We start from the raw sequence: 144,179 nt of genomic DNA, 5'->3' as shown, positions 1-144,179 counted from the left end.
TAGTAGAAAGACTAGGGGGCACTCCATGAAGTTAGCATGGGGCACATTTAAAACTAATCGGAGAAAGTTCTTTTTTACTCAACGCACAACTAAACTCTGGAATTTGTTGCTGCTATTAAGTTCACTTAGAGAATAGCCACTGCCATTAGCAATGGTGCCATACTGGGTCAGACCTAGGGTCCATCAAGCCCAGCATCCTGTTTCCAACAGTGGCCAATCCAGGCCATAAGAACCTGGCAAGTACCCAAAAAACTAAGTCTATTCCATGTTGCCGTTGCTAATAATAGCAGTGGCTATTTTCTAAGTCAACTTAATTAATAGCAGGTAATGGACTTCTCCAAGATCTCACTCCCAGTTCCGCATGTACAATAATCGGTCCAAGAGTACCCCCATAAGTAGCCTGTACACTTTTGAAATTGTTTTTTTGAGCATATCTGCATGATCACAATAATTTTCTAATAGAGATTTACTCTCTCGCAATATGTGTGATCTCTGTAAAGAGACTATAAAATGGTGTATTTGCGCATACGACAAGAAATCCACCATCATATGGTATGTCTGACAGAGATCTACTCTAGAACGCGGTCCATGAGGCCCTAACATATGTCCTATAGTACTTATCCAGCTGCCTACCAGGAAGAGAACCCCTGAGACTGTAAACCCGCTGGGAAATGCTGATTGGAAAATAGGAAAGTAGAATAAAAGTAATCCCACCGATCTACCAACTTTAAAAGTTTCCACTGCGTACATACTCTTAATGTGGCTAGGGTGAAGGGAGTGCATTGTAGTGGGCGCCATGCAGATCGTGGTTGCCATGGTAAGGCTCTCAGTGGCATTCTGCCAATCATAGCTTGTTCAATGGCTACCCATTGTTTTGCATGTTTATTTATAGATATAAATTAAGGCTCTAAGCTGGGAGGCTGCATAATACCAGGATAAATTGGGCACTCCAAGTCCACCCCACTTCTTTGGTTGGTAAAGAACAGCATGGGTACCCATGGCAGGCGTCTACGTCAAATAAAATAAAAAATCGTTTTCTGCCAGATACGCATCACCGTAGGGATAAAAATAGGTACCACAGAGAACAAATATAGCAATCGTGGAAGGAGATTCATCTTTATTATCGCAATTCGGCCAAGCCAGGAAAAGTTACTCCTCTGCCAGTTCTCAAGGTCCCTGCCTTAAGTAATGGATCATAACTAAGTTTAAACAGGTCTAAATTCTAGGTGGATTCCCAAATATTTAAGTGACTCCGTGGCCCATTTGAATGAGAAAAGCTGCTTTATATTATGCACCTCTATGTCTACCAGGTTGAGGTTTAATAGTTCTGATTTTTCATAATATACCGTGAAGCCCGAAACCTTGCTGAATTGCTCTAATTTTAGGTAATCCCTCTCAGAGAAATTGGAGGATTAGTTAGGGTGAAACATAATGTCATCAGCAAATAAAAATATCTTATATTGCAAATCTCCAATAGGGACACCTAAAATCTATGGGGGAAAATCGGACCCTTGAAGCAAAGGGTTCCAAAAATATTGCGAATAATTATGGAGACAGAGGGCCTAGTACCTCTCCCTATAGGTAGCTTATCATCATAGCCCCCATTTGCCTTCACCCTGGCCATGGGGGAAAAAGGGTCTGAAATTCATATATTCCAATGCTTTAAAATAAGAATGGCCAATGGACCATATAGAATGCCTTTTCCCGTGCCCTTGGGAGAGGCATCTATGGTGAGTATTAATTGATGTCAAGGAGGTCGTAGAGGTGATCCTGTCGTTAGTGTTGATGGGAGTAGCCACCATTGTAGGTCTTTTTTTCATGCTGACTGTTAGTGTGATGGGGGTCGACAGTGAATGAAGGTACTGGGTCCATTGATATTTCAGACCCCATTGTAAACGATACATGTGGAGTCTTGTGTGAGGGACTACATAGATAGATGCTGTCATGTGTCCTAGAATAGTAAGGATTTGGCGGGCCGGAACAGTCATACTGTGTAGAAGGACTGAAGACAGTGTGGAGAGAGCTAGTGCTTGAGGGTGTGGCAGGAATGCCTTGTCTTGAATGGTGTCTATAAAGGCCCTGATGAACTGTAAGGTTTGTGTTGGCTGTAGGTTTGCTTTCTCGTGGTTGATCAGTAGACCCAGATTGCCGAGCCAAGAAATGGTGTGAATCAGATTGTCCCGTAGGAGAGACTGGTTGGGTGCTACTAGTAGCCAGTCATCCAGGTAAGGAAATATTTGCACCCCCTGTCGATGGAGGTGTGCCACCGCTACTGCTAGACATTTGGTGAAGACTCTGGGGGCAGAGGAGAGGCCAAATGGAAGTACTATGTACTGGAAATGTTTGTCATCCATCTGGAAGCAGAGGTAACACCAGGACTTGGAATGCATTGGCTATGTTGGCAATATGCATCTTTCAATCCAGTGAACACATCCAATTGTTAAGTCGAAGGAAGGGAGAATTGTTTTGAGAGAAGTCATTTTGAATTTCTCTTTGTGAAGGTGTTTGTTGAGTGCACGTAGGTCCAAGATTGGACGTAGCCCTCCTGACTCTTGGGAATAAGGAAGTATTGTGAATAGAACCCGTGATGAGGCTATCGAGATTGTAATTCCCGAATGCACTTCTGTTGGAGGAGCATTTTGATTTCCCGAAGGGAGAGGTCATCCGATGTGCTGTTTGATGTTTTTTGAGGAACTATGTGCGGGAGGGTCGGAAGGGATGTGAAATTGAGAGAGTAACCCTCTTTTATAATAGTCAGGACCCACTGGTCGCGACATGATGTTGTCCCAGGCTGGGAGGAAACCTGGACAACCTGCCTCCTACCAAAGATGTCTGAGCCAAGTGGCGAAAGTATTCTAAAAAACCTGCTGGGTCTTTGAGGGTTGAGAATCTGTTTGCGGGACTGGGCTTTGGGGCGTTGTCACGGTCCTTGCTGTTGGTAAGGCTGTTGTCTGGCAGGCTGATATGGTGGAGGTCTTGTAATATGAGTACGGGCTTGTAGGTTCTGGAATAGCCGGGCTTCCTGTAAGTAGAGAATTGTCATCTAGATGACGAAGGCTGGTGAGGAGATGTCAGTGATAGTGTTGTTATCACGTGTGTGTTTTAGTGAATCCTTGGGTGCTGTGGAGATGACCACGCCCACAGGGAGGAGCCCCATGAGGAGCCACAGCACTCAGCTTAGACTCTATACACAAAACACCGGGAGTTAACTCTTATTTATACAGCTTGAAGATAGCCACCAGGTGGCAGTGGTGAGTTATAGTCTCAGGGACCTCGGCCAGAGGTAGCCCTTCTCTCCTTGGTGACGTCAGGAGGTTCCGCCAGCAAGGGATACTGTGAGATATTAGAGTACTCACTCAGTGTTAGCTGTTATGGATGCGGATTCCACCAGATAGATGTTTGCAGGTACAGGCACTGAGGCAGGGAGAGCAGGCCCTCGAGGATGCGAGTACCTGTTCCCTGAATGGCACCTGAAATAGAACAGAGGGCCCCGAGGAGCAGGTACCCAAGATAGTAGTAAAACCCCAAAGGGCAGAAGGACAGCTTCCTGCAGGCAGCAGGAAGTGCAGCAGAGTAGCGCAGACAGGAACAGTTCGAGTCTATCGAGCCTTTGCCAACTCAATGAGCTAGCAATCTTGAGAAGTAGAATATACCGGAGTGGCATTTGAAGTCAGCTGAGAGAATGCCCTCAGGTTCGTGCTACTGGGCGTACTTAGGCGTGGGTTGGGCGCGCGCACCCTAGCAGGTACCTGGGTAGGAGAGCAATGGCGTACAGCTGCCCACCATAGCCATTCCGGGGTACGCCAGAGAAGTCGGCTTCTTGACAACGCTGCAGTAACCATCTTGCCCAGGTAAGCGGGGAGGAGCAACGCATAGGGGTGCAACAAGCGGGGCGAAGCGTTGAAAACTGACGGACGCAACAGTACCCCCCTTCAAAGGGCATCCACGCAATGACCTACCAGGTCTAGGTTTTTGCCGGATGTAGATAATGGGAAATCCTGTAGCATACTTCTTATCCAAGATATTGGAATTGGAGTCCAACAGTTGTCTTCTGAACCCATAACCATCCCATGACAGGAGGTATTCCCATACCTCTGCCTCGTTTTCTTACATTGAGAACTGCGACAAACTTTGTATTCGGTCTTCTTCTGCATCTACTGGAGTAGAGTCGGGTATCTTGTTGGAAAATTCACTGAGTATCACTGGTTTCAATAGTGAGACGTGGAATGCATTGTGGATCTTTAGAGTAGCTGGTAACTAGACTGTAGGTGAGGTTGCCCACTCTTCAGAGAATGGGAAATGGTCCAATGAAGCGAGGAGCGAAGCGAGCTGAAGGAAGTTTGAGTCTTAAATGTTTTGTTGAAAGCCAGACCTTGTCACCAGGCTTGAAGTCTGGAGTCTTGCAGTGATGAGCATCGTATTCTTTCTTGGCTCATATTCCTGCTTTCATAAGCATCTCTTTAGTCTGAGTCCAGAGTTGATGGATATCTGTAGCAGTTGTTTGTGCTGCTGGGGACGACACTAATAACGGAAGTGGCAGTGGTGGTAATGGTAGTCATCCGTAGACCACTTCGAATGAATGGTATCGATCCAGTGGATGTTGCTGGATGAGAGTTTATGGCTAATTCTGCCCATGGCAACAGTTCGCTCAAATCATTCTGTTGGGTTTTCACGTAGGCACGAATAAACTGTTTTGAGTGTCTACTGTTCATCCTTTCTGTTTGGCCATTAGACTGAGGATGATATGCCGATGTGAAGTCGAGGGCTAAATTGAACTTCTTGCATAATACCTTCCAGAAGTTAGCTGTGAACTGCACTCCACGATCGGAGACTATGTGCTTAGGCAAGCCGTGCAGACGGAAGATGTGCGTGATGAACAATCGGGCGAGCTCCATGGCGGTGGGTAAGCCTGGGAGAGCCACAAAATGTGCCATCTTCGAGAATCTGTCAACGGTTACCCAAATGGTGTTGTTCCCTCCTGATGATGGGTAAATCTACCACAGTCAGTGGCAAGATGTGTCCACGGTTCTTCAGGAATCTGCAAGGGTTGGAGGAGATCCCATGGACGTCCTGGTGGCATCTTCTGTTTAGTGCATTTGTGCAGTAGGCAACACGTTGTCCTCTTTCATGGTTGGGCCACCAATAAAAGGTTTGCAGTTTTAGACAACGTCCTTCGTTGCCCAGGGTGTCCTGAGAGTTTGAAGTCATCGGCCCAAACCAATAGCTTTTTCCTGAGGTTCTGGGTACACTCATCTTTCCTGCAGGCACTGTATGAGTAGCTGCCAATATGACCTTCTCGGGGTCAATGATGTGTTGCCGCTCTTCGGGTACGTCCCGGAGAGGAAGGAGCGTGAAAGAGCGTCAGCTCTGATATTCTTGTCTCTGGACAATACTTGAGCATGAAGTTGAATCTGTGAAAATAGCGACCATATTGCTTGTCCTTGGTTCAGGCGCTGTGCATGGCGGAGATACTCCAAAGTTCTTATGGGTCTGTGTGAAGACTGTTACTTGATGTTGCGCTCCTTCGAGCCAAGGGCGCCATTCCTCGAATGCCATCTTTATAGCCAGAAGTTCCTTGTCTCCAACTCCGCTAATTTCTCTCAGCAGGAGAAAAGTGACGGGAGAAAAATGAGCATGGATGTGGGACCTTAGAATCGCCAGCCTGGCTTAGTACTGCCCCTATGCCAAGGTCTGAGGGCGTCAACCTCTACGATGAAATGTTTTTGAGGGGGTTCTAGAAGTCGAAGGCATGGCTTGGTCGAAAAAGCATCCTTCAGCTTTTGGAAACCAATTAGCCACGTTGACACCTTTCCTGTCATAGCGGTCAGCGGTACGGTGAGGTGACGAGTAATTCGTGATGAAAGTCCTATAATAGTTGGGTAAACCCCTAAGAAGCGTCTGAGAGCCTTTAACTCAGTGGGTGTTGCCCCATTTCTTGATACTCTCCAGCTTCTGTGGGTCCATTTGAAAACCTTCTTTGGAGACAATGTAGCCTAGGAAAGGCAGCACTGATCCTTATGAAATTCACATTTAGATAGCTTGGCGTAGAAGTAGAAATGGTTCTCACGAAGCCTCTGTAGTATTCTCTTGACATCTTCTTGGTGAGTGGTGATGTCTTGTGAGAAGAATTAGGATGTCATCTAAATAGATAACAACACATTTATAGAGGAAGTCTCGGAAGATGTCATTATTACATTTTGAAAGACGGCTGGAGAATTGCATAGGCCGAATGGCATCACTAAGTACTCAAAGTGGCCGTCTCGAGTGTTCGAAGGCCATCTTCCATTCATCGTCAGCTTTAAATGCGAAGCAGGTGTATGCTCCTTTCAGATCCAGTTTTGAAAAGATCTGGGCTCCTTGTAGTCTATCAAAAAGTTCCAAATCAGAGGCAGGGGATAACGGTCCTTAATAGTTATTTCGTTAAGGCCTCTGTAATCTATGCAAGGACGCAAGTGTGCTGTCCTTTTTGCCCACAAAGAAGAAGCCTGCGCTCGCAGGAGACTTGGACAGTCTAATGAAGCCCTCGTTGAGATTCTCCTGAATGTATTCAGACATGGCTTTGTTCTCTGCCACAGACAAGTGTAACTCTGCCCTTGGGTGGCTCCGTATTCGGCTTCAGACGAATGGCGCCAGTCATAGGGTCTGTGAGGCGGAAGTATATCTGCAGCTTCTTTCGAAAAGACATCTTGAAAAGATGCGTATTGAGGCGGCAAGCCCGGCATTACTGGGGTGGTAGGCATACAAGGGGTAATGGCTTAACCTCAGTCAGGCATCGCCTATCGGCAGTCTGGCACCCCAACTTGACAGTTCCAGAGTGACCCAATCGAATTGGGGCCTATTGCTGTTGTAGCCATGGATAATCCCAGTTCTATGGGGTGCATAGCCTCTCTAAAATAAAGGAGATGGTCTCCATATGGAGAGCACCGGTACGTAGACACACGGGTTTGGTACATAGTGTTACTTCTCCCGGCAAGGGTTCTCCTTGGATGTGAAAGAAGTAGCGGAGGCGACAAAGTGGAAGTGGGGATCCGTAGATGTTCCACTAGTCGATGAAGAATGAAGTTGCCTCCTGCCCCTGAGTCCACTAGGGCAAGAGTCTGGTATTGTATAAAGGACCGCAGATGAGATATACAGGAAGAGAGAGCGGAGGACAAGGAGTGGGAGACTAAGAAGAGTCCTCCCACAGGACTTAGGTTGTCCGTTTCCAGGACATATAGGGCAATAATGAAGATAACATGATGCCCACCTTCTGTTCTTCGTGCCTGGGAACTGGCTACCATAAATTTATAGGGATACCCTTTGAACATTAACAAATGCTCATAACGCTTTCTGAGGTGAGTCTCCTGTAAAGATACAATTGCTGCCTTGTGAGAGGTTAGTTCCCTGAGCTAAATGGTTGTCTCTTCTTGGATGAATTAAGGCCCCTTAACACTGAGAAAAACCAATACGGCCCCCCCCCCAAAATCCATCTTTCCTCTTAATATGCTATGTCCAACAGGTTTACAAGATATAAAGCAAATAACGTATAGCTCTGGTATAAGCCCCGAAAGAAAATACATAAACAACACCCATGTGGACCCCCTTTTCCAGAAGTTTCCCCCTCCTGGGTACTGACCTGCTTGTCCCCCACTGCCGAGATGATCCTAGATGAAAACCCACGCCGATCCCCCAACCCCCAGAGAACAAAGATTAACTCAAACGAATGCTGTACAGACCACCCACAATATAGTGATATAATTTAAGTATTGCCCCATGAAATGAACATCATAGAATCTGGACATAAAACAATCAAAATTAAACATCATGCCTATCCTGCCCCATAAGAAAAATCTAGGGAAAGGATAAATATGCATAAGTCTCTGTAACGATAAACTGGAAAGTCCATTACCAAGTCAAGTTCTCATCCTTGATCAGAAAGCGCCGAGTGCATTTGCTTCCCCTGTCCTGCGCGCCGGCTTTTTCTAGGATGGGTATCTCTCGGGCTACACAGATCTTGCAGGCGCCGATGAAAAAGTGACAGCAATGCAGCTGGTTTAAAGATGGTCACTGCGCTTCAGCCAGAGATCTAATTCTATAAGTTGCCATCCATGCATGAACTGGAGAGGAAAAGGAAAGGCCCAGTGATAATGAATTCCTTCCTTGCGTGGGCGCTGTGACTTCCGCAGATCATATCGCCAACAAAGCATAGCTGGGGCCAGATCATTGTAATAGCTATTTTATACCCTTCCAGCTCCAATCCTTTATTTTCCGCGATGCTTCCATAATGTTTGATTTTTGAATAAAGCCACACAAGCATATAAACTAGTCTCTTGGGCCTGGATTCACCATTCTATTGCAGAATGGTGAATCCAGCGAAAAATGGGGGGCAGACCTGCCGAAAGCCGGCAGCCTTCGCACCACCACGGGTGTTTTTCGCTGCCAGTTTTCGCACCCCAATAGCGCCACCGTGAAAGTCGATGCTATTGGGCTCGCTACTGGTGATGATAACGTTGCTTACCTTATCGCCGCCAGCAAAAGACACCGCTGAGTCTGCCTCCTCGCTGCCTCGACTCCTCCCCTCGCACCCGACTCCTCCCCCAGCATGCTACTCGCACGTGAAAAGGGACCTTTTTCGCGCTGCAATAACGGTTATTGCACGCGATAGCATTTGAAAATCACTCCTTGGTTGGTTATCAGTTTGGGCCCCAATGCCCCTGTGCGCTCTCTCGATTTTAATTACATTGTAAAGAAAAGAGCCTCGTCCAATATGCATGGCTTGCCAGTAAGATATAGTTGCAAATCGCTGCTGCCACCCATTTTGCAATCCTTAAACTCCTCCTTTTCTGGGATTCCTCTCGTATTCTGATATTACAAACATCGGGATCTATTCTCTAGATCCTCCCACTTTGGTCTTGCCAGACTCGAATACTCAGAAATTGCAGGATTTTACGAGGTATATTGGGAAGTCAGAGTGTTAAGCGCCCTCTCCATGTTGCTCCACGTGGGTTTCTAGATCATCAACATGAAGGCCCAGGGATGCTAATTCTTCCTTAACCTCTGTGATAGAGGTTAATAAGTCCAATTATGCTGCTTCATATCAGCGCGTAGTTCTAAGAAACCACTCGTGCATCTCCGCACGAGTCGGGAAGTCCACCATCTCTCTGCCACTATGTGAAGCTAGCAATCAAAGTCTCTGCTTCCTTTCTACCATTTCTTCTCCCTGCGGCTAGCCTGCCTTGTCGCCATCGCTCAGCAAATCTGAGGTGTGATTACTGAAGGAAACTGTTTTAGATCTGCCCTTTTCCTTCTCGCTGCCATCTCCCAGTGTTTAGCGCACAGTAAAAGAGGGTGCAGTACCAAAATTCTGATAAAATAGCTTTGTAATATGGTGGTGAATTCGGATTTCTGGTGATCGAGAGCTTCCAGACTAAGCAGCCATTCCTAGACCAATCCAGGCTACACGTACTGGCAAGTACCCAAACACTAAGTAGATCCCTACTGATTCCAGTAATAGCAGTGGATATTCTCTAAGACAGCTTAATTAATAGTAGTAAATGGACTTCTCCATGAACTTATCCAAATCTTTTTTAAACACAGCTACACTAACTGCACTAACCAATCCCCCTGGCAACCCAATTCCAGAGCTTAATTGTGCATTGAGTGAAAAAATAATTTTCTCCAATTAGTTTTAATTGTGCTACTGATAACTTCATAGAATGCCCCCTAGTCCTTCTATTATCCAAAAGAGTAAAAACCAATTCACATTTTACCTGTTCTAGACCTCTCATGATTTTAAAGATTTCTATCATATCCTCCCTCAGCAGTCTCTTCTCCAAGCTGGACATAAGAACATGCCTTGCTGGTTCAGACCAAGGGTCCATCTATATTTATATTTTACACACTCCATTGAATTCCCGGTGGGCACTGTGGCCTCCCGTAGCTGGTGAGAAACCTGACAGCCAGAAATGTGATTATAGCGGCACTTAGTCCCCTTCTGCTGTCTACGCGATTTTTGTGAGTTCCTTATTTCTCTTGCAGCTCTCCTAGATCCTCTTTCCCACCTTCAGCCAACCTCTCCTCCCCGGCTCTACCTCTTAGCGGGAGGCAGTCAGGTGGTTTGAGCCAGGGAGGATAGATGGCTGAGAAAGTGGGGGAGAGGATCCAAGAGAGCCGCAACAGAGGATAGGGAACTGTGCTCAAGTTCCTTTGCCGATTCAACCTCTGAAGCAGACCCTGGCCAAAACAAACCAAAAAATAAAATTAAAATAGTGTACTGAGGCTTGCAGCTGGCGATCCCACAGCAAGAGGCACAATTTCCCCATAGTAACAGGCAGCCCACAGAGGCAATTGTTGCTTCAGTATGTCCCAAAGTTGTTTTATGATGTGTCCCGTCTATATTGATATATTTTTTATCCGCTCGACAGCAGCCGGTGTTTCACTGCAAGATTGCAGCTTCTTCAGGGGAATCAAATCTTAATTCTTCGTATCAAGGACGCCAAGTCTCAAAAACCTACTCGTCTCTGTCCCGGTTCCCGATATTTTTGAGACTTGGCGTCTTCTTGATATGAAGAACTAGATTTGATTCCCCTGAAGATAGCTGACAATCTTGCCATGAAACACCGGCCGCTGTCAGGCGGATAAAAATATATCAATATAGACGGGGACACATCATAAAACACTTTGGGACATACTGAAGCAAACAATTGTGAATGAATTGTGGTATTTAAATATGTCAAGAGGAGCTGTCATCTAGCCGCAAATGATTAGTAGTCCGGGCAGTTCTGATTCAGAACACGCCATCAGGCGTGCTGATGCGGCGCCTTTATAAGAAGATATAAGTTCTTGTCATTTTCTATATGATTGAAAAACAACTATGTTGTTTTGATGGAAGAGTTTTTGTGAAAAGTTCGTTTGTAATTGCCAATTATTCTGGTTTGGACATTTAAAAAAAAAGTTTGTTTTAATTATTGGATATTTTACATAGTTGCATTGAAAATGCAATCTTTTTATTAATATAATTGTTAAAATTATGATTGATTTATATTTCTGATTTTATTGTTTGATGTTGTATGAGGAAGGGTGGCTATTCTGTTTTACACTGTTTGCCACTGCATACAGGAGTATGGCTTGTTACAATTTTCAATTCAGTTTAGGTCTGTACATTTTCTATTTATAACTTTAAGGTCTCTTTATTTATATTTTGTGAGGGGTCTTTCTGTGTTCTGCACATGTGGGACTGATATTAAGGTATTCTGCTAGCATTTAGTTTCTGTGTAGATTGCTATGGATCCCTATCTTCTGTTTCCCAATAGGAGATGTATTGGTGTTTTAGGGCCCTGTTGTAATAGTTTTCAGTTGTTGCCTATGTTTCGAGTGCTGGCAGTAGTGCTATTTTGGTATGGAAGGTTTGCTATATTGTAATTGTAATTCAGGTTTACTCAAAGCTTTCTGAGGGCCAAGCCCACACCCAACATGCATAACAATAGGCCTAATACCATATGGGCTCCAAGTGTCTTTTTTTTTTTTTTTGCAGTGTTTTTCTGGTTGGCAGCAGTACTGCAGTGCATGTAAATATAATGTACATGTTGCTGTAAATGATATTTTTACCTCAGAAGACTCTACTTTTGAATACTCTTTTTTCATTGTAGAATCCTAATTGTGTGTGGGGAGGGCTGCAAAGCTATAAGGTTCACCTAGGGTATCTTATACACTGGGGTCTGGCTGCACTGGCTTCATGTGGGAAGCAGGATTCCATCTCAAACTGTGCTGCTATGGGTCAGTTGAATGTCCCCAGGCTTAGCTGGGCCAAAATTTTCTTTTTTTAACCCCAGAAGAAGCCAGCAGCATGGATTACTTCTAGTCCTCCCTCCTCTAAGGCAGGTAGACAGAGCACAGCCTGGAGAATCATAACTGTAAAGCAGCAGACTCTGTAGCACACGGTCAATGGGAATGCACTGTTGAGGGGACCGGAGAAGTAGAAGCAAACTACAGTCACAGAAAGGGAAGGGGTGAGCCAGAAGGAAATGCCTTGCATTGTTAGTGAGAATTCTGTTAAGGTGGCTGGGCTGAGCTCCGAGCTGGCTGTGGAACTAGTGAATCTCCTGGAGAGACAGGGTGCAGAGAAAGGGGTCGGAAAGGGAAAATGAAGGGGTCCTGCAGGCTGGAGAAAGGGTTGCAGTAAGCAAAATTAAAGTCTCCCACATAATGATGTGAGAGGACATTCACTGTGGCCCGGATTTTAAAAGCCCTACGCATACCGGGCCTATTTTTAAAAGGCCTGGCCACGCGTGAAGTCCCGGGGCCGAAGAAAAGGGACGGGGCAGTCAGGGGACGGGGTCAGAGGCTCCCGGCACAGCAGCCATTTGCCGCTGTGCTGGAGGATCGTGGCACCGGCAAGCGCAACAGGTATGATAAAGGTCAGGGGGGGGTGTTGAGGTGAGGGAGGTTAGTTTAGGGGGTTGGGAAGTTCCCTCCCAGGCCGCTTAAAAATCAGAGCGGCCTGGGAGGGAATGAGGGAAGGGCAGGTGGGCGTCGGCACGCACAAGTTGCACTAATGTGCACCCCCTTGCGCGCGCCGACCCTCGATTTTATACATGCGCGCATGAACAGACCGCACTGCCGGAGCCAAAATGGCCGCCGTTCCCGCGTTGGAGGAAAATCGGAGGCTTGCTATGGTCCATTCATTGGCGCTTCACAGAAACCCTCGGGGGAGAGCCCAAACGACGGTTCTTGCCTCTCGCGGTCACCTGAGCCTCCGATGGACCTCTCCCCCCCAAACTCAGGCTGCACATAAAACTAAAGCGGCTGAGCGGCGCCGATCCTGCACCACACGCGCGGCACAGCCGTGAACCATGCTGAAACCGGCGGGAAAACCCCCCTGCCAAGCCCTGAACAAACACGCGAATGGGAGCCAAAAATGGAGCCTGAACCCCCGCTACAAACAGGGACCGGAGGGAGAGAGCCGCCAGTGAGACAGCCTTAGCTTTTTTGTTTTTCTTCTTAAAACAACTTTAAAACTCTGGTCAGCCTCTCCTCTGCAGAGAACATGGAGCTGTCCAGCTCAGGTTCAGCAAAAGGCAAAAAGAAATAAGGAGAGACTGAAACCAGATATTTAAAGAAAGAAAGGCAAGCTGATGAAAGAAAAAAAGATACCAGCCGTCTGAGCAGTCTCGTGAAGGGGAGGGATCTGGAGCACCAGATTTACACCCCACGGACTAAAGGAGCGAGCATTCAAAAGGGTCACCGACCTCCAGTTCGTCCACCTCAACCAAACAGGGAAGGATCCACAGGACCCAAACACCCCTGAGAGGAAATGCTCACATCCAAGAAAAGAAAAAAATTCACCAGACCTCAGAACTATAGGTTTATGCACCAGCCACCATCTGCTGGAGACAGAGAAATACTGAGGACCTGCAGGTCAGTGAAGCAGTGAAGCAGGTCAGTGAAGCAGTGTCAGTGAAACTTTCTCTGATGAATAAACCCAGGAGTCTGGACTGATCCGGTACATCCAGAGAACCCTGACCATCAATGATCATGGGCTGGCTGCAGGTTTCACACAACAGCCTCACTAGTTTTAACTGCTGTCTGGACTATTATAAAGCTTGGAGGTAAAAGAGGATGGGGCTGGGGGATGGATTAAGTTTGAGACATAAGAACCAAAAAGGACAAGGCCTGCAATATCCTAATCTTTCTCAATTGGTCTTTTGGCCTCCTCATACTCCTGGCCACACTACAGAGTCAGAATACTAAAACTTATTAACACTTAACACAATCATTAATCTGCACTAAACATTAATGTCAGTTACCATTAATGCACTTTAGCATGTTACTCCATGTTAGTTCTCATTAATGCTAATGTGGAATTAATATAAATTCAAACAAAAAAGAACAAAAAGAGTTAAAGGAAAATTGGTTCTTACCTGCTAATTTTCATTCCTGTAATACCACAGATCAGTCCAGAAGTGGTTTTTATTCATCCCTACCAGCAGATTGAGGCAGAAGACAAAACTTTGGGCACTGCTACATATCAGAGAGTGCCACCTGCAGTCCCTCAGCATTGATCTGTACCCAAGCCAAGATAATTTAACAACAGGGTGAACAAAGCCCCTGGGATGGATAGCCCTGAACTGGATAGCCACCAACCAAAGTAAACATTGAAACCCTAGAACACGTTAATAATCTCAACAGATCTTTGGAACCATCTTTGTATGAGCCCAAAGGTTCAGCAGCAGAACAAGCAGTTTTTTGGCAGAGATCCCAAGGGTGGGCATCTGGACTGATCTGTGGTATTACAGGAACAAAAATTAGCAGATAAGAACCAATTTTCCTTTCCTGAACAAACCCAGATCAGTCCAGACAAGTGGGATGTACCAAAGCCCCCACCTATACCTGGTGGGAACCCGAAAGACCCGCTCTCAACACATTTTCACCAAAAGAAGTTGCCTCTGGGGCACACACATCTAAATGGTAATGCTTAGTGAAAGTGTGAAGCGAAGACCAGACCACAGCCCGACATATCTCCTGGGGGGACACCAGTTGACACTCGGCCCAAGACGCCGCCTGAGCGTGAGTAGAATGAGCCTTAAGCCCCACCAGCACTGAGTGTCCCGTGGAAACATAGACGGAGTAAATAGTCTCCTTCAACCAGCGAGCTAAAGAAGCCTTAGACACCTTTTCTCCCTTTCTAGGACCCCCGAAAAGCAAAAATAAATGATCAGAGCGACAGAAAGAATTGATAACTTTCAAATAATGCAAAAGGGCACGCCGCACATCCAAAAGGAGATTCCTGCCCATAGAAGGATCACAAGACCAGTCCGGAAATCCTGGTAACTTCACCGTCTGATTCACATGAAAGGCAGAAACCACCTTAGGCAGGAACGAAGGCACCATCCGCAAAAAACCTTGTCGGGTGAAATTCGCAGAAAGGGATCACGACAAGAAAGCTTGCAATTCCGAGATCCATCTAGCTGAGCAAATGGCCACCAAAAAGACAATCTTCAAGGTAAGGACCTTCAAAGACGCTTGACCCAACGATTCAAAAGGATCCTCGCAGAGAACCCGCAACACCAAATTGAGATTCCATTCCGGATACACATTCCGAAGAGGGGGACAGAGATGCTTAGCACCCCTCAGAAAACGCACCACATCAGGATGGGAAGCCAAAGCCTTGCCCTGCACTTTCCCCTGGAGACAACCCAAGGCCGAAACTTGGACTCTAAGCGAACTATGAGCCAATCCTTTGGCCAAGCCCTGCTGCAAGAACAAAATGTGCGGAACGGAAACTATCAGCGGATCCAGACCAGTTGCCCACATCAGGTCTCAAAAACCTTCCATACTCTAGAATAGGCAAGGGAAGTAGCCGGTCGCCTAGATTGAATGGGGATAGCAATAACTGGTTCCAAATACCCCTTCAGATGCAATTACCGCCTCTCAAAAGCCAGACTACGAGACAGAAGCAATCCACCCGATACAAAATATGGGACCTTGACGCAGCAGCCCCTGCAAGTGAGCTAGATGCAGAGGCTCATCCACCACTAGATAAACCAGATCTGCGAACCATGGGCGCCACAGCCACTCTGGCTCTACCAGCACTACTGAACCTGGCTGAACCTCTATCCGCCTCAGCATACCTGTACCCAAGCCAAGATAATTTAACAACAGGGCGAAAAAAGCCCCTGGGATGGATAGCCCTGAACTGGATAGCCACCAACCAATGTAAACATTGAAACTCTAGAACACAATAACAATCTCAACAGATCTTTGGAACCATCTTCGTATGAGCCCAAAGGCTCAGCAGCAGAACAAGCAGTCTTTCGGCAGAGAGGAAAGACAAAGAAGGATTTCGGACGCCATGGGCACACCAGAGCATTGAGGCCCACCGCCCCGGTCTCCATCTGGCAACTGAAGATCCTCTCTGTCTTAGCATTAGCTCTTGTTGCCATGAGGTCCAGCTGAGGAGTCCCCCAACGAGTGCAGATGTGATTCCAGGCTTCCGGGGACAGTTCCCACTCCCCTAGGTCCAACTGCTGTCAGCTGAGATAGTCCATTTGGATGTTGTGTACTCCTGCAATGTGAGAGACAGCAATACCCTCGAGATGGAGTTCTGCCCACCAGAACAATAGCTGAGCCTCCCGAGCCATGGCGGGACTCCTGGTTCCCCCCTGGCGGTTGATGTAGGTCACAGTCGTTGTCTGAAAACACTCTCACGATTCGACCACGGACCAACGGAAGAAACTCCTGAAGGGCTCTGCACGCTGCTCACGTCTCCAACCAGTTGATGAAACACGACTGCTCCGAGACCAACCAGAGACCCTGGGCTGCCCTGCCCAGGCATACTGCACCCCAGCCCCGGAGACTGGCAACTGTAGTCACCACCACCCAATCCAGGACTTCTAGGAGCATCTCCAGATTGTTCCATGTCATCCACCACGTCAGACTGGACCTGGCTTCCCTTGGAATGGGCAGAGGAAGAAAATACTGCTCCGAGAGCGGACTCCAGCAGGATAACAATGCCTTCTGCAGGGGGCGCATATAGGAAAATTGGTTCTTACCTGCTAATTTTCGTTCCTGTAGTACCACAGATCAGTCCAGTCAGTGGGTTGAGCCTCCTTTCCAGCAGATGGAGACAGAGAAAAACTCAAAGTGTATCCTATATCAGGACAGTGCTCCCCCTGTGTCCCTTCAGTATAAACATTATCACAGCAGAAAAAAAATGTCAGAATAACCTTAACCAGGAAGAATCAAGCAAGTAAAACATGTAACCTCCAAACTGAAACTGGAAAGTTTAAAAACAATGCAAAGAACCACTCTTACATATATATATATATAGGTCAGATTCTTCCGGTGCCTTATAGCTCTGATATGCTTTGCTCTGATAAGCTTAGTAGATACTCCCAAACCTGTAGATTAAAAAAACTTCACGCAGTCGTTTCCAAGAAAAGTCAGAATGCAATAAGGGCAGGTGTCTGGACTGATCCGTGGTACTACAAGAATGAAAATTAGCAGGTAAGAACCAATTTTCCTTTCCCTGTACGTACCCAGATCAGTCTAGACAGTGGGATGTACCAAAGCTTCCCTAAGTGGGGTGGGACCGAGATAGTCCTGCTCGAAGCACATGTCTGCCGAAGGAGCCAAACACTGGCGCTTGTACATCGAGGCAATAATGATGAGCGAAGGTATGAAGAGATTTCCAAGTAGCCGCTCTGCAAATTTCTTATGGGGAGACCAACCAACTCTCTGCCCAAGAGGTAGCCTGTGAATGCAAAGAATAGTCTTTTAAGCCCTCTGGAACCGGCCGGCTCCGACAAATATATGCCTCCTTTAGCCAGCGAGCGATGGTAGCCTTAGAAGCCTTGTTCCCCTTATTGGGCTCGCTTCGTAAGACAAAGATATGAACAGAGACTCGAAACTCATTTGTGACTTCTAAGTATTGCAGGAGTACTCTTTTTACATCAAGGCGCCTTAAGTCTCTGCAGGTGTGCCCGCAATGTCTTCTGGCGAAAAGGAAGGAAGTTCCACCGACTGAGTTAAGTGAAAAGAGGATACGACCTTTGGTAGAAAGTATGTTACAGTCTTGAGAGAAACACCTGAATCAGAAAAGCGAAGAAAGGGTTCCCTACAAGACAAGGCTTGGAGCGCGGACACTCTCCTGGCCGAGCAAACAGAGACTAGAAATACTGTCTTGAGAGTCAGGTCCTTGAGCGTGGCCTGCCAGAGGGGTTCGAAAGGTGCCCCGCAAGGAACATGAAGTACCAGATTAAGGCTCCACAATGGACAAGTAGGCCGGACAGGCAGGTTCAAATGCTTAGCCCCCTTGAGGAATCGAACGACATCCGGGTGGGCCTCCACAATGTAACCATCGACCCGACAGAGAGCCGAAACTTGTACCCGCAGAGAATTGAAAGACAAACCTTTGGAGAGGCCATGGGACACCGGGGCCTTGCGTGCCGGCACTCCTGATTCAGCACACAGTCTCCAACACTGTCCATATCCGAATGTAAGTGAGAGAGGTTGAAGTCTTACACGCACACAACAGAGTGGAAATAACCTCCTCCTTATAACCCTTCTTCCTCTATCTCCACCGCTCAAAAGCCATGCCGCTAGACAAAAGCAATCCGCCTGATCAAAAAATACGGGACCTTGCCATAGTAGGTTTGGGAGGTGACCGAGGCGAAGAGGACCGTCCGTCGCGAGGTTTACCAGATCCGTGAACCATGGTCTTCGGGGCCATTCTGCTCCAACAAGGATGACCGGCCCCTTGTGAAGTTCTATTCTTCTGAGTACTTTCCCCACCAGAGGCCAGGGTGGGAATACGTAGAGGAGGATGTTGCGGGGCCAGGGTAGCACCAGAGCATCCACCCCTTCTGAGCAGTGCTCCCGTCTGCGGCTGAAGAATCTGGGAGCCTTCACATTCCCCAGAGTGGCCATCAGGTCTAAGTGGGGAGCACCCCACGTTCGTATGACAAGATCCATTACCTCCTCGGACAACTCCCACTCCCCAGGGTCTAGGTGTTGCCAACTTAGGAAGTCGGCTTGAACATTCTCCTTCCCCGCAATGTGGGAGGCTGCCAGACGAGCCAGATGGTGCTCTGCCCAGGAGAAGAGCTTGCTGGCTCCTAGACGACTCCTAGTGCCTCCCTGGCAATTGACGTAAGCTACTGTGGTGGCATTGTCAGAGAGGACTCGCACCGCTTTGCGACGGAGCAAGGGTAGGAACATCTTGAGCGCCAGGCAGATCGCTCGAGCCTCCAGCCGTTTGATGTGCCATTGAGCTTGGTCTGAGGACCATTGTCCCTGGGTAGACTGATTCTGACACACTTCGCCCCAGCCAGAGAGGCTGGCGTCTGTCGTAACAATGATCCACTGGGGTGTTTCCAGGCGCATCCCCTTCAACAGGTGAGCGAGTGAGAGCCACCACTGCATGCTGGCGAGGGTAGAGTCGGAGAGCGGAAGCGGTGTTTGAAATTCCTCAGAGACCAGCTTTCAGCAGGACAGCAAAGTTTTCTGTAAAGGACGCATATACGCGAAGGCCCATGGAACCAAATCTATAGTTGAAGTCATAGAGCCCAGGACCTGGAGATAGTCCCAGGCCATGGGCACAGAGAGAGATAACAGATGACGTACTTGATCCATGAGCTTGAGCGCCCGGCCCTCGGGAAGTAAAACTTTGCCCACGCATGTGTCAAAGCGTGCCCCTAAGAACTCCAGGATTTGAGAGGGCTTGAAGTTGCTCTTGGAGAAACTGATCCAGCCAAGGGAAGTAAGAAATGACAAGACTCTGTTGACTGCCATTGCGCAAAGCTTTTCCGATTTTGCTCAAATGAGACAGTCATCCAGGTAAGCATGGACCAGTACACCCCTCCCGGTGGAGGAAGGCCGCCACTACCAACATGACCTTGGTAAATGTGTGTGGAGCGATGGCGAGACCGAATGGGAACGCTCAAAACTGGTAATGCCGTCCCAGGATGTTGAAACGGAGATACTTCTAATGTTCCTGGGTGGATTGGGATTGGGAAGGTAGGCCTCCGTCAAGTCGAGAGAGACAAGGAATTCACCTATGCCGAACCGCTGCGATGACCGCCCTCAAGGTTTCCATCCGAAAATGGGGGACCTTGAGCGCCTTGTTGACTCTCTTGAGGGCCAGGATTGGACGAAAAGAGCCATCCTTTTTGGGGTCCACGAAGTAGATGGAATACTGGCCTGACCCATATTCTTCTGGGGGACCGGGACTATGGCTCCAAGCTGTTGAAGCCTGTCGAGAGTCTGGCGCACAGCTGGACACTTCTGAAGCCAACAGGGAGAAATTAAATAGCGGTCCGGGAGATCCCGAGCAAATTCTAAAGCGTAGCCTCGTTCAATTACTTCGAGGACCCACTGATCCGAAGTAATTTTGACCCATTCCTCATAAAATAGGGACAGACGTCCTCCTAAGTTGGGAACGGAGGAATGGGCCGGCCGCATCTCATTGCAAGGACTTTGGGGCAGATCCTTGAGGGATACCATCCCGGAATGGCCGTCGTCCATGTGCATGCGATGCAAAGAGCTCCTAGCTCTCAGACAACGAGTCCAATCTCTGGAGGCTAGAGTGGCAGACCTGGAGGAGCTGAGGCAGACAGAGAGGTATATAGATGAGACCTTCAGGGACATAGTAGCCAAGTCCCAACTTCAGACTGGCAGCCCTGGTGCTGCCTTGGAGGAAGAAGGTCTCATGATTGGAGAGCATCAACCTGGTGTAGCAGGAAAGGATCCTGTAACAAGGACCTGCTCTACAGGTGATGCACTATCCTTTCGTACCGAGGATATCTCCCCAAGGCCTACTGCCCAGGAGGGAAGGGTTAGGTCGGCCATCATAGTTGGTGATTCGATTATTAGGAATGTAGAGAGCTGGGTGGCTGGTGGGCGTGAGGATCGCCTGGTAACATGCCTACCTGGTGCGAAGGTGGCGGACCTCACGCGTCACCTAGATAGGATTTTAGACAGTGCTGGGGAGGAGCCGGCTGTCATGGTACATGTGGGCACCAACGACATAGGAAAATGTGGGAGGGATGTTCTGGAAGCCAAATTTAGGCTCTTAGGTAGAAAGCTTAAATCCAGAACCTCCAGGGTAGCATTCTCTGAAATGCTCCCTGTTCCACGCGCAGGTCACCAGAGGAAGGCAGAGCTCCGGAGTCTCAATGCGTGGATGAGACGATGGTGCAAGGAAGAGGGATTCAGTTTTGTTAGGAACTGGGGAACCTTTTGGGGAAGGGGGAGTCTCTTCCGAAGGGATGGGCTCCACCTTAACCAGGGAGGAGCCAGACTGCTGGCACTAACCATTAAAAAGGAGATAGAGCAGCTTTTAAACTAGAACAAAGGGGAAAGCAGACAGTCGCTCAGCAGCGCATGGTTCGGAGAGAGGTATCTTTAAAGGATACTAATGATGCATTAGAATTAGGGCATCCCGACAGTGAGGTTCCAATAATTAGAAAAGTAGTCCAAGTGCCTGTAACTAAAAACTCACCTGAGCTAAAAAATTCTAACTTATCCCTATCAATTAAAAAGCAGAATGAAAATACAAACAAAAACCAAACTTTGAAATGTCTGTATGCTAATGCCAGAAGACTAAGAAGTAAGATGGGAGAATTAGAATGTATAGCAGTGAATGATGACATAGACTTAATTGGCATCTCAGAGACATGGTGGAAAGAGGATAACCAATGGGACAGTGCTATACCGGGGTACAACTTGTAACGCAATGACAGAGAGGAGCACTCGGGAGGAGGTGTGGCGCATTATGTCCGGGATGGCATAGAGTCCAACAGGATAAACATCCTGCATGAGACTAAATACAAAATTGAATCTTTATGGGTAGAAATCCCTTGTGTGTCGGGGAAAACTATAGTGATAGGGGTATACTACCGTCCACCTGGTCAAGATGGTGAGACGGACAGTGAAATGCTAAGAGAAATTAGGGAAGCTAACCAAATTGGTAGTGTGGTAATAATGGGAGACTTCAATTACCCCAATATTGACTGGGTAAATGTATCATCGGGTCACGCTAGAGAGATAACGTTCCTGGATGGAATAAATGATAGCTTTATGGAGCAATTGGTTCAGGAACAGACGAGAGAGGGAGCAATTTTAGATCTAATTCTCAGTGGAGCACAGGACTTGGTGAGAGAGGTAACGGTGGTGGGGCCGCTTGGCAATAGTGATCATAATATGATCAAATTTGATTTAATGACTGGAAGAGGAACAGTGTGCAAATCCAAGGCTCTCGTGCTAAACTTTCAAAAGGGAAACTTTGATAAAATGAGAAAAATTGTTAGAAAAAAACTGAAAGGAGCAGCTACAAAAGTAAAAAATGTCCAAGAGGCGTGGTCATTGTTAAAAAATACCATTCTAGAAGCACAGTCTAGATGTATTCCACACATTAAGAAAGGTGGAAAGAAGGCAAAACGATTACCGGCATGGTTAAAAGGGGAGGTGAAAGAAGCTATTTTAGCCAAAAGATCTTCATTCAAAAATTGGAATAAGGATCCAACAGAAGAAAATAGGAAAAAGCATAAACATTGGCAAGTTAAATGTAAGACATTGATAAGACAGGCTAAGAGAGAATTTGAAAAGAAATTGGCTGTAGAGGCAAAAACTCACAGTAAAAACTTTTTAAAATATATCCGAAGCAGAAAGCCTGTGAGGGAGTCAGTTGGACCGGTAGATGATCGATGGGTTAAAGGGGCACTTAGAGAAGATAAGGCCATTGCGGAAAGATTAAATGATTTCTTTGCTTCGGTGTTTACTGAAGAGGATGTTGGGGAGGTACCCGTAATGGAGAAGGTTTTCATGGGTAATGATTCAGATGGACTGAATCAAATCACGGTGAACCTAGAAGATGTGGTAGGCCTGATTGACAAACTGAAGAGTAGTAAATCACCCGGACCAGATGGTATATACCCCAGAGTTCTGAAGGAACTTAAAAATGAAATTTCAGACTTATTAGTAAAAATTTGTAACTTATTAAAATCAACCATTGTACCTGAAGACTGGAGGATAGCAAATGTAACCCCAATATTTAAAAAGGGCTCCAGGGGCGATCCGGGAAACTACAGACCGGTTAGCCTGACTTCAGTGCCAGGAAAAATAGTGGAAAGTGTTCTAAACATCAAAATCACAGAACATATAGAAAGACATGGTTTAATGGAACAAAGTCAGCATGGCTTTACCCAGGGCAAGTCTTGCCTTACAAATCTGCTTCACTTTTTTGAAGGAGTTAATAAACATGTGGATAAAGGTGAACCGGTAGATATAGTATACTTGGATTTTCAGAAGGCGTTTGACAAAGTTCCTCATGAGAGGCTTCTAGGAAAAGTAAAAAGTCATGGGATAGGTGGCGATGTCCTTTCATGGATTGCAAACTGGCTAAAAGACAGGAAACAGAGAGTAGGATTAAATGGACAATTTTCTCAGTGGAAAGGAGTGGCCAGTGGAGTGCCTCAGGGATCTGTATTGGGACCCTTACTTTTCAATATATTTATAAATGATCTGGAAAGAAATACGACGAGTGAGATAATCAAATTTGCAGATGATACAAAATTGTTCAGAGTAGTTAAATCACAAGCAGATTGTGATAAATTGCAGGAAGACCTTGTGAGACTGGGAAACTGGCCATCCAATTGGCAGATGAAATTTAATGTGGATAAGTGCAAGGTGATGCATATAGGGAAAAATAATCCATGCTATCATTACACAATGTTCGGTTCCATATTAGGTGCTACAACCCAACAAAGAGATCTAGGTGTCATAGTGGATAACACATTGAAATTGTCGGTTCAGTGTGCTGCGGCAGTCAAAAAAGCAAACAGAATGTTGGGAATTATTAGAAAGGGAATGGTGAATAAAACGGAAAATGTCATAATGCTTCTGTATCGCTCCATGGTGAGACCGCACCTTGAATACTGTGTACAATTCTGGTTGCCACATCTCAAAAAAGATATAATTGCGATGGAGAAGGTACAGAGAAGGGCTACCAAAATGATAAGGGGAATGGAACAACTCCCCTATGAGGAAAGACTAAAGAGGTTAGGACTTTTCAGTTTGGAGAAGAGACGACTGAGGGGGGATATGATAGAGGTGTTTAAAATCATGAGAGGTCTAGAACAGGTAGATGTGAATCGGTTATTTACTCTTTCGGATAGTAGAAAGACTAGGGGGCACTCCATGAAGTTAGCATGGGGCACATTTAAAACTAATAGGAGAAAGTTCTTTTTTACTCAACGCACAATTAAACTCTGGAATTTGTTGCCAGAGGATGTGGTTAGTGCAGTTAGTATAGCTGTATTTAAAAAAGGATTGGATAAGTTCTTGGAGGAGAAGTCCATTATCTGCTATTAAGTTCACTTAGAGAATAGCCACTGCCATTAGCAATGGTAACATGGAATAGACTTAGTTTTTGGGTATTTGCCAGGTTCTTTTGGCCTGGATTGGCCACTGTTGGAAACAGGATGCTGGGCTTGATGGACCCTTGGTCTGACCCAGTATGGCATTTTCTTATGTTTCTTAAAGGAATGAGACCATGATTGAGATCTAGTGGAGGGATTTCTTTGTGACGCCCCCCACGGCTTGCTGTACCTGCACTGCCCCCTAAAACAAGAGCGAGAAGGAAAAAAGGACTTGGACTGTTTAAGGCGGTCCTCAGGCAGCTTATGAATCTTGTTGTTGCCTAAAGATTTGATAAGCTGTTCCAGGACTTCCCCAAAAAGCAACTTACCCTTGAATGGGAGAGTGCCCAACTGCGATTTAGAAGAGGAGACTGCTGCCCAATTTCGCAGCCAGAGGCATATGGCCGACACCACTGAAACCATGGCTCTGGCCTGCACCCTGAGGAAATCATAGAGGGCATCAGTCCCATATGCCACAGCGGCCTCCAGCTGCTCCACCTGTTCTGCCTCTGCAGACAGGAGGTCCTGGGTGCTGAGTAGTTGTTGAACCCACCTGCCCGCTGCATGAGACTGCTACAGACTGTTGCCCGAACACCAAGTACCAAAACTTCAAAGATCCTTTTGAGATGTACCTCCAACTTCCGATCCTGAAGATCCTTCAAAGACATCACTCCAACCACTGGGATGGTGGTTCTCTTAGTGACAGCGGAAACCAAAGCATCCACCTTTGGGACCTTGAGCATCTCTAGGCATTGGTCCGGGAGGGAATAGATCTTGTCCACTGCTCTGCCCACCCGTAAGCCAGATTCCAGAGCTTCCCATTCCCGAAGTAGTAACTGCATTAGCATAGGATGAAAAGGGAAGGTACGTGGAGGGGCTCGCAGTCCTGCCAGGACAGGGTCCACGTTACTGGAAACCGGGGTACTTGCGGCTTCCTCCGGAGGGGCATCGATGCCCAACTCAGCTAGAACAAAAGGTATGAGCGGGTCCAGCTCCTCCCACTGGAACAAGTGCAAGACCCGCAGGTCGTCTCCTTCGACCAGTGGATTCTGAGTTAGAGTATCTGCATACGGATCAGTATCTGGGAGCTGAGGAGGTGGGATAGGAGGATCCGGCGGGTTTTGCGCCCATGGTATGGTCCAAACCCAATTAGTCCCCTGGGAATCCGGAAGCTTGGGTCCCTGGTCTGTAGACACCCTAGGCACCTTTGCAGGTGGAGGGCCTATAGGAGCCTTCACAGGAAGGGGGTCTTTGGGGGGATCCTCCTGCTGCAGCAAGCTAGCGACATAAGCTTTATGTAATAAAAGTATAAATTCAGCTGTAAAGTGAGAAGGGGCTTTCCCTGGCATTGGAGGAGGGGGGATATCGTCCTAAGGGTCCGGGATCAAATCTGGAGAGTCCACGGAGCTTAAATTTGGAGGGGGTTGATGATCATCAGAATCCCTTCCCCCATCAGGTAAAGAAACAGGCTCGATCTCAGCAGCCAAGATGGCTGCCATTCCCATGGTTTTCGAGGATGGGGCTGGCCTAGCAGCTCGCTTGCTGGCTCTAACGCGGGCAGCTGATTTCATCGGCACTGAGGAGGGCCCCTCCCAACCGGTTAAACAATTAGAACACACCCCGTTGCGAGAGAGCCGCAAAGCAGGCTCTCCACATGCAATACAAAATGGCGATTGTGGCATCGGGAGGGGGGGTGAGGAGCTGCCGCGGGAACGGCAAAGTGCTCTTGTGCCTGGCTGCTGCGAGCAGGAGAGCGAGAAACTGCTCTCCGCTTCTTCCCCCATAAGCTGCCAGTCCTTGTCCAAGGAACTGATAGTAAAAACCTTTTTTTTTTTAAACAGCTTAAAGTGACAGGAATTTTACTTCTCTGACAACAAGAGATCCGAGGCATGAGACTTCTCAGGGGTCTCAATGGGGGAGGGACTGGACCACTAGTTTCACCCCAGAGTCAGGTAAGAGGCCACCGGGAAAAGGGTCCTAGGCTGAAGAAATCAAGGGGACAGGATCCCCCTAGGCCCAAGCAAGAGCGAGGAGTCAGAACAAACTGCTCCTGAAGACTAAACTTTTTTTTTCCCCACTTTTTAAATACTGGGAATTAACAAATACTTGCTTGATCCTTATAACTAGAGAAAGAAGGAAGAAGAACTTCCGCAAACCACAAACTGCCACAAAGAAAGGAAACCACAGGTTCTGCTATCTGCATCTGCTGGAGACAGAGAAATACTGAAGGGACACAGGGGGAGCACTGTTCTGATATAGGATACCCTTTGAGTTTTTCTCTGTCTCCATCTGCTGGAAAGGAGGCTCAACTCACTGTCTGGACTGCTCTGGGTACGTACAGGGAAGAGCAAATGCCCAAGGAACCAGCTCCAACATCGAGGCCATCGACCCCAGGACCTGCAAATAGTCCCAGACTTTGGGAACAGGAAGGCGACGTAACCGAGCTACCTGAGCTTGGAGCTTGACCACCCTGTTAGCAGTGAGAAACACTCTTCCCTGTTGTGTCTCGAATTGGGTGCCCAAATACTCCAGGGCCTGAGAAGGCATCAAGTGACTCTTTGGCAAATTGAGGATCCAACCCAGCAACTCCAGAAGAGCCCGGACACGGAGTCCGGACACGGAGCACTGACCGCGAGCATTCCTCCAGTGACTTCGACCTGATGAGCCAAGTGTCCAGATACGGGTGTACCAGAACCCCGTCCTGCCTCAGGGCTGCCGCGATGATGATCATCACCTTTGTGAAGATACAAGGAGCCATGGTGAGACTGAAGGGAAGGGCCCGAAACTGAAAATGCTGACCTAGTACCTTGAAGCAAAGAAACTTCTGATGGTCCTGTCGAATGGGGATGTGCAGATAGGCCTCGGTGAGATCCAGAGACGCCAAAAACTCCCCTTTCCGGACTACCGCCATCACGGTCTGCAATGTCTCCATCAGGAAGCGTGGTACCTTTTTTTTTTTTTTTAATTCTTTATTTATAATTTTCAAAAGTTTAAACAATAAATAAAAGTAAAGGTAGAATTATTGCAGCTGAATATAAACAAATACATCAAATTACAACAGCAATATTAATCCTCAAATACCTTACTATATCCAGATTATGTCACTTTAACAAAAGGAAATATAGAAAAGAAAAATATTTATCATCTACCTTTAACAAATCAAATATTACACTTGTTATTACATTATAAGAAAAAGTAGAGTGAATAAAGGGGCAAGAGAAAACTAAGAGAGAGAATTATTTGGAATCTAAATATACATTCTGGCATTAACATAGAATACACACCAGAGCTAATACATTTTTAAACTTCCCATACTTAATCAACCGGGGAAGAAGTGGTTGGCCTACGGGCATTCATGAATTGACGAAGCTGTTCTATCTGAAAAAATATAAAACAGTCACCCTCTTTTTTTTTAGAATACGCTTACAAGGATAATGAATTGTAAACGTATATCCTAGAGAAACCACATCCTGCCTTAAAGAAAGAAATTCTCTCCTCCTAATTTGTGTTGTCTGTGCTAAATCGGGATATATTCTTATTGCTTGACCATAAAACATTAGAGGAAACTTTCTGAAGAAATTACGCATCATGCTATTAAGGTCTTGCACAGAAATAAACGCAACTAGCAAAGTATTTCTTTCTAATACATCTGTATCAGAGTTCTCTAAGAAGCTGGTTAAATTTATTGGAATAGCAGATGTAGCGGCTGTTCCTACAGCAGAAGATCTACTATTCAAAAATCTACAAAAGTTAATAGACGGCATATCATCATCAGAAAATCCAAGACCTTCTCTTAGGAGCCGTTTCAATGTAGTAAAGGGAATCTCTACCCATTGAACAAAGAATTCAGTACAAAACACTATGCACCATACATAAAATAAAAAATAATGAAAAAGCAGATTGGCTGAACACAGCCCTTCGCGTACACGTCCTGAACAGAAACCTGAGATCAGCCAATAAAGCACTTCTTACTATTCCATCAATCAAAACAGCAAGACTAACACAAGTAAGAGAGAGAGCACTATCCTTGGCAGGACCCATACTATGGAGTTAAGATTACAAAGTGACAACAAAACCTTTAGAAAAAATGTAAAAACCTTGCTCTTTAAACAAGCTTATCAAAAAGAGAAAGGAGAATAGTACCCAGGGGAATACAAGGTACAAACAATTGAACAACCATACACATAACCAATATCAATATGTGTGTAATTTTTGTTATTTTAGTTTAAGCTTCATTTTTTTTTTGTTTCATTCATCAATAAAGGATAAAAGTACAATGATAAAGCTAATCTTGTATCCAAAACTGATACAATGAGAAATGTACATGATTTATTACACTTACCAATTAATATTGCTTACAAACTATGTTACCGATCCTTAATGGCACCTGTGTAACTTGATATATTTTAGCATCATTTTTTATGTGCCTTACTGTAAACCATTGTGAGGGTATCCACTGAATGATGGTATAGAGAAAAGTTAAAATAAATAAATAAATAAATAAATACATTTTGGGAAAGTTCAAGATCCGAAGGTTTAAATGCCTAATGTTGTTTTCTAGGTTTTCCAAACGTTTGGAGCACGCCATTTGTTCTCTAATTACTGCCACATTTACAGCTTGAAGAGACTGAATTTTACTTTCAGTCTCTAAAACTTTATTAGTTGTCACCGTGGTTTGCTTCTGAATTCCAAGTATTTTTTGCTGGAAATTATAATTTAGGGAGCCCATTTTAGTTTCTAGTCTTTTCATAGAAAGTCCTTGGCCTGCCACTAAGTCCCAGAGTGACTCGAGAGTCACCGCATCCGGCCTAGATGATAATTCTAGGGACTCACCATGTGCACCGAGAGATATTATGGCTTGACCTCCGTCCACAGAAGCCTCCTCATTCCTCCTCCCGAGGCAAACTTCTGATCCAGAGGCTCCCACACTGGCAGCACTCTCGGCTCCTGCACGGGCAAGTTCCTCAGTTCTCGGCGCAATACAGAGATCAACTTCTACCCCCCCAGTCGCTTCGGCCACGTCATCGACCTGCGACTGGGTAGTAACTCTGTTTGGGTCACGCTGCACTGGAGGCAGTCTGATGTCAGGGCTGAGGGATGCCTCATCTGTTGGAGCTCCCAGCTCTCCCCCACTAGGCCTCACATCAGCTTCACCCGTTCTCCCTTCTTGCTCCGGCTGGCACATAAACCGCAGGATATCCAGTTGCCCCAAGAGAGGTAAGGATTCTGGTGGAAAAATCCTTACTTTTCCCTTTCTTTTCGACTGCATAATTCCACTCAGTAATACACTAGAAGGAAATTCAAGAGCAACCTGCGTTCAGCGACCTTCCTATGCCGCCATCTTGCCCCAGAATCACTGGTACCTTTAAACTCCTGTTGACTTTTTGGATGTCTAGGATGGGTCAAAAAGTTCCTTCTTTCTTTGGGACCATGAAATATATGGAATGCCTCCCCTGTCTCTGCTCCGAAATCGGGACAGGGATCACGGCTTCCAAACTTAATAACCTTTGAAGGGTCTCCTCAATGCCCCCCCCCCCCTTGCTTTGGGAAATACAGCACGACTCCAGAAAGACCAATTTGAGAGGCTGAGAAAAATCTCCAATGGTCGGAAGTGAGTTTCATCCACTCCTCGTAAAAAAGAGACAACCTGCCCCCTATCGCCAAGGGCGGGAGTGGACTGGCCCAACTTCATTGGGAAGATTTGATGCCACCACTCCGGGGGTGGACCTGCCTCTAGAAGACTTTCCGGAACCTCGAAAGGACTGCTGCCTACTCAAGGGCTGGTGTGTTGTCGAGGATCCAGCCGGCCTGCCAGAACGGAAATGCCGCGCTTCCTGGAACCGGGGACAAGAGGAGAAAGGCTTTCACACTGACTTCTTATCCTCTGGCAGTTTGTTACCTTTAGTGTCTCCAAAAGACTTCATGAGCTGGTCGAGGTCCTCCCTGAACAGAAGCTTGACTTTAAAGGGAAGGTTACATGGCTTATGATCCTGAACATCCTTCAGAGCAGCTGCTCCGGCAATCGGAATGGTGGTCTTCCTGGTGACCATGGACATGGCAGCATCCATCTTCGGGATTTTAAGGGCATCCAAATGATCCTGCAGCAGCAGATATAGCTTCGTCATCGCTCTCCCCACCTTTAAACCAGAGTCCGGGGAATCCCATTCCCAGCTGATCAGCTTCTGGATCTTCTTCAAAATGGGGAAGGCGATAGGAGGTCTCCACAGGCCATCCAACACTGGATTAACCCCCTCATTATCTGACTCCTCTAGGGATAGCTTAACCCCCAATTCCTCCAGTTCCTAGGGAATAAGAGAGTGCAAGTCCTCCCTCTTGAACAGGCGTACCACCCGTGGGTTGTCACCTTCCGCTTTGGGCCCCTCAAAGGCCCCTAGATCATCCTTAGGATCATCCGGGTCCGAAGGGTGCCCCCCATCCAGGTCCGCATCCGGATCCGCCGTTGGAGACAAGCCACCCTCAGCCTGAAGGTCATCCAAATCCTCTGAAACCCTGGCATCTGCAGCCAGGTGGGCCCCCAGAGGCTTCTCCCATGATGTCACGGACCTTGCCGGGGACCCCCTCGGCCTCTTCGCGGGGTCAGCCGGGCTGTCCTTAAAATGCTTCTTCCCAACTTCCCTAGCCAGGAAAACCTCATGAAGCAGGAGGACAAATTCGGGAGAAAACCCTCTCGGGTCCCTCTGGGCTGTCGGGCCTTGACTCAGACTGTGCCTCTGCACCTTGCTGTACCGGGGGAGTGGGGGGGAATCCCCGGGGTTGAACCCCCTTACCCAGGTCCCCCTCCCCCGAGGAAGTGCCACCTATCTGAGGCCCTCCCCCCTTCACCACCGACCTTGAGGACCTCCATGATTTTGCGGGTCTGACAGAAGCCCCCCTCCGCAGCCCCCCCCCCCCCCGCTCACTCCGTGCAAAGGGAGAGGGGATTGAGATAAGCAGACCACACTCTGCAGGCCCAACAGGCCTCCTCCAACAGCCTGTCAGTCATTGGGCCTGTAAAAGTATTGCCATGCGCTGTAATCGCGGGGGCAGGGGCTCACCACGCGGCCGCTGAAGCAAGAAAGAGGAGCGCACTGCCGCACAAGTTCCCACCGGCGTGAAAGAAAAAAGTGCTGAAACGTGTGTGCAGTCAGTGCTAAAGAGAACAACGGAGAGGCAATTTCTCCCTCCTGGAGGCACTCTCCTACCGCGGCAGAGCCGCTTCTCCCCCCCTGCCAAAGCCTGACTCCTCCCGGGCCGACCCCTGATGATCCCGCCGCGAAGGCTGACTGTTAGGCAGCTCAGAAACACGGCCTGAGTCACTGCTGCTGCTGCTGCTTACCTTTTTTTTTTTTTTCTTTTTTAAAGGAGCTCCTAGCAGCCAAACACCCAAGGAGATAGGAAAAGAGACCCCAAAGAGAGATACTTCACTGAGTTTCAAGGATTGGAGGGGAGACTTCGGGACCCACTGAGGGAACCAGTCCCCTGGCTTTCAGTAGTCCCGGGGTTGTGGACTAAAACTAGCCAGGGGTATCCAACCCCCCATTTGCCCAGCTCAACCCAAGGGATGGCCCTCGACAGCAACCTGACACCTCGGAGAGCAGAAAAAACTTCCAAAACAAAGATCAGTCAAGACTGCAGGTAAACACCTCTACCATCTGCCTCTGCTGGAGGCAGAGAAATACTGAGGGACTGCCAGTGGCACTCTTGGATATGTAGCAGTGCCCAAAATTTTGTCCTCTGCCTCCACATTTTCTGGTAGGGATGAATAAAACCACTTGTCTGGATTGATCTGTGGTATTACAGGATTGAAAATTAGCAGGTAAGAACCAATTTTCTTTTAACTCTTGTTCTTTTTTGCTTGAATTTATATTAATTCCACATTAGCATTAATGAGGACTAACATGAACATGAGAGGACCAATGTGAAGAGCAGGGAGGGAAACATGGAATAGGCACTGAATTAGTGATTAGAGTTGGCATCTGCCCAAATTCATCATTTCTCACTGGACATGGTCCCTCTGGCATCCCTGCACCAAAACCTTATCACGTGCCACCCCACAAGACAGCCTCACCCATCCAAAGTAGTGAAACACACAATGGAGGTAAGAGAGAGGATGGAGGCCTCTTGTCCTCCCAGGGATGAACTAAATGTCACCAGCTGAAAGGATCCAGGAGAAAATCTGATACTTGCTTTTTACAGGTAGACAAATCGGTTCAGTGATCTCCGATTCAGGATGATCCATGAAGGGCAGATCTTCCTCTTGTTTAATGCTCAGTGAGAACACAGACGTTACAATCGGAAAGCCTGTGATGAGAAAACAAACATGTCTAGAAGGATTCACTGAGCGCCTTCTAATATTTTTATTAGGAAATGGATTTTAAGTCTCCAAATAATTGATATTAACGACCCATTTCCTGTGATGTGAAAATATAAAGCCCTTTAAATCCAGCATATTTACTTACTCATGGAGAGGTCATTCATGTTTTCTTTTCCCTCCCACTCACAGTGTTGAGTGAAATATTTATCATCTTCCTTTCTAATTTTGAATACTGCAGCAGGATTATGAATTGAGTAACCTGTCAATAAAATAGTAAAATTACATTTGAAATTTGTACTTGTAGAATCACTGGGGGTTTCATCCATTTCCTATTCTGATGGAGGAGTGTGTGTGTGTTGTTTGGTGTGTATTTGGCCTGACAAAGCTTGCCGAGAAGAAACAGTGATTTCGAGTACAGTCATTTCTAGTCATGACCCTCGTAGATGGAGGTATTGCAGGCACCCATTTTATCTGCAAGTATATGCCCTCATGGGAAGAAGGAATGCCAGCTTCTTAGGTCATCTGTGAAGGAAAACCCAAGTCCTCAAACATAAATATAACTATCTAGAGCAGTGGCATAGCCACGGGTGGGCCTGGGTGGGCAGGTGCCCACCCAACTTAGACCCAGGCCCACCCAACTGGCACCGGAACTGCAAGGCTGTCGCGGGATCCCATCCCCGCGACAGCGAACAAGAGAACCCATGCCTCGCGCGCCATCACAGCACACATGGGGAAGCGCTGCTGCGGCCGTATGGCCAACCGGTCTTCCTGTTCGGGGGGAGGAAGCGGAAGCGCCGCGCGCAGCTTCCGCTTCCTCCCCCCAATGCAGGAAGATCAGCTGGCCTCTCCTGCTGCCACCCGTTCTCCTGCTATCTTCGGACCAAACGGCCCGCCGAACTTCCTGTTTGGGGGAGCAGAAGCGCCGCGCACAGCTTCCGCTTTCTCCCCCAGAGCAGGAAGATCAGCTGCCTCTCCTGCTGCCACCGGCCTCCTGCTATCTTCTTCGGGCGTCGGGCCGTATGGTCCGCCGATCTTCCTGCTTGGGGGGGGGGGGGGGGAGGGAGGAAGCGGACGTTGTGCGCTACGCTTCCGCTCCCCCCCCGACAGGAAGTTCGGCGGGCAGTACGGCCCGACGCCCGAAGATAGCAGGAGGCCGGTGGCAGCAGGAGAGGCAGCTGATCTTCCTGCTCTGGGGGAGAAAGCGGAAGCTGTGCACGTGCTTGAATGTGTATGTGTGGATGAGAATGGGAGTGTGTGTGGGTGAAAACTGGAGCCTGGGTGTGTATGTGGGTGAGAATGGAAGCTTGAATATGTGGGTGAATGGGAGCTCGAATGTGTGTATGTGTGGTTGAGAATGGGAGCCTGGGTTTGTGGGTGGGTGAGAATGGGAGCTTGAATGTGTGTATATATGGGTGAGAATGAGAGCCTGGGTTTGTGTGGGTGGGTGAGAATGGAAGCTTGAATATGTGGATAAGAATGGGTGCTTGAATGTGTGTATGTGTGGGTGAGAATAGGACCTTAAATGTGTATATGTATGGATGAGAATGGGAGCTTGAATATGTGTGGGTGAGACTGGGAGCATGGGTTTGTGGGAGAGAATGGGAGTCTGGGTTTATGTGTGTGGGTGAGAATGGGTGCCTGGATGTGCGTCTGTGTGTGCATAAGAATATAAGCCTGGGGAGGGGTGAGAAAGTGAGAACTTGAATGTGAGCTGGGGGGGGGTGGAGAGCATATGAGAGTGACAGCTTGAGTGTGTGAGAGGGAGTCTGTGAGAGAAAGCGTGTGTGTGTGTGTGTGTGTGGAAGGGAAGAAGACAGTAATAGAAGAAAGACACTGAAAAGGAATTAGGAAATGAGCTATAAGGGAAAAAATGGGAAAAAGAGACCAGGACCAACTGATTAGAAAAATACAAAGATCAGACAACAAAGGTAAAAATATATATCTATATTTTGAGATGTTAGCAATTTAAATATAAGCAACACAACCGCTCTCTCAAAATTTATGGACAGGTAGGAGCCGTGTATAAAATCGTAATAATAAGAAGGCTAAAGTACCACAAATCACCGTGAATTATGTTTGTATTATTAAGTAAACCTCATACTTAGGCGTAGATGTGAATGCTATGCTGCATAATTTGGCATTATTTATCAGTAAAAAAACAACTAGTAGACCTGCATGCCTACAGCCCACCCATGTTAACCTTGTGCCCACCCAAAAAATCAATTCTGGCTACGCCACTGATCTAGAGGCCAGGGAAAAGGGATATATGGCCTGTGACATTTGGTTACTATTTCGAAGGGTTAAATTCTGTACAGTAAAATTATATGGTGCAGAGCTAACATGCTCTTGCACAGAAGTTGTGATTCTCAGGTGGGAATCAGAGAGATAAGTCATTCCTCCTGTTCCCCTGTGCCAGCTTTGGTTGTTAAGAAAAAAGTGATGGACAACTATAGGTTTCATACAGCTGAATATATAGGGATCGATTTCAAAACCTGCTTGTGCAAAAATGCCCACATACACACATATGTAGGCCAATCATGAGCAATGTGGATTTTTAAAGCCACAATTTACATGCATATATACCCGTGTGCAAGCAAATAATTAGAAGACTGAAGAGAGGAGGGACTGGGTGTTACAGAGCAGGGCCAACAAATATGCACATAACTCCATATTTTAAAACCGGAGGCTGCAGTGTGCATTGGCTTATAGCTGTATAACTTTACTGCTGCTCCTGATGAAGAACAAATCTGGAGATCTCACACTTTAAGGCTTACACAATAGGGTGAGGCGTCTGGGTCAAATGAGGGGCGTGCAGGATGAAGAACCAGAGAGGTCTGGATGACCTAGAGATTAACTGCGCAAACTGGTGGACTAATTGGAAAAACTGGGAATGTCTCTCACTCGAGCATGCTTTAAAAGCCACTCACATACACATATAAAAGCCAGCAAAGTCGTATGGAAGATATGCACAATAGGTTTGCTTGAGTATCCTCTTAAAATTAGGTGTATACTTACACACGGTAGGCATATTTTAAATCATGCGCTCGCAAGTGCACACATGATTAAAAATTTGTCTCTCTTCTCATGCGTCGATAAGGGCATGTATGGGCACCCGCATGCCGATATGCATGTGTATAGACACCCGCATGCTCATTTTAAAATTAGCATGATAAGTTTCAGCATTCAGCACAGCATTTTTGTCAGGTGGGTAGGAGGAATGTCTTTTACTGGGTGCTAGCAAACCACATCAACTCCTGATGGATGGGCTGAGATAAAGAGCAAGGTCCTAAATTTTAGGTGCTCACTGAACCTGGAAATAGGAAAACTGGGTCTTACCTGCTAATTTTCGTTCCTGTAATACCACAGATCAGTCCAGACCAGTGGGTTATACACTCCCACCAGCAGATGGAGGCAGAGAACAAAGCTTCAAGGCACTACTATATACCAAGTGTACCACATGCAGCTCCGCAGTATTGATTAATACCCAAGCCATGATGCAATAGTCAAACTTATAAACAATTCCCATAAGGGCGAACACGAAAAACAAAAATGCAAGGGTTAGATTCCCCTGAACCTGGAACCCCAGATCCAGACCATAGCCCATAACATTCAATGAATAAGGATCATCCCTTATATTCTTCTTACATACAGCAGCTAAACACCAGGAAAATCAGTCTTTCGGCAGGTCTACCAGGGCGGGCCTTGGACTGATCTGTGGTATTACAGGAACGAAAATTAGTAGGTAAGACCCAATTTTCCTTTCCTGAACATACCCAGATCAGTCCAGATCAGTGGGATGTACCAAAGCCACACTACAGTGGGCGGGAACCCGAAAGACCCGCTCTCAGAACGCTTTCCCCAAAGACTGCACCCTCCGGCACCCGTAAATCCAGACAGTAATGTCTTGTAAAGGTATGCATAGAGGACCATACAGCGGCCCTACATATTTCTTCAGGCGACACCAATTGACACTCTGCCCAGGAAGCCGTCTGCGCTCTAGTAGAATGCGTTTTCAAACCCGCTGGAATAGGTCGACCGTTGCCAATGTAGGATGAACAGATGGTCTCCTTCAACCATCGAGCCAAGGAGACCTTGGATGCCTTCTCACCCTTCTTTGGACCCCCAAACAACACAAGAAGATGGTCCGACCATCGAAAGGCGTTAATGACCTCTAAATACTGGAGCAAATACCATCCAACAGGTGAAGTTCTCTACCAGACGATGAGTCCCGAGCCCAATTTGAAAACCCGGGCAATTCCACAGATTGATTCACATGGAAGGCAGATACCACTTTGGGTAGGAAGGAAGGTACCGTACGCAAAGATACTTTATCCACCGAAATGCACAGGAAAGGATCCTGACAGGAAAAGCCTGCAGTTCGGAAATAGGTCTAGCAGAGCAAATGGCCACCAAGAAAACCGTTTTCAAAGTAAGGTCCTTGAGGGAGACCCGATGCAACGGCTCAAAGGGCGGAGCGGTCCGTAAAACCAGACTAAGATTCCAGTCCAGACATAGCTTATAAACTGGAGGGCGAAGATGCTTTACCCCTTTTAGGAAACGGACAACATCCAGATGGCTGGCCAGGGGCTTGCCCCCTATCCGGTTCCTGAGGCACCCCAGAGCCGAAACCTGGACCCGGAAGGAACTGTAGGCCAGGTCCTTAGACAAGCCCTGTTGCAGAAAGGCTAAAACATAGGGAATGGTCACTGAAAGGGGTATCACGCTGTGCTGATCACACCATCCTTCAAACACTTTCCACACCCGAACGTACGCCATGGAAGTGGAGGGATGTCAAGCCTGGAGGAGGGTGGAAATCACCGGTTCCGAATAGCCCTTCATTCGGAGTCGCCGCCTTTCAAAAGCCAGGCCTTGAGAGAGAAGCGATCCTCCAGATCTGAAAAGATGGATCCTTGAAGGAGGAGAACCGGGAGGTGGGTCAGTCGCAACGGACCATCTTCCGCTAGCTGAACAAGGTCTGCAAACCAAGGACGTTGTGGCCACTCTGGAGCCACCAGGACCACTGAACCTGGGTGTTGCTCTATATGTTGAAGAATGCGACCGATGAGGGGCCAAGTGGGAAAAAACAGAGCAGAATCTCGGTCGGCTACTTGCACACGAGAGCATCCAGACCGACTGACCCGACGTACTTTCGAGTTGTATCGCCATGAGATACAGCTGGGGAGCCCCCCATCTGGCACAAATGTGGTTCCAGGCCTCCCGGGAAAGTTCCCACTCCCCGGGATCCAGCTGATGTCGGCTGAGGAAGTCTGCCTGCAGGTTTTCCACCCCTGCCACTTGAGAGGCTGTGATTCCCTCCAGATGAATTTCGGCCCAAGCAAAGAGAAGATGAGTCTCCCGAGCCATTGCCAGACTCTTGGTGCACCCTGTCAGTTGAGATACACCACCATGGTGGTGTTGTCCGAGAAGACGCAAACCATTCTTTTTTGTACCTGAGGTAGAAATGACATCAACACCCTGCGAACCACCCTCATCTTGAGGCGATTGATGGACCAGGACTATTCCTGTACGGACCACGTGCCCTGGGCTGCATGACCCAGGTACACCGCTCCCCAACCTTGAAGACTTGAGTGCATCGACACGACCACCCAATCTGGGACTTCGAGGGACATGCCCTTCTGCAAGTTGGTCTCTGATAACCACCACTCCAGGCTGGTCCTGGTTTGCTGTGACAACGGTAATGGCAGTTTGTACTGTTCCGACACCGGGTTCCACCGAGACAATAGCGCCCTCTACAACGGTCTAACGTGAGCAAAGGCCCACAGCACCAACTCCAACGTCAACACCATGGAGCCCAGAAGCTGCAGATAGTCCCATACTTTGGATAACAGAAGATGCAGAATATGAAGAACTTGTTGCTGCAACTTGCGCATCCTATCCGTCATGAGGAACACCCAGCCGTCCTGAATGTCGAAGCAAGCTCCCAGATATTCTAGGGACTGCGATGGGATCAGATGACTTTTTGTTCCATTGATCACCCAGCCCAGTGACTAGAGCAACTGGGTTACCCGGCGTATCACTCGCAAGCAATCCTCCTCCGACTTTGCACGAATCAGCCAGTCATCGAGGTAAGGATTTATTTATTTATTTATTTATTTATTTATAGGTTTTTCTATACCGGCGTTCATGAAAAGACATATCACGTCGGTTTACATTGAACCAGGTTAGAAATACATCAAACAGGGTGGTTTAAACAGGGTTTAACATCAAACAAGAAAGGATGGTAGATTATTGCACGTTTAACATATAGAAACCATATATAACGAAACCATAGATTATTGCACGTTTAACAGCATATAAAGAAAAAACATAGAGTAATGAGCATTTAGCGATGGGGGAGGTAATGGTTTCAGTTCTTTAGGGAAAGGCTTGTCTGAAAAGCCACGTCTTAAGCTTTTTCTTGAACGTCCGATGGCAGGGTTCTTGGCGAAGGTCGGGGGGGAGAGAGTTCCATTGTGCGGGTCCGGTGGTGGAGAGAGCGCGTTTCCTGAGAGAGGATTTGGCAGGGGGTGCATAGAGGGTGCCTTTGTACGCTAATCTTATTGGTCTGGGCGACGTGTGAAGTCGAAGATGGATATTTAAATCGAGAGTGGTCTGCATGTGGATGGTTTTGTGTATCAGCGTCAGTACTTTATGGAGGATTCTGCATTTAATGGGGAGCCAGTGTAACTTTTTAAGGAGGGGGGTCACATGCTCTCCTCGGGTGGTGTTGGTCAGGATCCTTGCAGCGGAGTTCTGTAGCATCTGAAGGGGTCTGGTGGTATTCGTGGGAAGGCCGAGAAGGAGGGAATTACAGTAGTCTATTTTTGAGAGTATGATGGCCTGGAGTACCGTGCGGAAGTCGTGTGAATGTAGGAGAGGTTTCAATTTTTTTAGGATTTGTAGTTTGAAGAAACATTCCTTTGTTGTGTTATTGATACATTTTTTTAGGTTCAGATTGTTACCCAGAGTAACGCCGAGGTCTCTCACATGGGTGATGGAGGTCGTTTGTGGCGAAAGGAGGTTGCTGACCGCCAGATCTTTGTCATCCTGAGAGATGAGCAGGAGTTTCGTTTTGGCTGTGTTAAGAACTAAGTTAAGGCTGGAGAGGAGTAGGTTGATGGACTGTAGGCAACCATTCCAGAAGTTGAGGGTTTTGGAGATCGATTCAGTCACAGGAATGAGGATCTGCACGTCATCGGCATAAATGAAGTGAGTTATCTTTAGATTTGTGAGGAGTTGGCAGAGAGGGAGGAGATAGATGTTAAAAAGAGTGGGGGGAGAGAGAGGATCCTTGCGGGACACCACGAGTTGACCTGATGGAGGGAGATTCTTTGTTACTTATTCTAACCTTGAAACTCCTATTGCGGAGGAAGGATTTCAACCAATTGAGTGCTGTTCCTGATATGCCGATGTCTGATAGACGGTTGATGAGGTTGGAGTGGTTCACGGTATCGAAAGCGGCTGAAATATTGAGCAGTACCAGCAGAAAAGTTGTCTTTTTATCAAGGCCCAAGAGGATACTGTCCATGAGCGAGATTAGAAGGGATTCAGTATTTAACGATTTACGGAATCCAAACTGAGCTGGGGCAAGGATCTTGTGTTCGTCAAGGTATTCTGAGAGCTGGTTGTTGACAGTTTTCTCCATGAGTTTGGCAATAAGTGGGAGGTTGGCAATGGGTCGAAAGTTAGCAGGGTCGGAAGGATTCAGATTGGGTTTCTTTAGTAATGGCTTAACAGAAGCGAGTTTTAGAGAATCTGGTACTAATCCTTGTGATAGAGAGGTTGATAATTTCTGCAAGTGGTTTAGAAATTGTTTCTGGGCTGCTGATCAGTAGTTTTGATGGGATGTGATCCATCGGGTGAGAAGAGGGTTTCATCTTCTTTAGCAAGATTTCTATTTCGAGGGGAGAAATGGGTTCAAATGAATCGAAGATTGCTTTTTGGGAGTTGTTGGGGGTGTAAGGGGGAGGTGGCTGGATCTTGGCAGAGGCGAGTGGTGCTAAGAGAGTGGAGATTTTTTTGTCAAAGAATATAGCAAGTTCTGAGGACTTGACTTGGGCTTGGTCGTTTGGGATGGCAGGGGAGGTCGGCTGTGTAAGATCCACGATGTAAGAGAACAATGCCTTGGCGCCGAAGAAGAAGTTATGAATTTTGCGGGCGTAAAAGTCTTTCTTTGTGCGGAGTATAATTTTCCTGTAGTTGTGCATAGCTGTTTTGAATATTGATAAAGAAGATGCGGAGGGATTCCTGCGCCATAAGTGTTCTTTGCGTCTTAGGTCTTGTTTGACTTTTTTCAGTTCCGATGTGAACCACGGATTGTTGTTCTTGAGGGAAGGGTTTAAATCTTTTGTTGTTAGTGGGCATATTTTTTCTGCCACTTTATTAGTGATGTTGAACCAGGATGCAAGGGCTGAGTCTGCGTCAGACAGCTCGAGGTTAACGAGTTCCGTTGCGAGGTGGGAACTTAGGTCATCCAGTGAACAGGATTTCCTGAAGTGGATTGTTGTTTTGGGGAAGGGGCGGGCTAGGTTTTCCGATATCGTGAGGTCAGTAGTGATCAGCCAATGGTCAGACCAAGGGATTGGGGAGCAAATGGGTGAGGACGTTTGGGTAAGGCCTAAATTTATGAAGATGAGATCCAATGTGTGACCAGCTTTGTGCGTGGGACTGTTGATAATTTGATTGAAACTCATAGCTTTGAAGGAAGATAGTAGAGCTTCGCAATTGGAGGAGAGAGGAGTCGAATTAATGTGGAGGTTGAAGTCTCCCAAGATGATAGCTGGGGCATCTGTGTTGATGTATTTAGCAATGAGCTCAATGAGGTGTGATGGATCTGACTCTAGGAGGCTCGGAGGGGCGTAAATTACATAGAAACATAGAAATGACGGCAGAAGAAGACCAAATGGCCCATCTAGTCTGCCCAGCAAGCTTCACACATTTTATCTCTCATACTTATCTGTTTCTCTTAGCTCTTGGTTCTGTTTCCCTTCCTCCCCCACCTTTAATGTAGATAGCAGTGATGGAGCTACATCCAAGTGAAATATCTAGCTTGATTAGTTAGGGGTAGTAGCCGCCGCAATAAGCAAGCTACACCCATGCTTATTTGTTATACCCAGACTATGTTATACAGCCCTTATTGGTTGTTTTTCTTCTCCCCTGCCGTTGAAGCAGAGAGCTATGCTGGATATGCGTGAAATATCAGTCTTCTCCCATGCTGTTGAAGCAGAGAGCCATGCTGGATATGCATCGAAAGTGAAGTATCAGGCACATTTGGTTTGGGGTAGTAACCGCCGTAACAAGCCAGCTACTCCCCGCTTTGTGACTGCGAACCTTCTTTTCTTCTCCCCTGCCGTTGAAGCTTCCTGCCGTTGAGTGCCGCTTTGTGAGTGCCGAACCCTCTTTTCTTCTCCCCTGCCGTTGAAGCAGAGAACTATGCTGTATATGCATTGAAAGTGAAGTATCAGGCTTATTTGATTTGGGGTAGTAACCGCCGTAACAAGCCAGCTACTCCCCTCTTTGTGAGTGTGAATCCTTTTTTCCACATTTCCTCTTGTTTTTGAAGCTTAGAGCGATGTTGGAGTCACAGTAAGCATGTGTATGTTTATTTAATAAGGGTATTGTCTCCAGGCAGTAGCTATCATTCTGGCGAGTCACCCACTCTTCATTGGCGGCCTCTTGACTTTATGGATCCAGTGTTTATCCCACGCCCCTTTGAAGTCCTTCACAGTTCTGGTCTTCACCACATCCTCCGGAAGGGCATTCCAGGCATCCACCACCCTCTCCGTGAAGAAATACTTCCTGACATTGGTTCTGAATCTTCCTCCCTGGAGCTTCAAATCGTGACCCCTGGTTCTGCTGATTTTTTTCCTACGGAAAAGTTTTGTCGTTGTCTTTGGATCATTAACACCTTTCAAGTATCTGAAAGTCTGTATCATATCACCTCTGCTCCTCCTTTCCTCCAGGGTGTACATATTTAGATTCTTCAATCTCTCCTCGTACGTCATCCGATGAAGATCCTCCACCTTCCTGGTCGCCCTTCTCTGTACCGCCTCCATCTTATCTTTGTCTTTTTGAAGATACGGTCTCCAGAACTGAACACAGTACTCCAGGTGAGGCCTCACCAAGGACCTGTACAAGGGAATAATCACTTCCCTTTTCTTACTCGATATTCCTCTCTCTATGCAGCCCAGCATTCTTCTGGCTTTAGCTATCGCCTTGTCGCAATGTTTTGATCAATTAAGCAGATTTGTTTGTAGTTGTTTTGAGTTGAAGAAAGCGATTTCGAGTCTGGAGTCGGATCTAAAAGAAGGCCACCGCCTCTTTTTTTTGAGTCTGAGAACTGAGAAAAGATCATAATGCTGTAGAGGTAGTTGGTTGGTTAACGCTATGTGTGTGGGTTTTAGCCAGGTTTCCGTAATTGTGCAGATGTCCGGTTGGGAGTCCGGTAAATAGTCATTGAGGATATGGGTTTTTTTTGTAAGGGATTGGACGATGAAGAGAATAATGGAGAAGAGAGATAGCCCAATGAATTGTGTAATGGGGGGAAGCCATTATGGGTAACAACCTGTTATGCTGGGGGAGGGGGGGGGGGGTCGAGGTGGTATGTTTTCTCCGGTTGTTGTAAAAGTTTTTTATAATAGGGATGGGGAATGTTAGCATGTTTGCTAGGCTGAAGTGTGCTGAGTATAGAGGAGGTCGGAAGGGGGGTGTAGCTGTGCCTAAAAACCTTGTGATTTTAGATTGAAAAATAATAGAAGCTGGGGCCCTTAGTGGCTGCACGAAAGGATGGACTAACACTCCCTCCATCTGGAGGGCCATCACTACGACTACCATTACCTTGGTAAAGGTTTGTAGAGCCGTCGCCAAGCCGAAAGGGAACGCCCGGAACTGAAAATGCTGTCCCAGAATCTTGAAACGCAGGAACTGCTGATGATTGCTCCGAATCGGGATGTGGCGGTAGGCTTCTGAGAGATCCAAGGAGGCGAGGAACTCCCCTTTGCAGACGGCTGCGATGACTGTTCTGAGGGTCTCCATCCGGAAGCGAGGGACCCTCAAGCTGACGTTCACTTCCTGAAGATCCAGGATAGGACAGAAGGTGCCTCCTTCTTCGGGACCACAAATTAAATGGAGTATCGCCCTCTTCCCTGCTCATCCAGGGGAACGGGAACAATTGCTTCCAGATTGAGCATTCTTTGAATCGTCTCCTCTACTGCTGCCCGCTTGTTGCGGGAAATGCAGCGCAACTCCAGAAAGGTCTTCTTGAGTGGGTGAGAAAGTTTTAAGGCGTAGCCTACTCTTATGACCTCTAGAACCCAATGGTCTGAGGTGATTTTTGCCCACTCCTTGAAAAACTGTGACAGGAGTGAGCAGGCCTGACATCATTGGGCAGGCTTTCCGGCTCCCGCTCCTTGACTGGAGCCACCTCGTGTCGGCCTGTAGGATCCACAAAAGAACTGCTGTCGAGCCGTTGACTGCCTGGAGCTGGAGGAGGAAGGGCCACCCCTCCCCTGCCTGAAACGCCGTGTCTCGATAATGGGCCTGTGGAGGTAAGGACTTCTTGAATGGCTTTCTATCCTTGGGTAGCTTGTTCCCCCTTGGTGTCACCCAAGCTGGTCCAGATCCTCCCCAAAGAGAAGTTGTCCCTGAAAGGGAAGGTTACACAACTGCGATTTGGAGGATGCTTCCGCCGCCCAATTTCAGAGCCACAGAAGACGTCTGGTCGCCACCAAAGAGACCATGATCCGGGCCAAGGTTCGCACCAGATCGTACAAGGCATCCGCCACATAAGCAATGCCCGCCTCCAGCCGGGCGCGGGGACAAAACTCCAGAGGAAGCTGGATCCTGCGGTTTCTGGATCCAACAGAGAGAAGCACGCTGCATCATGCTAGCGCAAACCGCCACTCAAAGGCTCAAGGAGGAGACCTCAAAGAGGCACTTAAGGTGAAATTCCAGCTTGCGGTCCTAAACATCCCTCAGAGCCACGGTGCCCACCACTGGAATGGTAGTCTTCCTAGTGACCGCCAACACCACCGCATCCACCTTTGGAGTCTTCAAGCGCTCCAAATGCTCTTCGAGAACCGGGTACAGTTTAGTCATAGCCCGGCCGACCTTGAGGCCTGCATCCGGAGAGTCCCATTTCTGACTGATAAGCTTCTGGATCTTTTTTGGTATAGGAAAGGCACTGGGTGGACCCCGGAGCCCGTCAAGGATCAGGTTAACCCCTTCATTATCGGACTCTTCCTGCGACAACTTCAGACCTAACTCCTCTAGCACCAAAGGAATAAGGGGGCACAACTCTTCCTTCTTAAAGAGGCAAACCATCCGAGGATCGTCCCCTTCCGTCCCGGGCTCCCCCAGAGTCTGGTGATCCCCACCGGTATCCAAATTGGGAGAGAGGGTCCCGTCTGGGTCCACAGCGGTGTCCTCCTAGGGGGAGGGGGATCCTCCCCCTGCGGGTCACCTGGGCCATCAAGATCCCCACGGACCCCGGCCGCTCAAGAACCCTGAGAGTCGGGGCGTGACTTCAGGTGTTTCGAGGACCCCCCAGCCCCGTCCTGTGACTTGCGCTTAGCCGACTTACTGGCTAAGAAAGCCTCATGCATGAGAAGCACAAATTCAGGCGAGAAGCCCCCCAGGCTCATCTCATTGGCTCTGGAATCCGAATCCATGTCCTTAGAATCTTCTTGACTCGGCTCACACACCGCGGGGGACAGCGGGGGAGGGTCCTCCTGGGATTCCTTTCTGACCGAGGTAGTGAAGGCCGCCAGAGACCTGGCCCTGGAGCCAGTCCCCGAAGCTGACCTCCGTGTGGCCTTTTTTGTCCTGACCCTTCGAAGAGGTCCCCTCCCCCTCCGCAGCACAAGACGTGCATAGGGAGAGGGAATCCAGGTAAGCCAACCATGTTTCACAGGCGTTACAAGCCTCCATCAGAGGTTTTTCAGCCATTTCTTGCTTGCGGCGAATCCCCAGGGGCCCCCCTGGGTCAGGCCTGAAACGCAATCCCCCTAAATGGCACACGCGCCAAAAATAGCCTGGGCACTCCGAGCAGATGTGCAGGAAGGCAGTCGGCAGAGAAAGAAGCCTGAAAAAAAAAAAATCCAAACTTTATGCTGCTGTTGGAATGCATGCTACCTTGGTAGCTGCTCTGATTTTAAGAACATGAGTGCTCAATAATTGTGTTCCCAAGAGGTAATAACGTTTTTTACCTTTTTTTCATTCTATTTAATTTAATTTTTTCATTACCATCATTTTTTCTTATTAATATGAGTTTTTTTATGTTTAAGTCTGTTTATGAACCTCCATGGAAAGAGCACACCCATTGAACTTGTCAATCTCGTTTTGAATGAGGTACGGTTTTATATAAATAATTTTATTTTTCCTTTTAAGACAGTTGCTTTTTTCATATTTTTTAATTAATTAATTAATTTTTTTTTTATTAGGCTTGAGCGATTGAAAAGCACATCTTAAAAGTGACAGTCTGTTGTTTTCAGGTAATATAAGTAATTCTGTATGTGACTTGGTTTTGCTGAAATTTCTCTTCCTTGTCTCCTCCTCTTTTCAGAACATGTTTGTACCATCCTGTATTTGCATTTTTTAATGGACATCTATTGTATTAATTACCTTACATGACTATAATTCTTTGTATGCTTAACAGCCTATGTCAAGTTATTTCCGTATCTGTGTGTTTTTTAATTTAAATTATTTATTTTATTATAGCCCCTGAAGCAGCCCCCCCAATGGGCGAAACTCAGGCCTAGAGTCGGGCAATCATTTATTCAATAAACAGATTTTTTAAGGATTTTCGGCTATTCCTTGTTTTAATTCCTCAAAAAAACCAAGATGGCCACCGCGGCTAAAATTAGCTTGGCACCGCCGAGCGATCACTAGTAGCGCGGCCCTGACTCCTTGCCAGGGTAGGGCAGGCCCCCACAGCACTGAACCCGCTGCCTGATCTCTCCCCTGGAGCCCTCCAGAGCTCAAGGGGTTGCTAGGCTCAGCTCTGCTGAGCAGACTGAGGCACGCGGCAGAGCCGCTGACAAGAAGCAGGAAGAAAAAAAACTTTTCTTTTTTTTTTTTTTTTTTAAATAAAACTTAACCAACTATAAAAAAAATAACAAATTTTCCCCAAAGGGGCTACTTCCCTAGGTCAGAGGACACTCCAAGGGAGGTTTCGGGATCGCTGAGGGAGCCAGTCGCCTGGCTATCGGTGGTCGCGGGGTCCTCGGGCTAACACTGCCAGGGGTATCCGACCTCCCATTCACCCGGCTCTACCCGAGGGATGGCCCAAAAAACGGAACCTGGCACCTCGGGGAGCACACAATGCCAGAACTCAGCTCAGAGCTGCAGGTATGCACCACCACCATCTGCTGGAGACAGAGAAATACTGAAGAGCTGCAGGTGGCACACTTGGTATATAGTAGTGCCTCGAAGCTTTGTTCTCTGCCTCCATCTGTTGGTGGGAGTGCATAACCCACTGGTCTGGATTGATCTGGGTATGTTCAGGAATAGCATTTGTCCAGCCCTGAAAAAAATGACACCCATCCTGAAATGTGTATATAGATAGAAAAGATATATTTATTTTTATTTATTTTATATTTCGCTTTTCACACTTTTCTCAGTGCTTCAAAGTGGATTACATTCAGGTACTGTAGGTATTACCCTGTGACATGAGGATGCCATGAATCTCTTTGATGACCTTCTTGTACAGCTCCTTCTGCCATTCTCCCAGAATGTCCCACTCCACTTCCAAGAAATAAGCAACAACATCTCTGAATGTGACCGATGCCTGGAACAGCAAACAGGACATCCTCAGACTCTCTCTCTCAAGCTTCATTATAATGCATGTGTTAGTATTCTTATTAGATGATTGTATTGGATAGGAAATAAAGGTCAAGAAATGGTGATTATTGTCTTAGATCTGTCCACCCCATTTAATACAGTCAATCATCAATTACTGGTGGACCGACTTAAGATTTGGGGGGATTCAGGGAATAGTATTGAGAAGGTTTATCTTCTTTTTATAAGATTTATTTTATTTAAAAGTTTTTGTATACTGCACAATAAGGCATGATTGCCTGTCTAGGCAGTTTACAAAAATACAAACATAATTTATGACAAAAAGAAAAGAATTAAGATACAATTAAAATACATACATTAGAATTTTAATTCTAATGATATCATCGTAGTGGTATATAACTGCAGTTATTATGTATTATAAGCACTATTAAACAGATAAGTTTTCAGTATTTCCTTAAAATCTTTGGAATTTTCTGTCAATCGAATTTGTTCAGGAAGAGAGTTCCACAGGGTCGGACCTGCTACAGAGAAGGCCTTTTTCCGAATTAAAGCTAGGCTTATTATTCTGAGGGAATTTCTAACATACATTTGTCCATAGAGCGGAGTTGTCTTGGCAGTTTATATATTTGCAGTAGGGAACAGAGCCACACAGAGTTAGAGTTGTAGAGGAGGTTATGAATAGTGGACAGGATTTTGTATGTGATGCGATGGCTTATGGGGAGCCAGTGAAGCTGATGTAAGATGGGTGTTTTATGTTCTTTTCGTGGTAGATTGAATAACATTCTCGCTGTTGCATTTTGGACGAGCTGTAGAGGATGTATTGGTATTGTTGATAGCGGTAGTCCTAAATATAGTGAATTGCAGTAATCTAATTTTGTTAGAATTAAGGCTTGTGTAACTGTGCGAAAATCAGATGGTAATAGTAAGGGTTTGAGTTTTTTGAGCATATGTAAGTTGAAGAAGGATTTTTTGACTATTTCAGAAATGTTATTGGTCATTGATATTCTCGAGTCTATGATCATGCCTAGATTTTTTGCATGGTATTTTATGGGTATATGTTGTTTTTCGAATGTGAGTGTTTGTGGGGGTTGATGAATTGAGGACAAGTATATTAATGATGAATTGTGGACAAGTATATTAATTCTGTTTCTGCAGGGTGTAATTTTAGTCTGTTATGTTAAGTAAATTTGTAGTAGAAAAAAGTTTGCAATGAGTGGTCAAAAGTCAGCATTGCTCTGCTCCCTGGAACCTGCAATATGGGGGGGGGGGAGGGTAACTACAGAGTTCAATCCTGTAACATATATATGACCCCTTTGTGCGATGTCATAGTGAGACAGGATTATATTTTCCCTGTTATGCAGATAGCATCCTGATTTTATATTCAATTTCAAGAGAGGGGTTGGATAAGATGATGAAGATTAATCAAGGACTACAGGTAATATCATGCTGGCTGGAAAAAATGGATATGATTAAATACTGGTAAGTCTGAAGCTTGGTGGATGAGTAGGGTGAATCCCCATGTGGATTTCCAAATTGAGATGAATGAATCTAAGATTGCATTGCAATACAGACTACAGTCTTAAATTTAGTAATCAAGGGATCATATTAGACTCTGAACTTTCTCTGGATGGACAAATTTCAGAAATGGAGAAATTACTTACCTGATAATTTCATTTTCCTTAGTGTAGACAGGGCCAGTGGGTTTATGCTCCTCTGCCAGCAAATGGAGATGGAACAAGCTGATGTCACAGTATATATAAACCTGCAGTGAACCCAGCCTGCCAGTATTCTCTTCAAAAGCAACTGTGGACAGACTAGCAAAAAACATGATTAAAAACAGATAACCAGAACTGTACTCAAGTAACCATAAGCACAGAACTCACATAAGAGTCTAGATACCCCAAGCTAGGAACTGGATGAACACTTACCAGTTATCACTTGGGACTCAGAGCCCCACAGGAGGACTATTGACACACTTATTTGGCAGTCGAGGGCGAAAAGCTGAGTCCATCTGTCTACACTAAGGAAAACAAAATTATCAGGTAAGTAATTTTTCCATTTTCTAGCGTGTAGACAGATGGACTCAGGACCCGTGGGATGTACCAAAGTTACTCCCCAACAGGGTGGGAGGTTGCCCGTAGCCAAGTCAACACCGCACTTGCAAAGGCTGCATCCTTCTGGGCCTACAAATCCAGATGATAAAACCTGGAAAAAGTGTGTAAGGAGGACCATGTCACAGCTCGGCAGCTATGGACAGGAGACAACAGAGTAACCTCCGCCCATGATTCTGCCTGAGCCCTAGTGGAATGGGCCATAACCTGAGTAGGCAACAGCTTTCCAGCATCCACATACATGGCCGTAACCACCTCCTTAATCCAACAAACTATGGTAGCCCGCAAAACCAGAGCGCCCTTCTTACTCCTGCCATGGAGAACAAACAGGCGATTCGCCTTTTGAAAAGACTCAGAGACCTCCAGATACTGCATGACAGGACACTTAACATCCTAGGAGTGCAAAAGGTGAAACTCCTCCACATTCCTGACCTTAACCAGGGACGACAAGGAGATGGATCAATTCAAATGAAAGTCCAAGACTACTTTGGGCAAGAAGGATGGAATAGTACGCAGCTCTAACACACCCGGAGTCACCTGAAGGAACGGCTCCCAGCAAGACATGGCCTGCAGCTCAGAAAACCAACACACAGAACATATAGCCACCAGGAATACAGTCTTCAAGGTCAACAACCGTAAGGAAAGGCTAAGAACATGAGAACATAAGGTGCCATACTGGGTCAGACCAAGGGTCCATCAAGCCCAGCATCCTGTTTCCAACAGTGGCAAGTACCCAAAAACTAGTATGTCCCATGCTACTAATGCTAGTAATAGCAGTGGCTATTTTCCAAGTCAACTTGATTAATAGCAGGTAATGGACTTCTCCAAGAACTTATCCAAACCTTTTTAAAACCTACACTAACTGCACTGACCAGATCCCCTGGCACCAAATTCCAGAGTTTAATTGTGCGTTGAGTGAAAAAGAATTTTCTCCGATTAGTTTTAAATGTGCTACATGCTAACTTCATGGAGTGCCCCCTAGTCCTAGTATCCGAAAGAGTAAATAACCGATTCACATTTACCCGTTCTAGACCTCTCATGATTTTAAACATCTCTATCATATCCCCCCCCCCCCCCCCCCCCCTCAGCTGTCTCTGCTCCAGGCTGAACAGCCCTAACCTCTTTAGTCTTTCCTCATAGGGGAGCTGTTCCATCCCCATTATCATTTTGGTCGCCTTTCTCTGTAACTTCTCCATCACAACTATATACTTTTCAGATGCGGCGACCAGAATTGTACATAGTATTCAAGGTGCGGTCTCACCATGGAGCGATACAGAGGCATTATGACATTTTCCGTTTTATTCACCATTCCCATCCTAATAATTCCTAACATTCTGTTTGCTTTTTTGACTGCCGTAGCACACTGAGCTGACGATTTCAATGTATTATCCTCTAGGACGCCTAGATCTTTTTCCTGGGTGGTAGCTCCTAATATGGAACCTAACATCATGTTAATTACAGCATGGGTTATTTTTCCCTATATGCATCACCTTGCACTTATCCACATTAAATTTCATCTGCCATTTGGATGTCCAAATTTCCAGTCTCACAAGGTCCTCCTGCAATTTATCACAATCTGTTTGTGATTTAACTGCTCTGAATAATTTTGAATCATTTGCAAATTTGATTACCTCACTCGTCGTATTCCTTTCCAGATCATTTATAAATATATTGAAAAGCTGGGTCCCAGTACAGATCCCTGAGGCACTCCATTGCCCCCCGTCCACTGAGAAAATTGTCCATTTAATCCTACGCTCTGTTTCCTGTCTTTTAACCAGTTTGTAATCCACGAAAGGACATCGCCACCTATCCCATGACTTTTTACTTTTCTTAGAAGCCTCTCATGAGGAACTTTATCAAATGCCTTCTGAAAATCTAAACATACTACATCTACTGGTTCACCTTTGTTCCATTAAACGATGTCTTTCTATATGTTCTGTGATTTTGATCTTTAGAACACTTTCCAGTATTTTGCCTGGCACTGAAGTCAGGTTAACTGGTCTGTAGTTTCCCGGATCGCCCCTGGAGCCATTTTTAAATATTGGGGTTACATTAGCTTCCCGCCAGTCTTCAGGTACAATGGATGATTTTAATGATAGGTTACAAATTTTAACTAATAGATCTGAAACTTCATTTTTTAGTTCCTTCAAAATGTTGGGGTGTATACCATCCGGCCAAGGAGATTTACTACTCTTCAGTTTGTCAATCAGGCCTACCACATCTTCTAGGTTCACCATGAGTTTGTTCAGTCCATCTGAATCATTACCAATGAAAACCTTCTCCAGAACGGGTATCTCCCCAATATCTTCTTCAGTAAACATAGTGGTTGGAACGTGGTTGGAACGTAGGACCTGCCAAAAAGTCCAGCACCAAATTAAGACTCCACAGTGGAACCGGAAACCTCAAGGGAGGCCTAAAATGCTTTTCTCCTTTCAAAAAACAAAAGAAACACGATTCACCAGGCTTCTGAAACAGGCAAGAGCCGCAACCTGAACCTTCAAGGAATTAAGGGCCAATCCTTTATTCATCCTGCACAAAATCCAGAATGAGAGGGATCTTAAGTGAAAGAGGAAGCACACCCAACTCTTCACACTGGGCCTCAAAAACTCTCCAAAGCCGCAATTAAGTCAAAGAAGTGGAGAACTTGCAAGCGCGGAGTAAAATGGCAATCACCGCAGAGGAATAACCATGCTTATTCCTCTCAAGGGCCAAACTGTCAGATGCTTGTGAAGAACCGGTCCATGCTGTAGCAGATCCATGTGTGGAGGAAGACGAAGGGGGAGCCTCCAGCAGGAGTTGTCGCAAATCTGCATACCACGAACACCTGGGTCAGTCTGGCACCACCAGGAGTTCTAGCCCCCTGTGGCCTTCAATCTTGCAAATTATCCTGCCCAGCAAGGACCTCGGAGGAAGGCATAAAGCAATCTGCCTTCCAGCCAGACCTGTATGAGAGCATCTATTCCCAGGGACCATGGTTCTCTCCTGCAACTGTACAATCGAGGAACCTGCGCATTTTGAGAAGTCACCAGCAGGACTAAGAACGGAAGACCCCAGTGCTCCATAATCAGCTGAACTACCTTGGCTGACAACACCCACTCTCCTGGGTCCAGACTCTCCCTACTAAGAAAGTCTGCTCTTACGTTGTCTTTTCCTGAAATGTGAGAGGCTGAGATCATCTCCAGATGACATTCTGCCTGGTCCATCAGCTGGTCTATTTCCTGCAACAATTGCTGGCTCTTGGTTCCTCCACGGTGATTAATATAGGCCACTGCCATCGCATTGTCTGACATCACACGAACCACTTGATTCCGCAGCCTGTGGCTGAACTGCAAGTATGCCAGCCATACCGCCCAGGCCTCCAGGCGATTGTTGTTCCAGCAGGACTCTTCGGCATTCCAGCACCCCTAGACTGTTAACTCCAGACAGCGAACCCCCGAACCATGGAGACTCACATCTGTCGTGAGTACTAACCAGGCCGTCAAGACAAGGGAACTCCCTTTCTCAGATGATCCCCCTGCAACCACCACTGGAGGTGGGAGCAGATGTCCATAAGCAAGTGGAGCTGAACCGCATAATCCTGAGACTGCGGGTGCCAACGAGATAGAGGGCGCTGAAGAAGACATATATGCGCCCTTGCCCATGGCACCACTTCCAGTGTAGTCATCATAAAGCCGAGTACTTGTAAGTAGGACCAAACCATCGGGCATATGGTGTTCATCAACTGACACACTTGAGACATCAATCTCTGGATCCGAACTTCCAGTAAGAAAACTCTGTCCTGTCCCGTGTCGAACCAGACCCAAGATACTCCAACAACTGGGTTGGCTGAATATCGCTCCTGGTCAGGTTTACCACCCAACCAAGCTCCTGCAATAAGGAGATCACCTTGTGTGTCACCAGGCGGCTCTCCACCTGAGACTTGGCTCAAATCAGCCGGATGTCCAAATATCGGTGTACTGGATTCCTTTTTTTCATAATCTTGGAAAATGTTCCAGGAGCAGTTGCTAGACCAAAAAGGCAGCGCCTGAAACTGATAATGGCACTCTAACACTGCAAAACATTGAAAGTGTTGGTGTTCCAATCGGATGGGATTATGAAGGTAAGCATCTGACAGAACCAAGGAGGTCAGAAATTCCCTTGACTGCACCGCCATTATCACAGAGCGTAAAGTTTCCATTCGAAAATGAGTCACCTTCAAGTGACGATTGACCTTCTTGAGATCTAGAATGGGACAAAAGGAGCCCTCCTTCTTGGGCACAACAAAAGAAATGGATTATCGCCCCATACTTTCTTGAGACGTGGGCACCAGAACCACAGCTCTCAGTCTGAGGAGCCTTTGACGCATGAACTCCATTGCCTGCTTCTTCTGCGTGGAGTGGCAAGGGGACACGTCCTGAGTAATACTGCGAAATTTCAGTGTATACCCTTCGTGTATCACCTCCAAGACCCACTGGTCTGACATGATCTCGACCCACCTGATAAAGAGAGAGAGAGAGATGGCCCCTATTTCCTTTTCCAGAAGGTGGGTCGGCAAACCTTCATTGGAAAGCTCAGGAAGTTCCATCCCCGAGCCCGCTCCTCTCTTGGGCTGTCAAGGACGAAAAGACTGAGAACTACCGAAAGGCGGAGTCTGCTGAAAAGTCATCCCAGGGACAAAAACGCCTGGAACCCAGAAATGACCCCTCATGCCAAAGGGATGCTGTAACTGTTTCTTATTCTCCAGCAACCGAAGTACCAGAGACTTGTCCACATACTGGCCAGTTTCTCCAACTCATTCCTAAACAAGAGCGAGCCTTTAAAGGGCATCTTGGTAAGACTGGCTTTAGAAGCTGCATGAGCTGACCAATTTCACAACCAGAGATGATGCTTGGTCACTATCACCAAAGCCAAGCCTCTGACCGAGGTCCGGACCAAATCACAGCCTGCGTCTGCTAAAAAAGGCGGCAGAAGGCTCCATATCCACTCTGGAATTTCCTCCAGACTCATCAACCTCCTGAGAGAGAAGCAGACAAGATCTCGCCACTAGGGTGCAACAGAAGGCAATCTGTAAATTCATTAGCACTGCTCAAAGGCTTGCTTAAGAATAGTCTCAATCCTTCTATCATATACATCCTTCAAGACTGCTTCTCCCACTATGGGTAGAGTCATCCGCTTAGAAACGACACATACCCCCAAGCATCCACTTTGGGAAAATGTAAACGCTCTCTCACAGCTGGATCCAGGGAGTACAGGCTTTCCAGTGTCTGACTCCCTTTAAAATTTACATCTGGGGCATCCCATTCCAGATCAATCAATTCCTGAATTGCATCCATCACAGGGGGAAAAAAAAAAAAAAGAGGCTTTACGTAAGGAAACCAAAATGGGACTCAATTCTTCGGCTTTTACAAAGCATCCGAACCAGGGACACCCATCAGTTTCAAGGTCAGGGAAATCAGGCCCAGCAGTTCATCTCTAAGAAAGAACTGCAATATGGTTCAATATGATTCCAACCCTGGAGGAATTTCCCCATCTTCTATGGAATCAGATCAACCTCATCATCAGTGCCATCCAGATTCCTGTCGGGTACACTCGCAGGGAGCCGAAGTGAGCCCCAGTGCTTAAGCATAGGACTGGAGGAAGGAGGAGCCACTAGTTCAGGGTCCAGCCAGACAGAAATGGGGAAAGCGGAGGACTGCACCTGAAGAAAGGCTTGTAAGCCTTGAAAAAATTCCATCCAAGAAAAAGCAGCCAGGTCTTGACCAAGCCCAGAAGGAACTGGAGCTGGTCCCACAGAACTGCTCTTGCCAGCGGAAGAGCCAGTCAAGGAAGAACAAATATCTGGTGTACTTCCAGCCAAAACCATAACCTGACCATTTTCAGAATGAGAGGATCCAGGTTTAGCAAAATCTGAGGAAAACAACTCTCCCTAAGCATCTGAACATCACTGACACAGGTTAGAAGCCAGGTAAGGCTGAGAAGCCCTAATATGACTGGCAACACAAAGAGAAAGGCGCTTAAGGCTTCTTGTTTATCGGCACCATGAGTGGCAGTAACTGCGTTCAAACGGCTCTTGCTCAAAATGTTGTGCGCACTAATTATAGGCGCCCCAGCAATAAGCACTTCAAGGCGCACGCACCACTAGTGTGCCCTGTGAAACGTATCACCACGCTCAAAAAAGTTATGTGCAAAAAAATCGCGCTTAGCGTGGCACGCACAATACGTGTGCAGAGCCGACCCACTGCACACACTGATGTCCTATAGATGGCAGAAAGCATGCACAAGCACACAAAAATGTCGCCGCTGCAGCCTACCACAGAGGTTGCCGAAAAAAGCCTAACGTGGGCCCTAGTCCACCTGGGCTGCTCAACCCACCAGACTGCCCAGTTCCCCTAACCCCAATGGGAGCAGGAATGACATCGGGATGGTGCACTGAGCACAGAAACCGAAGGAAGGCCTAAAAAAACCCTGTCTCTGAAGGTAACGTTCTTTTTCTTCTTTCCTTTTTTTTTTTTTTTTTTTTTAAAAAACCTACCAGAGCTCAGTGCTTACTGGCTGAGTGCAGAGACGATCTCCAGCTGCGGGGGGAGAGGGCATCTGCCGTCACCACTGAGCTCAGCCTTCTGCACCCACTGCTAAGTCCACGCCAGGAACTAGCTACTGGACCAAGGCACACATCTGCAAGACCACGGAAATCACCTCAGGAATTCTTAACTGGGGGAGGGACCATTAGGTATCACCGTAGGAGGGGCTTTCTTTTCATGAATTTAGAATTTCAAATTTCTCCCTTTAAAAAGCTTGAAGCAATCCCCATAGGGAGGTGTATATTCACTATCTGCTGGAGATGGAGAATACTGGCAGGCTGGGGGTCATTGCAGGGTTATATATATTGTGATGTCAGCTTGCGCCGTCATCAGCATCAAACCCTCGTAGAACTGAGTCCATTAAGTAAAGGAGTAAGGTCTCAGTTGAACAGTGTTTCCTAAATCCAAATTGATTTGGAGAAAGAATATATTGATCTTCCAAATGATTCACAAGTTGAGATAGCACAGTCTTTTCCAGTACTTTAGAAATAAAAGATGTACTTTAGAAATAAAAGACAAATTGGATATGGGCCTCTAGTTGTCCCAGTCATCGATTCTGCCAGTTTTGTTTTTCAGAATTGGCTGTATCATAGCTTGCTATAAACTAGGTGACAATTTCTTCTGAGAGAGAGAGATTAATTAAGGTTGTGATTGTGGGAGTGATTAAACTGTGCACTTGTTTCATTGCAAGCAGCCTTTGAGAAGTTATAGTTTCTCGGGATAGAGAATGATGGATCCTTAATTAAATGTTTAACAATATCAAAGAGTAATTTAGAACTGAATATTACCCCGAGAATCTTTTAGCATAGTAGTCTTTTTTTGCTTTATTGGTTAGCGCACTTATTTTGTTTGAAGGGATTTGTATTTTTCTAGTGATTCAGAAGATTGGCATTTTCGCCATTTTTTTTCTAATTTTCTAAGGTTCTGTTTAGTGTGTCTTAGATCACCATTGTACCAGGATTTCCTAGGTTTTGAGTTATTCCTCTCTTTGTTAATAGTTTTTATCTGGACAGGACTGAGGTCTTCAGCTATTTCATTGACAATCTTATCCCAGGAATCAAATGCTGCAGAGGCATTGACTTTTTTTTTTTATTTCAAAGAGCTTATTTTTTATTGATTCTGCAAATACTTCCATGTCTATCTTTTTCCTGAATTTAAAAGTATGCTTATCATCTATATATTTATGAGTTTGGTTGAGGAAGGTTATTTCTGCCTTTATTAATTGGTGATCAGAACTGGGTAACATAGTATGAGAAGTACTGATTAAACAGATGTGGTACTGGCAAAAATTAGGTCTAGATTATGTCCCACTTTATGAGTGGTTTTAGAAACAAATTGGGACCATCCCATGGCTTCCATTGTCTCTATGAACATTTCACATGCTAACATTCTCTGTGTTTAATCTACATGTAGGTTAAAGTCTCCTGCAATTAAGGAAGAGTCTGGATTTGGGAACACCTCAGCAAATAATTCAATCAGGGTGAGCAGTCTTTTTGTAGTATACCTGGTGGACAACAGACCAGTCCTAAGTTTAGTTGTGGAGATTTTTAGAATTGCCACCTCATAAGGAGGGTTAATCTCTACTTTGGAGGGAACTAGCTTAAACTCTTTTTTTTTTTTTTTTTTTTTTACTAATTATTAAACTCCATAATCATAGTTCGGATTGGAAATTTGCTTTAAGAGTACATTATCTTTGTCATTCAACCAGGTTTCAGAGATGCAAAAAAATAGTGGGATTTAAATCCTCTATCAGATCATTAATCAAAGGGATTAATTTTGACAATGATTGAGCATTTAATAGGAGCAGAGTAAACATTAGGCAGGAAGAGATAGCGGAAGAGTTGTTTCTTATCGTAGGGTAGACCATATTTGTGATCCTTAAGAACATAAGAACCTAACATATGCCATACTGAGTCAGACCAAGGGTCCATCAAGCCCAGTATCCTGTTTCCATCAGTGGCCACTCCAAGTCACAAGTACCTGGCAAGTACCTAAACATTAGATAAATCACAAGCTACTATTGCTTATTAATTACAGTAACAGCACTTTATGGATTTTTCTTCTGGAACTTATCCAAACCTTTTTTAAACCCAGTTACACTAACTGCTGTAACCACATCCTCTGGCAATGAATTCCAGCGTTAAACTATGCGCCGAGTGAGAAAGAATTTTCCTTTATCCGTTTTAAATGAGCTATTTGTAGACTTCTATCATATCCTCCTCCTCCCCCCAATTCGTCTCTTCTCCAAACTGAATAGTACTAACTTTTTAGCCTTTTCTCATAGGGCAGCCGTTCCATGTCCCTTATTTTGGTTGCCCTTTTCTGCACTTTCTCCAGTTTTAAGATGCAGTGACCAGAACTGCACACATTATTCAAGGTGCGGCCTCACCATGGAACAATATAGAGGCATTATGACGTCCTCCACTTTATTTGCCATTCCCTTCCTAATAATTTCTAACATTCTGTTTGCTTTTTTGATCACCCCAGCACACAGAGCAGATAATCTCAATGTATTATCCACTATGATGCTTAGATCTCTTTCCTGGGTAGTAACTCCTAAGACAGAACCTAACATTATATAACTACAGCAAAGGTTCTTTTTCCCTATATGCATCACTTGACACTTGTCCACGTTAAATTTCATCTGCCATTTGGAAGCCCAATCTTCCAGTCTCACAAGGTCCTCTTGCAATTCATCACAATCTGCTTGAGATTTAACTACTCTGCATAATTTAGTGTCATCTGCAAATTTGATCATCACACTCATCGTTTCCAGATCATTTATAAATATATTAAAAAGCACTGGTCCAAGTACAGATCCTAAGGCACTCAACTCTTTACCTTTTTCCACTGTGAAAACTGACCATTTAATCATACTCTGTTTCTTGTCTTTTCACCAATTTGCAATCCACAAAAGGATATAGTCTCCTATCCCATGACTTTTTAATTTTCTTAGAAGCCTCTCATTCGGGACTTTGTTGAACGCCTTCTGAAAATTCAAATAGACCACATCTACTGGTTCACCTTTGTCCACATGTTTATTCACCCCTTCAAAAAAATGTAGATTTGTGAGGCAAGATTTCTCTTGGGTAAATCCATGTTGGCTGTGTCCCACCAAACCATGTCTATCTAAATGCTTTGTGATTTTATTCTTTATAACAGTTTCCACGATTTTTCTCGGTACTGAAGTCAGGCTCAGTGATCTATAGTTTCCCAGGTCTCCCCTGGATCCCTTTTTAAATATAGGTGTTACATTGGCCATCTTCCAATCTTCAGGAACATCGGATGATTTTAATGATAGGTTACAACAATTGAAATAAGTCTGAAATTTCATTTTTTAGTTCTTTCAGAGCCCTAGGGTGTATACCATCAGGTCCAGGTAACTTAATACTCTTCAGTTTGTCAATGAGGCCTAACACATCTTCCAGGGTCACCGTGATTTGGTTCAGTTGATCTGAATCATCACCCATGAAAACCTTCTCCGGAACGGGTATCTCTCCAACATCCTCTTCAGTAAACACCGAAGCAAAGAAATCATTTAATCTTTCCATGATGGCCTTATCTTCTCTACATACCCCTTTAACCCCTTGATCATCCAACTGCCCAACTGACTCCCTTGCAGGCTTTCTGCTTTGGATATATTTTAAAAAGTTTTTATTATAAGTTTTTGCCTCTATGGCCAATTTCTTTTCAAATTCTCTTTTAGCCTGTCTTATCAATGTCTTACATTTAACTTGCCAATGTTTATGCTTTATCTTATTTTCTTCTGATTGATCCTTCCTCCAATTATTGAATGAAGATCTTTTGGCTAAAATACCTTCCTTCCATCTTTTTAATGCGTGGAATACATCTGGTCTGTGCTTCTAGGATGGTATATTTTTTTTAACAATGTCCATGCCTCTTGCACACTTTTTACCTTTGTAGCTGCTCTTTCAGTTTTTTCTAACTATTTTTCTCATTTTATCAAAGTTTCCCTTTTTAAAGTTTAGCGCTAGAGCCATGGATTTAATTACTGTCCCCCTTCCAGTCATTAATTCAAATTTGATCATATTATGATCACTATTGCCAAGTGGCCCCACCACCGTTACGTCTCTCACCAAATCCTGCGTTCCACTAAGAATTAGATCTAAAATTGCTCCCTCTCTCGTTGCTTCCTATACCACTTGCTCCATAAAACTGTCTTTTATTCCATCCAGGAACTTTATCTCTTTAGCATTCCCTGATGTTTCACTTATCCAGTCAATACTGGGGTAATTGAAATCTCCCATTTCTACACTAAGAGCTTGATTAGCTTCCCTAATTTCTCTTAGCATTTCACTGTCTGTCTCATCATCTACGCTACGCTACGAATAAAAAGAGATTTCTACGCCCACCGCATCCATGATATGATCTTCGATGCGAAGGCTCGTACATATCGGAGCTCACCAAAACTGCTCCCCCAACAATCCCTGACGACCTAGCCCAATCGAAAGCCAATGATCTCGCCTTATTCTTTCAGAACAAAATCTCCAATACCCTGGCTAGATTACCTACCAGCCCTAACACGTTGTCTCTGGATCCCCCCCACCCCCCGAACCCAGATGCAGGTTTGGAATCTTTCGATCCCACTTACACTATAGAGGTGGAAAACCTGATAAAAAGAATGAAACCCTCCACTCACTCTCTAGACCAAATCCCATCCAAACTTCTGATTCTCATACCGGAATCCATCTCTAAACATCTAGCAGATATTATCAACTGCTCCCTCTCACAAGGAATCTTCCCGGACGCTCTCAAATTGGCCACCCTTAAACCTATACTCAAAAAACCAAACCTGGACCCTGGACGACCCCAACAACTACCGCCCTATATCAAATCTGCCGTTTGTAGCCAAGATCATGGAGAAAATTGTAAATAATCAACTTTCAAATTACTTGGAGGATCATAATATTCTACACCCGTCACAATATGGATTCCGAAAAGAACACAGCACCGAAACCCTCCTCATCTCACTTTTAGATCAGGTATATATTGGCATTGACAAAGGACAGTCCTTCCTCCTAGCACTTCTCGACATCTCTGCGGCATTCGACACCGTAAATCATACTACCCTTCTAAACTGGTTATCAGACATAGGAATCGCAGGATCCGCTCTCAAATGGTTCGACTCATTCCTTAGCAACAGAGGCTACAAGGTTAAAATCAATAACAAGGAATCTCCTCGCACTAACTCCCCATTTGTAGTCCCCCAGGGCTCCTCCTTATCACCCACTCTGTTCAATATTTACCTACTTCCTCTCTGCCATTTACTCTCAAAACTAAAACTGAAGTTTTACATATACGCAGATGACATTCAAATTTTAATCCCCATATCTAATTCACTGGATTCAGCACTCAAACTATGGGATTCTCACTTGCAAATGATCAACCGTCACCTCTCAAGCCTCAACCTGGTGCTTAACACTACCAAGATAGAACTCCTGCTCATCACCCCAGAAGGCAGTCCCTTCCATCAACAGCTGCACGCTAACACACAAATCTCTCATGCAAGAGACCTTGGAGTCATAATAGATAGTCACCTGAGCCTAAAGAAATTTATAAATCACACTACGAAGGAGTGCTTCTACAAGCTTCACGTACTCAAAAAACTCAAGCCTCTTCTTTTCCATCATGATTTCAGATCTGTTCTCCAAGCTATTCTGTTCTCCAAGATCGATTACTGCAATTTCATCTTGCAAGGTCTTCCTGCTACTACAATAAAACCCCTCCAGTTGCACCAAAATGCGGCGACGGCGAGAATCTTGACGAATACTAATCGAAGAGAGCACATCTCTCCTATTCTAAAAGATCTTCACTGGCTTCCAGTAAACTTTAGGATTCTCCATAAATCACTTACAATTATTCACAAAAGCATTCACCATCAGACCCCCCTTGACCTGCTACACCCGCTCAAATTTCATTCTACGGCCAGACCTTTAAGGGAAGCCTACAAGGGATCCTTACACGTTCCTCCAATCAAAGTGGTGCACCATTCAAACATCAGAGACCGGGCATTCTCAACAATAGGTCCCTCCATCTGGAACGCCATGCCCCCAGACCTCAGGCAGGAAACCTGTCTCCTTACTTTTAAAAAGAAACTCAAGACATGGCTTTTTGGTCGAGCCTTTCCCTGTTCCTAGTCCAACAGCTTGATTCAGAATTGTTTCCATCATTTCTGTATATAAACAAGCACTAAGTCACACAAATACGTCATAATGAGGTTGGCTCCTCTGCCTCCCTCCCACACCCTCATCTGTATATAGTACTCTTTCATTGTTCTCCCTTCTTTATTTCCTATCCCAGTTATGCACCCTTGTTACAATGTAACTTTATGCTTCATCAATTTGTGTCTCTTGTTGTTTGGTTATGTTTAACTGCTTAGTTCGATGTAAACCGAATTGATTTGATTTGTATCAAGAAAGTCGGTATATAAAAGCCTTAAATAAATTAAATAAATAAATCTTGGCCAGGTGGACGGTAGTATACTCCTATAAATATTCTCTTCCCCAACACCCAAGGGATTTCTACCCATAAAGATTCGATTGTGCATTAACTCTCATGCAGGATCTTTATCCTGTTGGACTCTATGCCATCCCAGACATAAAGTGCCACCCCGCCACCAAGATGCTCCTCTCTGTCACTGCGATATAATTGTATCCTGGTATAGTACTATCCCATTAGTTATTTTCTTTCCACCATGACTCTGAGATGTCATTTAAGTCTATGTCATCATTCACTGCTATTCACTCTAATTCTCCCATCTTACTTCTTAGACTTCTGGCATTAGCATACAAACATTTCAAAATGGCGCAAGGGTAGTACATCCAACTCCAATTCAAAAGGGTGTTTGTTCAAATCATGTGGGGGTCAGGATCTCTCTTCTCTTTTCTCCCCATCCTTAAAATCACTTTTCTTTTTTAGCTCATTATCAGGAAACCCACTTATTATTGCTCTAAACATTTATAAATAAAGACAAAGAAAAACATTTCTCTAAGCAAAAACAAGGTTTAACTTTTATACCAAGGGCCTACTGGAAGTTGCCCTTACAGGTTGGAAGGAGAAATCCTATAACCCTAATCGAAGACTGAAACTGGTCCAGGCAGACTCCCATTTAATATCACTTTGAGATTGTTAGAAACAATGCAGCAAAGAGAAGAAGAATCGAGCAGAGAGGTGAGGGGGAATAGTATGACTCATATTCCACTAGGTCATAGAAGAGAGGGATGTGCATTTCACATGTAACTACTGCAGGAACTCGGTGCTTTTCAAGCAGGTACAGCACTGTACGGATTCTGTGGAGAATAAAAAAAAACCATGTATCTAAGGAGCAGACCAGTTTCAGACTAGAACATAGAAGGTTAAAATGAATTCTATGGGTGGTATAACTTATTGGTTGTAAGGTGGCGGAGGACTGCTAATCCATTATGCTTTGCATGCATGGGTTTGAATCCCAGTCTTGCAATAGCTCTTTGCTCTCATTTGTGTATTTCCTCCTGAACATCAGCTCCTGAATCTACCCTTTTTAGTATGCTTCATTTTAGCGAACTATCACAGAACAAGGGAGCAGAAGATGCTGAGGTAGCTTGACTGCAGAGTTTACCTGCATGCAGGGTCAAGCGTCATTGTGGCTTTGTACAAACAATATTTCTGAAACCTATTGCTTTTTTGAAATAAGGATATATACAACAGGTATACATAGAGCAAACTTTTGGCATGACTTAGGGAAACCTATACATACCAATAAAGCGTGAGTCAGAAAAGCTAGAAGAAATGGTTTGCATAAGGTAAAGGGAGTAACACAGCACAGTATGTGTTTGCACCTATGAAGCACAGCCCTCAGATGGGAGTTACTGCTACAATCTTCCTATCCTACCAGCTCCCCCCTTGCTTACCTTCTCTTTTCGACCATGAAATCTCCATGTTTCTCCAGCTGCATATGGGGAGAGCCAATGGGGTGGGGGCTGCTACAAGTTTATAAGCATTCTCATTTCATGCTTACAGAATTTCTCAGAGAGTTTCCTTCATTTTAGGCACCAGGTCCTTAACACAAAAAAAGAAGGCATTCTCAGTGATGCAGAGAATAAGTCAGGACTATCAGGAAAAAAGCAGAGACTAGCAATTCTGGGGAGCAGACATCAGTGCAATAGGACACAGGGGCAAGGTATAGCACAGCAGAGCAGCACTCATGAACGGGGCACAGCAGGCCATCATTATGGCAGATTTTGGGCATAATTGGGACTGATGTGATAGGCAAAAGTGGGGAAAGAGTTGAGAGAACAGATAAAGAGAGGAAAATGGTATTGGATTGAATAAGGAAGCAGAGCAGAGGAATCTCAATTGGTCATATTATTTGCAACTTTATTTGTCATCATTCAGTATGCTACTGACAAGATCTCCAGCAACTACAAGCGAGGATAAAATATTTTTAAAGTTATTCAAGTTTAATGCTTCTAATATTCGATTGAATAATCAATATTGTGTTTATTGCTCCTTGCCCATAAGAAACCAGCACCCTCATTTTTCATTAAAATTCAACCCCACAGTACCTGAGTAAGGAGAAAGGTGACACTGCAAAACAAACTTTCACTGACATCGTCAGTAGGATTTGAGCCTGCACAGGGACATCTCCCAATGGATTTCTAGTCCAGCGCCATAATCACATTTTACCACAGTCCTGCAAGGCCCAACTGATTAAGGCAAAAGACTGCTCATCTGTTGTTCACTTCGTGACAGTTTTAAGCCAGAGGTGACTTTCATATCAATGACTTTCTTCTCTATCATCAACTTCTGACTCTTCCCTTTCTATCTTCTTACTCTCTATGCCTAGAGCAAGCTATCAGGTCAGAACTCTTAGAAAAGCGGAAGTGAAAATGCAGAGCGAGTGCATGGGTCCGAATAACAACTTAGGCTAATGAGGAATCTACAACCGACTACACCTGGAAGTGAAACTTAGTTGCATGTATACATTTAGCATTAAAGAGACTGTATGAGAAAAGATCTTTACCCAACCTCTAAACTCACTTTCTACCTTTTTCCACTATAGCTGTCTCAAGAAGGTAAAACTTTGTTACCTTAAATAAAATCCATCATCCAAATGGGATTGAAACAGATAAATTTTGGATTTTGTGTCAGCTGAGCTATGAAGGCTCTTCACTTCAGAGAGATAAACATCAAGTATGATCAGTCAGCTCCAAATGACTAACAAAATAAAATACTGGTAAACTAAAGCTACTAAAATGTATCAAAGCATACCATGAAAAGGAGTGAGTGTGGGAAGACCTTGCTGAGAATTAAAGGACAAGAAACGGAAGGAAAAGAGAAGTAAACCGACACAATTTGAAAAGAAAGGGGAAAATTCAAACATTCAAACACATTCATACAATTCATCTTTCTCTCAGACACGGACTCATGCACTTTGTGAGAAAACGGGTAAAGAATTGATTTTCTTTGTTAATAATAAAAACAACCAAATATAAAAGAGCCAAGCAGTTATTTTCTTTATTACAACTGAAAAGGAGAATAAAAATTGAAGCTGCTAGGAACAGAAACCAAGTCAGCTGCTTGGAAGTCCTCCAATGTTGGCTGAAGTTATTGCTCTAATCTGTGATTGCATGGGGCACCTCTGCATGGCCTCTATAAGAGAAAACAATGGCTATGGAGGGTATCAGGGCAATGATACTTTGGCAGAAAAGTCACTTGGAGACACTCTAATGACTGGATTAGAGGTAAAGGATGAACTGATTGACCGTAATACATTTCTTACTGTTAAAAGAAAAACATATGATGGTCTCATTTAAGCGTTGTCAGCACGTAGAAAAAAACTGAAGGATTTTAAGATGAGCTGTGTTTGTATGGCCTAGAGCAATTATCTAAAAAACCAAGATATATATATCCAGGAACAAAGAGAGCAGATGAACCAGACATACACACATGTTTCGACTGAACTCTAGTTATGGGGAATGCTGACAGTCACTGAGCAACCCATGGTTCGGGGTGACGAACCTTCGAAAGATACTAATGAAACAGGAGAGGCAGGGCATCCCAATTAAGAGGTTCCAATAAAAGCATAAGTAGTCTATGTGCCTATCAGTAAAGAATCACCTGAATTAAAAGCCTGCAAATTATCTCTCTAATGCAAACAATAAAACATACTTTGAAATGCCTGTATGACAATGCCAGAAGTAAGATGGGAGAGTTAGAGTGTATAATACTGAATGAAGAGGTAGATATAATTGGTATCTCAGAGACCTGGTAGGAGGAGGATAACCAGTGACAGGGTGGATCAACTTGGTGGGGCATGTCACTATGCTTGAGATGGCACAGAGTCCAACAGGATAAAGATCTTGCAGGAGATTAAATGCTCAGCAGAATCTTTATGGCTAGAAATCCCATGTGTGTTGAGGAAAAGTATAGCAGTAAGAGTTTTCTACCACCTACCTGGCAAAAGTCATCAGACGAATGATGAAATGCTAAGAGAAATTATGGAAGCTAACAAATTTGGCAGAGCAGGGATAATGGGAGATTTCAATTATCACAATATTGACTGGGAAAATGTAACATCTGGACATGCTAGAGTAGTAAAATTCCTGGATAGAATAAATGACTGCTTCCTGGACTAACTGGTTCAAGAACCAACAAGAGAGGGAGCCATTTTAGATCTAATTTTTAGTGGATCCCATGCTACTAATTGCATCAGTAGCATGGGATCTTCTTAGTGTTTTGGTAATTGCCAGGTTCTTGTGGCCTGGTTTGGCCTCTGTTGGAAACAGGATGCTGGGCTTGATGGACCCTTGGTCTGACCCAGCATGGCAATTTCTTATGTTCTTGAATCTATCTAGACAATGAATTACCGGAATCTACATAAGAAAATTCTGTCTTACCTTTGATAATTTTCGTTCCTGTAGTACCCGGATCAGTCCAGACTCCTGGGTTTTGCCCCCCCTCTAGCAGAAGGAGACAGAAGTTTACAAACAAAACTCCGCCTTATCTAGGCTGATGCCACCTACAGTCTGGCAGTATTACTTAATGTCAAAGCAGAATGGAACCCAAATAAATCACCAAATTAACTATACACAGTAACTTAACAACAGTAACCGACTCAACAACCCCTGAATGGGAACAGAACTTGAGCCACCGATAATAGCTCATACCGAACAGTACGGACTCTCCCTTCACATGGCAGAACAGATGGGCGGGACTCTGGACTGATCCGTGGTACTACAGGAATGAAAATTATCAAAGGTAAGACCTAATTCTCTTTTCCCTGTACGTACCCGGATCAGTCCAGACTCCTGGGATGTACCAAAGCTGACCTTAAATGGGATGGGATCCGGAGAGGCCAGCACTGAGCACCCCATTACCAAAGCCCCCGCTGTCTGGAGCCTTAACATCCAGGCGATAATGACGAGCAAAAGTATGTAACGACTTCCACATCGCTGCCCTGCAAATCTCCTCTGGAGATATTTGTTGACATTCCGACCAGGATGCGGCCTAGGAGCGCGTAGAATGCGTGCGTAGTCCCACTGGTAGAGACCTATCCTGCAACAGATATGCCGAATTTATAGCTTCCTTCAACCAGCGAGCAATGGTAGTCTTCGAAGCAGCATTCCCTCGTCGAGGACCACTCCAAAGCACAAAGAGATGGTCCAATACTCGGAAAGCATTAGTAACCTCCAAGTAACGCAACAGCGTCCACCGGACATCCAACCGGCGCAAGTCTTTAGACAAGGGATCTGCCCTGTCCAAATCTGAAAAGGAAGGAAGTTCCACCGTCTGATTTAAATGAAAGGCGGACACAACCTTAGGAAGAAAAGAAGGAACCGTACGAAGCGACACTCCCGAGTCTGAAATACGCAAAAAGGGCTCCCGACAAGACAGAGCTTGTATTTCGGCAATCCGCCTCGCCGAGACAATAGCCACCAAAAACGCCACCTTCAGAGTCAAATCCTTTAGAGTGGACCAGCGAAGGGGCTCAAAGGGAGCGCCACATAAAGCCCTCAGGACCAGATTCAAATTCCAGAAAGGACACAGCCGTCATAATGGCGGACGCAAATGCTTAGCATCTTTAAGAAAACGAACCACATCAGGATGAGACGCCAAGGGCATGCTTTGAACCTGGCCACGCAATGACGCCAAAGCTGCCACCTGAACACTCAAGGAACTACACGAGAGACCCTTTGCCAAACCCTCCTGAAGAAAAAGAAGACCTCGGGGACGGACGCACGAGTGGGCACCACCTCCCGATCAAGACACCATGCCTCAAATACCTTCCAGACCCGCACAAAAGATAATGAAGTAGAAACTTTGTGGGACCACAAGAGAGTGGTTACTACCGCATCCGAATACCCTCTGGCCTTTAACCTATGCCTCTCAAAAGCCATGCTGCTAGACAAAAGCGTTCGACCTGGTCAAAACAAACGGGTCCCTGATGAAGGAGGTCCGGAAGATACGGGAATCGAAGGGGCTCCTCTAAGGCCATGTTTCGAAGGTCCGCAAACCAAGGACGTCGTGGCCATTCTGGAGCTACGAGTACTACTTCCGTCGGGTGTAACTCTATGCGTCACAGAATCCTGCTGATGAGAGGCCACAAAGGGAAGACATAAAGGAGAACATCCGTCGGCCAAGGCAACACTAAAGCATCCACGCCCTCTGCTCCGGTTTCCGTGCGACGAGCAAAGAAACATGGAGCTTTGGCATTCCTGAACGTTGCCATCAGGTCCAGAGCGGGTATCCCCCACTGTGCACAAGTTCCCATTCTCCGGGATCTAGGTTATTGCGACTGAAAAAGTCTGCCTGCACATTCTCTACCCCGGCAATATGTGATGCTGCAATGCTGCACAGGTGTCATTCCGCCCAAGCCATCAATTGCTGGGCTTCGGACGCCACTGGCTGACTCTTGGTTCCCCCCTGTCGGGTGATGTAGGCCACCGTGGTCGCATTGTCGGATAGGACCCTGACTGACTTGCCTCGAACCAGTGGAAGGAAGGCCTGTAGAGCCAGTCGAATCGCCCGGGTCTCTAAGCGGTTGATGGACCAACCTGCTTCCCGTGGGGACCATACTCCCTGAACTGACTTTCGAAGGCAAACCGCCCCCCAGCCAGACAAGCTGGCATTCGTGGTGACCACCATCCAGGAAGGAACTGCTAACGGTACTCCTAGGCTCAAATTGGCTGGGCACAACCACAAATCCATGCTGGACCAAGCCGACTGCGTTAGTGGCAAAGGTAGGCGAAAGTGCTCCAACACCAGATTCCATTGGGAAAGCAATGCTGACTGTAAAGGTCGCATATGAGCGAAAGCCCAGGGAACCAATTCCAGCATCGAAGTCATTGATCCCAACATCTGAAGATAATCCCATGTGAGAGATACCATCCCCCGAGTGTCGAACAAAGCTCCCAAAAATTCCAGAGATTGAGAAGGAATCAGTCGACTTTTGGTCGTATTGATCACCCAGCCGAGTCTCTCTAACAATTGGATCACCCGTTAAACCGCTTCCTGACACAGCCGTTCCGACTTCGCACGAATCAGCCAATCATCCAGATACGGGTGGAACCAGGAGACACTCTCTGCGAAGATGCGCCGCTACCACCACCATAATTTTGGTGAACGTCAGCGGCCTCTGTAACCAGGCGGGATGGCCCCCTCAGGGCCTCACACCCCTGGAAGGCACAGGACTAGACCAGCAGGCAAGCAACTGCGGTCCCCCTACTAACTAAACACTATTTTCTAAGTCTACTTTTTTTTTTTTTTCAATACCAACTAGGCCTCAGCTCAGACTGTAGGTTTTGCACCCTTCTCCACCTGCTAGGAGACAGAAGAATACTGCCAGACTGTAGGTGGCACCAGCCTAGATAAGGCGGAGTTTTGTTTGAAAACTTCTGTCTCCATCTACTAGAGGGGGGACAAAACCCAAGAGTCTGGACTGATCTGGGCACGTACAGGGAAATACCACTGTAACTACTTCCTTAATCCAATGGGCTACATCATTGTAAATTCCTCCATTCAGAACAAAAAGATGGTCTGATTTTTTGAAGGGCTTAATAACTTTGAGATATCTCAACAGAAGTCTTCTGATTACCAAGGCTTGAAGAATTTCACCATCTTCCGCATCTGCATCTCTTTTGCTTGAAGGCAATGAAATTGTTGGATTGAGATAGAAATCAGAAACCACCTTAGGAAGAAAAGATGGAACCCTCTGCCATGGCTTCCATATTCAAAAGAAAGGGCTCCCTAAAAGAAAGAGTTTGTAACTCTGAAATCTGTCAAGCAGAACAAATAGCAATCAGAAAAAATGTCTTTACGGTAAGCAACTTCAAGGAAATAAGCTTGACTGGAGAAAACTGTGATCCCGCTAGAAAGACAACACCAAATTCAAATCCCACAATGGCACTGGAATCCTTAGTGGAGGCCTAACATGTTTAATTGCCCCTCAAAAAAACAAGAGACATTCAAATGTGAAGATAAAGGTTCTGTACACAGCACGAACTGACGGAACCAAAGAGGGCAGTCTTTGGTTCACAAAAGCATGCAAAAATGCCGCCACCACGGCCTACCACACATCAAACGAGACAAGACTGAGAGCAAGGCCAAGTCAAAAATGCTCAACCATCCAGGCTGCCCACGTCCCCTGACCTCTCCCGGAGGCGGGAATGACCAACGGATCACGCACTCGAGCATGGAGACTGGGGTGAGGAAGAATCCCTTCTTAACTCCCCTTCTTCTTTCTTTTATTTATTTTTTTAAATTATCCTTTACCTAAGCTCAGCCTGTCCTGGCTGAGTACAAGGTCAGTCTCAAGCTGCGGAGGGACAGGGCAAAGACTTTCACCGCCACGCTTAGCTTCCTGCACCCGCTTGCCTTTCAGCTGTTTTTTTGTTTGGGTTTTTTTTTTACAGCTAAGCCCATGCAAATTGAAAAACCAGCTACCGGACCAAGGCACTCATTTGAGAGACCAAGAAAGTCACCTCAGGAATTCTCAACTGAGGGAGGGACCATAAGGCATCACCACGGAGAGCGGGGCAAATAAATCTTCTCCTTTGAAAAATTCCTTTTTTAAAAAAAATATTTTTAAGCAATCCCCAGTAGGGAGATGCATGTGTACCAACTGCTGGAGATGCAGAATAATGGCAGGGCTGATGTCACTGCAGGGGTATATATATACCGTGATGTCAGCTTTGCTCCATCTCCATCTACTGGTAGAGGTGCATAACCCACTGGTTCTGGATTCACTTGTCTGAACGCTAAGAAATATTTATTTTTTGATCCAATGCACCCTTTCTATCTTAAAAGCAGTTTCAGCAACACTCATCATTTTACTCATGTCCAAGGATTATCTTGTTTATATTTATGACCACTTCCTTGCAATCAATATTATCAGGAGTCTCCAGCATAACTCGAAAACACAGATTGTATCTTCAGAAACTATTTTCTGAGTCCTCAATCTTTTTAAGCAGGGACAGTTATCCTGATGTCAGATCTCTGCCTGTTTCCTGTAACCCGATCAATCAGTTCAGCTGTGCATCTACTCTTCCTGCCAATTTGGTCACAACTTCCTTGAGATCAGCAACAATATCCAATATTTCCTTCTTTAATGACTTCATAATCTCTCTGGAGGTCGTGAAACACGATTGGAAATCAGCCCTTATAGGTATGCTGCAGTTTGCTGGCATAAGGGTTGCATGTTGGGCTCTTAATGTCCTACGTTTCTTTACTGCGACCCTCATTGACCTCCAGGCCTGTCACATCATCCACCTTCATATTAGATTTATATATGAAAATTGTTTAAAGTCCACTTACTTCTTTTCATGGCCATTTTCTAGCTTCAGCTTTCAATATCACCAGCAAAGGCATTATTTAGTGGCAGATGGGAGCTGCACATGAGGATTTTAATCAGCAGAGGGCAGCCATCTCTGGTAATGGTATCACTTCCCCTCCGGGAAAAGAGGGAAGTTGAGGGCAACAGAGGAGCCAAGGCAGGTCCACATGAGACACCCTGCCCCAAAAGGGCCGATGCAATAAGACATGTGCAATAAGACACAAGCCTACGCCTGAGCTGGACTTTACTAACCACCCCCTTCCTGGACATTTCATTTTTATCACACATTGCTTAATAATCCTAGAATTAATTTCAATTCCCTCTGGCCAATTTTCAACCACTTCTTACATGATTGATTCATTCTAATCTCTAGTTTATAAGATTTCTGTATTTAAATTGATGTATTTTATAATGTGTATTTAATTCAATTTTTCCAAGTTCCTCATTTTCCTTGTTCTCTGTAAGACACAACGTGTTAAGTCATTTCAATGTTATATTGTAAACCGAAGTGATTAGTAACATTGTTACCAGAACCTCGGTATATAAAAATGTTAAATAAATAATAAATAAATGTGTTAAAACGAACACACATCCACATCCCTTGGGCGCCTGCTGTAGTATTAAAATGAGGGTGCTGCGTTAAAAAGGACAACGCTAGGGAAAAAGCGTGCATCCCTAGTGTTTAAATGTATCAGGCACCCAAGAACTGCTACAGGCGCATGTCCATTTTATCCTGCTTCAGGGCCGATTTCACCCCTTGCTATCGTGTGTACAGTGTGCACCAGATTTTATTTTTTTTTTACATCTAGCCATTATATTTTACCTTTATTTTTAAACACCAAAAGTAGGTGTTGCAGTGATCCTAGGGAGGAGGAACCACAGAGATAGTAATTTTTAATGGAATTTACATGTGATGAGCACTATCGGCTATGCAGTTGTTTAGGCGTGCGTTATGGACATGCCAATCTGCTTATTGTATCGGGGTGCTAGTCTAGCACCTCCAAAACATGCATCCAACCATGCATAAACATGTGTGCTAGGCAAGACATATTTTATTGCATCAGCCACAAAAATGCTTACAGCCCCTTAAAAAATTCCCTAGAGTTGGCTTGCCCAAGGAATAGAGGCCAACATCTAATGGAGAAGATGTTTTTTACTATTGCTGTCGCCCCATTCTCAGTGCCAGGAGCATGTGTCAGGGCTTGGGGTGGCCCGAAATCTCCTTCACTGCCTCAAGGCTGTAAAATGATCACCAGAGCCTCCTCTGATAAGGCGGAGCTGTTAATAAAACTCTCTTTGTCAAACGCCCGGGCTGATCCTTATGCTGCACTAACTTCACTGCCTCTTAGGTTCCCTTTCACCTTCATGGCATGCACCTTTCTCAATCCGCAGGCCACACCAGCATGGCCTTCTTCCCACGCCCCAAGTTTGCTGCCATTTTAGAGTCATTACCATATGTCAGGAAATCCAATGTGGGGGTCTCTATTCTCCCCAAAACCCAGTTTTGGGTGACTGACCACTAGTGTTCCCCTCAATTTGGGAAGGCAGGAGCTCCACAGTCTGATTCAGGTGAAACAAAGTTACCACCTTAGACAGGAACGAAAGTACCATGCGCAAAGACACCCCTACATCCGAAATCTTCAAAAATGGTTCCCTACAGGACAAAGCCTGCAACTCAAAGATCCTTCTGAATGAAAAAATTGCCACCAAAAATCCCACCTTTGGCGTGAGGTCCTTTAACGATGCCTTCCTCAATGGCTCAAAACGCATGCCCCCAAAGCACCCGCAAGACCCAAGTTTAAACTCCATGCCTGACCCAATCTATGCACGGCAGCCGCAGATGTTCGACCCCCTTCAAAATCCTCACAACATCCGGATGTGAGGCCAACAACCTTCTCTGAGAAACCCCAAGGCTGCCACCTGAACCCGCAAGAAACTGTAAACTAAGCTCTTGAAAATCATGGGCGCAGAGTATCCTTTTTCTCACAAGTGCTTGATATCAAAAGTCAAGTTGCGAGAGCAAAGTGATCAGCCCAATCTGAGAAAATAGGACCTTGCCTTAACAGCCCTTACAAATAAGCCCAATCTCAGGGGACCCGTCAATTGTGTGCTGAACTATATCCTTGAATCATAGATGATGCAAGCCCCTTCGGCACCCTCAGTACCACCTGGCCCAAGATGCCTCTTGATGTGCCTAAACACTTGATCTATTATTTTTTTTATAATTTTTTCTTTACTGAATTTTCAATATATGTAATATACAAAGTTCAAGAAAAAACAGATTATGCAGTAAGAAATACAAGAACAAGGAACAAATCATTACAACAAATATTAAGCCTGCACAACTGAACCCAATAAATGGGGAAGAAGGAAAGATTGAACATCTAAGGCAAAAAAAATAATAAGATAGAGAGGAGATTAATTACTTATTGGTCTTTTATAAACTTAAGTTAAGCTAAGAAGAACAATCCCTCAAGTTAATCAACTACAGAATGTTTCCAAATGGGAAGGGTCAGTAAAAATAAATCTTTTAGCCTGAAAGGAAACAAAAACATTTGCAAGGAAACTTAAAAAAAAAAAAAAAAGTTGCACCAATAGCTAAGATTCTATTTTTTAATGATAGGAAATGTCTCCTATGAGCCTGGGGGTTTTTTGGACAAATCAGGAAATAAAAAAATCCTCTGACTACAAAACAAAACATCTTTACTCTTAAAAATATTCTGAACAACTAGATCTTTTTCCTGTTCCGAGCAGAAAGAAACAAACAATGTAGCTCTTTTAGATATCACGTCCACTGACTCTTCTAAGAAAGTGGTAATTCCTAGGCTAGAAACTATCTCTTCATTTTCCTCTAATCTGAAATTACACTGCTTTTCTGTTTAGGAAATAGAAAATATGGATATAGTAGGAATATTACCCTCATTATAAGACATTCTTAACAAATTTCTTAAACATCTCGTAAGGAGAGTGTAAACAGTGCAGGGAAAGTTAACACAAATGCAATTTTTAGATCTAATCAAGTTTTCAACATTTCCATTCAGTATGAAGCAGCAGACTATCCTTAATATTCATACTCACAGTGTTTTGCAACAATTGAACTTTGGAATTCATGTTAAAACAGATACCTCTAACTCAGATATTTTGTTATTATGTTGTTCAATAGAAGCTCTATTAGCATAACTAAAGAGGAAAATGAAGATGAGCATTTACTTAAGAGACGTTAAGGTCCACTTAGCTAACATCCTCCATAAATCTGTGAGTGTAACATTAATGGGTTCATCTGTGCACTGTTGTACCATATCCATATTAGATGGCAAAGCGGATTCATTCACAGTTCCATGATTGTTGAGTAGTCTCTAATAGAGGTTCATTTTCATTCCGGTGAAAATTCAGCAACTCTGCTGGTTGATGAACTTCAACAGGCAGAGCTCCAAGAGGTTGTGGAGGAGAAGGGCCGGTTGCCTGGACTCAAAGAGACACTGGACGTGCCTACAACACAGTCACTATTGGCATATCGCTCCCTCTAATCAGGTGAGCATCCATAGGGCCACGATTAGGCTGGTTCATAGGAGAAGAGGTGACAATTCTGGCCTCTCTCTTCTTCCCCATCAAATGACTAGACAGCTAAGAGGAAAAAAAAAAAAAGAAAAATCAATAATAAAGCTGTCGATTTAAAGAGTTAGCAGTCGCAGGGGTGATAAAGTCACCCTTGTAAGAGGTCCGGGGCGGGCCCAGCAAACTAGGGCAGGCCAGATGGTCAGTTGGGCTCTGAAGCTCTCAGGGGGGTAGGGAGAGTGAGCTGAAAGTCTCCTCTCTCCCTTGTAGCTCCCCAACACCGCACCGCTAAGCCGGTCGATTTAGAAAGCCGGCAGTCGCAGGGGATGATAATCGTCGCCCTTGTAAGAGTCTGGGGCTGGCCCAGCAAACCGGGCCAGGCCAGATGGTCAAGTCAGGCTCCGAAGCTCTCAGGCGGTATGGAGAGTGCCCTGAAGTCTCCTCTCTCCCTTATAGCTTCCCAACACTTGATCTATTAATGGTCATGGAGAGAACACGATAGCAGGATCCTTGTCGGCCATAGAAGAACCCGAGCGTCTATGCCCTCGGCTGCCGACCCTAGCATCTGCAGCTGAAGAAACTTGCTGCCTTGGCATTGCTCCCTGTTGCAATCAGATCCAGAAGAGGACTGCCTCAATGAGACTGGATAGGGCCAAAGGCTTCCTTCGACAGCTTGCATTCTCCTGGGTCCAACTGTTACCTGCTGAGATAGTCCGCTTGAACATTGTCCACTCCTGCAAAATGTGAAGCTCCGCCCAGGCAAAAAGGTCCTGGGTTCCTTGGGCAACTGTGCGACTCTTTCGCTCCCCCTTGCCGATTGATATAAGCCCCATTGTTGCATTGTCCGAAAACACTCTGACCTTGACTTGTGGAATGGAATTCCACCAACCCCTTGCACACTGCTCTTATTTCCAAGCAATTGATAGACCAGGATGCTTCCACTGGCAACCCCCTTTCCTTGTGCCAGCCATTCTTGTCAGATCGCCTCCTAACCCTTGAGGTTGGCATCAGTGATCCCTAAAACTCAGTCCAGAATCTCCAGGCCCATCCCCTTCTCCAAATTGGGCTGACTCAGCCATACGAGACTGGACATAGAAGTATCTTGCAGAGGTATAAAGCCCGAAAAAGCTCCTCTGACAATGTATTTCAGTGCCACAGCAATGCCTCCTTGTAGAGGGCGCATGTGGGCAAAAGTTCATGGCACCAAATTCAATGTAGATGCTGTTGAACCCAGGACCTGAAGGTAATCCCAAGTCCTGGGCACTGGCATCTGCAAAATCTGCACCACCTAGGATTGTAACTTCCAAATCCTCTCCAAGGTGAGAAACAATCTGCCGAACAATTTGCCCCCAAGTATTCCAGCATCTGGGTAGGGCTCACGTGATCTTCACCAAATTCTCCACCCAGCTCAAGGACCATAACATATCCATCACTGTGCACACAGACTACCAGCATATCTCCTCCGATTTCCCTCAGATAAGCCAGTCATCTGGATAAGTATGAACTAGGATCCCCTCCCTGCGGACAGCTGCCGCCACCACCACCACCACCACCTTTGTGGAAGTGTGAGGTGCAGTTGCCAAACTGAACGGAAGGACCCGAAACTGGAAAAGTTACCCCAGAACATAACACGAAGAAACTTTGAAGTTCTTCCCAAATGGGTTTGTGTAGATCGGCTTTTGTCAAGTCCAGAAAAACTCTACTAGACAAACTGTTGCTATCACTGCCCGCAATGTTTCCATATGGAAAAAACAGGAACTTGCAGTATCACATTTCACCTTTTGCAGATGAGGATGGGACGAAAGGCTCTTTCCTTTTTTGGCACAACACAGTAAATCGAGTACTTCCTGTGACCGCGCTCCCTGGCTGCTACCGGTACTATTATGTCAGCAACTGAAGGAGACAGAATATGTCCTGAATTGCCTCTTGCTGCCTCGGACACTGCAATAAAATACTACAAAGGCTTCTGTGATAGGATGAAAATATTCTAAAGCATAGCCATCCCTCATTACCTCTAGGACCCATTGGTCCAAGGTAATCCTGTCCACTCTTCGCAAAACTGTGATAGATGGCCTTCCACTGCCATCTCGAGAGAGTGGACAAGCCTGGCTTCACTGTGAAACCTTACCGCCGCCGGTCCCCTGGTTGGAATCCTCTCAGGGAAGTCTATGGGTGCCTCAAAAGGACTGCTGCCTACCGGAAACCTGGTTCTGCCCTGAAGACAATGTAGAACCCTTATTGGGACAAAAACTGCCGCAACTCCTGAGGAGGCGGAAAATACTTCCTGATTGTCATCTTATTTTCCGGCAGCTTATTCCCTTTAGACTCCCCCAAAACCTTCATTAATTGTTTCAGGGCCTCCCTGACCAACAATTTTCCTTCCTTTAAAGGGAAGATTACAGAGCTGAGACTTGGACCACATATTAGCTGACCAATTCTGCAACCACAGGAGTCACTGCACCGAGGCCGCAGTCATATTTCTAGCCAAAGTCCAGCTCAAGTCATAGAGCATGTCAGCCTTATATGCAATCTGCCTGAGTTGCTGGCTATTAACACCAGCATCTGCTGAAGACTTCTCCTGAGACTTCTGGACTCCACATAAACAGGCCGTCTGCATCAGACTTCCACAGATCACTGCTCACAAGCTTAGTGCCAAGACTTCAAACATCCTCTCCCGATGAATCTCTAGCTTACAGTCCGGAGTGTCCTTTAACGCTGCCAAACCCGCAACCAGAATGGTCGACTTGTTAGTGACCGCCGAGATCGAAGCATGCACTTTCAGCAGTAACAGCAGCTGCAGGATATCCTCCATGAGGGGATACAATTTTACTTTGGCTCTAGCCACTGTAGGGATCGCATCTGGGAAGTCCCATTCCTGTTTCACCAGCTTCTTTTAGGGAGAGGAAAGTCTTTCGGTGGGCCCCAGAGTCCAAACACTGGACCCACCTTAATACCCACTTCCTTCCAAACATGGGAAATAAGCGGCCTCAACTCCTCCTTATGGAACAGACGAACCACATGTGGGTCATCTCCCTCCATTATCAGGACCTCTTCGTAATCAGCCTGACCGACATCGTGAGATCTGCTGGGTCATCCTGATCCAACCCCGGAACAACCCCATGACCATCTTCCGTGTCATCCAGGTTCCGAATCATCTGAGCCACCAGGCCCTTCAGGATGGTCCAGGCCCAGTCAGCGAAAGAGGTTCCCTAACCCCCGGCCAAAGAGTCTCTCGGCCTCTGCAGCAGTGCATTTCCTGGTTAAAAAGGTCTTATGAATAAGCAAGACAAATTCTGAGGAAAAATCCACATCATCCTCTCCCCTGTTTGGCCTATAGCTTACATCTCCCCCCCCCGGACAGGATCGCTGGATGCAACAGGAGAGGGGAGTCCCTGAGCTCCCGGGAGTCTGTCACCTTCTGATCTGTAGCCCTTCTCCTGCATGACAGGCTGTTTAGGCTCCTAGAATTGATCCTGACAGGGCCTTGGGAACCTGTGGTTCTCCTACCAACTTCATCCCCCCCTGGATAGCCCCTCCCCTGCAGAAACGAATCACAACATAGCGCCGCTGTATTCATCTGTCCCCAAGCCAGGCTGCCAGCCTGACAAGCTTTCTGCCACATGGTCGGGCCTGCTGCAGAGGAACTGAAGCCACGTGATCATGGCACACAGGAGAGGAGGGGAACACTACCCAAAGCAGCCTCTAGCTCCCCGAGCAGCCCAAAACTTTCACACGCTGGAAAGTCGCTGTCTGAGCCATCTTGTCTCCATGTGGCCAGGCCTGCTGCAGAGGCACAGAAGCTGCGTGATCGCAATGCACGGAAGAGGAGGGAAACACAGCTCAACACAGCATCCGGCTCCCCGAGCAGCTCGAAACTGCGAACAGAGGAGCTACACTGCCCTCTTCTACCAGCCTGGGCCTGCCCTGATGATCAAACCAGAAAACAGCCAGAGCGGGTGCTGCTGGAAAAAAATGTAACACTTTTTTTTTTTTCTTTAAAGAAACAGCAGCCACAGCAAAGGGAAGAAATTCAAGCAAAAAAAGGAATACTTCCCTGCTGCTGGCAACACCTCTGGGAAGGAGCCTTCAGGGGATAAGAGGGAACCAGGACCCTGGGCTGTCAGACCCCTGGATCTGCTGTGGGCTAAAGCTGATCAGGGATTACCAACCCCCTGCTCACCCGGCTCAACCTGAGGGATGGCCTATGAAGGTACCTAACACCTCAGGGAGCATCTTTTAACTTCTCTTCTTCTGTCTTCTTCTTTCTTTCTTTTTTAACTACAGGTTTGCACCTCTACCATCTGCTGGAGACAGAGAAATACTGAGGGACTGCAGGTGGCACTCTCGTTTATGTAGCGGTGCCTCAAAGTTTTTAGTTCTCTGCCTCCATCTTCTGGTAGGGATGCAAAACCCACTTGTCTGGACTGATCTGGGGTTCGAACAGGAACAGAACATTATTAAGCAGTTGACAAAAATGGAGGCGGCAGAGATTAAGTCAATACATCTGATTGCCCCAATTTATCACTAATAAATCTGGTTAGTTGACTGGGTTAAAAAAAGATATATGAAACATCTTTATATTTAGCATAACACTTGCAAGGGAATTTAAGAAAAAGCACTGCACCCAGATGTTGAACTTTTGGTCTCATTAACTAAAAGTGCCTACGCTTTCTGAGTCTGCTTTGAGACATCAGGAAAAATGTTAACCTTAAACTGAATAAAGGACTCAGTCTGATATCTGAAATAGTCTCAAGAGCCAGGTGCAATGCAGCTCCAAAGCCAAGGGCACAATCAAGGTTGAATCTGTACCTGAGCACTATCAGAAGCTTCCAATAAATTTGAAATATTATTTTTGTTCTCAGCCATTATAATAGGAGACATTTTTTTGAAATCCAGATACAATCCCTTCCTCTTTCTTTTTAAATGGATTTAGATATTATATTTTAGAAACAGGTGGTATCGTTTGTTCTGGTCTAAAGTTAGCCAGATATATCCGATATTCAGCTACATTAGCTGGATATCTCAGCCCCGCCCTGGAACGCCCCAGAACACCCCTTTTATATCTAGCTAAATTATAACCAAATGGGGGAAGTGACGTCAGGGGGGAAGTGACGTCAGCCTTCCTGGATGGACGCTTAGTGCGTTAGCTCCCGTTCCACTCTCCCCATATATTGCTTTTTCGGCGATATCCGTGAACCAAACAGCCTAAAACCGGACAGCTATGACCACAAAGAAGAAAGCTATTGATTTAAAAACCTTTTCCTACGATTCCGGCGGCTCCCGTTTTGCTGCTTTGAGAGACGGTCCGGACGTGGAGGAAGGCAAGATGGCGACCGCGGGCCCATCGCACGCTGAGGAGCCTGAGGCTTCACCGCTCCCTACTTCCGGCAAACAGTCGGGCGATCCGTCTAAGGACGATTTTCGAGGCTGGTTTGCGGAGATACAGCGTGATATAAAATCTATTAAGGTGGATATGAAAGAGGCGCTCGCGGAATTTCGGACCGAGATGGGGGAGCTGGGCCGTCGCGTGGAAGACGTGGAGCACATGGTGGAAAGTCAGGCTTTGGAGACTGCGCGTTTCAGTGCTGATGTTTCTTTGCTCCATAAAAAGAATGAGGAAATACTTCTTAAAATCGAGGACATTGAAAATAGAGCGAGACGATCGAACGTCCGGATCAGGGCGTGCCTGAATCGGAGCCTATATGGACGCAGCGCAGGTGGTTCAGAAGATATGTCACCTAGTGTTAAGCAGCGGATCTGAGGACTCTGACCTTCGGGTCTCTGATATTGTTTTAGATCGGGCTCACAGGGCCTTAGGGGTGGCGAGAAATAATGCCCCGAGGGATATCATCGCATGTCTGCACTATTATCAGCAGAAGGATAGGATTATGCAAAAAGCCCGCCAAATGAATGACATCACGTGGGACGGACATAAGATCGCCATTTATAATGATTTAGCCGCAGCTACCCTCCAAAAACGGAGAGATTTCAACGCCGTGACAGCCATTCTCCGTAAGGAGGCTATTAGGTATCGGTGGCTTTATCCCAGCGGCTTGGCGTTCACGGTGGAGAGGGCCACGCACCGAATTCTTAAACGGGAGGATGCCAGTGCCATCTTGGCGGAGGTTGGCGTCTCGTTGCCGGAGGAGGTGGCAACCTGCTCTGATTCCGGGGGCCATGAGCGGCCAAGATGGCAGAGGACCCGGGAAATCCAGGATCCAGACTGCGCCGCAAGTTGACGGACCCCAGCACTCAGATGGACGGAGTAGCGTGAAGCCCTACGGGTCGCTTTATTCCTGATTATGTTTCACCTCAGGAGACGAGGAGGGCCTTTTGGTCTACAAAGCAGTGGTCTTTCTGTTGAAGAAGACTCTTGTCACCGACCTTTGATACTTCTATGGTCTAGGTTTGGTTCCTGATCATGTTGTTGACTGTTTTCTAATCGCTGAACTATGGTGTTCAATACTGACTTGTTATGCTGATTGGGGGAGTGGGGGGAGGGGGAGGGGATTGTCACTTTTCCTCAGATCACACTACTGATGTTTCAGTGGTGGTGGGGGCAGGGGTGGGGGGGGAGGGGAAAGGGGGGAGGGACAAGGGGGGTAGTGGGAGGGGGTTCATGGGGGGGGTGAGTAGGAGGGGGGGAAGGGCAAGCCCGATGTTTGCAGGGAATTAGTCCGGGGTGGACCAGTTTTTCCTAGTGTGGGACGACGGAAGGCTTGTCTGCAGGTTACATATCCATTGGTGGGATCTTCATTTTATGACTAATGTCCATTAAAGTAGTGACCCTTAATGTTAAGGGTCTGAATTCGCCGCTCTGGAAACGGAAATTATTTGTTTAAAGAGGCACGATCTCTGAAAGCTTCCGTACTTTTCCTGCAGGAAACACACTTGCGCAAAAAAGTATGAAAAGCTGATGATATCAGCTCTATACCCGCACACGGTATTCGCAGCTAGTACCCCCCGCAACAAATACACGGGGGTGGGGATATTATTCTTCAGAGATTTGTTGGTACAAGTTGTACAAGTCCACAGGGATGAAGATGGGCGGTTCTTGATAGTTTCTGTATTACATCAATAGACTTTATACACGCTGGTTAATGTTTATAACCCTTGTTCCATGCAAAGGGAGATCCTCCACCGCATAGACGAGATCTTGTTATCTTGGCAAAGCGGTTATACTGATTATTGGGGGCGATTTCCAACCTAGTCCGTGATGTATCCATGGACTGTTCGAAAGGGGGTGGTCATCATTCGAAGGTGGACAGGCGAGCTTTACAGGATTTTCTTACTAAATGGCGGGTGGTTGATATTTGGAGAGATCGAAATCCGGAAGGGCGAGATTACTCGTTCTATTCCACAGCCCACGACACCTATACACGCATTGATTTTCTCTTTATTGATAGCACTCTGGTACATAGTACCTTAAACGTTGGCTGGGTAATATAGTGTTGGTCTGACCATGCGCCTGCATGGTGGGAATTTAACAGCTTACAACTAGACGCCGGGAGAAGGTTTTGGAAACTTAATGATTCCCTTATCAAAGACAAGGAAGGAGAACAGCAGATTAGAGCTGCCATTCAAGAATATTTAGCAGTTAATGATACGGGTGATATAACTCCTATTGTCCTCTGGGATTGTCTGAAGGCCGTTATACGGGGCAAATTTATTGCGTTATCCTCCTATAAAAAGAAGGAAAGGGGAAGTCAGCAGCGGCTCCTCAGAGAACGTCTGGTGACGGTAGAGGCCGCTCATAAGCGGGGCCCTTCGAGGGCACTCTTAACAGAATTGGGAGACATCCGATACCGCATTCGCATGTTGGAATCGGACGAGCTAGCGTATAACTTGGACTTAGTTAAGCAAACATATTATTAACATGGTAATAAGGCAGGTAGACTCCTGGCACACAAATTGAAAGCTCGGGTCTCACAGGCCCTGATATCTAAAATTCGAGCGCAGGATGGGTCGTTTATTGTAGATGGTGAGGGCATCCAGACCCAGTTTAATCAGTTTTTCGCGGGGTTATATACCCAAGAGGAGGGGGTATCTGAGGAGGCCATCACCACCTATTTGGAAGATATATCTCTGCCCTGTTTAGAGCCAGCTGTTTCAGAGGGTATTGGTCAGCCTATTTCCTCTGCGGAAGTATTAGCTGCGATCGCGGGTTTAAAACCGGGGAAGGCTCCAGGAATCGATGGTTTACCCCGCTATTCTACAAAAAAGTTTAAGGATCTACTAGTAGTTCCTCTAGCCAAGATGTTTTAATCTGTTGGGGAATGGTGGACGCATGTTACCGGCGGCCAACGTCGCGGGAATCACTATTATACCCAAGCCTGGAAAGGACCCCTCCTATTGTAGTGCGTATCGCCCCATTTCACTTATAAACATTGACCAAAAACTCTTGGCAAAAATCCTAGCCAATAGATTAAATGTAGTTATCACTACTCTCATACACGAGGATCAGGCTGGTTTCATGCCAAAAAGGATGGCGGGTGACAATATTCGCAAGGTGATTAATCTTATTCATCATGCTCGGACACATTTGGAGGAGTCTATACTCTTCGGGGTCGATGCTGAAAAAGCTTTTGACCGGGTACACTGGCCTTTCCTTTTTCGGGTCATGGAGAAGGTTGGTCTCGGGGGGGGCTTCCTCCACTGGGTGCAGGAGCTTTATAGAGAGCCAGCCGCATGTATCAAGGTGAATGGGGGATATTCCGATAATTTCCGGGTGGAAAGGGGAACGCGACAAGGATGCCCATTGTCACCCCTTTTATTTGCCTTGTATCTTGAACCACTGGCAATACGAATTCGGGACAGGGGAGACATTAGGGGAGTTCGCCTTCAGGACACGGATTATAAAATCTCGTTATATGCGGATGATGTCCTCTTTACTCTGACTCACCCGGAGGACTCGTTGAAAGCCCTACTGGTAGAATTGGAGGAGTTTGGTACCGTTTCTGGGTTTAAGGTTAATAAGGAGAAATCTGAATTATTACCCATCTTTATGTCTACATCCCAGATTTCTGAGTTGAAACACCTTTTTCCCTTTCAGTGGGCAACCCATTCGGTTAAATATCTAGGGGTGCAAATCGGGGCGGTTTATAGTGATCTGTTCGCTCGGAACTATCTGCCCTTATTTACCAGGCTGGAGACAGATCTCCAGCAATGGGATCGTTTGGAATTATCCTGGCTAGGCAGGATTGCAGCAATAAAAATGACCTATCTGCCGAGGTTAGCTTACCTCTTTCAGGCTCTCCCCTGCTTAATTCCGCAGCATTATATTAAAAAGCTCCAGGCCCGGGTTTTCTCCTTTATTTGGAGGAGAAGACCCCCCCGGGTTTCTAGATTTGTGCTTTATCAAAACAAAGTGGACGGTGGACTGGGGGTACCACACCTCCTTAAATATTATATAGCCTCTCAACTCAAGGCTTTGATAGAATTACATGATCACATACATCCTAAGCAGTGTGTGTGTATTGAACTGGCAATGACACAGGGACGGTCGGCCCGGCAGCTCTTTTGGACTGCTGGACGCAAATATGCTATTGATGGCTCTTTGTCTCCATGTACTGAGGCTACTTTACACTTATGGTACGCTTGGAGACCACACATGGTTGGGGCTCGTCATTTTTGGTATACCTCTCCAATCAGGGGTTGTGCCCCCTTTAGCGCTGGACGAGTGGGCAATCAATTCCGGCAGTGGGAGGCGAAAGGTTTACAGTCATTGGGACAAGTGTGGATGGATCAGAGGGTAATTCCCTTTGTTGATTTGAGGGATAAATATGATCTTCAGGATACAGATTATTATGCTTATATTCAGCTGCACCACTTTCTTATGTCTAAAGGGGTGCGGGTGGATATGAATAAAGGGAAGACACTGGTGGAGAGTTACTGTGAGAAGGCACAACTCACAACGGGGCTTATATCCAAACTCTATAGTGTCTTAAATGTGTCTCTCACTCCTCAAGCGACACACTTGAACGCTTGGGAAGCTGATCTGGGGGGGCCTTTGCCGGAGGGTGAATGGGATGCCTGCTATCAGGAGGTGCGGCATAGTTCCCTCTCGGCTCAATTATTAGAGCAAAGTTATAAAATGCTGTTTCGCTGGTACTACACCCCTTCTAAACTACACAAGATGGGCGTTTTGGGTGACAATCTCTGTTGGAGAAAGTGTGGTAAGGTGGGAGATTTTTATCATATGTGGTGGTCTTGCCCAGAAATTGCATGCCTATGGGGCCAAGTAGCACGATGGGTAGGGGATTTATTGCATATGGACTTTCATTGGACAGTACGAGGAGCTTTGTTACACGCCTCTCTGGATGGAGTGGCTAAGGTGCACAGGACCTTTGTTGGAGCGGTGGCTATGGCGGTGCGTGGGGAGATTGCCAAACGGTGGAAGGAGCAGCGACCGCCTTCTTTGACGTCCGTGTTACTTCGCTTAAAATGGATACATTATATGGAGCGCCTCACAGCCTTACGTCGGGACACTCTGCCACGATTCTCTGCCAGTTGGCATGACTTTCAATTGTGGATTGATAAACAGGATACATCCCTGGTATGTTGATGATCTTCTAGATACTATTCGGGCGGGGGGAGGGAGGGGGGGGGCTTGGGGATGATAACGTTGTGTTGCCATATCCTATTTGGTTTCTTAAGCGAATTGCTGAATTATGTGTTGTATTATGACGGTTTGCAACGTCTTGTGTGCTTATGGCATAATAAAAATGTTATTTACAAAAAAAATTATAACCAAATAACTACTTATCCGGCTATAATTTATCCAGATAAGTGGCTGAATATGCCATATTTGCCATTTAGATGAATACATTTTGAATTATCTATCTGAATGGCTTTTGAATAGTGACCTCTAAGTTTTAATTTGCAAGTGTCAATCCTGAAACTAATATAATTTCAGCAAAAGGGAGTCAATACTGAGCTCCAGGAATCCAGGGAAAGAAGAAACCTGATGATCACAGGTACATTTGGGGAGCCGAATAAAGTTTTTTATTACAAAAAGAATATTTTGCTCACCACTCCTTCCTCTAGCTGGTTGCTGACAGAAGACTCTTCCATTTTCAGGTTCTCCACTGTGGGGTCAGAACTACAACCTTGGCTGCCTATTAGAACAATGGGAAAATGCATCTGTTTGTTTATTTATTTTATTTTATTTTGCTTCTGGAGGTTTTTAAAATCAAAAACATTTTGCTTAATGTTTATTTCATTGCAGTACCTTTACTGAAACAATATATACATATAAAACCTCCCAAAAATTAAAAGAAAAACTGAAATGTTTGAAGCCCTGCTGAAAGCCTTTCCTAGAGACTGTCCTGCTGACTCGCGGCCCACCCCAGGGCCTGCCTACCAACTCAGGACCTGAATGCTGGCCCAAATTGTGCCCTGGAGCCTGCCCCACGGCCTGCCCAGAGCCTCTCTGACCCCTCCTTCCCCCCCCCCCCGGGTTGGGCCCAGGCGTCGTGCCTGGGTCCAGGCCAAGACCCAGGTGTCAGGATCTGGCCTCTAGGCTGGGCCTTAGTTGTCGGGCCTGGGTCTGGGCTGAGGCCCTGGCATTGGGACCTAGTCTCCGGGTAGGGCCCAAACATTGGGACCCGGCCTTGGGCTTGTGCCTGGGCTGAAATGCTGGATCCCTGATGGAGCAGGTAAGTTTGTTCAATTTTTGTGGCCTCAGCCAAGATCCCAGCATTGTGCTCAGGCCTAGGCCACGGATTCAGTTTCAGGCCACAGCTGCAGCCTGAGCCTAGGCGAGACCCCAGCCTCACGCCTATGCCCAGGCTCCGACACTCAGGTGTAGGCCAAGGCCCCTGCTTTGGGCCTTGACCTTTTTGTTTTCAAAACAAAACATGAAAACCAACAAAATTTTGTCAGATTTTGTTTCTCCCAAATGCCCATCCCTAATGATTATGAGCCCCCCTGCTGAATATTTTAAAAAGTTTTTTATCAATGAAGTCCCACTTCTAAAACCCTACAATAGGTCATTTAAAAGGGAAAATGTAACTCTTGCATCAGCCCCTCCCTGGTAAATCTGACTTCAAATAATTCCTCCTCCTCTCTCTTTTTCCCCACAATCCCCACTCTAACCCTAATTCTCCCATTTCCAGCACCAGGATCACAGTACACTGCAATCCTCAGTGTTTCCAGCACTGCTTTTACAAGGAAAGTGTTATTTCTATTCTCCTTCTGTCTACAGTTAGTCCCCATTGGTGGTCACCTCGACTTAATAGAACGTCTGTATATAGTCAACAGGAATGTTGCCCCTCCCCACACTACAGCAATTCCTGGCAATAAAACAGATACCTCAAGCTTGCTACAGTCCAGGAGGAAAGGTCTTGCCTCCCCCTCTCATCTACCATTTCAATTAGGTGACTCGACTCCCAACCAACTTACATTATTTTATTTTATTTATTTTTATTTATTTGTATACCATCATTCTATGGTACAATCACAGTGGTTCACTATCCAAATGTAGGAAAACAGACACTGAGAGCAAGAGTGAGGACGACAGCTTCTTTCCCCACCAACACTGAAATACAAAATGGTACTGGCTGAACTTAGGGGGAATTTGCTACTTGCTTGTTAGAAGAGGGTGAATCTCTTCATTCGCCTCTGATTCAGGAGGATCCAGGAAGGGCAGATCTTCCTCTTGCTTAACGCTCAGTGAGAACACAGATGTTACAATTGGAAGGCCTGTGATGAGAAAACAAACATGTCAAGAAGCATTCATCGAAGCCCTGCTAATATTATATTAAGAAATGGATTTTAAGTTTCCAAATGTTTGATGTTAATGATACATTTCCTGGGATCTGAAAATGCAAAACTTTTAAAATCCAAAACATTTACTTACTCATGGAGGGGTCTTTCATGTTTTCTTTTCCCTCCCACTCACAGTGTTGAGTGAAATATTTCTCATCTTCCTTTTTAACCTTGAAAATTACATCAGGGTTAACAATTGAATAACCTGCCAATAAAAATAGGAAAATTACATTTCAAATTTGAACTTGTACAACTCCTGAAGGGGGTGGGGGTTTCACCTGTTAACAGCTCTGAGGGAGCAGTGTGAGTAGAGAGACCAGTTACAGCCAGCCACTTAAAGGAAAATTAGTTTCTTACCTGATAATTTTCGTTCCTGTAGTACCAAGGATCAGTCCAGACACCTGGGTTGTGACTCCGCACCAGCAGATGGAGACAGAGCAAAACTTGTCGGGCACCCCTACATATAGTAAGGCGCCACCCACAGCTCGTCAGTCTTACGTAATGTCAAAGCAAAAATGGAAAAACTCCACTAACTAACTATACCGCCCGAAAACTCCCGGGCCGACTCAAAGAACCCCCAGCTGGATCAGAACTCCCCGAACCAGAGGTCCAACCAACAGATAATAACAAAACCAGCGCAACCGAGCGGACTCTCAGCAACAAACAATACACTTACAGATTACGAGGGCGGGAGCCTGGACTGATCCTTGGTACTACAGGAACGAAAATTATCAGGTAAGAAACTAATTTTCCTTTCCCTGTACGTACCAGGATCAGTCCAGACACCTGGGATGTACCAGAGCTGACTTTTACTGAGGGTGGGAACCAGAGCGTCCCACTCGCAGCACTCTCTCTCCGAAACCCCCAGAATCCATGCCCCGAACATCCAACCGGTAGTGTCTAGCAAAAGTATGCAAAGACTTCCAGATCGCCACTCTGCAAAATTCTTGCGGCGACACATGTGAAGATTCCGCCCAGGAAGCGGCCTGAGTGCGTGTCGAATGAGCCCGAAGACCCACCGGAACAGCCTTCCCTTTCAGTATGTACGCCGAAGCGATGGCTTCTTACGGAGCAGAAGTCTGCGAACATCTAGCTTCTTCAACCATTTGGCGTTAGGATCAGAACGCTCCCCCTCCGGAAAAGCGGGCAGCTCAACCGACTGGTTCAAAAGAAAAGCTGACCCCACCTTTGGGAGGAAGGAGGGAACCGTCCTTAAGGGGACCCCCGAATCAGAAAAGCGGAGGAATGGCTCCCGACAGGATAACGCCTGCAAGTCTGAAACTCGTCTCGCCGATGCAATAGCCACGAGAAATACCGCCTTAAGAGTGAGGTCCCTTAGCGGCAAACGCTTGATGGGCTCAAGAAAAGGTGATGTACACAGCGCCGAAGGAACCCAATTGAGATTCCAGGACGGAAAAAAAAGAAAAAGATGACGTAGAGGAGGCCGCAAAGCTTAGCCCCCCCGAAGGAAAAGTGCCACATCCGGATGATGTGCCAAGGATACGCCGTGTACCTTACCCCTGAGACAACCAAGCGCCGCCACCTGGACCTTGAGAGTACTGCTAGACAGACCTTTTTCAAGACCCGTCTGGAGGAAAGCGAGGACATCCGGCCCCGCTGGCAGTATGGGATCTACCTTCCTGGGTTTACACCAATCCTCAAAGATCGCCCACACCTAAGCGTTTTCTCTCCAAAGCCAGGCCGCGAGACAGAATTGATCCGCATCCTCCAAACAAACGGGCCGTTGCCGCAGAAGGGCCGCCGCCCCTCGCAGTCTGAGGGGAGGCCCTCTCGCCAACCGCAGGAGGTCCGCGAACCAAGGGCGCCGCGGCCACTTGGGTGCCACCATGATCACCTCCGCGGGATGCATCTCTATTCTTCTGAGGGCCTTGCCGAGCAGTGGTCAAGGAGGAAACACGTACAGCAGTACGTCTGTGGGCCAAGGGAGCACCAGGGCATCCACCCCCTCGGCTCCCCTTACTCTTCTTCGACTGAAGAATCTCGGGGCCCTGGTGTTCTGAGCAGTGGCCATCAGATCCATGTGTGGTGTTCCCCACCTCTTGCAGATCAAGTTGTAAGCCATCTCCGGCAGCTCCCATTCCCCCGGGTCCAAGCGATGGCGGCTGAGGTAATCCGCTTGGACATTGTCGACTCCGGCGATATGGGATGCCGCAATCTCGCTGAGATGTCTTTTCGCCCAGACCATCAGATGACTCGCCTGTTCCGCGACCGCCCGGCTCCGCGTTCCTTCCTGGCGATTGATGTACGCCACCGTGGTTGCGTTGTCCGACAACACTCTGACCGCCGTCCCTCGAACCAATGGGAGGAAGGCCTGCAGGGCCAATCAAACCGCTCTGGTCTCCAAGCAACGGATGGACCACTGTGATTGAGCTTTGGACCACTGTCCTTGCACCGAGCGGTCCAGGCAAACAGCCCCCCCAGCCGGATAAGCTGGCATCTGTCGTGACTACCGTCCAGGCCGGCGTGAGCAGGGATACCCCACGCGTCAGATTGTTGGAGTTGAGCCACCATGGTAGACTGGATCTCGCCTGATCCGTGAGTGGGAGTGGCCGGTGAAAGTCTTCCGACACCGGACGCCACCGGGAGAGCAATGCTGACTGCAAAAACCGCCGATGGCCCAGGGCACCATCGCCAGCGTGGACGCCATGGACCCCAACACCATCCGATAATCGCAGACCTGAGGACACCGCAGGGCCAATAACCGGCGCACCTGACCCTGAAGCTTGTACACCCGCTCCTGGGACAGACATACCCTGCCCTGCTTCGTGTCGAACAGTGCTCCTAGGTAATGCAGCATCTGGGTGGGAACCAGGCGGCTCTTGGCAAGATTGATCCCCCATCCGAGTGAGCGCAAGAGTTGCAGGACCCTGTCGACCGTCTGGCGGCATTGGACTTCTCGGATGAGCCAATCGTCTAGGTAGGGATGTACCAGTAACCCTTCCCTTCGGAGCGCGGCAGCGACCACCACCATGACCTTTGTAAGCGTCCGCGGAGCGGTGGCGAGACCGAAGGGGAGCGCCGTGAACTGATAGTGCTTGCTCAGGATACGCTGCGACCACCGACCGAATCGTCTCCATTTTGAAGCGTGGAACGCGAAGACACTGGTTGACCCCTTTCAGGTCGAGTATGGGTCTAAAAGTACCCTCCTTCTTTGGCACGATGAAGTAGATGGAGTACCGTCCTCGACGGGGTTGTCCCTGTGGTACGGGCACTATCGCGCCTAGGCCTTCTAGCAGATACAGGGTATCCTGGACTGCCGCCTGTTTGCTGCGCCCCTTGCAAGGCGAGATCAAAAACTTGTCTACAGGGATACGTGCCAATCTAAAGCGTAGCCGCGTCTTATCACGTTGAGGACCCATTGGTCCATAGTTATTCTGGTCCATTCCCCATAAAAACGCTCCGGCCTGGCCCCTACGTTTGGAACTGCCAAGGCTAATGGCGCCGGCTGTAGGGAATGGACCGTCCGCATCTCATTTGGGAGGCTTTGGACCCGACCCCGCCGAGGGACCGTCTCGCCTCCCAAACTTTCTCCTACGAAAGGACTGAGATCATGTCGGAGGCCTCGAGGATCCCGAGCCGGCCCGGTACGAGGGCCCCGACGATCTCTGCGGTCGTGACTTTCTTGGCCCCTTGAACCGGGCCCTACTGGAGAAAAACGTCCGATTTCGGTGCCTGTCCCCAGGCAGCTTGAAAACCCCGTTCTCACCGAGCGACTGCATCAAGTCGTCCAATTCCTTACCGAACAGCAACTTCCCTTTGAATGGAAGGGAGCCCAGATGAGCCTTCGAGGACCCATCCGCTGCCCAATTTCTGAGCCCGCGAAGACGGCGCGCTGACACCGCCGAGACCATGGCCCTGGCCGACGTCCGCAGAAGGTCATGCATTGCATCTGCACTATACGCGATCACCGCCACTAGAGGATCCGCCTGCACCGACTCTTCTCCCGATAGGCCAGCATTGGCCTGAAGCACCTGAGCCCCGCGCAAACCCGCTCTCAACGCAAAGTTACTGCAAATAGCCGCGTGGACTCCCAGGGCCGACGCCTCAAAACACCTTCGTAAGCTGTACCTCCAGCTTCCTATCCTGTATGTCTCGAAGGGCCGTGGCCCCCGTGACCGGAATTGTGGATCGTTTTGTCACAGCAGATACCGCTGCATCCACCCTGGGAAATCGAAGGAGTTCCAGCGCGTCCTCTGGCAACGGGTAGAGCTTGTCCATAGCTTTACTCACCTTCAGGCCCAAGTCCGGGGTATCCCATTCCCGGAACAGGATGTCGGTCGCCAAGAAGTGGAATGGAAAAACCCACCGCCGGTCCAGTGAGGCCCAGCAGCACCGGATCCATTTTAGCATCTGGTTTAGAGCCCACCGGCGGGGCATCCACTCCTACTTCCTGCAGGATAGCCGGGATCAGTGGCGCCAGCTCCTCTTTCCTAAACAAGCGAACCACTTTCGGATCGTCCCCTTCCATAGCTGGCGCTCCTTTGGCGTTCCCCGGATGCGCCACCTCTTCACCGACGGGAGCTCCAGAGCCTCCGGGGGCCTTCCCGTCTGGTTCCTGCTCCGCTGCTGAGGACGAATCAGAATCGGTGTCCTGAGGGACCCCCCGCAGCGGCTCGTGCCCTCTGGGCGGGTCCGCGGGCCTCCGAGGGCCCTCCCCCGCCCGCTTCTTCCGTGGCTCCAACGGTCTGTCAGAGCTCTCATGTCTTCTCCTCTTCACCCTAGACTTCTTATACTTTAAGATTTAATGCAGCAAGCCTGCAAAACGTGAAGAAAAAGGAGGCCTCGGAATCCGTGGAGCCTCCTCCTGGCTCTGACAGTCCGGCGAATCTGGGCCCCCCCGGGGGCTCGCTGCTGTGGAGAAAGCGCGGGAGGCAAAATGGCCTCTCCCGCAGCTTTCCTCGCGGCATCGCGGACCGATGCCAAGATGGCCGCCGTTCCCGCGCTCAGCGGGAACGGAGCAGCACTGTCACCTGCGGCCGCTGAATCGCGCAGCGGCGATCGCGGCGGCCGGGGTCGGGCCCCCCGACCGCCCTCGGACGGTCCCTCACCGCCCGAAACACAATGAGAACAGATGCCCGATCGCGAGACTCGCGAGCGCGCCGAGCCGCACGCGCGGCAAGAGGCCCCTCGCGGCATGCTCCTGCCTGCTACCGCCCGCGGCCGGGAGAAAGCAAATGAATTTCAAACAAAAAACGGCGAAAATAGGCGGCGAACACAAAGAACAACGGCGTCCCGTCCCCCCCCCCCCGACGAACTCTGAGTGAGGACGGGCCGCCGCACAAGAAAATAAAACTAACACAGTTTTTTTTTTTTTGTTTTTTTTACAACCTGTCGCTGGCCCTGGTCCTGATCCTTCTTCTTCTTCAGCGGGGGTGAGTGAACCGGGCTCCCCGGTGTCACCCCCGACGCTGCTGCCAGATAGGCCGGGTCCTCAACCCCAGCAGCGGCCTCAACCAGGGGGGGTGGTCCCCTCAGAACCTCGCGACCCCCCTGGGAGGCTTCCAGGACCCCGAGCTGAACACTAAAATAAACACCTCTCACCTAAAATAAACACCTCTCTCCTAAAGGATTAAATTAATTTTTATTTTTTATTTTTTTTAAACTCCCCTGACTAGCTAACCACTAACCAGGATCACCAGAGACTGTGGGTGGACCTGCCCCATCTGCTGGAGACAGAGTAAGACTGACGAGCTGTGGGTGGCGCCTTACTATATGTAGGGGTGCCCGACAAGTTTTGCTCTGTCTCCATCTGCTGGTGCGGAGTCACAACCCAGGTGTCTGGACTGATCCTGGTACGTACAGGGAATTAAGATTAAACTTTGGAAAATTTCTGGCACAGTGATTTCATTCCATGACGACCTAGGTGGATGCATTGCAGGTGCCAAGCTTTTCTGCAAGCAAGTGACCTCCTGGAGTCTCAGCTTCTTATTAGGCACATTTAAGAAGAAAAATCCAAGTACTGGGATACTGGAAAACATCTTTTTTAGCTGGCATTTAACTTTGAAAATTAAACCTGGTCCCTGTTGAATCTGACTACCCTCCTCTGATTAATTCAGATTTCTGTCGATCCCAACCTCATTTTTAGAATGTTTTTGATTTGTTTTTTTATGACTAGTTTGGTATTGTTTTAAACTATCTTTATTTTTATGTTCTCTTCAGTTTGTTTTAGAAGTTATTTGTTTATGCTATGTATGTTTTTATTGGAAACCGCTTTGAACCTTTCAGCTAGGTGGTCTCGAAATCTTTTTTTTTTTTAATATAATTTTCTCTTTATTGATTAGACCATTTACAACCAATAAAACTTAAGGAATTAATGGAATGTAAAGAAACTTATAAATACAAGAAATCCAAAGGTGAAATTTATACTTATCAGATATTTCCTTTCCTTTAGTCCTAGCAGATCAGCCCACACCTGCAGTGGGATTCCCCTGCTTGCCAGTAGGTAGAGGCAGAGAACTTTATTCCATGTTCTTTTTCTTTTGCTTACGTCACTCACACTACATATCCTGGGATAGCTGGGAGGTTCCTCAGTAGCCTCTTACCCTAGCCTATTAGGTAGTTGTCCTGCATTTCTCTTTTTTTTTTTTAAACCCCCTTTCACCCTTTTATTTTTTTCTTTTGGGAGCGTACTTGGACTGGTCTGTTAAACTAAATGAAAGGAAATTATCTGGCAAGTATAAATTCCATCTTCTTTTTCATCCTGCAAACCAGACCACATCTGCGGGATGTACCTGAGCAGTAACTAATTTGGGCGGGCTGAGGTCTTAGAGGCCCCCAACACTACTTTGCTAAACTTCAGATCCTCTTCCACCTACAGGTCTATCCTGTAATGGTTTGTGAACATACCCCCAGGAGGACCATGTGGCTGCTCTAAAAATATCCTGAGTCGTTGCAGCCCTAGGCCCTCGGGGGGCCTGCTTCCCCTGCGCAATATATGCCATCACTATCGCTTCCCTAATCCAGCACGCAATTCAGGGCTTAGAAGCTGCCTGGCCCCTTCTCTGGCCTTCCAACAGGACAAACAATCTGTCTGACCTCCTAAATTCATTGGTGACCTTTAAATAATGTAGCAGCATCCTCCAGATGTGTAGCAGTGAGGGCTGCCCCCTGTCTGTCCTCTTCAGAGCTGGTAAAACAATCTCCTGATTTGCGTGAAACTCTGACAGCACTGTAGGAAAGAAGGATAGGGCAGGACAAATAACTATCCTTTCCTTATGAATCGACTGGTAGAGCTCCCTATAGGACAAGGCCTGGATCACTGAGACCCTTTGGGTTGAGCATATCGCCACTATAAGTACTGCTTTTAGAGTGAGGTCCTTTAATGTTGCCCCTATAAGTGATTCAAAGGGTACCTTGGACAAGGTCCTAAGGACCACATTAAGGTCCCTCATGGGTATTTCCTGGCGCTTCAGAGGCCGCATGCATTTTACTGCCCTCAAGAAATCTGCTATGTCAAGTTGGGCCCCAAGGGAGCTCCTTGCACTTGGCTCCTAAAACAGGCTAATGTGGCCACCTGCACTTTGAGAGAGAGTTTAGGGCTAACCCTTTTTCTAGGCCATCCTGCAGGAACTGCAAGATTTCCCTTGTTTTTTTCTGTTTCGGGGAGACTTTTATTCCCTTGCACTACTCCTCACAAACCTTCCAGACCCTACCATAAGCCTGTAAGGTAGAGTGTTTCCTAGATCTTGACAAGGTGGCTACTACTGCCCTTGGATAGCCTTTTTTCTCTAACCTGTCCCTCTCAAGAGCCAGGCTGTAAGAAGATAACGATCTGACTTTCTCCACTTGATTGGGCCCTGCCTGAGCAGGCTCTAGGCTTTCCCTAGCTTTAGAGGTGCTGCCCTGCTCAGCCTAACTAGGTCTGCATACCACGACTTTCTAAGCCACCAGAATGATCCAGCCCCTCTGATCTGCTACTTTCCTCCATACTCTCGCTATTAAGGGCCATGGCGGAAATACGTTCACAGCTGCTGGTCCACCAACCATGGCTGGACTAGGACATCTACTCCTTTTGAACCCTGCTCCTAGTAGCTGCTGAAAAATTGTTCTGCCTTGGCATTCCTTCATGTTGCCATCAAGTCCCATTCTGGCTTTTCCCACCTCTCTACCACTCTCAAAAATGCTTCCTCCACTAACTCCCATTCTCGCTCGGGGGCCAAGTCCGCACCGGGACTGAGGCTGCCTCTGTGCCGCGCCCAAGCCCTTCTCACTCGGGGGCTAGGTCCCTATCACGAATCGGCCACGGACCGAGGCTCTTACCTCCGAGGGACCAAGGAAATCACCTCGGGAAACTCAACTGGGGGAGGGACCGAATGGTATCACCGCAGGAGTGCGGAGCTCGTCTTCAGGTAGGATTCTTCTATGAAGTTTAGTCGTTAGAATTTGGAAAACAACGCTCAGCGAGCGTGAGGTAACTCCAAACTGCTTTGGAGACGGAAATTACTGAGTTGCTGCACTTCCTGTGGGGGTATATGTACCCGTGCTGACGTCAGATCCGTCTCCAACTGCTAGCACGAGCACACTATACCCACTTGTTTTGAGTCCATCTGCTACACGCTAGGAAAAAATCGTTTAAACATAAGACTAATCAGAGAAAATTCTTTTCACTCAACGCATAATAAAGCTCTGGAATTTATTGCCAGAGGATGTGGTTAGAGCAGTTAGTGCTGGGTTCAAAAAAGGTACACTAACCTTCGGAAAGGCTATAAACTGCTTTTGGCCTCGTTTATTTCCTAACTTAACTCCTCAAGGAGCGCCCTCACTCTCCTTGTGAAACTGCTACTCTCTTCCTCTGACCTGACTGATCAGCCAATCGTCCAAATATGGGTGCACTGGAATATTTTCCTTCTTTAGTACTGCTGCCACTACTACCATCACCTTGATAAAGGTTCTTGGTGCTATGGGTAGTCTAAACGGCAGTGCTTTGAACTGATAATTGATAACGCCTTTTACCTATCCATGTTTCTAAGATCCTTTTTTAACACTCTTATCTTTCTCTGCCTACTGCTGGTATACCGCTGTTAAGCTCTAGCGATAGATTTCCCCACAATTATATTCATTTAAATCTGCCATTAACTTTAGATCATGCTAATCCATAGTTTGTATTTATTGTTCTTATTTTATGCTTAATTTACATATGATATGTTATGATATATGATATGTTCCAATTACTTCATATTGTCTGTAAAGCCTGTTGCTATTTACTGTTTATAATGATATATGTTAATTATGTTTATAATGATATATGTTTATAATGATATATGATGATGTTTATAATGATATATGTTTATAATGATATATGTTAATTATGTTATTACCCCCATATATCTTAATCCAAGTTAATTCGACCTGTTCATTGTAAGACATTTACTTGTCATTGTTGTTATTGTTTAAAATGTAAACCGAATTGATCAATAATTTTGTTATTGGAAAGTCGGTATAGAAAAATGCTAAATAAATAAATATATGATATGTGTCACTGTATTTCATTTTGTCTGTAAAGCCTGTTGCTAATTTACTGTTTATTGTGAACCGAGGTGATGTTATTAACGTGCCGCGGTATATAAAAAACCACTAACTAAATAAATAAATAAATAAATAAATAAATAAATAATGGTTCCCCAGTACTGAAAACATCAGGTATCCACAATGTGACTCTCTGATGGGGAGAAGCAAATGTGCTTCTGTTAGGTCCAGCGCAGTCAGAAATTCTCCCTTTTTGACTGCCCCAATGACTGACCTCCATGTTTCCATTCTGAAACTTTTCACCTGAGGGCTCTGTTTACCCTTTTCAAGTCTAATACCGGGTGAAATGCCCCTTCTTTTTTTGAGTACTATAAAGTATATGGAATAACAACTTGTGCCCCTCTCTGGGACCGGAACTGGTTCTATCGCTTCAAGTGCCACCAGTTTGTCTAGGGTCGAACTGATTGCCTCTCTTTTCTCCTGTGATCTGCAGGGGGGACTCCAAAAAGAATTCTGGAACTGTGGCAGCCAACTCCAGTGAGTACCCTAGGCGGATCACCTCCAGGACCTACCTGTCCCTGGTGACTCGGGCCCACTCCTTGAAAAATAGTGTTAGGTGACCGCCCATTTGAGGAGGTTCGGGGTGGGTCCCCGACCATCACTTAGCCCCTTTAAATCCCCCTGGAGCTCTGGGGACTTTGTCTCTAACCCAGTCCTGTGCCACTCAAAATGGCTATTTCAGTTGGGGGCCTAACTCCATGACTAACCGGGACTCTCACTTGCCTAAACCCTCTAAAATATCTTTGATCTTTTGTTTATAGGGCCGTAAGAGACTTTTAGGCCTATCCTTCAGGAGTCTCTGTGGTTTTGAATCTACCAGGCTCTTCATTAGGGTTTCTAAGTCTTCCCCAAAGAGGAGATGCCTTTTGAAGGGCAGGACGGTTAACCTCTGTTTCCTAGTGCATCTGCCACCTAATGTCTGAGCCACAAAAACCTCCTTGCCACCACCACTGATGCCATCTGTTTGGCTGAGGTTCTAATGAGATCATACAGTGTGTCTGCCAGAAAGGCAGTCCCTGACTCTATTCTGGCCATCCTATCCCCTGGGCTTTCTCCTGTCCCTAAAGTTTCATCCTGGAGCTGCTGGAGCCATTTGACCAATGCCCTGGCTACATAGCCCCCATATACCACTGCTTGTAAGGACAAACTTGCTGTCTCAAATGCTTTCTTTAAAAAGGCTTCTACCTTTCTATCCTGTGCGTCTCTTAAGGAGGTGCCCCCTTCTACTGGTATACTTGTCTTTTTTGACACTGCTGCCACTGGGACGTCTACCTTTGGGACTTTTAGCAAACTATCTACTTCTGTTGTAGTGGGTAAAAAGGAGGTCATTAAGGATCTTTCTTTCAGGGCTGCATCGGGTGTGACCCAATCTCCCTCAATCATATCCTCTATAGCAGGGTGGAGGGGAAAAGCTTTTGCTGGTCTCCTTATACCTCTCAGTTTTGGGTCCCCTTGCATGTTTTTTGCCTCCTCATTTTCTTTGCCTGACTCCTGCAGGCTTAAGACAAAGCCTTCACTATGAGGACGCTCAGTTCTTCCTTCCTAAACAATCTCACTGCTACATCTCCCCCTTTTGCTCCATGGGAGCTTCCTCTGGGAGATCCAAATCCCCTTTATCATTTTCTGACCCACCAGGGAAGGGCAGAGGGGTGGCAGGGGGTTTCCCTCTGTCCTAGGCTTCTTTAAACCTGGCGTGTGTTGGGAGCCCCTGAGGGAACTGCTTCCTGGGGGTGCCTTCTAATGTAGCCACTTTGGCTTTCATTTCTTTATAGGCCTGGTGCATTAGCAAGATAAATTCTGTGGAAAACTCAGTTTCCTGCGATGTATCTTGCCTTCTTCCTTCTAGGGCTTCTCTCTCTCTCTCTATCTCAGGACCTGCCTGCACCTCACCTGCATCCCTCCATGATGGGCCCTCTGCCCGATCAAGCTGCTCAAGTGGCTCCCTCTGAGCCGGCCTCTGGCGGCAGTTCATCTGCTTGCAATTCGCCCCTCCCCTCCTCACCTGATTGCTGCTATCTGTTTTCTGGCGATTCACAGCCATCACAGAGAGGACAAAAGGAGCCCGTGATGGAGCTCCTCTTTCTTGTACCACATTGCACATATTTCTGGCCCCTCTCGGCTGCTAGAGGGGGAGAAGCCTATGTTCCCACTGTTGTGGCTAAGGACGCTAAACCACTCCCTATGAGTGTGTGCCTCCCCCTCCTGCAACTGCCCTATGCAGACCACGGCTTGCTTAGAACTACTCCGGGGTTTGTTTGGGTTTTTTTTTTCAAAAGGTGAGGAGGGGTTCTTCCCTCCTCCCCCATCCGGAGTCCTATTTCTACTTCTCTCCGTTTTGTTGTTTTTTTTTTTATAGTTCCTAGCTATCCCTGTATACCTTCCGCCTAACCAAAGGCAGAGAACTACTGAGGAATCTCTCAGCTATCCCAGAATATATAGTGTGAGTGATGTAAGCAAAAAAAAAAAAAAAAACGAACATGGAAAAAAGTTCTCTGCCTCCACCTATTGGCAAGCAGGGGAATCCTGTCGCAGGTGTGGACTGGTCTGCAGGACAAAAAGGAAACCATATTACCAGTCCACATTAACAAGAAAAAAAAGGGGAGAATATATAAGAAAAAAAAATACATATCAGTATGTAAGAAAAAAAGGCTAGAGGAAAAAGAAAATTGGTTCTTACCTGATAATTTTCGTTCCTGTAGTACCACGGATCAGTCCAGACCATGGGTTATGCCTCCCTTCCAGCAGGTGATGACAGAGAAAAACTTGAAAGGCACCCTCACTTAACCTGGTGTACGTCCTGCATCCCTTCAGTATATAGAGTATCAAAGCAGAATAGTAGTAGCAATGAATCAAGCAAGAACAGAACTATAAGAACAAACATATAAAAATGTAACCTGTAGCTTTCTTTCATAGTATGCTGCAATAACCTGAATATGCGCGCGCGGACTTTACAGATCCCCCTGCTACCCACTCCTAGTCTTTTGGCGGGTGTGTGGACTGATCCGTGGTACTACAGGAACGAAAATTATCAAGTAACAGAAGGCAAAATGACCCTAGACATACCTTCCCCCAGCATAGCCAAACTAACAGCCACGAGGAACAGAGCATTCTCCGTCGCAGGACCCAAATTATGGAACACCCTTCCCCATTACTTAAGATCACTCAATGACAGCAAATTGTTCAAAAAAGAACTCAAAACCTGGTATTTCAACCTAACCTTCCGCGACGGAGTCGGCTAAGCCATCCACATCCCTCTTCCCACCTCTTCCCACCTCTTCCCCCCTCCTTTCCTTCTACCACCCCCCTCCCTAACTAATACCCAAACACCTCCACCTTCTTCCCCCGTCCTACCCTCCCCCAACCCCTCCCTGACCTCCCACCCCTCCCCTCTCCCTACCACCCCTATGGCATCCCATCCTCCTTCACCCCCCCCTCCCGCCCTCTCCTCCTTGTCTCTTGTTCTTCAATTTTTGCTACACAGCCCTCTATCCAGCCCGCCTCAGCTGATTCCCCCTAGCCCCCCCCCACCCTATCTCAGCTCCCTGCTAGAGTGCCCCAGTGACTGTTTTGTCACCAACCTGTTTACCAAGTTATTTAAGTTATATAAGATGTTATATTCATATTTGTATAAGTTACCAATTGGTCACCACTATGTATAAGTTGTTTATCCTGTAAACCGGAGTGAAGGCATCCCGCTATACTTCGGTATAAAAAAGCCTCGAAATAAATAAATAAATAAAATAAAGTAAAAACCAATTTTCATTTCCCTGTACGTACCCGGATCAGTCCCGACCATGGGATGTACCAAAGCTTCCCTAAACCGGGTGGGACCTCGCAAGTCCCGCACGCAGCATGCCACTGCCGAAATCTCCGGGAGCCTGAACGTCCAAGCGGTAGTGGCGAGCCAATGTGTGGAGTGTCTTCCAAGTAGCAGCTCTGCAAATCTCCTGAGGCGATACCAACTGGCATTCGGCCCAAGAAGCTGCTTGAGAGCAAATAGAATGGGCCTTCAGGCCCTCAGGAACAGGTCGTCCTTTACAAATGTATGCAGACGAAATTGCTTCTCTCAACCAGCCGGCAATCATCGTTTTAGAAGCCATGTGACCTCTCCTGGGACCGCTCCAAAGGACAAACAAATGATCTGAGACTCTGAAAGAATTTGTGACTTCCAAGTAGCGTAACAAAGAACGTTGAACATCTAGCCGACAAGCTCTCGTGCTTGTTGAACATCGTTCGATAAATTAGGAAAAACCGGGAGCTCAACTGACTGACTTAAATGGAAGGACGTGACCACCTTCGGCAAAAAAGATGAAACAGTTCGAAGGGAAACACCTTACTCCGAAATTCTCAAAAAAGGTTCCCTACAAGAGAGAGCCTGCAACTCTGACTCTCTACGAGCTGAGTATATATCCACCAAAAAGACCGTTTTCAGCGTGAGATCTTTCAACGTCATCGTTTTAAGGGGCTCAAACAGCGGACCACACAATATGCGAAGTACCAAATTAAGACTCCACGACGGACATACCGGACAAATGGGAGCCTTACTCCTCTGAGGAAATGCACATCTGGATGAGATGCCACCGAGCTACCAACCAGAGTGCCTAGGGCCGCTACGTGTACCTAAAGGGAGTTAAAAGACAAGCCCTTGGCTAAACCATTTTGTAAAAAGGCTAACATATGAGCAATCGCAGCGTGTCTGGGGAGAATATCTCGCTCATGACACCACGTCTCAAACACTCTCTACACCCTAACATACAAGAGAGAGGTAGATGTTTTTCTGGCTTGTAGCAGCATAGTGATAAACTTCCTCAGAGTACCCTTTCTTCCTCAATCTCCTCCTTTCAAAAGCCAAGAACATAAGAACATAAGAAATTGCCATGCTGGGTCAGATCAAGGGTCCATCAAGCCCAGCATCCTGTTTCCAACAGAGGCCAAAACCAGGCCACAAGAACTTGGCAATTACCCAAACACTAAGAAGATCCCATGCTACTGATGCAATTAATAGCAGTGGCTGTTCCCTAAGTAAAATTGATTAATAGCCATTAATGGACTTCTCCTCCAAGAACTTATCCAAACCTTTTTTGAACCCAGCTACACTAACTGCACTAACCACATCCTCTGGCAACAAATTCCAGAGCTTTATTGTGCATTGAGTGAAAAAGAATTTTCTCCGATTAGTCTTAAATGTGCTACTTGCTAACTTCATGACATGCCCCCTAGTCCTTCTATTATTCGAAAGTGAAAATAACCGAGTCACATCTACTCGTTCAAGACCTCTCATAATCTTAAAGACCACTATCATATCCCCCCTCAGCCGTCTCTTCTCCAAGCTGAACAGTCCTAACCTCTTCAGCCTTTCCTCATAAGGAAGCTGTTCCATCCCCTTTATCATTTTGGTTGCCCTTCTCTGTACCTTCTCCATCGCCGCTAGACAAAAGCGATCTGCCTGGTCGAAATATATAGGACCTTGACGAAGAAGATGTGGAAGATGCCCGAGCCTTAGAGGGCCGTCCACTGCCAGATTGATTAGACCTGCAAACCACGGACATCAGGGCCACTCGGGAGCTACTAGGATTACACGCCCTGGGTGGACTTCTATCCTGCGAAGCACCTTGCCCACCAGAGGCCAAGGAGGGAACACGTACAGGAGAACTGATGAGGGCCAGGGAAGTACTAGCGCATCGACCCCCTCTGCGCCGTGATCCCTTCTGCGACTGAAGATGCGAGGAGCCTTGGCATTGTCCCATGTCGCCATTAAGTCCAAGTGGGGAGTCCCCCTTCTGCGAGAAATGAGATCCACTGCTCGGTCCGAGAGCTCCCACTTTCCGGGATCTATGCGCCGCCGACTTAGGAAGTCTGCTTATATGTTGTCCTTCCCGGCGATGTGAGATGCAGCTAGCATCGCAAGATTTTGTTCCGCCCAAACCATGAGCAGCTCTGCCTAGTCTGCTATGGCTTGGCTTCTGGTGCCTCCTTGATGATTGATGTAGGCCACCGTCGTCGCATTGTTGGAGAGAACCACCTAATGGTGTAATTGGGGGAGAAAGTGTTGCAAGGCCAAGTGAACCGCTCTGGTTTCCAGGCGATTGATCAACCATCCGGACTCCTCCGGGGACCAGGTGTACTGTATTGAAAAACACTGGCGAACAGCTCCCCAGCCGGAGAGACTGAAATCCATGGTCACTACTATCCAGTTCAGGACTTCCAGATCCACCCCTCGAGACAGGTTGCGTGGGCAAAGCCACTACCCAAGACTGGACCTGGCTTGATCGGTGAGCAGCAGAGGGAATTGAAAATTCTCCGACTTGGGAAACCAGCGGGAAAGCAATGCTTGTTGTAACAGTCTCATATGATCAAAAGCCCAGGGAAAGCCCTCCAGAGTAGATGCCATCGAGCCGAGAACTTGAAGGTGGTCCCAGGCCTTGGGCAGTGAAGAGCCAACAAGCGACCAACTTGCCCCATCAATTTGTGCATTCGATCCGTCAGGAGAAAAAATTTCCCGACAGCAGTGTTGAACCGGGCTCTGAGAAATTCCAATGTCTGAGAAGGGACAAAGCTGCTTTTGGCCTGACTGATTACCCATCCAAGGGATTCCAAAAGAGCGGTCACCTTGTGGATGGCCTCCACACAGCAATCTCTCAACTTCACCCTGATGAGCCAATCATCCAGATAGGGATGAATGAGAAGGCCTTGTCTCCGGAGTGACGCCGCTACAACCACCATGACCTTGATGAAAGTACGGGGGGCAGTTGCGAGACCGAATGGTAGCGCACAGAATTGGTAATGTATTCCCAGGACCATAAAGCAAAGGAACGTTTGCTGATCCTCGCGAATGGGAATGTGCAAGTAGGCCTCCTTCAGATCAAGAGAGGCCAGGAATTCACCTTTGCGTACCCCCACAAAGACAGAACGCAGCGTCTCCATGCAAAAGTGCGGCACCTTGAGAGACTTGTTTACCTTCTTGAGGTCCAAAATTGGTTGGAAGGATCCCTCCTTCTTTGGGACTACAAAGGAGTACCTCTCTTTCATCCAGTGTTCTGGGGGGACCAGTTTTACAGCTCTGAGAGGCAGGAGATAGTCGAGAGTCTGACAAACAATCTGCCGTTTGACTTTGGGACCGCAAGAAGATATTAAGTAGAAATCTCAGAGCGGTTGAGCAAATTCCAAAGCGCAGCTTCGTTCTATCATGCTTAGCACCCACTGATCTGAAGTAATTTTGGTCCATGCCTCGTAAAACCGGGACAAGCGGCCCCCAACCCGAGGGATCGAGGAATGGACTGGCCCCATCTCATTGTGTAGTCTTGAAGGCGAGAGAGGAGGAAGAACCACCCTCACGGGAGGTTCTGCGGCCACGAAAGGACGCGGTCCAGGCTTGGCTTCTGGCCAACGGTTGTCGCTGTCCGGCCACTTGTTGCCTGCCCTGCAGAAACCTCCGTTGACCCCAAAAGCAAGAGCGGGAGGAAGGGAACCCTCTGGAGGGTTTTGGTCTGTCCTCTGGTAACTGCTCCAAATCATCACCGAACAAAAATCCACCTTTAAACAGATGAAACATCAGCTGACCAGTTCCGGAGCCACAAAAGACGCCTTGCCGACGACATGGTGCGAGAGGAAGTGTGGAGCAGGTCATACTGTGCATCCGCTCCATATGCCATCGCAACCTCCAATCGTTCCGCCTGCTCTGACTTCTCCGGAGGAAGATCTCTAGACGTCAGTAATTGCTGAACCCAGCACAGGCTTGCCCGCAGCATATAACTGCTACATACCGCCGCCCGGATACCCAGGGCCGACACTTCAAAGATGCGCTTAAGCAGGACTTCCAGTTTGTGGTCCTGAAGATCCTTGAGAACCACCAAACTTGTGACTGGAATAGTGGTCCGCTTGAAAATAGCCGAAACAAGCATCTACCTTAGGAGACCGCAGGAGCTCCAGAGATTCATCTAATAGCAGATAAATCTTATCCATGGCCCAACCAACCCGCAAACCAGCATCCGGAGCATCCTACTCCCTGGTCATTAGCTGCTGAAGCATGGGATGGAAAGGAAAAGCCCGGGTCGGCGTTCGCAAACCCGTCAGGACTGGGTCCATCGAGTCCTGCGGCAGAGCATGTGGGAGAGCTCCACTCCGAGCTCAGAAAGAACTGCAGGAATGAGGAGTTCTAATTCCTCTCTCTGGAACAGACGGACCACCTTAGGGTCATCTCCATCCAAGGGGGTCTGTTTCCCCTGCTCTTCATCCAATCCCCCACCAGCTGGGGGGGGGGGGGAGAAGGAGAGGCCCCCGCATCTGTAGCTGCACTGCCCGGAACCTCCAGAGCGGCTGTGCCTCCTGAAGCCAAAGCACCTTTTAACTTCGCGACCCGTAGAGACACGGGCACATCCCTGCGTTTGGCTACATTGGGGGACGGTCCCTGCGCAGGTCTCACCGGCAAAGCACCACCTTGCAGAGACCTGCAAGCCAAAAAGGCTTTATGCATAAGGAGGACAAAATCTAAAGAAAAAGAATTAGAATCAACATCATCTCCCCCTGAGATATCAGGGTCCTCCTAGAAAAAAGCCGGGTCCTGATCAAGTGTATCATCAGGACTGGCAGGGACCGGTGACAGCGCTGGGGGAAGCTCCCCCGTCCCCATAGCCCTTGCCTGAGCTTCAGCAAAGGTGTTTAAGATGGCTGCCGTCCCTGCACTGAGGGGAAATGGGTCAGCCCGAGGCTCCCACGGAGCAGATCGTTTTTGAGCCCCTCAGGGCTTAGCAAATGCTGCATAAGAACATAAGAACATAAGAAAATGCCATACTGGGTCAGACCAAGGGTCCATCAAGCCCAGCATCCTGTTTCCAACAGTGGCCAATCCAGGCCACAAGAACCTGGCAAGTACCCAAAAACTAAGTCTATTCCATGTAACCATTGCTAATGGCAGTGGCTATTCTCTAAGTGAACTTAATAGCAGGTAATGGACTTCTCCTCCAAGAACTTATCCAATCCTTTTTTAAACACAGCTATACTAACTGCACGAACCACATTCTCTGGCAACAAATTCCAGAGTTTAATTGTGCGTTGAGTAAAAAAGAACTTTCTCCGATTAGTTTTAAATGTGCCCCATGCTAACTTCATGGAGTGCCCCCTAGTCTTTCTACTATCCGAAAGAGTAAATAACCGATTCACACCTACCCGTTCAAGACCTCTCATGATTTTAAACACCTCTATCATATCCCCCCTCAGTCGTCTCTTCTCCAAGCTGAAAAGTCCTAACCTCTTTAGTCTTTCCTCATAGGGGAGTTGTTCCATTCCCTTTATCATTTTGGTAGCCCTTCTCTGTACCTTCTCCATCGCAATTATATCTTTTTTGAGATGCGGCGACCAGAATTGTACACAGTATTCAAGGTGCGGTCTCACCATGGAGCGATACAGAGGCATTATGACATTTTCCGTTGTATTCATCATTCCTTTTCTAATAATTCCCAACATTCTGTTTGCTTTTTTGACTGCCGCAGCACACTGCACCGACGATTTCAATGTGTTATCCACTATGACACCTAGATCTCTTTCTTGGGTTGTAGCACCTAATATGGAACCCAACATTGTGTAATTATAGCATGGGTTATTTTTCCCTATATGCATCACCTTGCACTTTTCCACATTAAATTTCATCTGCCATTTGGATGCCCAATTTTCCAGTCTCACAAGGTCTTCCTGCAATTTATCACAATCTGCTTGTGATTTAACTACTCTGAACAATTTTGTGTCATCTGCAAATTTGATTATCTCACTCGTCGTATTTCTTTCCAGATCATTTATAAATATATTGAACAGTAAGGGTCCCAATACAGATCCCTGAGGCACTCCACTGCCCACTCCCTTTCACTGAGAAAATTGCCCATTTAATCCTACTCTCTGTTTCCTGTCTTTTAGCCAGTTTGCAATCCACGAAAGGACATCGCCACCTATCCCATGACTTTTTACTTTTCCTAGAAGCCTCTCATGAGGAACTTTGTCAAAGGCCTTCTGAAAATCCAAGTATACTATATCTACCGGTTCACCTTTATCCACATGTTTATTAACTCCTTCAAAAAAGTGAAGCAGATTTGTGAGGCAAGACTTGCCCTGGGTAAAGCCATGCTGACTTTGTTCCATTAAACCATGTCTTTCTATATGTTCTGTGATTTTGATGTTTAGAACACTTTCCACTATTTTTCCTGGCACTGAAGTCAGGCTAACCGGTCTGTAGTTTCCCGGATCGTCCCTGGAGCCCTTTTTAAATATTGGGGTTACATTTGCTATCCTCCAGTCTTCAGGTACAATGGATGATTTTAATGATAAGTTACAAATTTTTACTAATAGGTCTGAAATTTCATTTTTTAGTTCCTTCAGAACTCTGGGGTGTATACCATCCGGTCCAGGTGATTTACTACTCTTCAGTTTGTCAATCAGGCCTACCACATCTTCTAGGTTCACCGTGATTTGATTCAGTCCATCTGAATCATTACCCATGAAAACCTTCTCCATTACGGGTACCTCTCCAACATCCTCTTCAGTAAACACCGAAGCAAAGAAATCATTTAATCTTTCCGCGATGGCCTTATCTTCTCTAAGTGCCCCTTTAACCCCTCGATCATCTAACGGTCCAACTGACTCCCTCACAGGCTTTCTGCTTCGGATATATTTTAAAAAGTTTTTACTGTGAGTTTTTGCCTCTACAGCCAACTTCTTTTCAAATTCTCTCTTAGCCTGTCTTATCAATGTCTTACATTTAACTTGCCAATGTTGATGCTTTATCCTATTTTCTTCTGTTGGATCCTTCTTCCAATTTTTGAATGAAGATCTTTTGGCTAAAATAGCTTCTTTCACCTCCCCAGAAAAAGAGCTGCCTCCCCCTCCAGGAAGGCAGCAGGAGCAAATACCGGCCCGGGAAAGCCGCGCGGACAATTCTCCACATGCCACACACAAAGATGGCAGCGGCATCGTGGAAGGGGAAAAACTGCCCAAAGCTCGGCAAAACCCAGCGAAATTCATCAAAAACGCAGCGATTCGGATGGAGAGGGGTCCTGGATTGCAGCCCACCAAAAAAGAAAAATTTTCAAAAATTGTGATTTTTTTTTTTTAAACGCTGAGGATTGGCACAAGGTAAGAAAGGGACCAGACCACTGGTAATCTCTTCTCCAGCCCCTTACCTGACTGGAGCCCCACAGGGTTACCAACCCCAGCTCCAATAACCTGCCACCAGAGGGGATGACCCTGCAGGATCTAACAACCCCCTCGGAGGATTAGGAAACATTCCCTGCTGCAGAAAAATTTCTTTTTTTTTTTTTTAAACTTGCTTGATTCAAAACTATATACAGCTAGTTCACTCTTAATTATTTCAAGGGATAGCCTACACCCCAGAAACAGGGTAAGACTGCAGGGTTTGCACCACCTCCATCTACTGAAGACAAAAAAATACTGAAGGGATGCAGGAGACACACCAGGTTAAGTGAGGGTGCCTTTTAAGTTTTTCTCTGTCTCCACCTGCTGGAAGGGAGGCATAACCCATGGTCTGGACTGATTCGGGTACGTACAGGGAACAGCCATTACATAATAAACCAACTTCTTAAATCTAACCAGGTTGTGATGCAAATTAAGCCCTTTCATCTTACCAATTAGAAAACGCTCCAGGTAAAGTGGATCTACTACCTGAAGTAGTAGAAGGCTACTACCTGGAGATAATGAAGTAGTAGAAGGCTACTACCTGGAGATAATATCCTTATTCAATATACAAACACACGGTTAATGCGACCCCAACATTGCTCTAAGCTTCAACGGTAAGAGGAAATGTGGGAAAAAAAAAAAGGGATTTGCATTCACAACAAAACGGAGTGTAGCTTGCTTGTTGCGGCGATTACTACCCCCCAAACCAGGTGGGCCTGATGCTTTACTTTCAATGCATGTCTGGCATGGCTCTCTGCTTCAACGGCAGGGGAGAAAGTCTGATACTTCACTTCCAACGCATAGCCAGCATAGCTCTCTGCTACCACAGCAGGGGAGAAAGTCTGATACTTCACTTTCAACGCATATCCAGCATAGCTCCCTGCTTTAATGGCAGGGGAGAAAGTCTGATACTTCACTTTCAACGCATATCCAGCATAGCTCTCTGCTTCAACGGCAGGGGCAATGTAGAAAGGAGGATCTACATGTAGACGGCAGCCAACAAGGACAGAATTACATAGTCGAGTAGACAAAGGCATGGGTGTAGCTTGCTTGTTGAGGCGGTTACCACCCCTAACTAAGCTACATATTCAGTTAGATGCAGTTCCAGCGCTGCTCTCTACATTAATGGTGGGGTGGAGGGGAAATAGAACTAAAAGGTACTAAGAGCCAAGCGTAACAAGTAAGAGGAAAAGAAAAAGGAGTGCATGGCTTGCTGGGCAGACTGGATGGGCTGTTTGGTCTTCTTCTGCCGTCATTTCTATGTTTCTATCTACAAAAATAAACTTATTACTCTGGTGGAAGACCAAACATTTGCATGGGAACTTAAGAAAAAATGAACCCCCTGTAGCCAATACTCTGTTTTAAAGAAAGAAATGCTTCCTAAGAGCTTGTCTAACGTGATACATCAGGAAAGATGTGAATCTTTTCACCACAAAAAGAAAAATCTTTGCACTGAAAATATTTATATAGAATCAAATCTTTATCCTGCACAAAAGAAAATGAGACTAGCAAGGTGGATCTAGTAGGAATATTATCAACTGAAGCTTCTAGGAAAGTAGATATCCCACGACCCTCTAGGATATTTAACTCGCTTTCCCTGGTAGAACATATTTTCACCCGGGACAAGTAATATATCTTTGTCAACAGAGGGAGTTCATCCTCAGTAAAAGATAATACTTCACATACATACTTCTTGAATAATTCCTTTGCAGACAACAATCTTGAAACAGGAAAATTCAAAAAACGCAAAATTATGAGATCTCAGAGTATTTTCTAAATTTTCAAGATGGTTATTAATAGTAAAATTATCATTAATAAAAGATATATTAGAAGCTTGAACTGAAGTTGAGAAGTGACTGTCTTAACAGCTCCTTCCAGGACTTGGATCCTATTAGCATGATCTGTTGAAAAGTTGTGTGTTTGGGAAATAGAAAGGGCTAGAGTTTTCTCAAGCTTTGCAACCAACCTCCATACATCCAGAAATGTCTCCACCAACATTCCACTCATAGGGGGGATAATGGGGGCTCCACTGGATTACCCAAGTAGACCTCCACAATTGGAGCAGATAGTTCCATATGTCTCTCTGCATGGGGTAATCCAGGTAACCGTCCAAAATGCATGGAAGTAAGCACAGCCTCTTTGATATTATTAGACATTATCGCGTCTCACCAAGTCCTGGTGCTAACCAACCATCACTCCAACCTACCTCTTTACGACCTGGGGGTTTAGAAACCTTTTAAATAAATAAATATAAATATAACTCTATCTAAAGGCCAGTTAGAGAGAGAAAGAAGGATATTTCACCTGTAACGCCTGGTTACCACCTATAGTTACAATATCTAGTGCAGCTAACATATCAGAGCTCTTGCACAGAAGTTGTGATTCTCAGGTGGGAATTAGAGAGAGAAATCCTCCCTCCTGTTCTCCTGCGCCAGCTTTTGTATAGAAAAGAGACACAGACTCCAGCTGGACTTGACTGAATCTTCCAGTTTAACATATAATTTTATCATATAACATAGAGTAGCATCTTGTGCCAGGCTAGCAGCAGTGGTGTCTCTCAAAGGACCCTGAAGAGCACTACAGCTCCTGTTGGATTGCTTTAAGAAGCCAGGTCCTAAATTTTGGGTGCCCATGGGACTTGGCACCAGGGATTTTTGCAGTGCTAATAAAATGGCAGCATTCATTCTGCAATGTGATTATGGGCGATAGATTATACAAAATACATACTCACCCCGTAACATGAGGATGCCGTGAATCTCCTTGATGACCTTCTTGTACAGCTCCTTCTGCCATTCTCCCAGAATATCCCACTCCCCTTCCAAGAAATAAGCAGCGACGTCACTGAATGTGACCGATGCCTGGAACAGCAAACAGGACACCCTCACATCCTTTCCTTCTAATTTTATTATAATCACTGCTGATCTTAACTATGGGCAACTTGGGGAATTTCCAAGGGCCCCGTGCTGGGGGTGGGCCCAGTGGCAATGCACTATGAGGTCAATATTCAGAAGTCATTTAGATGGATAACTCACACGTTTTCCATTTAAATGGCAAATTTGCCAAAATTCAGCCCCTTCTCTGGCTAAATTATGACCAGATATGTCATTATCCGGCTCTAATATAGCCAGATAAAAAAAGGGTTGTTCCGGGGGCATTCCAAGTAGGGGATTTTGTTATCCAGCTAGCATAGCCGAACTTCAGATATATTCAGTCAGTTAGTCAAATTTTAGATATATCTGGCTAAGTTAGCTGGATAATTTTAGATCTAAAGTGTGGCCGAATAACATGCTACTTAACTAGATATCTTTAAAAGATATCAGGCTAAGTAGTGCTGTTAAAATCTTTAAAAAAAAAGAAAATAAAGAAAAAGTCCAGTAGCCCAAACCCCTCCCTTCATCCCTAAACATTATACATGGCCCTGATGGGGTGTGCTTCCTGCACCCCCAAATCTCTTAATACGGTAGAAGTCCCCTAGGATAATAGGCCAGGCCCCAGCCTGGTGTTCACAAATTGTTAAGATTGGGCTGTCCTCTTCCACAGTGCTGATAATGTAGTGCACCACCAATCCCCTTGATGCTCCCCATTCCCCCCTCCCCCCGATAAGGTAAACTTATGTTCAAGCTTACACGTCCAGCGCTGCCTGGGTCAGGCTGTAAGGATATTAGATACCCTAGACGAACCTTACAGCCTTTAGTTTTTCCTTCCCTCCCCTCTCTACACAATTAAAATTTATGCTATTTTTTTTTTTTTTTTTTAACATTTATTAACCACTTCCCCAAACTAAAAAGGGAGATTTTATATGGAAAAGGGACATCCAAAATACAATCTTCTGAAGTAAAAATATCACTTACAACAATGTGTATTATATTCACATGCAAGACAAAAAAACCCACTTTTAATAATAGTAGTATAATAGGCTTAAGAAACTGCCTTTTTCATAGTAAGCAAGGTAGTTTACTGGATCCCATATGGATTCAAAACTATGGTAAAGTGCACCGGGTGTGGACTTGGCCCACAGAAAGCCAGGAATAAACTGAACTACAATTCCAATATAGTAAGCCTTTCATATCATAACTTCTCAAATCAGGGGGATTACTAGGAACTTCAAAGATATGGGACATGCGCACATGTCCTTTCGTCACTCCCCACCCCCCCCCAGGGTTGACCATTTTTCCCACAGACCTGAACTGGACAAATGAGGACTGATCCTCCCGTCATCTGCATAAAGTTGCCACCACTGCCCATGAACTGGTCCCCTCTCTAACAATGGATCAAGAGGACTATCAATGAGTGATGCACTCATGAATCAACTTGAAACAGCATATCATTAATTAATTGTATATACACATGTATTATGGACGTATTACTTTTTTTTCCAATGTTATGGAAATATTGGAGTGCATCAATCATCCACGCTCTTCACTGATCTCTGCTTAAAATGCTCCCAATAACTGGCTGAGGGACCCAGACATAACACAGAACATATCCACTTGTATACAACCTTTGGGTTCCATTATTACAGACGTTTTTAAATTTGTGCTGTCTTTAATTTGATGCTGAAAACAAATTGATAATGAATCCTCTCAAAAAACTGAAGTACAATATAATATAGTAAACCTCCTGTACCAAAACAGCACTAACTGCCAGCACTCAGTAACAACCCTACCTATGAAAAGGCAACACTGCAAAAATTACCGGACCCTAAAATATTTATCAGATTTATTTTTTTTAATTACACTTTTCAGCCCTTCAAAGTGGATTACATTCGGGTACTGTGGTTATTTCTCTGTCCCCAGAGAGCTCATAATCTAGGGGCCAGATTCATCAAACAATCGCATGCGATAGGAAGAAGGGCGTGTTTTATGGTAATAGCCAGGTACAGAGTTCATCAAGCTAGGTTGAGAGAACATTGTACAAATCTCATCGTTGTGTGAGTTTCCTCACTCCAAAGGACATCAAATCTTCACAAGAGTGTACTGTTCTGTTCGTATGTCTTACTCTGCATGTCAAAGTGGCCCCTAACCCCTACACTACTACCTAAACCTCACTTCGAGTTACTAGGTGGGTCTCCTATAGAGATATAAATAGCTAACTACAAATGTAAGCCAAAGCTATCGTCTCTTTTAACCAGCAAGCAATAGTGCCCTTGGAAGCCTTATTTCCATTCTTTGCTCCACTGAACAGGACAAACAGATGATCATATCTCCAAAAGGGTTTCGTCACCATGAGATATTTCAAAAGGATACTACGCACATCCAATAAGTGAAGTTCCCTAGCCATTGAAGAATCGGCTGTCAAGTTCTGAAAAGCTGGAAGCTTGACCACCTGATTAAGTGAAAAGAGAACACTACCTTCAGCAAAAAAAGAAGGAACCCTGGGTAAAGAAACCCCATTGTCCGAAAACGCAGGAAAGGGTCCCTAAACAACACCACTTACAGCTCAGAAATTCGCCTAGCCAAACAGATGGCCACCAGGAAAACGTTCTTCAGGGTTAAATCCTTCAAAGACAGCCTCAGCAATGGCTCAAAGGAAGGGCCACACAGCACCTGAAGAACCAAATTCAGATTCCACGCTGGACAGATCTTCCACACCGGAGGTCGCAGATGCTTTGCCCCTTTTAGGAAACGAGTTACATCTGGATGAGATGCCAGCGGTCTTCCCTGAATCCATGCAGGGAATCCAAAGCTGCTACCTGGACTCGAAGGGAATTATATTCTAACCCCTTAGACAACCCACTCTACAAGAAGGCCAAGATCTGCGGAATGTCCACCTTTAAGGGCTGCACTCTATTCAGCAAACACTAGGATTCGAAAACTCTCCATGCCCTGACATTAGCCACTGGAAGGTCTCCTCACCTGAAGCAAAGTTGCAATCATCGGCTCCGAATACCCGTTCAAACGGAGCCGCTGCCTCTCAAAAGCCAAGCTGCTAGATAGACGTGATCCTTCCGGTCTGAAAACATGGGTCCCTGTAAAAGTAACCCTGAGAAATGAGCCAAGCAAACAGGCCAGTCTACTGCCAGACGCAGAAGGTCTGTAAACCACGGCCGACGCAGCCACTCCCTCGCCACAAGAATCACTCTGCCCGGATGAATCTCGATGCGCTGCAGCACCCATCCTACAAACAGCCACAGAGGAAACACGTACAGCAAGAGGTGTGTTGGCCATGGTTGCACGACAGTGTCCATGCCTTCCGATCTGACCTCCTGTCTGCGACTGAAAAAGCGATCAGTTTTCACATTTGCTGGCGTCACCATGAGGTCTATCATTGTTTTCCCCCACCTTGATTGCAGCAAGACGAAGGCTTCTGCCGACAACTCCCACTCCCCCAGATCCAAACGCTGTCTGCTGAGGAAATCCGCCTGCATGCTGTCCACTCCAGCACGAGAAGCAGCAAGTCTCACCAGATTTTTCTCCGCCCACATGAACAGTTCCTGCATCTCCAGTGCCACTAGACGACTCTTCGTTCCACTTGGACAATTGATGTATGCTATTGTCGTCACATAGTTCAAGAACACTCGCACCAACTTGTCCCGAACGAGTGGAAGAAACGCCAACAAGGCCTTGCACACAGCCCCGGTTTCAAGTCGATTGATCGACCAAGCTGCCTCTTCCAGTAACCATTGCCCTGGGCAGACTTCCCTTGACAAATTGCCCTATCCAGAGAGGCTGGCATCCATGTTTACCAGTACCCAGTCAGGTATTGCCAGATCCATTCCCTTCTCCAGATTGTGTCGCAACAGCCATCACGAAAGACTGGACCTGGCATCCTCTAGCAATGGTAAAGGAAGCTGAAATTCCTCCAACAGTGGATTCCAACGGGATAACAGAGCCCCCTGCAGAGGACGCATGTGAACAAAAGCCCATGGCACTAAATCCAGTGTAGAAGCCATGGACCCAGGACCTGCAGGTAATCCAAGACCCTGGGCACCGACAGGCTCAGCAACCAAAGAACCTGACTCTGCAGCTTGAGGACACTCTCCGAAGTCAGGAACACCTTCCCCAGCCATGTATCGAAGCGTGCGCCCAGATACTCCAAAGATTGGGTCGGCTTCAGATGCCTCTTTGCGAGGTTCATCACCCAGCCCAACGCCCCCAGAATCTGAAGTACATGCTGGACTGAGCGACCACACTCTACCTCTGACTTCGCTTGTATCAGCCAATTATCCAAGTATGGGCGGACCGGGACACACTCCTTCCCAAGTGCCGCCGCCACTACTACCATCAACTTTGTGAATGTGCGCGGTGCCGTCGCCAAGCCAAAACTGAAAATGTTCTCCCAGAACCATGAACCTCAGGAATCTATGATGTTCGGATCGAATGGGGTATGAAGCTAGGCCTCTGACAAGTCCAAGGATGCTAGAAACTCCCCTTTGCGCACCACCATCACTGCACACAGCGTCTCCATCCAAAAACGTGGCACCCAGAGGGCCGCATTTACCTTCTGCAGATTGAGAATGGGCTGAAAGGTCTCCTCTTTCTTTGGCACCATGAATACCTGCCCTGCCCCCTCTCCTAAGGAAGCACCGGAACGATGGCACTCAGAAGTTGTAAACGCTGTAGCGTGTCCCACACCACCTCTTGCTTGCACCGGGAGATGCAGCGGGAGGCTACAAAGGCATTCCTGAGCGGCTGAGAAAATTCTAAGGCGTACCCATCTCTTACCATTTCCAGGACCCATCAGTCTGACGTGATTCTGGTCCGCTCCTCGTAAAAGAGAAACAGCCTCCCTCCGATAGCTTCCAGAGAGGAGCAGACCAACACACCTTCATTGTCCAACCTTATTTCCGCTGCCCCCTTGGGACCTACTGTCACTTGGGGATCTACGCTGATTCCAAAAGGGTTGCTGTCTGCCCGGACTCTGTGCGCTGAAATTCAGCGCTCAGCTGACCCCAGAGAAGGCAGGCAATTCGGCCTCTCCCTTTGTCTTGCCTCAAGGCAGGAAAATAAATACTTACCTGCTCCTCAGCCCTGCACAGAGCTTCCGCTGCTGTCGATCTCCCTGCTTCAAGTCTCTCCTTTTTTTTTTTTTAACTAAATTAAAGAGACAGGCCACAACTAAAAGGGGGAAAGAACTACTCCCTTGCTTCTGGAGATAGGAGGCTGAGGAGACAGGCCCACCGAAGGAGAGAGGAAACCAGGACCCTTGGCTATCTACCCCACCTGTCAAGAAGGGCCCTGTCCAGTCAGGGATTACCAACCCCCCACTTGCCCTGCTTCACATAAGGGATGGCCCATGAAGGAACACAATACCTTGGGGAGCCAAATCTTCTTATCTTATCCTTTTTTCTTTAAACAACTCCAGACTGCAGGTTTGCACCTCTACCATTTGCTGGAGACAGAGAAATACTGAGGGACTGCAGGTGGCACTCTCTGAAATGTAGCAGTGCCTCAAAGTTTTGTTCTCTGTCTCTATCTGCTGGTAGGGATGCATAAACTCACTCGTCTGGAATGATCCGGGTTACGAACAGGAACTACATGCTAGAAGAATACCCCATCTCAGTCACATATGCAGAACACATAGACAAACCTTCATCAAACACAGAATAAAGAGATCATAAAGTATAAATATAAACATGCAGAGAAAAATTGAATTGGAAACCGCAACAAGCCACACACTGTAAGCAGAGCAACAATGGAAAAACCGAAACATCACCATGCCATATAAAACATCAAATTATAAAATCAAGAAATATAAAACATCATGATAGTAAAACTGTACTTATATTACAAATCTTTCAAATCAGCTAACAAAAATATACAATGAAAAACTCATAAACAATGATTAAAATTTCCCAACCACCAATAAAATATTTAAAATAGCAAACACATCAAATAATTAAATGTTGTGTTTGCCGATCGCAGCCCACTGCGACCAGCCTCTCTCACTTACCCGTGCCGCGGCACAGCTCAGGCAGCCCTGCTACTCTGGCAGCAGCAGGGAGCCGCTGCTGACGCGGCCCCTCTCGGGCTCCCTGCCGGGCAGTCACGGCCGGCCCCTCCAGAACTGCTCTCTCCCAACGTGCGACCTCGGGCTCCTCCCTCTCCTCGATCTCCTTAGGCATGTGCGCGCGTGCGCACCACCTCCTGCGATTTAAAGGGACCGCGACAGAAAGTAGCCACGGCCCCTCCCTTCTGCTAACCAGCGCCTTTTTCTATTTAAGGCAAGATCTGGCCTGCAGACCTTGCCTTAGCTTTTGCTCCTGTTCCTCCCCAGATGCAGAGCAACAATTCCTGAGCTCCTGACCCGTTTCCTGATTGGATTGCTTTGGACCCTGACCTTCGCCTGGATATGACTATGAGATTCGCTGCCTGCCACAACCATAACCTGTATACAGACTACGAGATTCACAGCCAGCATCTACCCTTGCTTGAACTCCAACCCTCTCCTGTGTCCGGACCCTGCATCTGGCTCCAGCCAGCATCACCACTCCACCAGGACTTCCAGAGACCCCACGTAAGCCCAGCCGGCCCCAGTACCCAAGGGCTCAACCTGAGGGGAACATGGGCTGCTAGTGGTGAAGCTCCAGTGGGGTCTCTGCTCCTCTACGGCCTCGCCTGCTGACGGTAGGGACCTGTGGGGTTCAACCCCACAAGTGGCACCAACTCCCCCTCGGCCCAGGGATCCACAACCGTAACATAAAATAATTCCCTGTACGTACCAGGATCAGTCCAGACGGTGGGTTATGTCGCCCGCCCAGCAGATGGAGTCAGAATGAAGCTTCAGAGGGTGCTGCCTCATAAACCAGTGCACCCTCTGTGAAGCCTCAGTATCTTTCTGAGGGATACACCAGGACACCCTCTTTCCGTAGGGCTGCCGCCACCACCACCACCATTTTGGTGAAGATTCGTGGAGCTGTGGCGAGGCCAAAAATGGCAGAGCGCAAAATTGAAAATGTTGTCCGAGAAACATAAAACCTGAGGTATCTCTGATGATCCTTGAGAATCCCAATGTGAAGATAGGCTTCTGTCAGATCCAGGGACACCAGAAATTCGCCTTTCCGCACGGCTGCAATGACCGAGTGGAGCGTCTCCATCCAGAAACGCAGTACCTTGAGGGCTACGTTCACCTTTTTTTAAGTGTAGGATGGGCCAAAACGTTCCCTCCTTCTTCGGGATCACGAAGTAAATGGAGTAACGTCCCATTCCGATCTCTAATGGGGGAACTGGCACGATGGCCCCTAGGCTTTGGAGGCGCTCCAGAGTCAGACGAACGACAGACACTTTTTCTGGGGACCCACAAGGGGACACCAGAAACAGGCTGCGTAGCGGGCAAGCAAATTCTAATGCATGTTCTATCACGCTGAGCACCCACTGGTCGGATGTGATTTTGACCCACTCTTTGTAAAAAAGGGTCAGCCGACCCCTTATAACCTGATCCAAGTGGTGGGCCGGCCAGAACTCATTGGGCAGCTTTAGCTCCGCTGGGCCCCTGCCCTGAACCATCATGGGCTAAGTGATGCCCGCGGTAAGCTTGCGAACAAGACTGGAACCTGCACTCTGCTCTGCCGAAAACGTCTTTGGCCTCGAAAGCGAGGGTGAGCCATGGGGAAAGCCTTCTGCCCCTTCGGCCTATCTTCAGGCAGATTATGGACTTTATCATCGCCCAGCTGCTTTATTAGTTGCTCCAAGTCCTCCCTGAAGAGCAACCTGCCCTTAAAAGGAAGAGCACCAAGCTGAGCTTTTGAAGAAATGTCTGCAGCCCAATTATGGAGCCACAAGAGCCTCCTGGCAGAGACTGCCAACACCATAGTCCGCAATGAGGTGCGAAGAAGGTCATACAAAGCATTTGCGCCATACGCGACGGCCGCTTCCAGAAGTTCCGCCTGCTTCGCCTCTTGGGGCTTCAACTCCTCAGCACTGAGCAACTGTTGCACCCAGCGGAGGCCCGTCCAGAGCATATAACTGCTGCAGACGGCAGCCTGAATCCCAAGGGCAGAAACCTCAAAAATCCTCTTAAGGTGACCTAGCTTGCGATCCTGGAAATCTTTCAATGCTGCTGCTCCGGCCACCGGGATGGTAGTCTGCTTTGTGACTGCCGAAACGAACACGTCCACTTTCGGAACTTGTAACAAATCCAAAATGTCTTCCAGAAGAGGGTACAGTTTGTCCATGGCCCTGCCAACTTTGAGTCCAGTCTCTGGATTATCCCACTCCCAAGCCATCATTTGCTGCAACATGGAGTGAAGAGGAAAAGTTTGAGTGGGCCCCTGGAGCTCCGCTAAGACTGGATCCACCGTATCCGGACTGGGGACCATGGGAGCTGCCACGATCCCAAACTCCTGCAGAACATGCGGGATCAGCTCCTCCCGACAGACCAGGCGGACCACTTTAGGGTCATCACCCTCAACCGAGAGGGGAACACCAAGTTCTCGCCCAAAGTTCGGGCCCTCGAAAGTCGGAGAAGGATCCTCCCGATCCTGCTCCTGGTTAGACTCATCCATCTCTATCTCCCGTGGACTCCACGCCCCACGAGAGCCTGAATCATCCGTATGCGCGTCACTGCCAGCAGATCCTCCTTCCTGGCCACCTTCCCAGGTGGGCCCTCAGGAACCTGATCCACGGGGCTTCCTCTCTTCTGAGCCCCACTTGCTAAAAAGGCCTGGTGCATTAAGAGGATGAACTCAGGGGAAAAAACAGTTTGGCCCCCTAGATCGGGATCCCCCCGGTACCCTGGGAGGGTCTCTAGGGGGCCAAACTCCCTCCCCCCCCACCGGCGATGAAAATTGGCGGGAGAAAGTGCAGGAGAAAAATCCCCTCCCCCTATAGCCCTTGCCTCTGCCGTGCGAAAAGTCTTCAAGATGGCCACCGTTCCCATGCTAAAAGGGAATGGATCGACCTGCACCTCAGAAGCAGCCACAGCTCTACCAGAGCCCAGCTACTGTGAAGAGACCAGCGCAGATGAACTCGGCGGAAGGCTCCCCACCAGGGAGACACCAAGCACAGCAATCGGCCGAATCGCGGCCTGAACAACATTACCCCCAGCGCGGGCACCAGCTTGAGTGGGGAATGCCGTCAGCGAAGCCACGGGAAGAAAGTAAGACTGGCCCCCAAAAAGTGGAGAAAGGACACCCAGCAAGACTCACCACTGGCCAACGATCACAGCCTCCCTTCGCTAGTGAGTCCTGCTGCCCGCTCTGACTGCCTGTGCTAAGAGTTTTTTTTTGGTTGTTTTTTTTTTTTTTTAAAGGGCAGAGGCTGTGAAGGAGGAGGGAACTGGACCACCAGTTATCACCCCCTACACCCCAAGAGGCTAAGGAGGGGATTCCCAACCCCTACTCGTTCCTTGCCTGCGACCAGGGAGCATGGTCTCACCAGGACCTAACTACTCGCCGGGAGGCCGCTGCGTCCCTAGGACGTCTGTTCTTATCCTTGATCTTTTTTTTTTTTAATCTTGGGTCAGAACCACCGGTTTTGCACCATCTTCATCTGCTGGAGACAGGGAAATACTGAGGAACACCAGATGGCACACCAGGTTAAGAGAGGGCTCTCTCAAAGGTTTTCTATGTCTCAATCTGCTGGAAGGGAGGCAAAACCCAGCTGTCTGGACCGATCCGGGTACGTACAGGGAAACAAGCTCTCATATGCTCTCTCTCACACATACACATGCACACACAAGCTCTTCCCTTGGAACATGCAGGCAGCAGCAGCCTCCTCCTTGGGCTTGCCACACACACATGCAATCTCTCTATTATACAAAAACTCCCTCACATACTCTCTCAACACATGCCCTCTCTCCCTGGAATGTTTAGGCAGCAGCAGCAGCCTCCTTGGGCCTAAACAGCATCACTCACATACTCACAAAAGCTCTCATACATGCTATTTCTCACACACACAATCACATGCACATATACAAGCTCTCGTTCATGCTATTATACACACTAGCTCTCATACATGCTATTTTTCACACACCCACACGCTTTTGCTCACACATTCAAAAGCTCTCATACATGCTATACACACACACTAGCTCTCATACATGCTATTGCTTACACACATATATGCTCTCACATTCTCTCTCTGTCCCCATAATGTGTACAGTACAGGCAGCAGCACTGGTCCTCTCTTCAGCCATGTGGCCCAGCCCGAGGTAGCAGTCTTCTCCCTTAGGCAGCACAGCCCAGACCAAAGCAGCAGACTCCTCTCTTATCTGCAGGGGTTGGGTAGACGGCAGTCTCTCTCTCTCTCTCATTCACTGGATCCCTTCATTGGCTGTTGGTTGCACAGCGGGGCCCCTTCTTCTTCTGCCGGTTTCAAAGAAAACACTAGCGGCACCACTGGGACTCCTCGTCTGCTTGCCAGCAATCTTTCACTCATCCATACAAACTTCCTGTTGCTGGTGAAGAGTGGGAACCTCGCCAGCAGTAATTTCGCAACATCATCACAAGGCCTTCTCTAGTGCTGGCAGGGAGTGGGACCCCCTGCCAGCATGTAATTTCGCAGCGCCATGAATTTTCCTGCCAGCAGGGTGTAGGAACCCTACTGGCATTAGAAATCAACAAGCATGGTGAGGCAGCCACCGCAAGGGTTTTTTTGGCTGGATATTTGTTGCTCCCAAAATTTTGTCACCTGAGTTGGCCGCCTCACCCTGCCTCATTATAGAACTTCCCCTAGTGATGTATGTTGGAGCCTCCTAACACAAGCTATAGTGCATTATTGTAGGGACGTGCATTGTGAAACCTGTTCACTTTAATCTCACTCAGAGTGGACAGGATAGGAATAAATAGGGCATGGGGGTCTACATCATTGACTTTGCTCCTGGTTCCAGAATTACTAAGGCCCCTTATTATAATGTGTGTGTAAATAATCTTTATTATATGGTCTCTGTCAATGAGATCAGCTATCCGGCAGATTACAGCCTGAAGAGAGTCCTGTTATCTTCAATCTCCAGTATTTTGTACAGACTGACAGGTCTCCAGAGAAACACTGGAAATCTCAGGTGCTGGCTGATTCAGCAGGAGGAAGGAGGAAGAGGAGAGGGCCAGAGGCAGGGTCCTGTGTGGGCTGGGTGAAGAAGGAGGTAGTAGCAGCAGCAGAAGCAGTTGTACCAGTGGGAGGGAGAGAAGCTGGTGGGTTGTGTGTCAAGGCAGGAAAGTGGACTGCTGTGATCAAACCTGGGGAAAGGACTGAGAACGTTTTTATGGATGAATGAAAGAGAGCATTTGTGTGTCTGAGAAAGTGAAAGAGCATGTGTTTATGCATGTGAGATAGTGTGTGAATGTTTGAAATATTGTGCATGAGTGTGTTTTTGCATTGGGGTGTGGGTGTGGGTCTCCTGGGACAGAGAAAAATTCTGCATGCCCCCTGCTAATCTCTGCTGATCTCAAAGTGACCAGAACTTAAACTTTCCCAGTTATGTAGAGCTCTTTGCACTGTGCTTTGAGGAAAGAAGATTAGAAGAGCTGCACAGGGAAAAGTTTTCCTTTAAGTGGTGGTACACTGTATACAAGATGACAGACAAGAATATCTTACCTGATGAGAAACCAGGGCAGACATTTCTCTCGTTTTCCCTCTGAATCCGAAGCTACAGGGATGGATTCAGGATGGAGATTTCTCTGTTCCTGGTCAGACAGTAAGAAAAATAAATAAAGGAGGAGACTGAGCTGATTCCTGAGGATCTCAGATAAAGTCCCTCCTCTCCCTTTCTGCAGATCTGAGACCGGGCATTCTTGGATTTTCAGTATTTGAAAGGCAGAACATTTCTGCTTTTCTTTTGTTCCCTACAGACATTGAGAAATAGAAACAGTGAGGCCGATACAGTACAGTGCACTCCGGTGGAGCGCACTGTTAAACGGCATTTAGACTCGCGTTTGACGCGTTAGATTTACCCCTTATTCAGTAAGGGGTAATAGCGCGTCAAAAACGTGCGTCCAACCCCCCCGAGACTAACAGCGCCCGCTGTTAGTCTCGGGGGGGGGGGGTAGTGAATGCGCCAAATTTATTCCTGTTAAATCAACTTAAGTATAACTAAAGTTCAAAGTAAAAATACATGGGTATACCAGTTGCACACACTTATCTGGCTAAATTCCAATTTATCTAGCTATCTGATTTAGCCAGATATATAGTGCTTTTTAGACATCCAGATATTGCAGCTACTTAGCTAGATAAATCGGAATTTATCCAGATAAATGCAGAAATGTATGTGTTTTTTACATGCATGCATGTTCTGGCATACATCTATGTTATTTTATATCCTGCATACATTGTATATGGGCAGGTTATAAAATAGTGGAGCAGTTTTGCGTGCATCCATATATACATACTGTATATACTTCTTTCTCTTGCATATACATATCAGAGAAAGAAGGGACCCTGGAGAAGGACTGTTCCTAGTTGAGAACACTGTAGATGAGGGTGGGGTAGATGAAACACCGTTTACAGAAGAGAATATATGGGAAGAGCTAGGAAAATTGAAAGTGGGCAAGACCATGGGGCCAGATGAGGTACATTCCAGGATACTGAGGGAACAGTATCCTGTTCAATAAATCCTTGGAAACTGGAATAGTGCCTTGTGACTGGAGAAGAGCAATGGTGATCCCGCTTTACAAGAGTGGTAACAGAGAGGAGTATGAAAACTACAGGCCGATTAGCCTCACCTCAGTGATGAGAAAATTAATGGAGACTCTGCTGAAGGAAAGGATAGTGAACTATCTACAATGTGGTGGGTTCCTGGACCCAAGGGAAGGTCCTGCCAGACAAATTGGGTGACTAAAGAATTGGATCAAAGAAAAGCACTCGATGCAGTCTACTTGGATTAAGCTTTTGATATGGTCCCGCATAGGAGACCTGTGAATAAAATAAAAAGCTTGGGCGTGAGCACCAAGGTGGAGCATGGATTACAAACTGGCTGACTGATAGGAGACAACATGTAATGGTAAACAGAACCTACTCTGAAGAGACAACCGTGTTAAGTGGAGTGCCACAGGGATCGGTATTGGGACCTGCTCTGTTCAATATCTTTGTGAGCAACATTGCAGAAGGGATAGAAAGTAAGCTTTGTCTATTTGTGGATGGTACTAAGATCTGCAACAGAGTGGACATGCCTGAAGGAGTAGAGAGAATGAAAAGTGATTTAAGAAAGCTTGAAGAGTGGTCAAAGACTTGGCAACTGGGATTCAATGCCAAGAAGTATAGAGTCATGCATCTGTGGTGTGGTAATCCAAAAGAGCTCTATGTGATGAGGGTTGAAAGACTGATGTGCACGGACCAAGAGAAGGACCTTGGGGTGTTAGTGTCTGGTGATCTGAAGGCGGCGAAGCAATGTGACAAGGCGATAGCTAAAGCCAGAAGAATGCTGGGCTGCATAAAGAGAGGAATAACCAGTAAGAAAAAGGAGGCAACAGTACCCTTGTACAAGTCCTTGGTGAGGCCTCATCTGGAGTACCGTGTTCAGTTCTGGAGATCGTATCTCAAAAAGGATAGAGACAGGACGGAAGTGATCCAAAGAAGGGCAACAAAAATGATGTGGGGTCTATATGAGAAGACCTATGAGGAGAGGCTGAAGGATCTGAATATGTATACCCTGGAAGAGAAGAGGCACAGAAGAGATATGATACAGACCTTCAGATACTTGAAAGGTTTTAATGATGCATGTTCCTTGAACCTTTTCCGTTGGAAAGCAAACAGTAGAACTAATGGTCATGATATGAAACTTCAAGGGGGTTTGATTCAGAACCAACATCAAGAAATATTTCTTCATGGAGAGGGTGGTGGAAACCTGAAATGTCTTTCCAGAAGAGGTGGTGAACACGAAAACAGTAAACAAATACAAATTCAAAAAGGCCTAGAATAAATAAAGTGGATCACTAAAGGCTAGAGTTAGAAATTAAGAAAAGGGTGCATTGCTACCCCTAACAGAAGGTTATGGGGATTACTACCCTTAATTAGCTTACATGATTTTGACGCAACTGCAGCATCACTTTCTGCTTCAACGGCGAGAGAGAAAAAAGGGGACTTGGATTCAGACAACAACCAACACTGGGCCCTGATTTTTATGGTCCAGGGTTCTGATATGCAGACATTAGGGAAAAAGCACAGGATTGCTTCTACAGTCAAGTCCAAAAGCAAAGCAGGTTCATGCAGCAGCATTGTATGAATTATCAAGAAGGCTGCTCACCCTGTAAGAATGTTGCTGGCAGTAATTTTGTTATGGGTTTGACAATTAATGATATTACCAGAACCGGTGCAAGGGGACTAGGCACCTTCTGCCTTGTGCGCCCCCCCCCCCCCCCCCCCCATTGGGGTGCACAAGCCATGTGGGACTGCGAGCTGTGGCACCAAGAGAAGTGGAGATTCAGTAATAATGCTGCAAAAGCTCATCTTGCACTTTCCATTTTCCCCTGGTCCCCGCTGCTGCAGCCAGCACCTGCCTACATGTGCACCACACGTGTCACTTTTCACCATATCCCAAAGGTAGCACAGCAATGCAAATGAGGAGGAGAGAGCACCTTGCATGCATTTAGAGATTCAGTAATCTCCACTCCTCTTTGCCGCTTCGGCCCCACATAACTCATGCCCCTTAATGGTCGGCGCCCTAAGTCCAGGCCTGGTTTGCCTAGTGCTTACACCGGCCATGGATATTACTACTTTTAACATAAGAGGGTGTTCTGCCCGGAGAGGCAGTTACTACCATAAGAAGCTTGCTGGGCAGTCTAGTGGACTATTTGGTCTTTTTGGGTCATCATTACTATGTTACTATGCCATGCAAAACTACGTTTTCAAGTTATCCTCTTAGCGAGTAACCTCCCCTGGACTGGCTAACCAATAAGCACTACAGCATCACCATGTAAAATTCTGCTCTTGCTGCTAGCCCTTACCCAGCCAGCCCCTGCCACTGTTATACTTCCTCTGCAGGACACACTCACTGTGCCCATGGCCCACTGCACTGCCCTTCTTCGAGTTCAGACTGGCCAGCTCACACAGAGGTCTTACTAGCATGGCAGAGATTGTCCCTGACTACTAACAGCATAGCCAAAAAAAGAAAGAAAGAAAAAATGACTGAAGATAAGACATACCCTCTCCTTGTCTTCTGTTTTTCTGCTGCTGTCAGTCTGTAGTAAGGTGATAATACAGTTGCTGTAGCTCCTGCTTTTTTTTTTTGTTTTTGCTGGCTGTGATTTGTTCTCCTTCTAGTAGAGACAGCTCGCTGTCATATCAGATTCTCCGGCAGTGGGGGTGGGGAACAGGGGAGAGACTGAACCAGCTGAGCCTGCTCTGAGTGAGGTGCTGTAGCCATGGGAGAAAGGGCAGGCCCAGCCAGCAGGACACTCTAGCCAAAGGAGGTTTCACTCTCTTCTACTTTCCTACCCCGTTCTAGCCAGTGGAGGTCTCACTCTCTTGCAACACTCTGGCCAGAGGAGGTTTCACGCTCTTTTCTACTTCCAGATGTGCTCATTGAAAATTTTAGAGAGTTAGAATGTCACTTGATTTGTTAGATACATTGTCCAAAAAAAAAAAAACAGTTAAATGAGCTCCCTGTCTCATTAACAGTTTTAAAATCTCCAGTTGATTCAAAAAGTCACCCGATTTACCTACAAAATCGCTCAACTGGCAACACTAAGCAGCAAAGCATGCGCAGTGCGTCCCAGCCGAGATCATGCTGACTGCCTTATGCTTAAGGTGGAACTGCAGAGATACCGGATTGCATTGCAGTATTCATGGACAGGAGGAGCAAGTCACGGACCTGGTTTATTTTAGCTCTGCATCTATAGATGTGAGTTCTACCGCTGTTAGGAAAATCATTAAGATTGACAAATCAACAGGCTGTAATGAGAGTCTGGCTCTAGCCGATCTATCCAAGGCCTCACACACCCTCCTGGGATCAGTCCTAATGCTGCAAAAGCTCATCTTGCACTTTCCATTTTCCCCTGGTCCCCGCTGCTGTAGCCAGCACTTGCCTACATGTGCACCACACATGTGTCACTTTTCACCATATCCCAAAGGTAACACAGCAATGCAAATGAGGTGGAGAGAGCACCTTGCATGCATTTAGATACCCAATAGCCAGGGGCCATTTTTAAATTAAATGGTCCGGAGGATCCCAGCAGTAGAAAGGACAGTGTACCAGTGATGGGAGTTTTTCCCCCAACCCAGCAACCCTTGTATCCTTGGGGAAACTCAGCTGCTCTAACTTCAGCACTGTGTCACTAACATATCAAATGTTTGTAAAGGGAGAGTCTGTATCCTCCTCTCCTCAGACTTACTTTCTTTCAGGCCGATAGAGAACGGTGCTCTCAGCTTTAGCCACTGTTTGGCCACACGTTTTAGATGCACTATTATTACCCCTTGTACTGTAAGGGGTAATAGCACGTGGAAAACGCGCAGGCAACCTCCTCGAAACTAATAGCGCTCATCACCTGCAAATGCATGATGATGAGCCTATTAGTTATTCGCTCGGAATACTGAAAGTAAAATTTGCGGCCAAGCCATATATTTTACTCTCAGAAATTAATGCCTGCCCGATTTAAAATCATAGTGATATTAAGTCGGAGGCACCAAAAATACAAAACAAAATCTGCCCGCCAGTCAGCGGGTTAAAAAATGGACACTCAATTTTGCCAGCGTCCATTTTCTGAACCCGTGGCTGTCAGCAGGTTCGAAAACAGAAGCCGGTAAAACTAAGTGTCGATTGTCGGACCCGCTGACAGCCGCTGCTTCCGCTAATAAGGAGGCGCTAATTCTTGGATTGGCTTACCCTCCAAGGGACTAAAAAGATAAGTGGCCCAGGTGGGCCTGGGTATCCTATGTGTGGAGGGATTCCCTTTCCCAAAAAAGTATCTGGAGTCCAGATGAACTCCAGATCTTCAAAGGCCAGTGTCCTGGGTCCCAAGGTGAACCTCCTGTGGTAGTCTCCAGATGTTACATCTCTCGGACTCTAGATCTTCTCTCCCAAATGCTCTTGTTGGACTTCTCTGTAGGAAATAGCTTTTAGGCTGAGAATAATCAGATCTTCTTTTCCAGTCTGTGGGTAAGGAAGATTGGCTCAAAATCTTCATCCCACTCAGGAAAAAATACCAAAACCCAGAATCTTCTTAACTCCAAGGAAATTCACTCTCTTGTGATGAGTCACTACTGTCCTTCCATGGATGGTGAGAGAACACAGTGGGTCTTCTTAACCCTGGCTTCCTGAGACAGGACCAATCATTCCTCCAGCCAGAACCAGGGATTCAGAAAAGAAGGAAAAACTTTAAAAAACTGACTTAACAAAAACCAGTCAACTGTAAATACCCGAGGCAACCCTTCCAGATGGGGAGTGTACTGGTAAGAGAGAAATTAGACTGGGAAGCCCAAACAAAAAGGAGGAGAAAAACTAATAGCTCCTTCCTCCTCAAATTCCAAACCAAAATGCCACCCAGCTCCCCCTCCCTTATGCAACCAGGAGCTTACCACTCCAGCAAGCCTTGAGGAGATGCTGTACTGAATGTAACACCCCTCTTCTTAGAGACCTAGAGAGTATGTACATAAGTTTATGCAGAAAGACAGAAATGTGGTTGCAGAAAAAGATTATTATGACCTATCCAGTCTGCCCAACTATATTAACTACTCAGCTTTACAATCCCTACCACACCCTTAGAGATCCCCTGTGTTAATCCCATATTTCTTGAATTTAGATACTGTCCATGTCTACACTACCTCCACAGCTGTTCCATGCATTCACTACCCTCTGTAAAGAAATATTTCCTTAGATTACCCTGAGCTTACCCTCTTTCACCCTCATCCTATAACTCCTCCTTCTAGAATCGTCTTTCTTTTGAAAGAGGCCTACCACCTCTGCATGGAAACCTTGGAGGTATTTAAATGTCTCTTTCATATCTCTCCTACCCTGTCTTTCATTGCCTTTATGAATGTAGGAAAAGAACCATGTCATAGGACTGTTTCTGTTGTCCCTTCTACTGCAGCCTTAAAGCAAAACATGGACCATATCAGGGGACTCACCATTTGTGTTCTTAATGAACTATTACAGGGGTGGCCATCTCCGGTCTGATATAGTATGGTCTTTTTCCTTTTCCACCTGCTTGTTTTTTGAATTAGGCCTATTGTAACATGTATTTGGTGTGAGCTTGGCCCTCAGAAAACCATGATAAACAATGACATTATAGTAAACTAGACCAGTGCAAAGATATTAGGCGCTCTAGGCGAACCTTCTGCCTTGTAACGGACCCTCCCGGTCGCGTCGCATCCCGACTCCTACCTCATTCGCAACCCACCGAATCTCTACTGCTCTTTGCCGCGAGTGGGATAGGCTCCGCTCGTGGCTCCACATTACTGTTCTTTGGTGCCCCCTAATGGTTGGCGCTATAGGTGACAGCCTAGTTTGCCTAATAGATCATGCCGGCCCTGATAATAAACTTCCCATGCCAAAAGTGAATTGCCGGCAGTCAAACAGTAAAAATCCTACCTATGAAAAGGCAACACTGGCAATATTGCACCAAGCTCTAAAACACCAATGCATCTTCTATTAGGAAAACAGAATAAGCCAGACTTCCTAAAAATACTTGTAAAATAAAACATATATGTGCCTAAAAATATTGTACAAAAGCCTTTAAAACTACATACTTCCCTTCTTCAGATGTCAGATTCAGAAACATTCACTTTCTTAGCGCCAGACAGATGAATCCAGAACCAGTGGGTTATGCACCTCTACCAACAGATGGAGACTGAGCAAACTGACGTCACAGTATATATTCTCCTGCAGTGACATCAACTTGCCAGTATTCTCTGTCTTGAGCAGATGGTGGACATTCATCTCCCTACTGGGGATTGCTTCAGATTTTAGAAGGAGATTTTAGGAGAATTTAAAAGGAAAATTGATTGTCCTGCGGTGATACCAGATGGTCCCTCCCCCAGTTGAAAATTCCTGAGGTGATTTCTGTGATCCCTCAGAGGTGTGCCTTGGTCTGGAAGCTGGTTTTTCAGCCAAAGAGGACTTAGCTGATTGTACAGCTTAAAGGGAGCAGGTACAGGAAGCTGAGCGTGGTGGTGACAACATATGTCCTCTCCCTCCACAGCCGGAGATGGTCTCTCTACTCAGCTGAGAAGTGAGCTCAGGTAAGTTAAAAAAAAAAAAGAGAGATTCCTTACAGAGACAGTGAAGGAGGGTTATGCAGGGATTCCCCTTCCCGGAACCCTAGCTCAGCGTGCCATTCCGACATTCGTCCCACCCCGAAGGGAGGTCCAGGGACAGGGGGTAGGCTGGCAGGTTGAGCAGCCTCTTGTGGCTACTCTGAGGCTTTTTCACTGCACGCCACAGGGTAGGCCGCAACAGTGTTTTTGCGAGCTTTTGCCTATGTGTTTGGCTGCCCTCGAGAATGCTGTTTTTCAGCAGTGCATCCTGGAGTATGTCAAGGTTGTGCAGCCAGCTTTTGGACACTTAGTTGAGAATCGGCTTGGGCATCCAGGTAATGCAGCACTTGGGTTGGATGTGCACTTATCTTATGTGCACATTTAGGCATACGTTTGTGTGCACTCAAGTTGAGCAGTGCCTAGTCTTGGGACACCTAGCTTTTGGATGCTTAGCTCTTGGCCGCCTAAATTTTGGACACATATAACACACCAACCACTTAACCACTTAACACGCCAACTCAACCACTTAACACGCCAACCATTAAAGACTCCACTCAGCAACTATATATTTCGGATTATGTATATATACTGTACTATTGTATATAATTAACCTCCTCTTTCTCTCTCTATTTTTCCTCCTCCCAGTTTACAGCCCCTGTTAATTGTAACTGCATCTCTTCATCACGTTTAGTTATGTTCTTGGTTTGTTCTTCACACCCCTGTTTCATGTAAACCGGCATGATGTGAACGCTTTCATGAATGCCGGTATAGAAAAACCTTAAATAAATAAATAAAATAAATAAATATTAAAAAAGTATAATGGCGCCTATAGCTAAGAAGCCTAAGCGCCTTGCCTTGTGCACCGCCTATCATATTCAGGCGTCTCAGCCTGGCGTGCACTCTAACTTGTGCCAGCGCTATTTTGAGGCTCGGGGAGAATTGTCTTTCTCTGATTTTACTAAGCCTAGTTCTTCCCAGCCTGATGAGGTTATGGGTAAAGATGTCAGGAGAAACGCCTGATATTGGAACTCCTTTGTCTGGTTCCTTAACAGGGGAAGGCAGTTCAGTGGGTATCGTTCAAGTGCCTCCTGTTTTTGGCATTGATCCTTCTGCCTTTTCTTGGGTAGAATTTTTTCAGGGCTTGCAATCTTTTCTTCAGGCACAATCCTCAGTCCCGCCCAATCCTGTCAGCTCAGTTCCTCAGACAGTGACCTCTCCCTCTTCTGGTACTGTGTTTTAAGCACCAAAGTCACCTCGAGCAGCAAGTGTCCCTGACAGGAATCCGGTGGACACTGATAAGGCAGGTGAAATTCCTCCAGGATTAGAACCGTATAGAACTATGTTGCGGTTCTTTCATAGAGCTGAATTGCCGGCCCTGCTTTCTCAGACACTGAAGATGCTAGGAGTTCCTGGAGCTGATGCCATGTCTGAGCCAAAGAAAAATCCCATTTTGTTTTCTTTGTATAAAGCCTCTTGTTTTTTCCCGGTTATGGAGGCCATTCAGTAATTGATTGATCTTGAATGGGATGCCCCGGAGGAAAATTTTAAAGGGGTCGGACTTTGGAAGGCCTATATCTCCTGAATCCAGTGGCAAGAGAGCGTCTGCATTTCCCAGAAGTGGATGCGCTTGTCTGTGCGACGCTAAGCTGACAACAGTCCCTGTAGAGGGAGGAGCGGCCTTGAAGGATGTGCATGCTAGGAGAATTGAGGCCATCCTTAATCAAGCATTTGACACAGTGGCAATGACCTTGCAAATAGCTTCCTGTTGTTCCCTGGTGGCTCACTCTTGTTTGCTTCTCTCTCAGGAGATCGATGATTCTGGAGTGACTTCCAGGGCTGTTATGGAACCCGCTGTCGCCTTCTTAGCAGATGCGGGCTGCATCTCAGCCAGAGGAGTGGCTTCAGTAATAGCAGCCAGATGCCAGTTATCACTGAGAAATTGGTTGGCCAATGTGACATCCAAGGCTAAGCTTATGAAATTGCCTTTTAAAGGTTCACTCATTTGGGAGCAAATTGGAGAAGATGACCAGTAAGTGGGGTGAATTTATGGTTCCTAGGTTGCAGGAAGAGGTATGAGGGGCTGTCTCAGAGGTTCCAAGCACTTTTGTCCCTACAGAGGGACAACCTTTCAGAGGACTTGGCCTTTTGGCAGGTCTCAGTCCTTTCATCCCAGTCAGCCCAGGCAAGGCGGGGTCTCGGGTAGTGCAGCCTCCCAACCATCCCAATGAAGGTTTGCCGACTCACCCCCAGGAACAAGAGATAGGGAAATGCTTCTCTATCTCTTGCAGTTCAGCAGCAGGCTACAGGATCAAGCAGTCTGAATAATGTTGGACAATGAAACAACGGTGGCTTACATCAATCGGCAGGGAAGAACCAAGAACCAACAAGTATCACAGGAGATAGACCAACTTATGAAATGGGCAGAAGTACATCTTCAGGAGATCTCAACCTCGCACATTTCAGGAAAAGAAAATGTAAGAGCAGACTTTCTCAGCAGGGAGAGTCTGGACCCAGGAGAATGGGTATTGTAGGACAAGGCATTCCAGCTGTTAGTAGATTGCTGGGGCCTTCCATTTCTAGACCTGTGTTGCATCCATCGGTCTCAGACGGCTTCGACCTCTGTGCCTCACCTTTCTTCCTTTTCTCTCCTCAAGCCTTGGGAAGATGGCTGCTGCCACGTCTTCATGCCGCTCTCTGCCAAGACCACCTATATCCTTTCGTATCTAGACGGAAGAGCACTGGCTTGGGCCTCACCACTGTGGGAGCGCAATGACTCTATCCTGAATGATCTTGCTGGGTTTCTTGAACTGTTCAAATCAGTATTCGATGACCCTGCCCGGTACTCGACAGCAGGATCAACAGGGTAATAAACCTTTACCAGAATTCGCCATTGAATTCAAGACGTTGGCTTCTGAATTACATTGGGAACCTAGGTGCCTGAAAACCCTCTTCTTTGAAGTCCTGAACTCCCGGTTGAAAGATGAGCTGGTGGCTTGTGAGATGCCTGAAACCTTAGCAGAACTGATGAAGTTGGCAGCAAAGATTGATCGCAGACTTCGCGACAAAGTTCAAGAGGTCAAGAGTCCCAGAAGAACACTTCAGGGAGAGACTCGAGTCAAGTCTGTACCCAGGCCTACACACCCAGGTCCTATTGCTGGCGAAGAAGAACCAATGCAATTGAGCCGCAGTCATTTGACTTCTAAAGAGAGACGAACTCAAAAGAGTTTGGGACTATGCATGTATTGTGGACAAGCTGGTCATGCTGTACAAACATGCCCTATATGTCTGGGAAACTGGCATACCTAAGTCCTGTGGGAGGACTCTTCTTAGGTCTAACTGCACCCTCTCCTCCACTCTTTCTTCCAGTATCTTTAATCTGCGGGCCTCTGGAATACCAGACCTTGCCTTAGTGGACTCTGGGGCAGGGGGAAATTTCATTTTGAAACGTCTAGTGGAACATTTGCGAATCCCTACCACTACCATGATGTCTCCATTACTTTTGTCCTCTATTCATTGAGAGCCCTTACTGTGTGAAGTAACCCTGCTTACAGAACCAGTGAGCTTACTTACCAGTGCTCTTCATACAAAGACTATTTCCTTCTTTGTGCTAGAGAAGGCCATGCACCCTTTGGTACTTGGACTACCGTGGCTGAAGAAACATATGCCACAATTCAACTGGGCCACTTTGGAGTTTTCACGTTGGGGTCCAGATTGTCATGGCAAATGCTTGATGGAAGTCTCTCCAATACCATGCATGCCAACTACCCCGTGGTTGTCTGGGTTGCCGCCTCAATATGCATCTTACCAAGATGTATTCTCAAAAGAAGCTGCTGATGTGCTGCCTCCACACAGATCATACGACTGCGCAATTAATTTGAAGCCAAATACGTAACCACCCAAAGGAAGGGTCTACCCCCTCTCCGTAGTAGAGAATAAAGCGATGTCAGAGTACATCCAGGAGAATCTCCAGAAAGGCTTCATAAGACCTTCCAAGTCTCCTGCCGGTGCAGGCTTTTTCTTCATGGGGAAGAAGGACAGAACATTACGCCCATGCATTGACTACAGAGGTCTGAATGAGATCACCATAAAGGACCACTACCCCTTACCACTCATCTCAGAGCTATTCAACAGGTTACAGGGAGCCAAGATATTCTCCAAGTTTGACCTCAAAGGAGCGTATAATTTAGTTCGCATCCACTCTGGCGATGAATGGAAGACGGCTTTTAATACCCAGGATGGACACTTTGAATACCTGGTAATGTACTTTGGCTTGTGCAACGCCCCAGCTGTCGTCCAAAACATGATGAACGATATTCTGCGAGATTTACTCTACCAATGTGTCGTTGTCTACTTAGACGACATCTTGATATTTTCCCAGGACCTGCAATCCCATCAGGAAGATGTCAAAAGAGTTCTGCAGAGACTTTGCGAGAACCGCTTGTACGCCAAGTTGACTAAATGCGAATTCCACAAGGAATCCATGCCCTTCCTAGGGTACATTGTCTCAAACAAAGGTTTCCAAATGGACCCTGAGAAGTTTGAGAGTATTCAAAAATGGACACAACCCACTGGCCTAAAAGCTCTAACACGATTTTTGGGATTTACCGACTACTACCGGACCTTCATCAAAAATTACTCTTCATTGACTGTTCTATTAACAGCGATGACTAAGAAGGGAGCCAACGTTGCCACTTGGTCTACGGAAGCTGTGACAGCATTTCAAAAGTTAAAAGATGCCTTCTCAAGCAAACCATGTCTCCACCATCCAGACCCTACATGACCCTTCATTGTGGAAGTTGATGCCTCTGATGTAGGCGTAGGGGTCGTGCTAAGCCAGACTAGTGATTCTAAGATCTTGCACCCCTGTTCATTCTTTTCCCAACGCTTCTCGCCAGCGGAGAAGAACTACAGCATTGCGGATAAAGAACTGTTGGCAATAAAAATGGCATTTGAGGAGGCAGACGAGAGAGAAAGGACTTATTTCCAATTTCTTTACCAGCGCTGTTGAGAAGAAAGGGGTGAGGTGAGAGCCCAACCCCCAACGAATGAAACTTTTCTTTGGCTCCAGCTCCAGCACTTCTGGGTAGCGCCGACGTCATCCAGGGGTGACTGGCTAAAGATAAAAGCCAGCCCCCTGCGGTGCATAAACCGAGGCAGACGAGAGAGAAAGGACTTATTTCTAATTTCTTTACCAGCGCTGTTGAGAAGAAAGGGGTGAGGTGAGAGCCCAACCCCCAACGAATGAAACTTTTCTTTGGCTCCAGCTCCAGCACTTCCGGGTAGCGCCAACGTCATCCAGGGGTGACTGGCTAAGCATAAAAGCCAGCCTCCTGCGGCACATCGACGCCGCCAGCGCGTCGCCAAAGCCGCACACGCCAAAGGGGCGCGCGGCTTTGTTGGAGCTCAGGAACAATTGTGAGTTTGACGCTGAAATTAATCTCTCGAAAACCTTTAAGAAGCTGGAACTGTAAGTTGTTTCATTTATTTCATATCTCTCAACTCAGCCTTCACTCGAGGAGTAAATTAAATAAGATTGGGAAAGGAGGTGAAGGATCAGAGTGCTGAACTTTTCCTTTTTGTACAGATATGCCTCATACAAAACAGAAGGCAAAGATTAGGGAGATTGTAACTTCATCTCCCATTTCTGAGCCTTCTCAACCTCAGATCCATGCCTTCTTCTCCTCAACATCTAAGAATAACCAACCGGTGAATAGGGCCATTGAGGATGTGGGCGCAGAGCGGGTGTCCTTTCTTCCGGCCGAAACATCACTTAGACCCGGTGCCCCAAATACTCCTCCTCCACCCTTGGGAGAGGGAGACAAGAATGGGGAAGGGCTGCAACCATCCAGAAATAAAAAAGAAAATCTTCTGCAGTTAATAAAACCAGCAGAGGTTACGATGGACTCTATCTGGTCAGCTATTAAAGCTTTAGAGCTAGCTATAGTAAAATTAACTGAATCTACAGAAGTATCCAATCAAAGATTTAGTAAAATTGAGACTGTATTGACCAAAACGGAAGGGGAAAAACATCAACTTGAACCAAGAGTGGAAAAGATGGAAGGATGCTATCAGAGGTTTACAAAATCTGAAATACTTTACGATAAAAGGCTTGAGGCTATTGAGAACACTTTGAAATATTTAAACTTAAGAGTATTAAACTTTCCAAAACAGGATTTAACCCCACCGTTAGATATGTTTAAAGAATATCTTTCACAAATTTTACTTATGCCTCAAGAATCTATCCCCCCAATTAAAAAAATCTATTATATTTCATCAAAGGGGAATAAAGCTAACATCTCATTACTGTCTGGACATTTTATCAAAAAGCGACAGTAAATCTGGACAAGTAGTTTTGCCTAGCCTGTTCACCCAGTAGACTACTTTCTATGTGGGATCTAGGTTGCTTATTCAGTAAATGCTCTGCTGCAAACCTCAGCATGGGACTCCCCATGTGTCATGGCAAATTCAGCCCTGCTTGTTGATGGAGAAAGCAAGTTTGCATTCTGTAAACAGCAGGATGAATTAGCCATGCTAAATACCTTCCAGCTTTCCTGGCGAGTTGACAACCTAACTAGACTTAAGCTTTAAAGTTGACTGAGGGGCTCGTGAGGCAGCACCCATGCAGAAACTCCAGCACAGATTTAGTAGAGCAAAAACTCTATGAGCTAGGAAAGAAGGGCCTATTTGATGCCATTGAATGATGTCAACTTCTTGTCATGGCTGTTTATCCTGCTGTCTATGAAGAACACCATTTACGGTAAGCAAACTTGTTTTTTCTACCTGTGGAGTTTCTTTTGCATTAGTCTCTGATCTCTTCTCCTGATGTCTTTGTCTGTCTTTTAACTCTTTTTCCAGGCTCTCCTTTCCATTTTACATAGTTCACTCTCTCTCCTCTCTTTATCACTTCTGTCCCCGCCAACATTTTTCTTAATTTATCTCTTCTCTGCTCTAAATCTCGCCTTTATATCAGCATTGCTTTACTTTCTCTATCCTCTTACACCTGGATCTCATCCTTCCTTCTCCCTCACTCCTATGCTTCGTCTTTCACCTTCCAGTTCTCCTTGTTCCAACACTTCTCCAACTATCTCCTCCATTGCTCCTTCACCCATAGACATAGTTTGACTACTTAATTTGGAAGGGAACAAAAGGTAAGGAGGTCAGATTGGCAGAGAGAATAAGAGGGTGAACGTTCTCTCCCCCAACTCATATTGACCATAACAGAAGTAATTTCCAGGACTCAAACAGCAACAACCCAATAAAAAGGCAGCAAATATTACACCAGGCCCTAGACATCTGTATCTCAGCAATTGGGAAAACAAAACAAGCTGGACTGCTATGGATCCCTACCCAGAACTTACAAGCAAGCAGAATCGCTCTCCTCAGTCACACACAGAGCACACACCCCCTTTCAGCAAATACAGAATAAGGCACCATACATTAGAAATAGAAATGCACAGACAAAAACAGGAATCTCCAAGAAGCCAGACTCTGCATGCATTGCATCACTGGAGAAATACAAATAAAATGCACTTCCTCCTGTACTGAGCAAATGGCAATGGCAACTTTATTTAATATACTGATTTTCTAAAGCAATAGACAAAGATTGAAAAGATACCCGTTCTCAAACCTAACATAGTCCAATAAAATGCTTTATTTTTATTTCTGGTGTGTGGACCCTTTGGGCTTTAACATAACATCTACCTCTTAGAAGAACAATAGGAACTCAGCGGCTCCAATATAACATCTCCCCCCCCCCCCCCCCCCCCCCCCCCCACCACCACCACCACCACCACACGCATACAGAAATACAAACACTTAAGAATGAAAAGCGACTCAGGAGCCCCAACATAGCACTTTAGCTCAAAGATCTGATACAACCCTCCTCTCCCTTGACCATCATATGTTACTTTTGGGTGAAAGCAGCACATGTTGACCAAGGAGAGCTACAACAAGACTTTTGTATCAAAAGTCTTGATCCAGTGTATCTCCTTTACTATATGCTGGTGCTCCCTTTCTCCCTTGGCCACCACATGCTCCCCCAACCCACCAATTTCTTTCTTTCCCCCTTTCCCAGTCCCATCAGTCCTCCACCAGTTTCTTCCTTCTTCCTCCCCATCCCCTTCAGTTTCTCTTTTACCATTACCTCACTGCTGCCACTATCTGCTGTCTGTTGCTGCTCCCAGATCATAACATCTGCTGGCCTGTGTTATTGACCCCACCGCTTCTCTTGGTCTGTGCTGTCAGTGAACATGTTCAAAACTTGCCAGTGGGACTTCCTGTAGACTGATCTCATTCATTGCAAGATCAGCCTACTGGAAATTCTGCCAGCACCAACCGACAGTTGCAACAGGAACAATAGTATAGGTTACCACTGCTCCTCTCCAGGTTCAGAGCATGCATGGCAGCACAAAGATGTTATGTTTGGGGGGAAGGGTCAATGATCCCTTAAACTATGCCTATGCTCTCTCCCTCCATCTCTCTCTCAATGGTTGTTTCCTCCATCGATTTCTCTCCCCAATAGCCACTTCACTCTCACTTCAATCACACACCGGTTTTCTCACCCTTTCTCAACCATTTCCTTTTACTCACCTCCTCTCATATTATCCCATTCCTTTCAGTTTGTCTCTGTGACCCCATCATCCCCTCTCCTAATCTAGTACTCCCAATTATCCTCTATTGCACTTCCCCCATCATCTTTTCTCTGATTCACGCTCATCCCCTTGCTTACGCTTTCCTCCAATCCCACAGTATCTTCTATAATATATGCTCCCCCATCTCTCCTTATGTCTTATATCAATTCCTCCCTCCTCATTCCACTTTCTCTCTTTTAAACCCTTCGCCTCCCAGTCTCCCTACCACATTGGCTGTCCTCTCCGATCACCACCTATGGTTCTTTCTCACATGCATCTACCATGAACCACCCCTACCCCATGATTCTCAACCCTCCATCACCACCTCTGGCTTTTTTTCACACAGACCCTTGCCCTCAGGCTCTCTCTTCCTCTTCTTTACCATCAGAATTTTTGCACCCCCTCCCCATGTATTGTACCCTGCACTCCCCCCCCCATACACATACATCCCGCTCCGATTCTCATGCACCCCCATTCCCTGCTTCTTTTTCCATCTCAGACAACCCAAGTTTGCATTGCTGATTTTAAGAAGGGGAGGCATACTGCATTCACTTCCCTTTATCATGCCCCCCCCCCCCCCAGCATTCAACCACTCCCTCATCTCCCCTAACACTTATCCTCTCACACCACCTGCATTCACCCTCCTCTTTATTTCACCCCCTTTCAGCATTTACTTGCAGTTCCCTGATTGTGCTGTAGGATAGCGCAGTTGCTTACTTGTAACAGGTGTTCTCCTAGGATAGCAGGATGTTAGTCCTCACAGGTGGGTGACATCATCTGATGGAGCCCGGCACGGAAAACATTTGTCAAAGTTTATAGAAGCTTTGACCAGCACATGGAACATGCCCAGCATGCCACTATCTGCTCATCCACACGAGGTCCCCCTTCAGTCTCGTATCATAGAAAAAATAGCGAAAAAATAAAACAACAAATTGGAAGAAGAACCCAATTCCTTGGGGAGGCGAGTGGGATTCCTGACAACTAACATCCTGTTGCCCTAGGAGAACACCTGTTACAGGTAGGCAACTGTGCTTTCTCCTAGGACAAGCAGGATAGTAGTCCTCTCAAGTGGGTGAATACCAAGCTCCAAGCAGTCTCTGTGAATGAGACCAACAGGTGCTGAACAAAGTGCCAACAGGCACAACAATAACTGAGGTTTTGTTGGTCAGCAGGAGACTGCCTGGCTCCCACCAGGAGCACAAGGCAGGAAGAGTTGGGTTCAGGTCTGGAACAGATTGCGCAGGATGGATTGAACAAAGGCACTGTCCTGACGCTGATCCTTGTCCAAGCAGTAGTGAGCCACAAGCATGTGAAGAGAACTCCATGTTGCGACCTGGCAAATTTCGACAGGGACTGCTCGCAAATGAGCCACTGACGTCGCCATGGCCCGCACAGAGTGAGCTTTAACTTTGCCGGCCAGCAGAAGGCCTGCTTGTGCACAGCAGAAGGCAATGCAATCCATCAGCCAGTTGGATAAAATCTGTTTACCCACCGCCACTCCCAGCCTGTTGGTATCGAAGGATACAAAGAGCTGAGTGGAGTGCCTGTGACTGGCTGTGCGATCTAAAGAGAAAGCCAAGACTCCTGTAGTCCAAAGTATGAAGAGCCCGTTCATCTGGGGGGGAATGAGCCTAGGAAAGAAGGAGGGTAAAACGATGGACTGATTAGGGTGAAAATCAGTCACAATCTTAGGCAGGAATGTAGGGTACATACGCAAGACCACACGATGGTAAAAAACCGCGTATAATGCAGGTATGTAACCAAGGCCTGAAGCTCACTGACTCTACGGGCTGAAATAATCGCTGCCAGGAATATAACTTTCCAGGTGAGGAACTTCGGGTCACAGGAACGCAGCGGCTCAAAGGGAGGACACATGAGCCGTGCCAGGACAATGCTGAGGTCCAGGACGCAACAGGAGGCCGAACAGGGGGCTTCAGCTGGAGCAAGCCCCTCATAAAGTGACCTACTAAAGGCTGTCCCGATATTGTCAGGAAATGTGAAAATGTATCAGAAAATGTGTTAGAAAAGTGTTTCTTTTCAGCCGTGCATCTACAGTGTAGTCAGTCATATCAAGTTAATATTGAAGCATAAGAATTGCTTTTTTCACACTCCCTGTATTTTTCCACTAGATGAGGGCCTCAACAGGGATGCCTTCCAACTTCAGACACCTGTGTTCTTGGAGGCACAAAATTATAAGAAACTTAACTTTCTTACAGTTAGTACAGACTAGCCCCCACCTGGCTATCCTTGTCCTTGGGGGGCTCAAAAATGACACAAAAGTTAACTTTTCTTAGCCCCCACTTGGCTGTTCTGTCTATTTAAGCCCCTGATAAGGCCAGTTCAGGAAAGAGGAGTGAGATTAATCCTGACTGAACACCAGAGAAACATTAAAGGGCTAATCGTTTCATGATATTGGTAAGCATTTGATTAAAAGTTATTTCTGGGAGACCACGTGACCTGATGAGCCGGTAAGCTGCGTGCGGACCGTGCTCCTGGCTCCCCCACCACCTCACAGCGAATTTTGGCCTCGAATCTTTGAGCAAAGTGGCGTCCCCGACAGAACAGGGAACACAGAAGCCGATTACAGCTTTTTTTTGTGCCGACGAAGCCGCCATGTCCGCGAAACCGCAGAGGAAGGACAAGCTTCCCACACGGCAGAGTGAGGCCAAAATGGCCGCCGGCCCCCCGAGCCCTGGACCCGCGACGGGAACGACGGATCTCGTGAGTGAAGTGACCGGGGCAGTTGTCAAAGCGCTTGAACCGAGGTTCAGTGACCTGGGGCAAAAAATTAATTTGGGTAATGAAACGCTTTTGGAAATAAAACAGCAAGTAGCTGATACCCAGCAACGTGTGGCTGATGTGGAAGCTGAGACGCAAAGTCTATTACAAAAACAGGGCACAATGCTCAAACAAATCTCAGACTTAGAAAACAAAGTTGAAGATCTGGAAAACAGATCAAGAAGGAACAATCTGAGATTCGTGGGGATGCCAGAGTCCGTGGCAGATAGGGACCTTGCACGCTTATTAGAAACATGGCTGCCGGAAGCTCTCAATCTGCCTCATCTAGTTGGCAAATTGGTTGTTGAAAGAGCGCATAGATTGGGGATGAAGAAACAAGATGCCCCTAAATCCAGAGTGGTGATTGCACGTCTCCTGAATTTTAGTCAGAAAGCAGAAATCATGCAAGCATTCCGCAAATGTGACTCTCTGCTCTATGAGACTAATAGAATAATGCTCTTTCAGGATTATTCTGCAGCTCTATCTGCTAGGCGCCGGGAGTTCTCACCCTTATGTGCTGATTTATTCAAAAGGAAACTGAGGTTCAACTTACAATATCCAGCCAAACTTCGCATGGAGCATAATGGAGTTTGGCATAGCTTTGAGTCAGTGGCGGAGGTGAAGCAATTTTTAACTGACAAGGTGGATTTATTTTTATTTATTTATTTATTTATTTATAACTTTTATATACCGGCATTCGTAAAAAAAACATCATGTCGGTTTACAGACAACTGAGAAAGGAAATTACAATGATAGATGGAGGAAGGATAGGAAGTTAAAAGGTGACAACTTTACTGTAGAGCCAAAGGGCGCCACAGTTATTAAATGAGATTACATGTGGTTAACCAGGTTGGACATAAATTAATTATATACAAGAAACAATTTTCCCGCTGAAGCGCTCCTCTTAGGGCCGCCTCATGGCGGTGCTAGAAACATGTGGAGTGATAGGCTCGGCTCAGTGCCTTGGCTCGAGAAGGGGAAAAATCTTTTTTTTTTTTCTTTTTTCTTACCTTACATACGAAACAAAAGGTTTGGTTTGTGATGTTTCTGTTCATTGTTCAGCCATAAGATGTTATAACATTAGACATTGTTGGTGGGGGAGCTGGAGGGAGGTGGATCAGGTGGTCTTTCTCCTCCTATTAATGGAGGACACGAATTTGGTTTCTAGACGGGGAAAGGGAATTGGGGGATGGGGGGGGGGATGTTCGCTATGGCCCCTAGGGCTTTGGATATTGCACCACATGTTGTGGCTTGGAAATGCATATATTGGGCACATACTTGCTGATGTATATGTGATTTGGGGGTCTGTTTGGGGGTCCTCCCTAGGCTGGGGGGGTTGGACCCATGGGAGTGCACAAGCTTCTGTTCTGTTGTGGGGGAATGCCTACTACTCTCTAGACTATGGCTGAAACCCTACGCTGCATTTCCTGGAACGTAGCGGGTCTGGGTTCTCCCATAAAACGAGCTAAAGTGCTTCAATCTTTGAGGCGTCATAAGGCGAACATTGCACTACTGCAGGAAACGCACCTTACTGAAGGCGAATGTCGCAAATTAGAAAGAGATTGGGTGGCGCGGGTATTCTTCTCTCAAGCGGTAGGTCGGAAGGGAGGTGTTGCTATTCTTATTGGGAAAAATGTGGTGTTTGAAGAGGCACAGAGTTTTTCTGATCAGAAAGGGAGATATGTTTTAGTCACTGGAAAATTGTTTGGGACACTCGTCACCCTATGCAGCGTATATGGCCCCAATGTTTATAGCCATGAATTCTTTCAGGACCTGATACATTTTATCTCTCTCCATCAAAAAGGATTACTTTTTGTAGCAGGGGATTTTAATCAGGTGATGGATGGCGAGTTAGACAGATCCACCAGGGGCTCAGGTCCGCAGCAGCGGAAAGACAGAGGCTTGCCCTATTTTTGCCACCAGGTGCAGCTGGTAGATCCCTGGAGGCTTCTACACCCGGAATTGCGTAATTATACTCACATAGCGCGAGCCCATCCTATGATGTCTCGCCTTGATTATATATTTGTGTCTCCCCAGTGCTTTAATACGCTGAGGCTGGCTGAGATTGGGCCGGAAGAGTGCTCCGACCATACCATGATTTGGGTGGAGGTTCAGTTGGGGGGCCCTAAGTCAGATCAGCCCCGATGGCGCTTTCC

At 46.5% G+C, this 144,179-nt stretch overlaps 1 protein-coding gene across 1 annotated transcript; it reads right to left on the bottom strand.

The window, feature by feature from the left end:
• Positions 1-29,758: 29,758 nt before the first annotated feature.
• Positions 29,759-126,982, bottom strand: LOC115088545. The gene is made up of 11 exons (XM_029596805.1): positions 126,568-126,982; positions 123,026-123,114; positions 111,286-111,412; positions 87,922-88,035; positions 87,651-87,764; positions 86,094-86,179; positions 46,867-46,993; positions 32,354-32,467; positions 32,078-32,195; positions 30,242-30,530; positions 29,759-30,196 (listed from the first exon to the last, which is right to left on the bottom strand). The coding sequence occupies exons 2-11, from the start codon at positions 123,047-123,049 to the stop codon at positions 29,759-29,761; spliced, it is 1,551 nt and encodes a 516-aa protein (XP_029452665.1). The 5' UTR covers positions 123,050-123,114; positions 126,568-126,982.
• Positions 126,983-144,179: the final 17,197 nt, after the last annotated feature.

The sequence above is a fragment of the Rhinatrema bivittatum genome, chromosome 3 (assembly GCF_901001135.1).
Source record: "Rhinatrema bivittatum chromosome 3, aRhiBiv1.1, whole genome shotgun sequence".
Taxonomy (NCBI): Eukaryota; Metazoa; Chordata; class Amphibia; order Gymnophiona; family Rhinatrematidae; genus Rhinatrema; species Rhinatrema bivittatum.
Note: the sequence above shows the minus strand (reverse complement) of the source record. Positions and strands in the feature narration are given on the sequence as shown.

What these genes read in the sequence shown, in the direction of transcription:
- LOC115088545 (XM_029596805.1), bottom strand. Translation starts at nt 123,049, where the DNA reads ATGTCTGCCCTGGTTTCTCATCAG. An exon ending in CGGCATCCTCATGTTACGGG is followed by an intron (nt 88,036 to 111,285) that starts GTGAGTATGTAT and finishes TTTTATTGGCAG; the next exon opens with GTTATTCAATTGTTAACCCT. An exon ending in TGTCTACCTGTAAAAAGCAA is followed by an intron (nt 30,531 to 32,077) that starts GTATCAGATTTT and finishes TTTCCTGGCTAG; the next exon opens with GGAAGTTGGGAAGAAGCATT.